The following is a 122,724-nucleotide window of genomic DNA, read 5'->3' as shown; positions in this document are numbered from 1 at the left end:
GGAGGAAAAGTAAGTGAGACAAAAACATTTATTAGCATGTTATGTCCGCCCTGGTGTTTCTTTTCATCGAGTAGGCATCCCTCACAAATCATCAGATTCTTCCTCATAAAATGGAATGTTTGGTCTTAGCTAAATCACGTGTTGTCATAACTGAGGTTTTCACCACGTTTATGTTTCCTTGACAAAAAAGGAAAATGAGAAAAATCTTGTGGGTGGTTTTGTTCTCCGTTTGGAGAACTAAAATGTGGAGAAACTTTCCCATGCCGACAACTGGAATTGTCAAACTGCTGAGAGCAAACCTAGGTTTGGGAAGGGAGGCACTGACAGAACCCTGGGTCACTTTCCTTGTAGACAGACCTGCTCTCCGCTCTCTTGGCGGCACGTGTGAGGCAGAGGGGGGCATTTCTTCCACTCCAATCTGAGCCCTGGCTCATCCTGTGGAAGATGTTTTTCACCCTTTCACCTCACAGCCATTTTCTGCACAACACGGATTCACCAACCCAATGTTCTCTATGCTCTTCTTGGTGGTTCTTTAAGGAATTTGCAAAACCCCCTATTTAAAAAGATTTATTTATTTTAGAGAGAAATAGCGAACAGGTGAAGGGGCAAACGGGGAGGGAGAGGGAGAATCCCAAGCAAAGGCTCCAGGCAGAGCGGAAAACTGGACTTGGGGCTGTATCTCAAGACCCTGAGATCAGGACCAGAACGGAAACCAAGAGTCCCATGCTTAACCAACTGCACCACCCAGGCACTCCCAAAATCCAGGGCTAGTCTCCCCCCCACTCCCCAGCCACTCTGCCATTTTGTGTTATTTGAAAGCAAATCCCAACCCATTTTAACTACAATATGTAATGCAAAGTACCATTTTCTAACGTAACCAAAATTCCATTATCAAAATTTTAGAAAAAATAACAACTCTTGCACTATTGAATATTCAGTATTCCAACTTAAAAGTATCTCCACTGTTTTAAATGGTTTGAGGGACATCTGAGCGGCTCAGACCATTAAGTGTTAGGACTCCTGATTTCAGCTCAGATCCTGATCTCAGGGTGGTGAGATCCTGGTGAATCTGCCTGGGGCTCCAGGCTCAGCAGAGAGTCTGCTTGAGATCCTCTTTCCCTCTCCCTCTGCCCCTCCCCCCACTCATAAATGCGAGCGTGCTGCTCTCTCCCCGCCTCTCCCTCTAAAATAATTAAATAAATCTTTTTTCAAAAATTAAAATTAAAAAATAGTTTAATTTTTTTAAAAGCAGGATATAACAAAAGGCCACACTTTGGAATATAGTAATTTCCTTTTTTTTTTTTGCTAACAGCTTTATCAAAGTATTCACATACCATAAAAATCACCTTTTTTGTACTGTAGAATTCAGTGGTTTTCATATTCACCTATTTGTGCACCCATTGCCAAAATCAATGTTAGAATATTTCTTCCCTCCAAGAAGAAGAACTGTACTTCTTAGCCTTCACCCACCAATCCGTCCTCCCGCAGCCTTAAGCAACCATGAATTCACTGTCTATGCATTTGCTGGTTTTGGACATTTCATATAAATGAAAGCATACAATACAAGGTCCTTTGTGACAGGCTTCTTGCACTCAGCATAATTTTTCAAGGTTCATCCACATCATAGTTTCAGTAGCTCATTCCTGTATTGCCAAATCACATTCAATTGCATGGATATGGTATATTCTGCTTCCCCAGTCATCAATTGAAGGACACTGAGTTGTTTCCACTTTTTGGCTGCTCTTAACATTTGTGCACAAGTTTTTCTGTGGACTTATATTTTCAATGCTCTTGAATATCTAAAAGTGGATTTACCAGGTTATATGGTCACTCTACGTCTAACCTTCTGGAGAACTTCCGGAGTTTTTTCCACAAGCAGTTGTACTATCTTACATTTCCACCAACAGTGGACAAGGGTTTAAACTTCTTCAACAATACTTGTTATCTTTAATATTGTTATTATGGTTGTTATTATTATTATTACATCTGAGCCTTTTCCAAACTTTCTTATTTTTATTTTTTTAAGTTTATTTATTTAAGTTTATTTAACTAATCTCTATGCCCAGTGTGGGGCTTGAACTCACATCCCTGAGATCAAGATTCTCTTGATTCCATTCTCTTCCAACTGAGCCAGCCAGGCACCCCTCAAACCTTTTTATTTGTGAAGATTTTCAACAATGCCTACAAAGAGAATAGTAAGTGACCGACCATCCATTGTTCAACATCTTGATCTAGCAGTTGTTAATATTTTGCTCTATGTACTTCATCTCTCAATTGTTTAAGTTTCTTTCAAGCCAGAGAAAAATAATGAGCCCAAATCCGGTGGTACCAACGTCTTCAGTGAGGACTTACTCATGAGGCTCTGTTCAAGATGCTTTCTCTGGGGTTCCTCACTGTGCCTTTCCCACTAAGTCCAGTATCCATGCCTTAACCAGGCTAGAATATTCTGCTCAGGCTTCAGCAGGATGATGCAGCACTTGGGACTGAAGATGCTATCCAGAAGCCCTGCAGTGGGGGCCAGGATGAAGATCCCCACAGCCACAGTAGCCTTCTCCAGGAGCTGTGGAAGGAACAAGGGGCAAAAAAGCCTTCGAGATGCTGCAGGATACAGCATCAAGGAACTTGATCTTGTTGAAGGCATCAGGCAAACCTCTGGCCAGGAAGGCCAAAGAGAAACCAGTTACATGGAGGGAGAATCCCATGGGCTCTCTATGTATTCCATTTATTGATTCATTCATTTATTCTTCTTTTTTTTTAGCTTTACTGAAGTATAACTGACAAATTATAAGATATCTGAAATATACATCATGATGATTTAATACATGTATACATTGTGAAATACATTGTGAAAGGGCTCCTCCCATCGAGTTAATTAACACATCCATCCCCTCACATATTTAATTTTCTTTTCTTTTTTTTTTTATGATAGTCACACAGAGAGAGAGAGAGAGAGAGGCAGAGACATAGGCAGAGGGAGAAGCAGGCTCCATGCACCGGGAGCCCGACGTGGGATTCAATCCCAGGTCTCCAGGATCGCGCCCTGGGCCAAAGGCAGGCGCCAAACCGCTGCGCCACCCAGGGATTCCCATATTTTTTTTTGTAAGAACATTTAAATTCTATTCTCTTAGGAAATTTCAGTTATACAATGTTATCAACTATATTCACCATGTTATACATATTGGATCCTCTACTGACTGACTTGTGAACTGTTTGTAGTCACCAATGCCCAGGTGGGCCACATTAGCCTCTGAGGCACATCCTCACTATATTTGGTTGAGTTTTTTTTTTTTTTTTTTTTAGATTTTTATTTATTTCAGAGAGAGAGCACAAGGAGAGGAGCAGAGGGAGAGGGAGAAGCAGACCCTCACTGAGCAGAGAGCCTGAAGTGAGACTCCATCCCAGGACCCCAGGATCATGACCTAAGCCAAAGGCAGACACTTAACTGACTGAGCCAGGTGCCCCTTTAAGGGTTTTTTAAATGGTTCATTTTTTATAGTTAATTTTTGGAAGTAGTAGTAATTGTTCTTATTAGCAGTAGTTTTGGGCTGAATTAGGTTCCCCCCAAATTTGTATGTTGAATTCCTACCCCAGTATCTCAGAATGTGTCTACATTTGGAGACAGGGCCTTTAAAGAGGTAATTAAAGTAAAATGAGGCCATCAGAGTGGGCCCTAAATCCAATGTGACCAGTGTCTTTACATGAAGAGGAGATCAGGACACACATACACATGGAAGGATGACCATGTGAGGACACAGGGAGAAGATGGCCACCTACAAGCAAAGGAGAGAGGCCTTGGGAAAAACCAACCCTGCTGATACCTGAATCTTGAACTTCTAGCCTCCAGAAATATGAAAAAAAATAAATCTCTGTTGTGTGAGCCCCCTAGTCTGTGGTATTTTGTTGTGGTGGCCCCAGATGCCTAAGATGGCAAGTTTTACCAATCCTGCCACACTTCCTTGGAAGATTTTTTTTTTTTTTAAGATTTTATTTATTGGGCAGCCCGGGTGGCTCAGCGGTTTAGCGCCGCCTTCCCCCCAGGGGCTGATCCTGGAGACCCAGGATCGGGTCCCACATCAGGCTCCCTGCATGGAGCCTGCTTCTCCCTCTGCTTGTTCTCTGCCTCTCTCTCTAAATCTCTCTGTGTCTGTCATGGATAAATATTTTTAAAAAAAGATTTTATTTATTTATTCATGAGAGACACAGAGAGAGAGAGGCAGAAACACGGGCAGAGGGAGAAGCAGGCCCCATGCAGGGAGCCCGATGGACTCCATCCCGGGTCTCCAGGATCACGCCCTGGACTGAAGGCGGCAATAAACCGCTGAGCCATCTGGGCTACCTGAACGATTATTTTAAATCACTGCTCTGAACCACAATGACAGAGCTGGTGAGGATGAGCATGGTGGGAGGCAGAATAATGCTTTTACCCTAAAATCTCCAGACTCAATCCCTGGAACTTGTGAATATATTACCTCACATGGCAAGAGAAACTTTTCAGATAGGATTCAATTAAGGATCTTGAAATGGGAAGATTATCTTGGACTGTCCAGATGAATCCAAAGCCATCACATGAGCCCTTAAAAGTGGGAAAAGAAGGAAGAAGGATTGGACAGAGAAACATGACTGGAAAAGGTGGGAGAGATTTGAAGCATGACAGGGACTGAACTCACCACTGTTGACTTTGAAAATGGAGGGAGACCTTGTGGTAGGGAATGGGACCTTCTGGCTGACAACCCAGAGAAAATGGTGTCCTCAATCCTACAACTGCAAGGAGCTGATTCCTGCCAACAACCCAAAGGAACTGGGAAGCAGATTCTTCCCCTAGAGCAAAGACATGGCCCTCCAGACACCTTAGTTATAATGAAGTCAGACTGGAGAGGCACCACAGATTCAGCAAATGAAATAAGCTCTCAGGTAGGTCTGATGGTGGCAAGCCTGGTAACAACTGTGGGCAGTGGTGCCCTCTAGTTTCTCTGAGGCACCTGTGTAAAGAACACAGGTGCTCACCTCCCCACTCCACAACCTCCCCTTGGAGGGCTAGTGGGTCTACTCAGGACTCGCAATAGAATGGTCTGACTCCCTGACCCTACCTCCCACCTCCGGCAAGAGTCATGGAGAGGGAAGCTAGGGGCGAGAATGCCTTTGAGAAAAATGTTGGAGTGCTGGGTCTGCCTCCCCAGAGGGAGAGCAGTGTCCTGCCCTCTCAGGCCAACCTTAAGGGACTTCATGAGAATCCTCTGAAAGTTCAGCTTGCCCCTGGGTTTGAGAGGGCCAGAACTAGGAGCCTGATGTCACTTGGAAAACCTGAAGGCCGACAATGACTGGAGGCGAAGGACAATGAGGTTGCAGTGGAGGGAGTCACGTGTCTGGCTTCAGGGGTGTCTGGGAGCCAGAGCAGACACCTGGACACACCTGCCCTAAGATGGCAAGTGACTATGTCAAGAAACAAAATTTTCTCCAATATTTTCATTTTTGATGGTAAGTAAAATGCCTTTCCTCCCCTCAGAGAAGGATCTGGTTATGGACAAACAACATAGCTGATGTATCAGGCCCAATTTAGAGCTCTGGCCACCTTCTGCATCAAGTAGTTTTTGGACAACAGGCCTCTGAGTTCCCTTCTGGTTTTAATTCACCGGGACAGGGGTGATCCGTGCATCCGGGCCACTCATCTGGAGCTCCTCCTTCATCAAGTAGGACATGATTCCATCCCCTGAGGAGGCTTGTGGGTCAAAAACATCTATGTGGACAGAGGAACAGGTCTTTGACAGTTTTCTGCACTTGAAAAATGTCAAATTCTAACTGTGTTCATTAACATCAAAGGCAATCTCTATCCATTGAGGGTCTTGAAATGCATCTTCCTGAGAGGATGGAGAAGCCAAGGGAAGGGAGGGTGATGTCATAGATAGGACAGGGACCATCCATAGCTCTATCCAAACTGTCACAGGCCAATGACTCTGTGACCCAGGTGACTTTCCCAGCAAGGCCAAGTTATCCCCAAGACCCATGAAAAAATATTTTAATTTTACCACTTGTAAAATCAGAAGAAAAAAATGGATAAAGTTATAATAAATATGTAATAATGAATGCAACCTGGATTGTGTTTGCCTTGATAGCAAGGCAGTAGTAAAATATGATTTTTAATATTTTTTTAAAGGAGGAAAGGACCAGGACACCTGGGTGGCTCAGTCAGTTAAGCATCTGCCTTCAGGGCAGCCTGGGTGGCTCAGCGGTTTAGTGCCGCCTCCAGCTCAGGTCGTGATCCTGGAGTCCGAGGATCGTGTCCCACATCGGGCTTCCTGCATGGAGCCTGCTTCTCCCTCTGCCTGTGTCTCTGCCTCTCTCTCTCTGTCTCTCATGAATAAATAAATAAAATAAAATCTTTAAAAAAAAAAAAAAAAGGTATCTGCCTTCAGATCAGGTCATGATCCCGGGGTCCTGGGATGGAGTCCTGAGTCCCTCACCAGGCTCCCTGCTCAGTGGAGAGTCTGCTTCTTCCTCTTCTGCTGCTCCCCCTGCTCCTCTGCGGGCTCTCTCAAATGAATACATAAAATCTTTAAAAATGCATAAATAAATATTTTTGAAAAGAGAAAGGACCCACAAAAGTCATAGTGAAGCTCTGGTACCAGGGACTGTGGCCACAGACTACCTTCCTCAGCCTCATTACCCCCCAGCAGAGTCCAAACCCCATCAGGCCTACACAGACCCGCCTCCGCTGGATTGCAATCCTGTGTCTCCCATGCCCCCTCTGCCCTAGCCATGTGGTTACTCTTGCCCATTCTCTCTGAAGAGCCCCAACTCTGTCCTGCCTTCCAGGCTTGGGCAGAGTGCAAATCCTGCTCTCAGCCCTTCTCCAACTCATCCACACTTTGCTCTGTCACCTACCAGAGGGCAGTAATAAAATCAGTGATAAATATGGTATACTGTGTTAATGTAAAGGTGCTCTGGTCTCAGTGGCTCAGCTGATGGGCCACCTTCTCCACCAACTGAAGGCAAAGGTTGAGAAAACCCAGTAGGAATTCTGTCTCCCACTGGATTCTGGGCCCTCTGTACACCTCTTACTTGCCCTTAACCTCTTCTCCTCCACAAGAGACTTCCTTCTGTAGAGGAAAGTCAATAAAACAAGTCAACACAAATGTAATCTAAAAAGTAAAAGGTGTCAGGAAGAACATAAGCAGAGAGGACTTGAGAGAGCTATCTGAGGCTGTTTTAGTTGAGGTGGGCGGGGAAGCCTCTTTGAGGAGCTGATGTTAGAGCTGAGGCCCCATCTGTCATCTGGGGGAAGGATATTCCAGATAAGGCAAAGACTCAACCATGTAATTCAGGGGTCAATGAACCACAGCCTGGAGGCTAAATCTGGCTTTCTGCCTCTTGATAAAGTTTCTTGGAGGGGTGCCTGGCTGACCGCTCAGTTGTTAGAGCATGCAACTCTCAACCTCAGGGTCATGAGTTTGAGCCCACATTAAAAAAAAAAAAAAAAAGTTTTACCGGAGTACAGCCAACCATGTCTTTCTATATATTCTTTCTGAATGCTTTCATGCTACAACTGCAGAGCTGAGCAGCTGCAACAGAGACCATATGGCCAACGATACCAAAAACATTCACTACTCGGCCCTTTGCAGAAAAAATGTTCTGGCCTCTGTTGTAGAGATTTTTTCACTGGTGCAAAATAATCCACTATGTGAATAGAGCACAATGCATCCCTTCTTCTCCAGTAGGTGTCTGGCCTGAGCATCCCTAAGTGGGAAGATGTTAGGCCTGGGGTGTGCAGATGTTCAACTGAACTAGAAGAGGCCAAAATGTTTTCCAAAACTCAAATATCCACAAATATTTCCTACAAAAAGTTTTAATATTTTGTGTTTGGCTTCAAGTCACAGATACACCTGGAGTTGATTTTTGAGTGTCATACAGCCACATTAGATCTTCCTACAGCCCCAATAGCTCTGCTTCTTTTTATTTTTAAATATTTTATTTCTTTATTCATGAGAGACACAGAGAGAGAGGCAAAGACATAGGCAGAGGGAGAAGCAGGCTTCCTGCAGCCTGATGTAGGTCTAGATCCCAGGACCCCTGGATCATGACCTGAGCCAAAGGCAGATGCTCAACCACTGAGCCACCCAGGCATCCCTGCTTCTTTTTAATAACATTTTTTATTGATGTATAATTCACACAGCATAAAACTCAACCATTTAAAGTACATAGTTCAGGGCAGTCCCAGTGGCGCAGCAGTTTGGCGCCGCCTGCAGCCCGGGGTGTGATCCTGGAGACCTGGGATCGAGTCCCACATCAGGCTTCCTGCATGGAGCCTGCTTCTTTCTCTGCCTGTGTCTCTGCCTCTCTCTTGCTCTCTCTGAATGAATACATAAATAAATCTTTAAAAAAAAAAGTACATATTTCAGTACTTTTTAGTTTATTCACAGGGTTGTGAAACCATCACCACTAATTCCAGAACATTTTCATTACCCTCAAAAGAAACCTCATGTGTATTAGCTGCACTTTCCATTCCTCCTCCTTCCAGCCCCTGGTAATCACAACAGTTTGGCTTCTAGCTAACTTACTTTTTAAATTGAGATTTACCTCAGTGCCATTTGGAACAAAAGTTTCTGCTGCTTACAAAATGTTTGGAGAGGGGATCCCTGAGTGGCTCAGTGGTTTAGCACCTGCCTTCCACCCAGGGCATGATACTGGAGTCCCAAGATCAAGTCCCAGGATCAAGTCCCAGGATCAAGTCCTCCACTGGGCTCCCTGAATGGAGCCTGCTTCTCCCTCTGCCAGTATCTCTGCCTTTCTCTCTGTGTGTGTCTCTCATGAATAAATAAATAAAATCTTAAAAAAAAAAAAAAAAAAGTTTGAAGACCTTTGTCTGGTACCAGACTGCCTCCCAGTGGATCTAGCATTCAAGTTGCCTAAAGATGATGCCTTTGGGATCCCTGGGTGGCGCAGCGGTTTGGCGCCTGCCTTTGGCCCGGGGCGCGATCCTGGAGACCCGGGATCGAATCCCACATCGGGCTCCCGGTGCATGGAGCCTGCTTCTCCCTCTGCCTGTGTCTCTGCCTCTCTCTCTCTCACTGTGTGCCTATCATAAATAAATTAAAAAAAAAAAAAAAAAGATGATGCCTTTCACTCTGGCTCTAGAAACAAACTAAGTAAATGTCCTCTCAATAGCAATTTCCTAGGGTTCCTAGCAGTTATAAATGAATAAATAAGGCCAAAACATCAGGCCAATTTCAGCTACTAAGAAAATGAGCCAGGGAACTCAGTCACTATAAGTGCATAAATTACAAGATGAAGAATAAGCCCTCAGCACTTGGATTTTATTTTCCCATCTGTGGCTTCTGCACACAGCAAGCACTTGCTTGAATACCATACTCAGGGACCAGCAGCTAAGGGGAGAGGAGATGGAGGCAGAACCCTGACCACCCAGCTAGGTAGCCCCCTGAAAGTTTCTAATTCTATGCGTAGTTTTATTTTCTCTAAGGCACACTGCCAGCAAGCATCTGCTTTACTTGTTTACTGGTGTGTAAACTGCGAGCCCTCCAAGTCCAAAGTCCCAAGTCCCATCAGTCCTGCTCACTGATATGCTCCCTCATTCCCCATTGCTGTCCAGTGGATAAAGAGCATTCAATCCTAGGCTCCTGGAGCCTTGGTGTCCATCGAAAGATGAATGGATAAAGAAGATGTGGTTTATGTATACAATGGAATATTACTCAGCCATTAGAAACGACAAATACCCACCATTTGCTTCAATGTGGATGGAACTGGAGGGTATTATGCTGAGTGAAGTAAGTCAATCGGAGAAGGACAAACAGTGTATGTTTTCATTCATTTGGGGAATATAAATAACAGTGAAAGGGAATATAAGGGAAGGGAGAAGAAAAAGACTCCTAACTCGGGGAAATGAACTAGGGGTGGTGGAAGGGGAGGAGGGCGGGGGGTGGGGGTGAATGGGTGACGGGCACTGAGGGGGGCACTTGACGGGATGAGCACTGGGTGTTATTCTGTATGTTGGTAAATTGAACACCAATAAAAAATTAATTTATTTTAAAAAAAATCCTAGGCTCCTGGAAGTGCAGTTCGCATCTCCTTTGTTAGGTCCCCAGTCCAACTCACATCCTCTTGCTATCCCATCTCAGCATTGGGTAGCTGCAGCCACCCTGTGCCCAGCCCTGGAGCTGTGAAACCTCCTTGAATTGTTATCTTACCCTCAATCTGAATTTCAAAAAAATAATAACTTCAATCCAAACATGCTATTGTAATGTGCTTATACTAAAATACAGCATTAGTATTTAGAAGAGTATTTAGAATTATAATTTAAATATGTCCCAAATACACTATTGAGACAAATAATAATAAAATAGTTTGTAATTAATTAATTAAATTTTAATTAAAATAGTATTTAGTATTATTATTTAGTATAAGTATATCCCAAATGTGCTAGTGGGATATAGTTATACTAAAAAAACTATTCATCTGAAATTCAAATTTAACTAGGAGCTGTCCCGTATTTTTGCTAAATTTGGCAACCCTACTCTGACACATACATGTATCAAAAATTAGTTACGCTAAATATATAGTAAAAGGCTTTTTTTTTTTAAGATTTTATTTATTCATGAGAGATACACACAGAGAGGCAGAGATACAGGCGGAGGGAGAAACAAGCTCCATGTAGGAAGCCGGAGGTGGGACTCCATCCCAGGACTCCAGGATCAGGCCCCCAGCCGAAGGCGTCGCCAAACCACCGAGCCACCAGGACTGCCCAGTAAAAGGCTTTTAAAAATGTAATACATAGAGATACACTTATTCCAAAAAACTATTTTTTGCTTACCTGGAATTTAAATTTAAGTGGGCATCTTGCATTTTTATTTACTAGATCTGGCAACCGTACTGTGGACATAGCTACTCTGAGAATTACGAGTACTACTATGAATATATTTCCTAAGTTTTAAAAAATACACTAAATATGAGACACACTAATACTAAAAAACCTTGTTATGAAATTCAAGTCTAGCTGTGGCTCTTGTATTATTTATTGGCTAAACCTGGCCATTCCTATTCTAGGACATACTCCATTAAAATAGACCTATCTTAAACTTTTTTTTTAAAGATTTTATTTATTTATTCATGAGAGACACACAGAGAGAGAAAGAGAGGCAGAGACACAGGCAGAGGGAGAAGCAGGCTCCACGCAGGGAGCCCGACGTGGGACTCGATCCCAGCACCCCGGGATCACGCCCTGGGCCGAAGGCAGACGCTGAACCACTGAGCCACTCAGGCGTCCCTAAAATAGACATATCTTAAAATACGTTAACATAGTCAATGTGAGACTGTTCTGTAGTAAAGCAGACACACACACACGCACTGTAAACGACGAATTTCCGGCCTGAGGCCGGCCAGCTCCCACAAAGCCAGGGCCTTACAGCAGCGCTCAGGCAGCCGCACCCACTCTCCTTCCTTACCCGGCTCCGACGCGGCGTGCCCCTTTGCCATGGCGACCGAAGCAGTCCGGGGTAATTCGGAGGCACTGCGGGGGCGAAGGACCATCCCAGGCCGCTTCCGATTGGCCAGCGAAGCCCGGTCTTTACTACTCCGCCCCCGCGCCGGGGAGTCCCGCGACGCGTGACGCTCGGAGCGACACTGCGCGGCTCTCTGGGCCAATGGCGGACTCCCGCGGCGCGCGGGGTTCTGGGAGTTGTAGTCCGCGCGGCAGCGGCTGGACTCGCTCGCCTGCTGAGGCGCCGCCATGATGGAGCGGCCCTGGCCGGAGCGGAGCCCGCGCGCGGTGAGTCCGCCGCGGCCCGTCCGGCCGTCCCGCCGTCCCGCCGCTTGTCCCTCGCCCGTCAGTGCCTTCGTCGGGCTTGGCCAGCCGGGGGAAGAGACCGTGGGGGCGGGCCAAGGGCGCCAGAGTCGACGGGCGCTGGCCGGGATCGCGTTAGAGGAAGCGCGGGTGGAGACGAATCCGGGCTCGGGCAGGAGGCGCATCCCGAGGCCAGCGGCGGGGCCGAGCCGGGTCAGGGAAGCCGTCGCGGGGCCCCAAGGTCCCTGGGGATGAGGGAGACGGGCGAGCCTCGCAGGCCACGCGGGGGGACTGAGGTGGAGGTGGGCAGGGGCCCGGGGCGCGCTGTCCAGCTTGGCGGCATCTCCCCTCGCTGTCAGCCGTGGCAGGAAACCTCTCCACCCACGCTTTTCGACTCCAGACCCCACCCCAGGCCTTTCCCAGCCTCCCCACCCCACCCCGCCCCAATCCGGCCGCCAGAACCTGACCCAGTGTCAGTGGCACATCTCGGTGTCATCCGCAGGTAAGCCTGTCCTGTCCACGTGGCTTTGAGTCCTGCCAGTGACACTCAGAGACCCCCTAGCATCAATCCAGGTTACCCCCAGAATGGATCTCCAGAACCCCGAAACCACGGCATGTAGGCTTCAAGCCCTACCGTCCCCCCAACACACACACACAACTTCCCGGCGTCCTCATCAGCCAGGGGTCCACATTTGGTCCAGACCCCACAGGAGGGCATCGTTCCCCCAACTTGGGCCTCAGACACCGCCGTAGCCTTAGGTGCCTTCAACTAGGAGTCCCCCTTGGCCCCTTCTAAATCCCCCCCATCATCTCAGCTTCTCCTCACATAGACTTCATCCCAGGACCCTGGAGGGTGCTGAGGGGCTGCAGTTCTTCACCCTGGAGTCTGCCTGGGGCGCACTTCCCTGCTCACCGGAGAGAAGGGTAAGGTCTGAGATCCCAGAGCACGAGGACTGCTTGAATCCGTGGAGCTGCCAAACGAGCCCTTTTACTTTTTCAGAAATACACATGTGAAAGTGTTACTACAGCATAAGAGTATTTTTGCCTGTGATCTCAGCAGGAGTGAAGGAGCTTGTAAATGCCCAGTCAGGCCAGCGGAATCAAGAAGCAGGCGGGAAGACTGCTGGCAGGGCACAGCCCTCGTGAGTCACCCTCCCTGCTTTTGTACACCTTTCCTTTCTTCCTGATTGTAAAACCCACACACGTGCACATGAAAAGTTCTCCAGAGGATCAAGAAGCAAAAAGTCACATGGAATACTCCTCCACTTTTCACTTGTCATAAGCATTTCCCATGTCATTAAAAATCCTTCCTAAATGTTTTTGTTCTTTTTTTTTTTTTTTCATGTTGAAGGTCACACATGATCAAAATACCATTTAGGGGAGATTAAGAGAAGTATAAAGAACATAGCATATGGCTGGCTACCTTGGGCCTCTCCCAGTGGCCCTTTTTGGGACCCTCATATATCATTTCACATCCCACTTTCCCCTGTACCTCATATCATCCATATGTCATGTGTGCTTCCCTTGCGCATGTTATGTTACTGTGTATTTTGCAGTCAAATTCTCACCATGTGATGGGAGGGTAATTGATCTTACCAAACTTAACTGTTGGGCACCTTTGTTGTGATTCTTGGTGCCTAAATCTTTGTCCCAATTGCAGATAAATTCCACAGCATGCGAACTTCCAGAATGATCTTGATATACAAGCTGCCACTTTGCTTTCCAGAAAGGTCGTGCCAGTTTGTACCTTCACTACTGGATCAGCACAGAGTACAAGTATAGAAAAAAATCTCATTTTAATTTTTACAACTTTAACATTTTCAAAATTTTCTTCAGTTATATGTTCAGCGTAGGAAGCTTGGAAAACGCACAAAATGCTATTTTTTTCCACTGCCCTTCCCACTTTCCCTCTGCTTTTAAAGTCTCTACCCCCTTGTCCTCAACTACCTCCTCCTTCAGTCTTAACTTGGTAGAAAAGGCAAGAAAGACAGCATAGCCAGGCAGAGGGCCTCTATTGCACTATTACATAGCATATCTGGCTGGGTCTAGTTCCTTATTTCAAGTGCTCAGGAGCCACATAATACAGCTGGTGGCTACCAAACTGGATGATATAGATGGAGAGCATTTCCGACCCCATAGGAAGTTCTGCTGGACAGTGCTGGTTACTCCACCAAGGCAGGAATCCTATTCCCTTGGATGCTCAGGAAACTGTTAATGACTAAATAAATGAAGGAGGGAGATGTACACTAAGCTAAGTAAGGAAATGAGATCTGTTCCCGATCAGGTAAGAGTCATGAAGACAGCACAGTGAAGATGAGATAAGTGTGACAGCCTGAGCCAGAGCATGGTGGCATCCTGCTGTGGTAACAGCTGAGGTGGGATCAACATCAGAGAGGAGTATGGGTGGGAACAGTGGGTAAGACTCTGTGGTGACCAGTTCCTCGTCTTCAACACAATGTAGCCCATGAGGGTCATATGGAAGATTAGGTCAGAATGAGATGGGGAGGGCTCAGGTCAGCAACTTGTAACTGGGGGTCAGGGCAAGGAGGTGGGGAGCTGAGGGGAGTCCTGAGCAAGGTGGTGGCCACCATCTGATGTGGCCACTTTGCGCCTGCCCCTCTCTGCAGGCCCCTGACTGCTGACTGCATCTGCCTGCTGCTACCTGTGTTTGGAGCTGCTGGGACTGTCCTGGGATCCAGCCTGCTTGCCCTCTGAGGCCGGAGAGATGCTCCCATTGGCCAAAGCCCTTGCCTCCCCCAGGAGTCCCCAGACCTCAGCCCTGGGGGAGCAGGACAGGGCTTCTCAGCTGGCCAGCCCCGGGGATGCTGAGGCCTGGCGCCTGCGTTTCCGACAGTTCCAGTACCGCGTGGCAGGTGGGCCACACCGTGCACTGGGCCAGCTCTGGATGCTGTGCCGCCAGTGGCTGCGGCCTGAGGCGCACTCCAAGGAGCAAATGCTGGAGTTGCTGGTGCTGGAGCAGTTCCTGGGTGCGCTGCCCAGCAAGATGAGGACCTGGGTGCAGTCGCAGGGTCCTCGCACCTGCAGAGAGGCCGCTAGCCTGGTGGAGGACCTCACACAGATGTCGCAGCAGGAAGGTGAGGGGACGGGCCTCACCCCTAAGAGCGAGTGGCTGCCGGTTGGGGGGAGCAGATGCCGGGTTTGGGTTCTGGCCAGTGACTCCGTGGCCCGGTGCCCAGGATGGCGCTTCTTTTTCCTTTTGGACTCAGAGTGTCGCATCCACCCAGCCCTGCTCCCACCCCCCCCACACACACCCGCTCCTGTCCCGTTCCCTCTCCCGATCAGCAGCGCCCAGGCCATCCGAGCAAACCTCTTCCCTGCACATGTCCTGCCAGTGCACATTGTCTTCTCACACACCTGTGTTTTTGTTGTACATAAATGTCATTGTGCTGCACGTCTCTGTCTGCCTCACTTCTCTCGCTCAGTTGGTAATTGAGGATTTCTCCATTTTACCATGTGTCCATCTGGCCTGTGGCTTTGCATTTGTCTGCTCTCCCTCAGGAGGACCCCAAATGAGGTGCTGTGGACCACGCCCCCCACCCCAGGCCCTGTCCAGAAATCCCAGAGCTTGCCCGTTTCTCTCCTGCATCTAGTCCCAGAGGCCCAGGGGCCAGTTGTGGGGACTCATGCCTGGGTCTGCAGCTGTCACAGAACAGGTGTTGGTGAGAACTCAACAGAGGAGTCTTGTGTAGCTTCAGGGTCTGCAGGCAGAGCTGACACTGCCTCTCTACTTTGGCTCCCCTCTCTCCTTCAGGGGCTCTGTCCTCATGCCTTCTTGCCCCTGTAACCCTGTGTAGAACTGCCATCTCCCCAGGCTCCCTCACTCCTAGTAATGTCAACAGAAGTGCAGACCCCCATCATAACATCTGTAGGAGGTCAACCCTCAGGGCCTGGCTTGGGTGCTGTGATCAGAATGTCTTCAGGCCCTAGCTGCAGAAAAGCCTTGAAGTCTAAAGAAAGTTTTCTCAGGTCTCCATACTGCCCGCAGGGAAGCTGGCCAACATTCCCAGGAAAGTTTTGCATGTCACATTTTGCAAAGGCAAGAGCATTGTCCAAGTTGGAAGGCACTGGATGGCATCATGGAGTCTTGTTCCCAGGTTCCTGTGGAATCATGAAGACGTGCAAGGCAGATAAAGTGGCTCTTGGAACTCACTGTTCCAGGGACTAAGGGGCCCACAAGTTTTTACATCTGGCCCTTGGTGGACCCATGCACACCCTAGAGCCTCAAGTTAGGAGGCCCAGGCTGGCATTAATGCTTCACTGTTGCCATCTTGAGGTTCCCTATCATTTTTTAGCAAAGGGATCTTGTACGTGTTTTACATTGGGCCAACTTGTGGTCCTGTGGACAGTGAGGCAGTTGGAGCAGCAGGTGACTGGACCTGATGAGGCATCTCTACCTCTCACATGAATGCCTGGAAGTCAGGGACACAAGCAGGAGGCATCTGCATGCTGCTCCCTCAAGATTGGGCTTCATTCCTCGGGAAGGAAAGCTCCCAGGGGGTGAGGAGTGGGAAGGGGTAGGATGAGATGTGCACTGAGGGAAGGAAGCCTGGGGCTTGGCTAGAGCAGGGCTGTGGGCCAGGTGCCTGAAGCCCAGATAGAATCCAGCAGGAGCCTGGCTCTCTTCTTTTCTGGGTGGCCCTCTGGAGTCACTATGGTGCAAGCGCAGGGGGAAGATAGACCCAATATTTCCACTTGGAAGTCCCTGATGGCTGGTGTCTGGGAAAAAAACTGAATAGGTCTCTTAGTCCATGATATATCCCTCCCTCCGGCCCAGCATTGAACCTGGGTGCCAAGGAGTGTTGTGATCACTACAGCCTATTTATTGATAGTGATGCTCTTGGGCACAAGAGGGAGAGTACTGGGAGAGAGAGTGTACACCTGGGGCTCTACCTTTATTGGTCCTGACTATGGTCTCCGAGGTATACTCTTTATTGGCTAACTTAAAGCAGAAGAGTGGAAATTAGGATGTGAGAAGGGAGAATTCGGTCACCCAAACTGTCAGTTATCAAGACCACCCAAGGCTTCCTGAATGAGGGACCTCCATGAGTGGGGGCAGCCCAATTCCTTATCTTTTTTTTTTAAGATTTTATTTATTTATTCATAAAAGACACAGAAAGAGAGAGAGAGAGGCAGAGACACAGGCAGAGGGAGAAGCAGGCTTCATGCAGGGAGCCTGATGTGGGACTCGATCCCAGGACTCCAGGATCATGCCCCTGGGCCGAAGGCAGGTGCTAAACCGCTGGGCCACCCAGGGATCCCCTTATCTGTTGTTGTTTTTTTTTTTTTTTCGTGTGTGTGTGTGTGTGTGTGTGAGTAGCTGTGTCATACAGCAGAAATTGTTTATTCCAGATGGAGGTCTTTGAAATGGATGCTTCAGCAATCAAAAGGTTGTTAGGCTCAGCTCTCTTCTCTTCCCACACTCATCATCCTATCCTCTAACCACACAGCAGCAGAGGGTCAGCTCCTCCCATGCCAGCCCTGCAGTGGATCCCTGTCCTGGCTGTGTACCTTTATCATCTGCCTCCAGGGCCTCACCTCCCTATAGCCCTGCAGCCTTGGCCCTCACTGGGTGCAGGGGTAGCCAGCTTATCATCTAGACCTGGCTCAGACATCCATATCCTCTGAGAGGCTACCACACAGGACCCTACTTGTGTTCTCCAGGGTCCTCACCCCTCTGTGATATTTATAGCGTTTATCCTTTCCTTGCATGTCTGTTCTCTGTCCTAGTTTATATGAACTTCACATAAACTTCTTGCAGAGCAAGAGTTCTGCATCCACCTTCCATGGTTTCTGGACAGTGGGTAGTACCAGATACCTAGTGGGTGCACAGCCAACACAGAAGGGAAGGGGTGGGTGAACAGAATTAGCAGGAAGAACCAAGGTTGGGTGTTTGGCAACTAGCAGGCACTAGTTGGGTATACTGTACAAACTAAGGGTGCAACTTTATTCTTTTGCATGTGGCTTACCAATTGTCCCATCACCACTGTTGAAAACACCCTTCTTTCCCCTACTGAATGGTTCTGGTATTTGGCCATGCATATATATGGGCTTAGTTCAGGACTCTCAATTCTTTCCCATTCTATATGTCTATTTTTATGCCAGCACTGTAGCTCTGTAGTAAGTTTTGAAATCAGGGCATATGTGTCTTCCAACTCTGTCCTATTTTAGGATTGTTTGGGCTCTTCTGGGTCCCTTGAAATTCCATATAAATTTTAGGACAAGCTTTTCCATTTCTGCAAAAAGAAGAGAAAATGGCTTTTCATAGGGATTGCATTGGACCTGTAGATCACTAAGAGTGTTGCCGTCTTAATGATATTAAGTCTTCCACTCCATGAACAAAATGTATTTATTAATAACAATAGTTAATAATAATGTTATTTTTAAAATTTTTCTTTAACACCTTTCAGTAATAGTTTTCCAGTTTTCAGTGTACAAGTCTTGTATCTCTCAGGCTAAATTTATTCCTAAGTATCTTATTCTTTTTGATTCTGTAAGTAAAATTGATTCTTTCATTGTAAATGAAATCTTTTGTGCTTCCTTTTCGGGTTGTTCATTGATGTTTTGTAGAAACACAACTAATTTTTATGTGTTGATATTGTACCCTGTAACTTTGCTAAATTCACTTATTAGCTCATGACATCTGTGAATAGGGATAATTTTTCTTTTTCCTTTCCAATTTATTTATTTTTTAACAGATTTTATTTTCAGGTAATCTCTACCCCCAAGGTGGGGCTCGAACTCACAATCTCATCTTCCTTTCCAATTTAGATGACTTTTTTTCTCTTGCCTACTTGCTCTTGCTAGAACTTCCAGTACAACGTTGAATAGAAGTGGTAAAAGCAAACATCCTTGCCTTATTCTTTATTGGAAGTAAGTTTTCAGTCCCTCATAATTATGATATTTTTACCATTAGATGGCATTAGATTACAACAAATGGTTTTTCTGTCAATTGAGATGATCATGTGGTCTATTAATATGGTGCATCACGTAGCTTGATTTTGATGTGTTGAACCACATGACAGTTTGATTATAGTGTGTCTCAGTGTGGATCTCTTTGAGTTCATCTTATTGAGAGTTTGTTCAGCTTCTTTGAATGTGTAGATTCAAATATTTCATGTATTTTAGGAAGTTTCCAACCATTGTTTTTTTTTTTTCAAATATTTTGTCTCTGTCTTCTCCTTTTGGAATTCCCATTATATGTCTGTTGGTGGATTTTATGTATCCCACAAATACCTTAGGCCCTGTTCATTTTTCTTCTACTCTGCAGACTATAATTTTAATTGACCTATCTTCAAACTTACTGATCCTTTTCTCTGCCAGTTTAAATCTGAGGTTAAACCCCTCTAGCAAATTTTTCATTTTAGTTATTGAACTTCTCTGCTCCATAATTTCTATTTGGTTCCTTTATATAATTTCTCTTTGATATCCTTTATTTGTTTTTTTTTAATTTTTTAAAATTCATTCATTAGAGACACAGAGAGAGGCAGAGACATAGGCAGAGGGAGAAGCAGGCTCCATGCAGGAAGCCCGATGAGGGACTTGATCAGGATCATGCCCTGGGCTGAAAGTGGCACTAAACTCCTGAGCCACTTGGGCTGCCCTTCTTTATTTGTTGAGAACATCATTGTCCTGATTTTTTATAGCTCTTTGTTCATGGATTCCTTTAGCTCTTTGAAGTTATTTAAGACAGTTGATTTAAAATCTTTGTCTAGTAAGTCCAGTGTCTGGGCTTCTTCATGGACAATTTCCATTCATTTCTTCTTATTCCTGTAAATGAGATATACTTTCTTGGGTCTTTGCATGCCTCTTAATTTGTTGTTGGGAACTGGGTATTTTTAATATTTGATAATATAACGTGATAACTCTGGAGATCAGATCTCTTCCCTCCCCAGAGCTGGTTTATGCTGCTTACTGTGGGTTGTAATTGTTTATTTTGGAAACTTTTCTTTCTTCCTTCCTTTCTTTTTCTTTCTTTCTTTCTTTCTTTCTTTCTTTCTTTCTTTCTTTCTTTCTTTCTTTCTTTCTTCCTTCCTTCCTTCCTTCCTTCCTTCCTTCCTTCCTTCCTTCCTTTCTTTCTTTCTTTTTAAATTTTTATTTATTTATGATAGTCACAGAGAGAGAGAGAGAGAGGCAGAGACATAGGCAGAGGGAGAAGCAGGCTCCATGCACCCAGAGCCCGACGTGGGATTCAATCCTGGGTCTCCAGGATCGCACCCTGGGCCAAAGGCAGGCGCCAAACCGCTGCGCCACCCAGGGATCCCTCTTTCTTTTCTTTCTTTCCTTTCTTTTCTTTTCTTTCTTTTCTTTTCTTTCTTTCTTTCTTTCTTTCTTTCTTTCTTTCTTTCTTTCTTTCTTTCTTTCTTTCATTTTATTTATTGGGATGCCTGGGTGGCTTAGTTGGTTAAGTGTCTGCCTTTGGCTTAGGTCATGATCTCAGGGTCCTCGGATTGAGCCCCACATCAAGCTCTCTGCTCAGTGGTGAGTCTGCTTCTCCCACTCCCTCTCCCTCTTATCTTATCTCTTTAAGAGAGATAGAGAGAGTAAGAGAGCACACAAATGCGGTGGGGAGGGGGAGAGGGAGAGGGAGCAGCAGACTCCCTGCTGAAAAGGAAGCCTGATGCAGGGCTCAATCCCAGGACCCCAGGATCATGACCTGAGTAGAAGGCAGATGCTTAACCAACAGAGCCACCCAGGTGCCCTATTTTGGAAACTTATCTAAACTATTCTTGTAAATACTACATTCTTTGTTGTGTGTTCTCACTAAAGTTTCTGTTTCATTAATTTAGTGGCTACCTAGTGATATGCCAGAACTTTCCTTAAATGCATGGAGCCAACAAAACTCTCCTCGTCTTTGTAGGTTAGATCTGAATTGAGGTACTCCTTCAATGCTTAGCCTCTCCATATACAACTCTCCTGAGCCTTCACTTCCGGGTTACAGGGGGGCCTAAAGATCAATCAGAGATGAAAGCTTGGGAACTTTTCATGTTTTCTACTATGTGTTTAGCCCTGATTATATGCATGGCCTGCTAGACTCCCCAGTAAAAGCCCTTATTCCCACATGTACCTCTTTCTCCAGCCTCTTCTTTCCTAGGCTTCTTGGTCTCTCTGCTGCTTGCTCCATCTGTTATCCCTGCTTCAGGTGGTTGTGGCTAGTATATGCCTTTATTTATTTATTTATTTATTTATTTATTTATTTATTTATTTATAGTATATGCCTTTAAATGCTTTTGACAAATGCTGCTCTGGAGGCCACTCCAGTCCTGAAGGTTCTGAGAGGGCATAACAAAGGTAAACCCCTGAACCAATCCTTCAGGGAGTCACCAGACAGGTCACCAGACAAACACGCAAATGTAATGCTTTGGGAACAAGATCTGCCCCCTGTGGCTTCAGCAAGCCATACCAGTTCCATGGACTGTCATCCACACAGCCCCTCCTACCTGTGGAATGGGGCTGGTAGGCAGGTAAGTAAAAATGCCACAACACCTTCTGGTTGAAATTTAATAGCTTCTTTTTTCATTAAGCATTCCCTCCTCCTTGTAAGTTCTTGTTTTTTTTGTTTTTTTTTTTTTTTTTATTAGATTCAAGTTCCCAAAAGTTATCTCTAAAAATTTTTTCAGAGATAAAGGCTGGCTAATTGTTGTTTCAGTAGAGATATTGATTTTGAGAGCTCCCTACTCTGCCATTTTTGGTGATGTTAACTTCCTGTTTGCTTTAAAAAATAATGTTATTGAAACATAGTTCCCATACCATATAATTCACCCATTTAAAAATATACAATTCAGTGATTTTTAGTATATTCACAGAGTTGTGCAACCATCATCACCACCTAATTCCTGAACATTTTGTTCACCACAAAAGGAAACCTCAGACCATTAGCAGTCACTCCCCATTCTCCTCTCTCCCCCAGCCCCTGTAGCTTTCCCCCAGATCACTAATCTACTTTTTGTCTTTATGGATTTGCCTGTTCTGTACATTTCATATAAATGAAGTCATATGTGGCCTTTTGTGTCTGGCTTCTCTCACTTAGCATAAGGTTCTCAAGGTTCATCTATGTTATAAAATCTATCAGTACTTCATTCTTTTTATGGCTGAAATATATTCCATTGTATGGATATACCAGGTTGTTCCTTCATTCTTCATTTGATGGACCTTTGGGTTTCCACTTTTTGGCTATGATGAACAATGCTATGAACGTTCACATACATATATTTGTGTGGATGTGTTTTCATTACTCTTGGGAACACCTAAGGAGGCGAAGTGCTGAGTCATATGGTAACTCAACATATAACTTTTTGAGGAACTGTCAAAGTGCCTTCCAAAGCAACTGTTTGCTTTTTATATGACACTTTTTCAGCCTATAAAAGTGTATGGAAAATATTATTATGAACATGCATATAACTTCCATGAAGCCATCTCAGAGCCTAACCTCCTGAAAGGCAGCTTTAGGTTATTTAGAGAAATGACACACTGTGGAGTTCACTGGGTCAACAGTGCAGGTCTCCTCCACATTCCTCTTGCTCTCCCTGCTGCCCCAGAGAGGGGAAAGGCCTTGAATTTCTCATTGCATGTGCATGTTTGTCCTTTTCCCTCTTATTTTGTAACAGTGTATGGCTCTGTTTCCCATGTCCTAAATCTATAAATGGTGTGCCTTTGTAACTGCTATCCTGCCCTGGCTTTTGTCCCCCTACAATATGTTCTGTGGTAGATCCATGGGGCCTTGCTTCAACCATCTTTGCTACCTGACTGCATTCCACTTCAGGAAGATTCCAGTTGTGGGATGAGACCCCTGTCCAGGCTTTCCGAGTTAATCAGTGCTGCAGGAAATGTCCTCATGGGCCTCTCAGGGGCACAAATGGGCGTAGAGTGTTAGGTGAGAAGATCTGTCCTCAGCTGCCTCTTATGTTACCATGGCCTCATGCCTGGCAGCCATGGAAAGGTCTGGATCAGGAGGATGGGGCTGCAGTTAGAAGCTTGTTGGAAGATAAAGGCAGTGGCATACTATTGCTCTTGCCTTGGCCTTACTGGGGTTCTTCAGAGATGCTCCTGGGATGTGTTATCCTCCTTGTGCAGGAAATCTGGGGATTTGGGGGCTCTGAGTCACACAGGCCTCTCACCATCCCTTTCTCCCGCCCAGTTCTGGTATCTCTCACCGACCACCAGGACAGGAGCATCAGCGAGGAGGAAGACGGGAAGAGCCTGAGGTCCCAGAAAGACCCATCCCAGGTGAGCCCAGGGCCCCTGGCTCCATGCTCCTACATCCCTGGGGCACCATGAACATCAGTGCTGTGACGGGTTGAAGGACATCCCATCCAAGCTCTGTGCAAGGCTCTCCCCCAAATTCCCAGGAAGCCTGAACTCCACAACTCCAACCTATCCCACAAATCCCAAAATTTGCTGCAGCTCAGTGCTGGGCAAAATACAGTTAGTAGGGCTGTGATCTGCTGCAGACCCCCTAGACATCATCTTCATCTCCCTCCACCCAGGTCATCTGCCAGTCCTTTATCAGTCAGCAGCCAGATGCTGAGGTCCCCATCCTCGTATATAATCCACAACTGCATGCTGAGTATATCAAAAGATTTCCAGTGCTGCCACTCCAGGTGCTACCACACAGAAGCTTGGGTGTCCTGGCTCAGATCCCATCCGTAGTATTAGTATCTGTAGTAGTGTTGTACCTGAGAACACTGTGGATTCTTGGAGAGGCTGGGAAAGACTCCAAGAGGGCATCCCCAACAGCAAGATCTGTTTTTGCAAAGGGCCCAAGTGAGAGGGGATCATGGTTTATGTCAAGGACCAAGGGAAACTTGGTATGGCTAGAGCTCACAGAGTGATGGGGAAAGGCCCGCAGCAGGGACTGGAGTGATTAAAACAGATTTGTTAACAGGCAAAACACAAAATAAACAAAAACCAAACCACATTCCCTTCCCTCTGGCATCAAGTAGATTCACAGCACCTTGTTCTCACCTCCCATCACCTCTGTGACCTCCCCCTTCTTCAGACCACAGGCCCCTCTGTCTCCCACTAATTTTCCACTCTCTCGAATGTTTAACCCCCAACTCTAAACCCCTGTCAGGATCTTCATCCCCTGCACATCACTGTCAGTCTGGGTGTCCTTGAGACATCCTACCTCTCAGTTGGGGTCGTGTGGCCTTCCTCATGACCTATACTGCCATCTTCCCCTCCCATGCGAGTAACCTCAAAACATCTGTGGCTTCCTTTTATTTTCTATGTCCATGCTCAGAGAGCATAAGGACAGGAGGCATGTGCTTCCCTTTTAAAAATGGGAATTTTACAATGAACACATGGAAAGATGCTGAAGATCACTAGCCATCAGGGAAATGCAAATTAAAACCATGATGAGATATCACTGCACACCTACTGCAATGGCTAAAAGTAGAAAGAGGGACAGCACCACGTGCTGGCAAGGGTGTGGAAAAACTGGAACTGTTTCATTGCTGATATGAATGCAAAGTGGTAAAATCTATTTAGAAAATGGTTTGGTTGTTTCTTACAAAGTTAAGTATAAACATGATGTATGACCTAGCAATCCCACTTCTGGGATTGGATGTTTACCCAGATGAAACAAACATTTATGTTCCTACAAAAACCTGTACACAAATATTCATAGCAGCTTTGTTTGTAGTAGCCCAAAACTGGAAACAAGCCACATACCTGTGTGATTGGATAAACAATCATTTATCCTGCACACCATGGAATACTACCCAGCAATATCATGGAAGAAACTCTTGATTCACACACAACTTGGATGGATCTGAAGGGCACTGTGCTGTCAAAACAGTTAATCTCAAAAGGTACATGCTATGAAATCCCATTTATATGACATTCTTAAAAAGACAAAATGATGGCCACAGAGAATAGATCAGTGGTTTCCAGGCAAGAGTTCTGGGCAGAGGGAGAATGTGAGTAGACAGAGGTAGCATGAAAGAGTTTTCCCTGGGTGGTGGAACCATTCTGGTCCTAATTGTGATAGTAGTTTCACGAATCTATATATGTGCTAAAATTCACAGACCTGGACATGAACGCACTCACACACACACACACTCTTATATAATTAAAATTAAGAAAAATGAAGGAACTACTAAAAAGTGATAATATTTTCCATCAAGCCAAAGTCTAGTCCGTTCTTTGTCCCCAGAGACCACCCCTCCTTATGATGCTGGGGTCTGGTATCATTTTGAGGTTTTCTGATTTGCATGGCCAGTTTTTGAAAGACCCACTAGTTTGTATTCTGTTTCTTCTCTGGCTACTATGTTCTGCCTGGAGGCCATTTTCATTCTTTACTTAATTAATAACAACAGAAAAAAAGACAAAAACATGAGACAAAAGATAATACACCCACTGCTCTGCAGAAGAGCTCATCCCACCAAAGAAACACCCGTATACCTTTGTTGCTATCAACAGCAGATCACCTCCATCCTTGAATTCACCTGCATGAATTTCTCTATCTCTGTCCTGCTATGGCTGGGAGAAAAAAAAAGTTATTCTTAATTATCTTGTTTTAGGCTTGCAAGAGGAAATATCTTCTTATAAAAATTTTTATTGTGGAAAACCAAACACACACCATGTGGTAGGCTGAATAATGCTCCCACCACCCCCCTTTGCCCCACCAAACGTTCCTGTCCTCATCCCTAGAACCTGGGAATGTTACCTTAGGTGGAAAAAGGAGCTTTTTGCAGGTGTACTTAAGGTAGGAACATGAGAAAAAATTACCCTGGTTTATCTGATTGGATTCCAGATGTAATCACGAGAGTCCTTATAAGAGGGAGGTAGAGGGAGGTTTAATACACAAGGCAGGACAGTGACCTGGGCACAGAGGCAGTAAAGATGGAGGAAGGGCCAAAAGGCAAAGAATATGGGTGTGTCGAACACCAATAAAAAAATAAATTTATTATTAAAAAAAAAAAAGAATATGGGTGTGTCTAGAAGCTGAGAAAAGCCCAGGAAACAAATTCTCCCATGGAGCCTTCAGAAGGAATGAGCCTTGGTGGACACTAACTTTAGCTCAGAGAAATTTATTTCAGACTTCTAGGCTTCAGAGCTATAAGAGAAATTTGGATTTTCAGCCACTAAGTTTCTCATGATTTGCTATAGCAGCCACGGGAAACTAGTACACTACATACACCAAAGTAGAGAGAATAGACTAATGGACCCAGGGTTGTAGTAGGACTTCTGTGGGCCCTAAGAATTTTTGTCCCATAAGAATTATATCAAAGTTATACTCATGAGCTTCCACAAAATAGTAAGTTATATTTTATGACCATTTGGTATAAAGATGAACATATTCCAGGCTGGAGTAATCACTATATTCATTTTTTTTTCTGGCTGATTTTAAAAGACATTAAAACATTATTGCAAGAAACTCCTTTCTCCAAAAAGTTTCATGGGCCCTGGGCACTGTTTCTGGCACATGATAAAGTCAGCCCCAGATGGGCCATAAGTGCTTGACACATAGCCAGGTTTGTTGATGGAAAGCTCTCTTCCATCCTGGACTCTCCCCTTAGAAATCACAGATATGCTCACTCGCCATTTCCATGCATTGCAAGTAAAGCTTGGCCTTCAAGGACTTTTCCCCCCCAATTATATCTGTGTTTTTATTTTTATTTTTTTATTGAGATATAATTGATGTGGAACATTATGTTAGGTATATAACATAATGATTCAATATATGTATATATTGTGAAATGATCAACTACAGTAAGTCTACTTAACATCTAGAGTTACAAATATTTTTTCTTGTGATGAGAATTGTAACATTTGCTCCCTCAGCAACTTTTAAATACACAATACAGTATTATTAACTATAGTTTCTAAGCAGTACATTATAGGCCTAGGACTTACTTGTTTGACAACGGGAGGTTTGTACCTTTTGACCCCTTCATCTATTATAGCCACACCCACACACCCAAACACCCCTGGCAAACCACCAACACTCTTTTTTTAGACATCAACCCAGCTCTACTGCCTCAACTAAAATCATTAACAGTAATCCCTCATCAGCAGTAAATGGCTGGTTGGCATTCACATTTCCCATTGTTCTTTTCTTTTTCTTGGCTGGTTAGATGACAGATGTGGGTCCCCACATCCCACTCACTGCCCTGCACTGTGCCTGGAATGATCAGAGCCCTGGTCAAAAGGACTTTGGGGGATATTTTTTGTATTTGGAGCTATAGAGAAGGCTCAGAAATGTCCTGGTTTCTGTGCCTGGCCCGAGTGTGTTTGTAATTTTCAGACGTCTCTGGATGGTGGCCCATGCTTCCAAGTCAGGGGAATTAACATGCCCCTCACCACCCACACACACAAACATACACGCACAGGTCCAGAGCCTCCCCTCTCAACCCCTCCACCCTCCATTGTCATGGTCACACTTTGATGACCAGTGAGACCTGGAGCCCCCCCCCCCCCCACTGCTCATCACCTTCTGGGGGGCTTGTTCTTAGGGACAATGCAGCTGTGAGGGGCAGTTCAGAACCTCACAAGTGATATTGACCTCAGTCCTTACATAGGGCCCAGTGCTCTCTTGTTGCTGTAAAATCATCAGTGGTATTCAAGTAAGGATGTACTATTCAGGGCTTTCCACGGAAACAAAATCAGTAGGATTTATATAGACATATAGAGAGAGACGTATTAAAAGAAACTAGCTCACATGATTATGGAGGTCAAGGAGCCCCTGATTTGCTGTCTGCAAGCTAGAGAACACCAAAAAGCTGTCTCCAGGTCAGGGAGCTCCATCTCAAGACCAAAGGTCTAAAGACCACAGGAATCTCAGTCTCAGTCCAAGTCCAAAGCCCAAGAATCAAGAGGGGTCCAATGTCTGAGGGCTGAAGGTGCCTGTTCCAGTTCAAGCAGAGCACAAATGCACCTTTCTGACTTTGTGTTCAACTTGGGCCCTCCACAGATTGGGTGATGCCCACCCACATTGGTAAGGATGATCTTTACTCAGACTGCCGGTATAAATGCTAGTCTTCCCTGGAGACACCCCCACAGATACCAGAAATGAAACTTTACCAGCTACTGGGCCATCCCTTAGCTCAGTCACATTGACTTCTAGAATTAACCATCACAAAGAGGACTTGCATTTTCATTTTGCACAGGGGGGCCCTTGAATTATTTCTCCAGTCCTAGTTACAGCCTACTGGGAATGTGTATTTGGGTGTTAAAATTAAATACAAAATAGAGACCAGACTTGAACATTCCCTGAGCTGACAAAACCACGTACCACATAAGTGAGACTTCATTTAGTGTGTTCTGCAAAACAAGTGGAACATAACCTGGGGCACCTCATGCAAAAGCCTCAAGGAAATGATCAGTAAAGAAACTTAAATCACCTTCCTAAACACAGTGTAAGATAATCACTGAGCCAGCCCCTGCTGTCTGGAAACTCCCTCTGTAGTAACGGTCATCCAGGCTTCATAGCAGTCTTGGATTTGAAAGCTCCCAGTTCGTAGACTATTTTTATATGCACAATAAACTCTTACTAAATACTGTTCATTGGTTTGGTGGCTTTTGTTTTTTTTGGCACCTTTTTGTGGGGGAGCAGTGGCTTTAGTTTTGCTATTCCTGGATTTTCTAAAGGAAGCAATGCTGTCCCTCTGCTCTGGTGGCACCGGGTGGATGGCCCTCTGGTGGTTGCTCCAAGCCCTGGGCGGTGTGGGGCAGTTGCTGAGCGGGACTGTGTTTGCCATTCCAGGCATCGGAGCTGGGGCTCCCCCAGGAGGGCGAGTGGCCGCAGCCTGCCCAGCCCCAGCGAAGTCCCCACACCAGGGCGGGGGCGGAGGCATCCTGCACCCTGGGCTCACTCGGTGAGTGTTTGGGTCCTACAGCAATCCTAAGGGCTGGGAAGGTTTAGACTTTGCTGATGGCAGTGTTGGGGGGGCTTTGGTGATGAACTCTGTACCTTCCCCCAGAAACTGGGCCCACCAAAGTGGGGACTGATATCACCCCCACCCCCACCCTGTTCTGCAGCAGCCACTCAAACGTTTCCACCCCTTGACCAGGGCTTCGGCCTCCTAGCATGAAGGCAGACACACAGAAGATGCTGCAGCATGGGGTCCCCTCAGCTGCCTGCCCAGGTGAGGACAAGGGGGTCTGGGGTGTGGGATCTGCCCCCCAACCCCACTTACCCTTTATCTTAGTAGAGGAAAGCATTGAGGGCACTAAGGCTCTACTAAGTACAGGCAGCTGGCTGTCTGTTCTTCTGTGTGTCCCTGGGGGGAGAAGGGGCAGGGAGGTGCCCAGGGTGTGGCCTGGTCCCTGCCCTCTCCCTAACAATTAACGCTTCTCCCTCACCCTCCCCAGGCCTGGGCTGCTCGCCTCTGAAGCCTAGCGTCTGGGATGAACCTCCCTGTGGGCAGACTGGGGACAGAGCCCTGAGGAACAGACACTCCCTCCCCAGGCTGGCCCAGGACACACCTCAGGCTTCAGAAGAGGGTGTAAGGCAGGCAGGGGCTACCCCCAAGGACGCTGTGCTTAAGGGCACCAGAGGCCAAGGGCCTGCACCAGAGGGGCCCCTGCACCTGAGCCCTCAGCCCAGCCTGGTTGCAGACCCCACCCTCCCAGGTGCTCAGAGCACGAGTCCCCCAAAGAGACTTGGGGACCGCGATGTCGGCAGCACTCGCCTACCCTTACTCAAAGACACCAAAGCCTCCCCTGGAGAAGCGGGACAACCGGCTGCTGCCCCCTCCTCGGGGAACCCAGCAGCGACCCAAGTCCCCTCAGGGACGCGGCCCTTCGCGTGTGCCGAGTGCGGGGAGGTCTTCACCTGGGTCACTCACTTCATCGAGCACCAGAAGCGCCACCTGGAAGAGGGGCCCTTCCCGTGCCCCGAGTGCGGCAAGGCCTTTCTGCACGCTTCCGTCCTGGGGGAGCACCGGAAGATCCACCTGCTGCAGCCGCCGCGCAAGAAGCCCCGGCGCGGCGGGGGCGAGGGGCCAGGGGAGGCCGGCCCCTTGGAAGCGGCGGGGCAGGCTCAGGACGCGGACGGAGACCGGCGCGGGGCGGCCGCTGGAGGAGAGCGGCCCTTCGAGTGCGGCGTCTGCGGGAAGGCCTTCCCCTGGATGGTCCACCTCCTCGACCACCAGAAACTGCACACTGCGCAGTGAGCGGACGCGAGCCCCGCGCGACAGCGACCCCCGGCGGACTCGTCCTGCTGGCCACCCGCCCCCCCCCGTGTCCCCCGCGCGACAGACCCCCCGAAAAGCTCTTCCTGCAGACCACCAGGGCCCCGCCACCCCTGCCGCGCCCCCCGCTGCCAGTGACCCCCGAAGGGCTCGTACTGCAGGAGACCCGGGACCCACCACCTCCGCCGCGTTCTCTGGGTGTCGCCCCGCCCGCCGCTTACCCCTGGAGACAGTGACCCCCTGAAGGGTTCGTCCTGCAGGAGACCCAAGACCCGCCTCGCTTCCCTGGTGTCGCTGCACATGCCCCGTTCCCCGAGTGACAGCGACCCTCGGCTGACTCTTCCTGCAGAACGACCCGGGACCCGCCACCCCCGCCGCCGAGTTCCCCGGGCGACAGCGACCCCTGGCGGACTTGTCCTGCAGGCGACCCGGACCCGCCGCGTCTTGGGGGTTGTCGCCGCGCCTGGTGCTTACCCCGGGTGATCGCGACCTCCGAAGGGCTCGTCCTGGGAGCGACCCAGGGACCCACTACCCCCGCTGCGTCCCGCGGGTGTCGCCGCACCTATCGCTTACCCCAAGTGATAGTGGCCTCCGAAGGGCTCGTGCTGCGGGGCGGCCCAGGACCCGCTGCGTCTCCGGGTGTCGCTGCATCTGCCACGTTCCTCAAGTGACAGCGACCCCCGAAGGGCTCATCCTGGGGAGCGACCCGGGACCCACTGCCCCCGCTGCCGCGTTCCCCGGGTGAAAGCAACCCCCCGAAGGGCTCGTCCTGCTGGCGACTCAAGACCTGCCGCGTTTGCCTGGTGTCGCCACACCTGCCGCGTTCCCCAAGTGACAGCGACCCCCCGAAGGGTTCGTCCTGCGGAGCGACCGGGCCCCGCCACCCCTGCCTCCGAGTTCCCCGGGCGACAGCGACCCCTGGCGTACCCGTCCTGCAGGCGACCTGGACCCGCCGCGTCTCGGGGTATCGCCGCGCCTGGCGCTTACCCCGGGTGACCGCGACCCCCAAAGGGCTCGTCCTGCAGGGCGACCGTCGACCCGCCGCGTCTCGGGGTGTCGCCGCGCCTGGTACTTACCCTAGGTGACAGTGACCCCCGAAGGGCTTGTCCTGCGGAGCGACCTGGGACCCACCGCCCCCGCCGCCGCCTTCCCTGGGCGACAGCGACCCCTGGCGGACGCGTCCTGCAGGCGACCCGGACCCGCCGCGTGTCGGGGTTTCGCCGTGTTCCCTGGGTGACAGCGACGCCCAGCGTCGCTCTCAGCTCGGCGGCCGGCCGTCTGTGCTCCGCAAGCGACAAAAGAAAGAGCTTCGCCAGCGCCATCGGTTCTGGGAGTCTTTTCCGGGTACGCCAGGGCTGCGCCCGCGCCCTTGACCCAGCGGCGGTCCTGTACTCCAGGAACGGAGGCCTCCTGCCCGCCCAGCCCCTGCGAGCGCGGCACACGCGTGGGGCTCTTCTATGTGGAACTTAACTATTTTCTTCCTTTTTTTTTTGTCCCCGCCCTCCTTTTCCTTTTACATTCCCTTTTTTATGATAAAGTAAACACAACATAAAACGTGCCATTTTAACTACTTAAAATGCACAATTCGGTGGCATTAAGTACATGCATAGTGTTGTGCAACCATCACCACGATGCATTCTGGAACATTTTCATCACTCCCAAAATGGGTTCCCCACACCCATTAGCAGTCACTCCCCATGTCCTCTCCCTCAGTCCCTGATATCTACTAATTTGCTTTCTTTCTGGATAGATTTTGGGCAGGGTTTTTAGGTCTAACCAAAACTGACCAGCACATGATTTTGTTTGATTCACAGAATGACTTTTTTTTATTTTGAGATAAATGCCAACATTTTTCAAACCATAGATATCACATAAAAATCTGGCATTATGCTCACCCTGGATCTCCCAAGACCAGATGTGGGGTCTCCCAGGCATCTCAGTTCCCCACCACTTCTGGGGACAGCCTGCATGCACTTGGATTCAGCTTTCCATCCATCCCCAGCCCTTCCTTGCTGGGCACCACTTGCCCCATGCAAACGAAAGCCTTAAAGTTTTTGTCTTTCTTTCGTTTTTTTTTTTTTTTTTTGAACTTTACTTGGAAATAGTGTTGGATTGACTCTAACCGCATGTAAGCAGAGACCTTCTTCTTTAAATCATCCATAAGTCACCTTTCAACTGGAAAAGCCTTTGGATCTGCCCTACCCAGCCCACTGCTGCTTCTCCACCAAGCTGCCTCCTGCATAAGTAGCCTGTCCCCTAGCACCCTCCAGGGCCATGCAGGTCCCTCTGCTGCCTTTGCGCCATTCGCCGCGCTTGCCTTCTTGGAACTCTCACTAGCTGGGCCTTGCTCGTGGCTTGCTCCAGCACCCTGGCTTATCCTCACAGTCCCCACCGGGGGCTTCTGGCTCTACTCCACGCCTTAATTTATTGTGGGTTCCAGCTCTCCTCCCAAGCACCTTCTTTCTCATCCTGCTGAGGCAGAGTCTCTTCCTTGGAGATCAGGTGACAAAGTGGGGGTCCTGGCCCCACAGTCAGCCCCTGAGCCTTCCACTATAGCACACACGATGGACAGGTTTGTTTGAGATGACAGGATATGTGGACAAAGAATTCCCAGTGTCTCCACTTGTTGGGGGCCAGGGGTTTATATCAATGCAGTTTTCTTCCCAATCCCCCTAAGCCAGAGGCACATTCATAGCTCTCTGGGTTGGAGCAGGATTGCATGAGAGAGTAGGGGCTGCTGCCCACAAGGCAATCATCAGTCAGGTCCCTCACTGCCATGGACCCCAACCATCCTCATATGAACAGCTCTGAAGATGGGGTTCTCCGAAGATGTCTGCCTGGGCATCCCACAGACCAAATGCCCTTCAGAGACATCTGCCTGGTGTCCCTCAGTCCTCCAACTGAGATTGTCCAAAGAACCCATGAGCAAAAGAAAACCAACTGCCTCCCATAGGCCATCATACCTCTACCCTCCAAGGCCCCAGGATCAGCCTGTTCTCTTTTCTCCTCTGCACTTAACCACCCCAGCCTCCCTCTCTTCTATCTTCTTTCCTACATATCTGGATGTCTGCAGCTGCCACTAAGAGAACCCTGCCTCCAATCCATTCCCCTCCATCCCATCCAATATCCACAGCCAGCAGGATCCCTCTGAAGCAGAAATACTGAGATGACATAAAGTCCAGCAGACCAGTTCCTTTGGATCTCTTCTCCTGCTTCAGTTAGTCCCCAGTGCTGGGGTGGTAGATGCTGGCCCCTCTCCACAATGACTCCTATGCTGGGTTTCCTTATCTCCACAAAGGCTGCCTCCTCTGTTCATAACAGTCTTCACTGTGGCATTATCAGCACCTGGCACAGAACAGCCCTTCGTGAGTGAGAATGGGTGAATGGTAACCAAATGAGTGAGTTGCAGCTACTGCCAAGGCCCCACCTCAGGACTGCAGTGGTAAGCCAGGGAAGCCTCACTTGGACCTTTGAGGAGGTGGGGTGGCAGCAACATGGAAGGCCACCCTCAACACACTCTGGCTCGGCTGACACAGGCAAGGATGTGGCCCAGGGACCTGGACCTGCAGAGTCATTTGTAAGAATCCCGATTCACCAAAGCTGCCAAATTAAGTTAATTGCCCAGCTTGCTTAATCCCAAGATGCTGCTTAAGCTGTAGTGAGATAGAGCACCAGCCTCTCTCTTCTCTTTCTGCTCACTCCATGCACGCCTGGCTCACCCTGTGCCTTCATCTGCCAATGTCTGCTGCAAGACTCTAGCACCTGCCCATTGGGACCCTTCCCAGTCTCTTTGTCTGTCCTCCAGGTCTTGTCACAGAGTATTTTCTGGGCCAGGTACTGGGTACTGTGATACAGTTCAAGTCCTCATCATCCCATGCTCCAGAACCAGAGGCAAACAGACCACCTTCCTCCTCACTGCAGCCAGGGTCTCTGGGAACAGAGTCCTCGGCACTGTTAGGTTTTGAGGCTCCCAAAATGACTTTTTTTAAAGATGAAATACATACACAAGGTTAAACACTTTTTTTTGAACTTTAAACACTGTAAGATATTTAAATGTATATATTGAACAATGTATCAAAAATAGAGTGTCACAAAGTTGTGCTATCTATGACATGATTATAGAATTACTAGAAAGCTACACCGATTTCTAATGCAACTGCTCCTGGTGTGGTCCTGTCACAGCCAGGTGGAGGCGACCCCTGTGGTTAGAGGAAGTTGATGTTGGCAGGAGCAGGGGCCCAGCCACTGGTCTGAATGGGGAAAGGCCAACAGAGAGCGAGCCTTCATAATATCTTGTGTTTTTAAACCCTTTGAATTCCCTGTGAACCAAAAGATTTCACACACAAATCCAAATCTATGGCTTCTTTTGAGAAGCCCAGACCCTGTACACTGAGCTTACCTGCTCATGTGGGGCCACTTGGTTGAGATCATTAGCATCCATCCCTTTAAATAAATCCTGGCCCCTGCAAGCATTGGAGTTTGTGAAAGTTGGGGAAAAAAAGGATCAGGAGGCTAGAGGAAGGTAACAGAGGGACAAGTCCTAAGGGAGCTGGGCAGGGCAACCTGGAACAGGCAAGTCTGTGTGGCACCTTCAGCCGTTCATCACCAGGACTCTGCCCAGACCTTTTGGGAAAAAGATTTCATCATGAGAAGTGTGTACATGACTTTTGATCGAGTAAAAGGAAAGTAGAAGGAAAAGAGAACACATTTTGTGGAAGAAAAAACTAAGAAAAAAATTAAGTATCTTTTTGCATTTTGGTTTGTGGGTGAGGGAACTGATAATTGACATTTTATGTATATTTTATTTTATTTTATTTTTTATTTTTTTATGTATATTTTAAAGTCTTCATACTATAGTATAGAGAAGAGCAGGTGGACTTTCGGTATGACAATCACAGATGTGAGCCTTTATAGTCTTTGAATATACAAGACACTTTAAATCCGATAAGCTTGTCTTTGCCTCGTTTACGTCAGTGCACTCTGATTTTGAGCCATCCATTGTATTCTTTCATACCACTGTCATAGTGCTTATGATGTGTAAAGTCTTTTACTCATCTAAGAACCAGCCTAACCTTTTTTAATGTCTGTATGTGTAAAGAAAACGTACCCAGGTAGGTTTTTCCCTAACATGAGAATTCTTACTGTCTTCTCTGCTGTGTTCAGTCAGAGCTGATTCCAACTGTTCCAAAGAAAAAAAGGCCCCTGTCTTGACACCTTTTCTCAGCTTCCAGTGTGCAAGCCCTGACTTGAATCAATCGATCTTTCTTAAAAGGGCAAGTGCACATGGCTCAACCTTGGTTAGATTCTTTATACTCACTTCTCCAGGGATGGTCCATGCACATCAGTGAAAGGAAGTCTGGCTTGAGTGGGCGATGGCTAACGTGCACACCTTGTTGGTTGGTGCCTGGTCCACTGCTGACTGCTGTACCCTGGGCCTAGAGCCTGACAGGCCTTGGTCAATGTTCAGCCAAAAATAAATTCAGTCAAGGAGGGCACTTCGGCTTTAAATATTATGCTGTTGTTCAAATGCACACATCTGACAGTGATGTAAAGCAGTTTAAAAACGTGTCTACCACGGGATGTTTCCTACGACCACGTCTTCAGTAATGCAATATAGGGTCGGCGTGGCAAATCGTAAACGGCTCTAGTATTTGGCATCTTAGTCAATGTCACTGTTTTAATTTTTTTGCGGGTTATTTTTGTGTCTTGCATTTTCTTGCTGTTTTTTGGAAGCACCGCGTGTGTTTTACAGTAAAGTTTACGGCACAGTTTCCAATATGAAAGAACTCCGTCGTCACTCCAGGAGGACTTACTTCACTCTGGCCCTACTCACACCGCCTCGGCGCGGGGGCGTCGTCCTCGGGATCTCCCACCGCCTCTGCTGTGGGTGCTCCTGACCCCCCACCATTGTAGCTACACTAGTCCCCAGCCAGTCCCCGCTGTAAGAGCATGAGGACGACGTTCACGGGGCCCACCACACAGCTAGCGGGGACTGGACATTTTTGACGGCGCCATGAAGACCCGCACCGAAACTCGAACTCGGTTCCCGCGGGGACGCAGCGGGGTCAGATGGCAGTTGCGCACAGAGCCCGCGCGTGGGCCTCTGGGAGTTGTGGTTTGGCGCCACCTGCGCAGGCGCAGTCCCGGCCAACAGCGGGCGTGGCCTTCGTCCTGCCATCAGGCAAGGGCATGGAAGGGTTTTGGGGAGGGCAGTCTAGGTTAAGGTCCGCGAGGCCGAGCTCCTTACTTCGAGTCCCGTAGCCACGGCCCCGGGCGAGGGTGAGGCGAGCAGGGAAACGACCAAAAGTGCGCGCGTCGCCCTCTGGGAGATGTAGTTGGGCGCCCCAGCGCAGGCGCAGATCCGCCTGGTGACGGCCGCGGCCTTTGTCTTGCCGTCCGGCTGGTAAGTGAGAATGGGGTGGCCGGATCGGGGGAGGCCGAGACGGGCGGGCATCTGGAGTCTTCCCTCGTGCGTCTGTGGCGAGCCCCCTTTCCTGCTTTAGGCTAGGGCGGGTCGCTTCGGGGGCGGTTGGGGCGGGGCCAAGTGGGCGGGGCCCAGACCGGGTCCGAGAGGAGGAGTTGCGGCCGGGGTGGCGCCCTGGCTTTGGCAAAAGGGGTGGGGGCCCCCGGCTTCGGTATCACCGTCAGGATGGCAGCTGGTCCGACCCTTCAGAGTCTAGAGCCAGCCTGACCTGCATTCCTACCTGCTTTGGTGGGACGTCCAGGGTTTGGAGGGTGTGGAGGGCCGAGCCCCGCTGTGGAGTCTCTCTGGAACTCACCGAGCGGCTTCTCAGGACGATGGTGAGGGAGACCGAAAGCACAAGATTTTACTCCCAGCCATTTTACTCTCTGGGACCCAGAACACAGACTCATTATGTTAAGAGTCTTACTGAGTACCATCCAGGCCTCTGTATTAATTCAGCAAGCACCTATTTTGATGTCCTGGGTGCCAGGCCCTGTGCTATACCCAAGAGCCCCCAGTATTGTTCCGGTCCCCAGATCCCCCAGGGGAGTCAGGAGGATGATAAGAAACCTGTCAACACATCACTGAACAAGATAACTCCCATCTTGGAAACCGCTGTGAAGACAATAGGGCACAAGTGGTATGGGGCAGAATCAAGGGTGCCCGGGAAGGGTCATCAAGGGGAAGTACAGAGGGACAAGGGAAATGCATTCTACCAGAATGAGTTTCATTCTGGGCACTCAGCCAGAGATGAGCTTGTAAACCACCACCAGTGGAGCCTTGCATGTAGCAGATGCTAAATAGATGCTCACTGAAGCAAGAGGCTTTCCTTCCAGCACAGATTGCCTTCATGTGTGTACTGCTGCATGCCAGGCTCCATTTTCGCCCCTTGCCACACCTTAATTCCTATAATTTCTGTGCTAGGTCACCACTCTCATTTTATGAGAGGGGGAAACTGAGGCAAACAGTGCCCGAAGACTTCATAACTGTCTAGCTTTCTGTCAGTAGCAGAAATAGTTATCACGCTGGAAGTCATCTGAGCAACTGGAGGTCTACCCTTGCCTGCTGTGGCCTTCAGTTTTTCTATTTGTGAAATGGGGTAGGAGAATTCAAGGTAATCCATCAACTGCCTGGAATAGCACTGGGCAGAGTAGAGGCCTGGAGAACACCAAGCTGAGGTTTCATTGCTGGTGGGGTTGGCCTCGGTGCAGGGCTCCAGGCTCTAGCAGCCACAGCCCTTCCTACTTGCACACAGATAACAGGGTGGGAGGTTTCTGGTCACCACAGCACTTGCCTAGTCTCTCATATCCCCTTTTGCCCCAGAACTGCCTGCAGAGGAGCTTGCTGTTCCTGCAAGAGGCCAGCGGAGGAGGGAATGACTGCTGGGCTCTTTGCTGCTGGGGCCCCGGTGAGTACACTGCCAACTTCACACACAGGCCTCCCAGGCCTGGCCTCCAGTCTGCACAGACTCATTCTCCTCTCAGGGCCTTTGCCCTTACTCTGTTCCCTGCCATGAATGTGCTTTAGTCAGCTCCATCTTCCTTCCAATTTCACACCTCACCACCTCTGAGAGGATTTCCCTGATTCCTTCAAGATTATGATTTTCTTCAAGACAGGTGAGGGGCAGATAGCACTTATCCATTCCACTGATGTGTCTGGCACTTTCTCAATCCAGGGTTCCAGTTTGTACTGCCAGCTCACTCTCTCCATCCAGTCCCTTAGGCAACAGGCACTTAGCACTTGCTATTGACCGAGTGGTGCACCAAGCTCTGTTATAGGAATTACAGGTTTGGGAACAGAGAAGATGAACAAAAAAATCACCATTCCTGTGAGGCTTACAGTCCCTATGAGGAATGTAAATGCGCCAAGTGCTGTGCAGGGAAATGAAGCCCAGAAGAAGATGGGCTTAGGCACCAGGCATTAGCCAGTATAGCCCAGAAGGCCTCTATGAGGAAGTGGCCCCCAAACAGAGGCCTGCAGGGGGTTGGGGAATGAGATCAAGGCCAACAGTAATAATATTCCAGGCTGGGGGAGTACCACAAGCAAATGCCTGGTGGTGGAAACAGGCACTTTCCATAAAGGGCATGTACATAACATAATAGGAAGACTGAGAACAAGGTCTTCTAGGCGAGTTGCTTGAGGCTAGGGCTTTGGGAAGCACTTCTGACCATTTTTGCCCCGTGCAAAGGCCCAGAACACAGTAGGCACTCAGTGAATGGGTGGAAATGTACCAAAGTCTGTGGTCAGTACTGGACACACTCCACCCTATCCTCCAAACACGTCAGCCCTGTGAGGTTGGAATGAAGAAACTAAAACACAGCTGGGAGTGGCTGAGCCAGGGCTAAACTCAGGATGCCTGGGCCCAGCTCAGACCATGTGCCCCCACCAAAGCCCCCAGTGCTCAGCACACATTCCACTGCCTTCATGACTCTTCTTCCAGACCTCTGTATGGCTACGCCATCAGCGTCCCATTTTCTCTAGACCACTTACCCCTCTTGGGATTCATTTTTTGTCAGCTCCCAGACCCTGTAACTAGCGCATGAACACCATGTGGCCAGGTGTGTGTCTCTTGTTTCCATGGCATCTGTGGAGCCCTGAAAGGTGACCTGCACTCAGTGGTCTCTGCAGATAACACTAAGACCTATTGAGTCTGGAAAATGTAGCAGAAATAGGGATAGGGAAGTTAGTAAAATAAAACCTCCCCAAGCTCCCCAGCACACTTGCCTGAATGGTGGCTCACACAGATAAAGCACCCAATATGTGCCAGGCCTGGGGCACACACACCATGTGAATTCCCTTATTCCTCCCAACAGCCTTCTCAGGGAGTTCTCAGTAACCTACAGATGAGGGCAGGGAGGCTCAGAGCACTTTAAAACATGGACCTGAGGCTGGAGTTTAAAGCCCAGTCATCTGGGTTGAGGGCCAGGTCTTGACAGTGCTCCCCCAACCCCTGAAGCCTAGTTTAATACCCTCTGCTGCCCCACATCTCCCCTCCTCTGGTGGGGGAAATGTTAGCAAAGGCATATGCTGCCAGTTGGGCCAGGATCCAGTATTTGGCTACCTTGTGTCTCTCACTCCCATCACTCAAGGCAGTGACAGCCAAAGTCAAGGTGAGGCCCTGGACTCACTTGCCTCTGCCCACCTCCCCACCTCGCCCAGCCATCCACAACACTTGATTTGGTGAGATGAAACTGCCTTTGCAGAGGATGTCTGTTTCTGCCCCTCACATGCCTTGAAGAAAATCATAAATTCCCCACCCAGTCACAGAAGAAACTGGCCTTGTGTGGGAATTTCAGAAAACACACAAGTGTGGTAGTGATGATTCCGGAATCCCCCTGGGAGCCTCCCTGTACCCTGGAACCCATTTAGACTTTCTCCTTGGGATTGTGTTTTTACCCCAATTTATAAATGTCCAAAATAAAAGACTAGGAAATGGTCCCCAGGAGTCCTTTAACTGGGGACCCCCATCTAGTTCATTTGCTCGTTCCCCCCACTCCATTGACTCTTCTCTCTCCTCACTTTGTATTCAGGTATCATTAATGCACAATATAGGTTTACGTGAATGTGCAGCTTGTTGACTGCAGGTATGGATACTAGTGGACATTCTAGCTGATGTATGGGAGGTTTTCAGCCTCCCCAGGCTCCTTCATGCCCCTCCCTCGGTCACTGCCATGATGGCATTTCAGGGGTCCTGTGTTTGCAGGACCCGGTGGGTCCTCTTATATCCTAAGACCCCCTTTCTTCTAGCAGAGCCCTTACACCCCACAGGAAAGCTGACCTAAATCCTTAGACCTGAGAAACCCCCCCACTCCCCCCCACCAGCTTTGCTCTCCCTGTCCACCAGCTGCTCCTATTAGCAGCCATCGCCAGGTGTGGCCTGGGTGAGGACATTTGTGTGTGATGTTTCAGGAGCAAGTGACCTTTGAGGACGTGGTTGTGGACTTCACCCAGGAGGAGTGGGGGCAGCTGGAGCCTGCCCAGAGGACCCTGTATCGCGATGTGATGCTGGAGACCTTCAGGCTCCTGGTGTCTGTGGGTAAGGCTACAACTGAACCCCTGATGGTCTGCCCCCAGCACAGATTCTTTTTTTTTTTTTTTTAATTTTTTTTTATTTATTTATGATAGTCAGAGAGAGAGAGAGAGAGGCAGAGACACAGGCAGAGGGAGAAGCAGGCTCCATGTACCGGGAGCCTGACGTGGGATTCGATCCCGGGTCTCCAGGATCGCGCCCTGGGCCAAAGGCAGGCGCTAAACCGCTGCGCCACCCAGGGATCCCCCCAGCACAGATTCTAATTCTCCTGGGTTAAAAGTAGGGGTAGGTTTAGTCCTTAAAAGCAGATACCTAGCATGAGTTTTGGGCTTTAGAGACCTGATATTTGGTTGGAAGTTATAGATCCCACCCGAAAATGCCAGAGGCAGAAAATCCTGGGGTAAGAGGGCCATAGTGGCTCCCATGACTGCAGAATCCCAGGGTCTTTCTGTAGTGCTATCAGGAACCCCCTCCCCCCACACTTCCTCCCTCTGTATCTCTTTCTGCCTCCATTCACAGATGGGCCCCCGGAAGTGAGAAGATAGCTACCAGAGTACCTCTTTTGCATCTGAGACCAGCAGAAAAGACAGAGTCTGTATCCTGGGCACCCATAGAAGCTAGGTCCTTCTATGATCCTAGAAGGTCCTAAGTCCACTTTCATATGAAGTTCATATTTCATATGAAATAATAATTTCATTATTGCCAGCAGGCAGGGGAAGCAGCAGAACTCTAATTGGCGGGGGCTGGGTCACACATCCACCCAGAGCCAGTGTTGGTGTCCGTATGAGGCCTAGCATTAGGGCCTCTACCACAACCTGTCACCTCTAGGGCCTACAGCCAATTGGTCCCAGAAGACTGAACATGGAGTGGACAGGGGGATGGGGAGGGTTCTGGAATACAAAGGCATACTTGTGGGTCTCCCTTGAGCAGGATGTTGGCTTCCCAAGCTAGATGTCATCTTCCTGCTGGAGCAGGAGGAGGAGCTATGGGCAGTGGATGAGAGGGTGCCCTGAAGTGTGTGCTCAGGTGAGGGGAGAGCCCTGCAGGGCTGGGAGGAGCCCATTCAGCCCTGTGGCACTCTCTCTTCATATCTGCTTTCACATTCTTCAGGGCAAATTGACTACTCAGTCTTTCAGTAAATGTGCATCAAGCATCCGTTCTGCGGTGAGTGAGACCAAGTTCTCATCTTCAGTGAACTTACATTCTTGGTGAGGGAGGGGGCATGCAGTAAACAGGTAAAATAATAACTGCATAAGATACGACATATGAAGAATGCTGCAGAAATGAATGCAGGTCATGAGGCAGAGGCCAGGTTGTGGGGATGACTTGAGCCGGATGAGGCTAGCCTCTCCAGGGAGGTGATCTATGAGCTGAAGCCTAAGTCATGGGAAACCAACCCATGAAACAAGCTGGGAGAACAGAATTCCAGGCAGAAGGAATAGCAAGTGCAAAGGCACTGGTTGGGGGGGGGGCGGGCAGTTGGCTGCTCTTGCTGTGTAACAGACATTCCAGCTTCAGTGGTTTAAACCATAGAATCTTTTACAAACTCATGTATCTGTGGGTCAGTGATCCAGTCTGGACTTTTCCATGTACCCTTCAGGGTATGTTCTCCATATATCTTATCCGGTTCCTGAGACCAGTACCAACTCTGTAGGAAGTGGGGCTGTCCCGGCACTGGTGTCAGGCCCTGACCCAGGGGGAGAGGGTCACCACAGAGTCTGTCCAGTTCAGAAGTAACCAGCCCTTACCTAAGTTATTAGCTTTATATGGCTGCTGTAACAAATTACCACAAATTTAGTGGCTTAAAACAACATAAGTTGTTTTACGGTTCTAGAGGTCAGAAGTCCAAAATGAGTGTCACTGTGCTATAGTCAAGGTGTCAGCAGGTCAGCATTCCTTTTGCAGTGCCTGGAGAGAGCACATTTCCTTTCACATTCCAGTTTCCAGAGATGCTCGCATTCCTTGCTTCACAGTCTTGTCCATCTTCTAAGTGAGCATGGCCCTAAGGTCTTCTCACATCAGCCTGGCCCTGGCCCTGGTCCTCCTGCCCTGCCCCCCATTTTCTCGCAGTTCCAGAACCCTGTGATTGCCTTGGGCCCACTAGGATAACCCAGGGTAATCTCGGATGATTAGAAAAACAGGGACATATTTGGGAGCTACTATTTTGCCAGCCACACTTGGCTTGATCTCTCTCTTTTTTTTTCTTAACACTTAACTAGAGTGTAACATAAGTGGGCAGGGTGGCCCCATCACAACTTTAGGCCAATCCAGTGTGGTAGTGGGGATGGCATACACTGAAGCAATGGCTGTAGGGACAAAAAGCAGTTCTGCCTGGAAGAGGGAGAAAGGGATGTGTTTGTTCAGCACGTCTGTTGGATACTGCTGCAGGTGGGGATGCCATGGTGACTGAGGTGGACAGAAGCCCTGCCCTCAGGGAGCTCCCAGTGGGTGAGACAGACCCAACAGACCAGATCCAAGTCCTCTTATTCACCTTAGGTCATTTATCCACCCTTGTGGTGATATACAGCTCTCTCCAGACTGGGGGAGCTGGTGGTTTCTTGACATGTGGCAGAGGTGAAACAGCAGCAGGAGACCTGGACCTGAGCAGTGGGAGGGCTGGTCTGGGTGGTCCTTCACCTGTGAGGCAGCTGTTCCTCCATCACCACCTGGCTGCTTTTGTCAGGGCCTGGCCATTGCTCTGCCTCTTCTGACCTGGGGCATCTGCTCATGGCTTCCCTAGCTGCTCACTGTCAGCCCAGCGTCATCTCCCTGCCCTCACTCTCTGTGTTCCCCTTGCTCCCCTTGCAAGATCCATCCGTGTCCCTCCGCCAGCTCCCCCCTTCCCCCCTTTCTTTCCTGCTCCTGTTACTTCCCTCATTTGCAAAACTGTATTTTTAAATGGTCAAATGTACTTGTGCCTTCACCCTTTCAAAACTATCAGTTTTACTCTTTTTTTATTTATATTTTTTATTTATTTTTAATTTATATTTTATTTTTTTATTTTTATTGTTTTTTAGTTTTACTCTTTATCTACCCATCCACTACCACAAACTATTCCCCCCAAACTGAAATTAAGGAACATCTCCATTTTTGTTCCTTTCAGATTTGGAAACTAGGCCCAAAACCAGACTGTCAGCTCTAACGCAAGACATCGCTGAAGAAACGCCCAGCAGTGTCCTGGTGGAAAGGTTCCTGTGGGATAGTCTGTGGTGCTCTGAGGGTGACGATGCTGAGGGCCAGGGGGGGCAGTGTCATGAGAGCCGAGATAGACACATGGTGCAGGTGGCCTTCATGCCCGTGAAGACACTCATGCAGCAGCGGCAGCAGGGGAATGAGTTTGGGGAAAACTTGATTCTGAGCCCTAGTCTCCCATCTCAGCCAGAGATTCCTGAAAGACAAGGCATCCACATGCTGGGGACACACAGGAAGAGGGGGATGCCAGAGCCAGGGCTAAATGCTCAACAGGAGATATATGCAAAGGAGAAGCCCTACAAGTGTCAGGCATGTGGAAAGGCCTTTAGTCACAGCTCAGCACTTACTGAGCACAACCGCACACACACAGGAGAGAGACCTTATGAGTGTCACGAATGCGGAAAAGGCTTCCGGAACAGCTCAGCACTTACCAAACACCAGAGGATCCACACTGGTGAGAAACCTTATAAGTGTACTCAGTGTGGGAAAACCTTCAACCAGATTGCCCCACTGATCCAGCACCAGAGAACTCACACAGGGGAGAAGCCCTACGAGTGCAGCGAGTGCGGGAAATCTTTCAGTTTTAGGTCCTCCTTCAGTCAACACGAGCGGACTCACACTGGGGAGAAGCCCTACGAGTGCAGCGAGTGTGGGAAGGCCTTCCGGCAGAGCATCCACCTCACCCAGCACCTTCGAATTCACACGGGAGAGAAGCCCTACCAGTGTGGGGAGTGTGGTAAGGCCTTCAGCCACAGCTCTTCCTTGACCAAACATTGGCGAATCCACACTGGGGAGAAGCCATACGAGTGCCACGAGTGTGGGAAGGCCTTCACGCAGATCACACCACTGATTCAGCATCAGAGGACCCACACGGGAGAGAAACCGTATGAGTGCAATGAGTGTGGGAAGGCCTTCAGCCAGAGCACACTCCTGACAGAGCATCGGAGGATCCACACGGGAGAGAAACCCTATGGGTGCAATGAGTGTGGAAAAACCTTCAGCCACAGCTCATCACTCAGCCAGCATGAGCGGACGCACACAGGAGAGAAGCCGTATGAATGCGGTCAGTGTGGGAAGGCCTTCCGGCAGAGCACACACCTCACTCAACATCAAAGAATCCACACTGGGGAAAAGCCCTATGAGTGTAGTGACTGTGGCAAGGCCTTCAGTCACAGCTCATCCCTAACCAAACACCAGCGGATCCACACTGGGGAGAAGCCCTATGAATGTAATGAGTGTGGCAGAGCCTTCAGCCAGCTTGCCCCACTCATTCAGCATCAGAGGATTCACACGGGAGAAAAGCCCTATGAATGTAATGCATGTGGCAGAGCCTTCAGCCAGAGCTCCCTTCTCATAGAACACCAGAGGATTCACACCAAGGAAAAGCCCTACGGGTGCAACGAGTGTGGAAAATCCTTCAGTCACAGCTCATCACTCAGCCAGCATGAACGGACACACACTGGGGAAAAGCCCTATGAATGTCAGGATTGCAGGAAATCATTCAGGCAGAGCACCCACCTCACTCAGCACCGGAGGATCCATACAGGAGAGAAGCCATATGAGTGCAGGGACTGTGGGAAAGCCTTCACACACAGCTCGTCCCTTACCAAGCACCAGAGAACTCATACTGGGTAAACCCACTTCACACTCACTGGAACATGGAAAAGCCTTAAGTCATAGCTCATCCTGTACTAGACTTGACCCAGTCATTCTCAATGGAAACAATACAAGTATATGCATATGCAAGCCTTCAACCAGCACATGTCTCAGACACCCTCAGAGAGATGTGGTGGAAATGATTGTGGAAATATTAAGCTCTAGGTCATCCATCCCCAGATATCAGATCATCCAAACAGTAATAGGGAAATGTGGAATTAATCAGTGTTGAGTACCCTCAGTCATAAGTGCCCACTAATGCTACATTGTACAACCTACAAAAAAGAGAAAGGGGGGGGGGCGGAAATGTAGTGGATCTGGAGATGGCTTCATCCAAGGATTCACAAAATTCCAAATGAGAGATTTTCAAAGTGGTGAGAAACCCAACAAATGCTTTTTGTATACAGGAACCAGATACACTCAGAATTATCATTATTGCACATTACATTCTTGGGAAGGGTGCTTATGAATGGTGCAAGATGACTTCATATAAATTTCTCTACAGGACTCACAGGCATTAGAAACACAGATGTTGCTGTTTCACAAAAAGGAAGATTTCTTTTCCCTTTGTTAAGCCATCATCTTATGAACAATAGCACCTCCGTATTGGAACCTTATGTTTTGCAAGATTTATCTTTTTTGAGAAATGTACAAGTTAATCTTCTCCTGATAGTTTTTCATTGATTCTTTTTCCTGGTGTTTAATAAGCTTTTGTTTTTGTATAATCTGTGTTGAAGGTCCATAGTATCACATTAAATCCTGAATCCACTAACAGTCTCTCTCAGAGCCACAACCTTTGAACAGTGACTTATCCTCATTAGAATCTGTATTTAAATTGCATTGGCTGGATATGGCCACCAACCGTCAGGGTTATATCAGTTGGCTTACTTTACCAATCACAATCCTGGGATGTAAGTTTCTCAATAACTTGAAATTTCTCCCTTGGGGGAAGGATATTACAAATAGTCTTCCAGTAGTCCCCAGTATGCTTGTGCAATGTCTCCTCTCTTTTTTTTGGAATTAATTTCATCGTCATTTAAAAGCCACTCAAGAAAACAACAGTCCCTGGTATAAATAATGCAAGTCACATCAGTAGATTTAGCTATTCTAATAATACCATTTAGGAAGCAAGAAGAAACAGGTGAAATTAATCTGTCCCTATATATCCCAAATGTAACAAACCACTGATGGAGGAGATGTTTTGCTTGCTTTCTTTGAAATCCATTGTGTATTTTGTTTGTTGTATTTGTGTATTCAGTTTTCTGTAGCCTCCTTTTGGGTGCTTATTTGCCACAAGGAGCCAGCCAGTGGCTAGACTGGACTAGGCGGCTTAGCAGCCTCAGCCCTAGTCAGCTGTGTCCATCTCCCTTTATTACGTGTATCCTCCTGCGTCCCTGTGTTTCTGTTCTTGTGTTCCTTCTTGTCCTCAAGGAAACCAGATGTACTGAGAAGATCAGCTTCTTTAAGTAAATGGCATGAGAGGCTCTTACCCCTGAATCTAGTGTAGAAAATATGTCACGCTAGTTGTGCATAGTTCAGACTCTCTAGGGTTAGAATTCTTGTCAGAGAACACTACATTTGGAAAACATGTTAAGGCTCCTCTATTCCAGTTCAGTTCAGTAAAACTGGAACCCGACTACACACTTGCAGTCCTTAGAAAATGCCAGATCACTGAGAACCCAAGCCACACAAGCTCCTGCTGTCCTGTGGCAGCCCTTGCTCACCTGCCCTGCAATAACACAAACAGGAACACAGCTCGGAATTGGGAACCATGGGGAGGTGCCCACAGTATCACTTCTACCCTACATTAGGGAGGGAAACAGAAGTGCCTTCCCCAGCAGTGCTACTCCAGTGCAGGCGCATTGAGGACGTTATACCCAGAGTGTCAGAAAAATCGCAGGGGCACATGCACTTCTGACCAGGGGCCCTGACTTATTTGGATAGTTGCTGATATATCTTAATCCTTGACATAAAAGTTCAAACCTAATAAGGAAAACTGAAGGGTGTGAATACAGATTCAGAAGAGGCCGTGCAGTTTCGCCTTTGCTCACCGGACACTTGTGCTTAGAACCCAGAGATGCTATGGCTTCCAGCTACCACGAGGCCACTGGGCAGCAAGGATGTTCAAGCCAGGTGGGCTCTGTCATGGGCTCCAGTCAGCCAGGCCTACTCTGCGAGTCCTCCCAGCCACATTGGGCATGCACATGAGCAAGGCTTCAGGTAACTCCAACCACACAGCTTTCAAGGTGCCTCAGATGTCAGGTTCCCAGCTGAGGTCTCACACACGGGCAAAAACCAGCCATACCTGCTGTGCTTTTTCCAAATACTGACCCCCTGGATCTGTAAGTAAAACAAAACGCTGATGTTTCATGCTGCTGAACTGTGGGGTGACTTACTGCACAAACAGTAGTACTCCATAAACCCCGGGACCTGGGACCTCCTGCTGCAGAAGCCAGCCCCCAGTTGAGAGTTTCCCCAACTGTCCCCTTCCCGAATGGCCATCCCTCAGGAGCCCTACTCTCAAGAGATACATCTCTTGTCAGCCAGAGGGTGGGGCTGGAGAACCATCATGTCAATGAGACTTGGGTGGGGAGCCACGTGTTTTATAAAATCAGGCTGTCATGGGTTGAGGGCGGGCTGGGCTACATTATATTTTTGTTTTTTGTTTTTGTTTTTTGCTACATTATATTTTGAAGCTCAGTTTCATGGATTTGCCACGAAGTTAATGAAGCTGAAGCTCTAAGGTCCTCCTTCACTGTTTTTGCAACCCTTTGAAGGCCAAGTGCTTAATTTTAGTAACTTTGAATTTTTTTCCTGAAGAGAGACTCCTCAGTTGTGTGGAGCTGAGGCTTAGTGAATCTGGCTGGAGCCCAGGTTCCACTGATGCCACTCCTGGGACTTCTGCACAGATGTAGTGAAACAGCCCAGCATGTCCAAGGACAGCAGGTCTTCAACTCTACTGTGAGTGAAAATTAGTTGGGGGTGGAGTGGGTTAGATCTGAGACTGGTCAGTTTGAGGTGGGTTCTCCAAATGCCAGGATGTAGCAAGTGTGAATTGATCTCAAGCCTCCTGAATGGTCTCACTGCCAGAGCCCACTGTTGCCAAGAGTGGCTATGCCCCAGTAGCCTCAAGGGTGAGGGAATAGTTTGAGCCCTGACTTTGCATTGGATTCAGAAGACTGAACAGAGGACCTGCCTTTCTCCACATCAGAAACCCACCAATCCATCTTGTTATGCCAGTCGGCTGAATGAAGAAAGTCCACAGTGTCTTCCTATAACCCTCCAGACAACTAAGTCACTGATTCATTCAAGACTCAAGGGACACACACACTTATGAGAATGCTCACAGATTTTTTTTTTGAGAATGCTCACAGATTTTATATATGCACCAAACACATACATACCAAAATCTTTTTTTTTTTAATTTTTATTTATTTATGATAGTCACAGAGAGAGAAAGAGAGAGAGGCAGAGACATAGGCAGAGGGAGAAGCAGGCTCCATGCACCAGAAGCCCGATGTGGGATTCGATCCCGGGTCTCCAGGATCACGCCCTGGGCCAAAGGCAGGCGCCAAACCGCTGCGCCACCCAGGGATCCTATACCAAAATCTTATACACAGAACAATTACTGAAACATATATAACCTACTGAGATGTTAAAAGTAATAGTTCCCATAAGATGGGAACATGGGAGATTTTTTCCCCTTTATATTTTTTAAAGTTTTCCATAATTGGAAGAATTCTTTTTAAAATGGTGAAAAGTGAATTTTATTATAAAAGCCCTATAAATAATTTTCAAGGGAATTAAAGCAAAAATAACTAACCATAGTTCCATGACTCTAACACAACTATTTTCATGTTTACACTTTATTTGCTATTTGAGGACATCAACCATCCTTTACAGTTAGAATATCTGTGTTCTATTTCCTGAGCTACACTCAGAAATTATTCTTCCGTGTTGCTGCATCTTCTTATCATCAATGCTTTGTTATTCCTATGAATAGAAATCTACCTATTTGAATCTACTTATTTGAATCTACCTATACGAATAGGCTCTACCAAAATTTAAGTGATGGTTCCTCTATAATTGGGCACTTAACTCCATGCAAACAGTCTTTCTAGTCACTTATGTGCATTTTACCCTTTTTTGTTTCCTCTATAATTTTAAAATCCCAGAAAGGCTTTCAGCATCTCATTGTATATAGCTTTTCTCTTGGTTTTAATTTTTTGAGAGAAATCACTACGCCTAAAACTTAAGACTCAAAATATACAAATGTCATAGTGGGGTTTTAGTGTGACTGGGCTGTTTGTTTTCCAAAGCAGTTGCACCTGTTGATGCTGATTTGCAAAACTCTCAACCCAGATAATGATGGAAGGCCTGTATTCGTTGGCTCAGGCTTACCACAACATAATACCACTGAGTGGGTGGCTTAAACCACAGAAACTAACTTTCTCACAGTTCTGGAGTTCTTGGCTGGAAGTCCCAAGATCAGGGTGCCGTCATGGTTGGTTTCTGGTGAAACCTCTCTTCCTGGTTTATATATAGCCACCTTCTCACTGTGTCTTTGCATGGCCTTTCTCCTGTGCAAACATGATGAAAGAATAATCTCTGCTCTTCCTCTTATTAGGAGATCAACCCTATTGGATTAGGGCCCCACCTTTATAACATCCCTATAAGCCCTATCTCCAAATATAGTCACATTGGGGGTTAGGGCTCAATGGATAAATTTGGGGGGGATTCAGTCTGTAACAAAGGGTATTTTAAGCATCTTCTTCCCACTGAAGGAGGGCTGGTGTTAGATAACCAACAACTTTGCAACCATCATGGCAAGAATGGAGGATAAATAGGGTGGGGTGGGGAGGTGGATTTAGGTGAGAAGCAGGATATTTGCATTACTTTAAAGTGTCTCCCCACAGTTTACTTACTAGCTAAGGGGAAGAAATAACCATAAAGTGGAGAAATTGGACAGCACTTTTTAGGTGAGCAAAGGAATCCTCACCAACAGTACGAATGTGGACCACAGGCACTCCCAGGTGTCTGTGAGGGGGGCCAAGGGACAGGAATCACAAGCAAGCAGGGGAGAATGTTCGGGTGGAGGATTTTTATTATTTTTGTGCCTTTTCTGTACATTTGAAGTTATTTCTAAATATTTAAAAATATAAACAAGAAAAAAATATAAACAAGAACACCATCTAGCTGTGCATTAAGGGAGACATCAGGTGGGAAATGGACGGATGGAGAGCTGGGTTTTTTTTTTTTTAAGATTTTATTCATTTATGGGGATCCCTGGGTGGCTCAGCGGTTTAGCGCCTGCCTTTGGCCCAGGGCATGATCCTGAAGTCCAGGGATTAAGTCCCACATCAGGCTCCTTGCATGGAGCCTGCTTCTCCCTCTGCCTGTGTCTCTGCCTCTCTGTGTGTGTGTGTGTTTCTCATGAATAAATGAATAAAATCTTGTCTTCATTTATTCATGAGAGACAGAAAGGACTCAATCCCAGGTGCCCAAGAGAGCTGGGCTTTCTGATAACAAAGGACCCACCAGTGGCCCTGAAGCTGAAAGTGGGATGCGCCTCAGACGTTACCTCTCTGTGGCAAGAGAGGCAAGCTCATGGGTTAGGCTGGGAACAAGAGTTCAGAGAGCAAATACAGGTTTTTAAAAACAGAATTACCGGGGTGCCTGGGTGGTTCAGTCACTTAAGTGTCTGTCTTTGGCTTAGGTCACGATCTCTGGTCCTGGGGTTGAACCCCACTCCAGGCTTCCTGCTCAGTAGGGGTCTGCTTCTCTCCCCCTTTCTCTCCCTCTGCCCCTCCTCACTGCTTGTTCTCTCACTCTCAAATACATTAAAAAAAATCTTAAAAAAAAATTACCAGGGTAGCCCGGGTGGCTCAGTGGTTTGGTGCTGCCTTCAGCCCAGGGCCTGATCCTGGAGACCCGGGATCGAGTCCCACGTCAGGCTCTCTGCATGGAGCCTGCTTCTCCCTCTGCCTGTGTCTTTGCCCCTCTCTCTCTGCATGTGTGTCATAAATAAATAAAATCTTAAAAAAAATTTTAATTTAAAAAATTACCAGTGGGACACCTGGGTGGCTCAGCAGTTGAGCACCTGCCTTTGGCCCAGGGCGTGATCCTGGGGTTCTGGGATCAAGTCCCACATGCTCCCTGCATGGAGCCTGCTTCTCTCTCTGCCTATGTCTCTGCTTCTGTCTCTGTCTCTCTCATAAATTAATAAAATCTCTTTAAAAAATTACCAGAGCCACACCCAACTCAGGATGGGGGTGTTGAGGAGGTAGACAGTCCCAGACTCCCACATGTGACTGAGGCCATGAGATGACGTCCCTCCAAGGACACGAGTGGAAGTTATGTGTGTCATCTCCCAGCTGAGCGAGTGTGGCTTTAACCATTTGCTCCAGGGGTCCAGCAGAGGGCAGAGCCATAACAGGGACAGAGCCTGGATCCCCAAATCTCTACATGAAGCAGAGCTACCTCCCATCCACACACAAGCAATAGCAACAAACACAGACTGTCATGTGAATGCAAGAAATAAATCCTTTATTATGTTAAACTTCTGTGATTTGGGCATCATTGTAACAGACTGCCTGCTCAAACACCATGACAGAAAGAGGCACCAGTTTAATCTACAAGAAGCAGTTAAAAGTTTATGCTCAGGCAACAGAAACTATGCTGTAATCCGAGATTAGATGCAAAAATCAAGATCACCTTATGTAGCCCAAGGAGTAAAGTTCTGCTTGCCCAGGCAGACACATCTCATCAAACTTTACTGGTGTTTTCAGCCTGGTCTGATCATGACCCTCCAGCCTCTGAGTGAGAAATACATCTTACATTGTAACCAGGTAGATATATGGCTGAAAAGTTTCACAAAACAATATTTGCCTTTACTACGTGATGAATTTTTACCTATTTAATTCTACTTCAGTTTTGTAATGCCGGTGGCCATCAATTTGATTTCACAATTCACTAATGGGCTGAAACACATGGTTTGAAAACACTGTTAGTAGGCTCCAAGCATTTTTGTGATCTTTGTTTAGCCACTCCACATATGTAGACACGTGCATTAACCAGGGAACAGTTTGCTATTGAGGATTCAGAAGTGAACTTGACATTGGGTGTTTATGAAAGGACCAAACAGTTTGGACAGAAGCCCTGGGGAGCTCGAACAGGAGGGAGAGAAACAAGGCTAACTTCAAGAGCTGGCAGATCACACACTTTAAGGCAACTCTACACTTTGCACAACGACAAATGTTCCGAAGTGTGGGTGGTGCTAAAATGGCTATGGAAGAAAGGGGAATCTTCTTTCACACCTGACAACTCATGGTTGCATGTGGGCATCCACATGGGTGTGTTTACAAGGAGAGAAGGGCTTCCCGAGGGCCCTTCCTGGGTTCTAAGTGCTTTAGCCACATTAGCTCATTTAGAAAACAGACAGACTTACATCCACACAGACACTGCAAGAAGCCACACAAGGGTTTCAAAGGAGCCTGACATCCTTGGGAATCCTGGGCAGGCAAAGTTGCCCACTAGGGACACTTAAAAGCAAAGCGGCTCATCTCTGCGCCGCAGACTGCACGGGACCATCACCTGCCACACACCCCGGGAACCCACTGAGCCTCCCACTGGCACGGGGTCCACATGCAGCAGGGGGGGGTCCCAGGGCCCTCCCCAACACGTAGATCTTCTCCTTCTCGTGGGTCTTCTGGTGCTCAGCCAGGGCTAGACTGAAGTGGAAGGTCTTCCAGCAGCCCTGGCACGCATACAGCTTCCTGCCACTGTGGCTTCTAAGATGATCAATGAAATGTGAGATCCACGCAAAGGTTTCCCCACACTCGCTACATGCGTAGGGCTTCCCTCGGGATGCCCCAGGCTCATCAGCAGCAGGGGAGCCTGCAGCAGAGATATCCTGGTCCTGCCTGGCTGGGGACCCTGCACTGCGGCCAGCTGCATTAGGCTCCTTCACGTGGTATTGCCGGTGGTTGATTACACTGGAGACACACTCAGGGCCCTGCCCACCCACATCCTTTGGGTGGGGCCTCTTCCTTCCAAGGCCTTGGTGCGAGGTGGCTGGCATTACAGGCACAGTGAGGCTCTCCCCAGCTGTGGCCCTGTCCTGGACTGGCTCTTGGATTACTGACCGCCTGTGGGCTATGGTGACAGGGCCTGGATCCCCCTCCTGAGGATCCAGAGCCTTCTGCATCTGCTCTTCTTCCTCCGGGGCAGCACCCGTTAGGGGGCAAACAAGAATTTCCCTCGTGAGCCTCTCCATCAGCGTCTCACACATGTTCTCTCTGCCTTCCTGCCACCTCCTGCCACCTGAAACAAGGTCATAATGTGAGTAGTCCCAATTCCCAGGACTCATAAGGAACTCATAAGGAAATGTGAGCAGGAACACTAACAAAAGGCAAAGGCCAGAGACTCAGAAGGGGCAGGATGGAAAGTGGAGAAAGGGGGAAGTGGGTGAAGATACAAGGAGTGCTCTGGATGCACACCATCAGCCAATTCTCTCCACAAACCTAGGGGCAATGGATTTAAACAAGATCACTCAGAAGACTACCATGTGTCCCCCATCTGCTTTGCCTTCTTTGGCAATCCTGAACTCACAACTGCCTGCCTGAAGACAGTCATTCCAACCATGTCTTGCAGCTGAAGTGACTGAGTTCTGGCCAAAGGGACGTGTGCACAAGTGTTAAGGGGTAGGGAGGGGTCTCCTCCTTCCTGCAGCTGTGGATGTGAGCTGTAGTAGCCACCCTGAACCATGAGTGAGTGGACACTAGCAATGGAGCATGAGCTGGGGGAGCCTGTGTTCTCACCAGGAAGGGCCAAATAAGCCTTTGCAGAGTAAACAAACGTGTTACACTGGGGGTACCCAATGAAGCATGCCTCCTGGGATTCAGGCCCTTGGGATTCACTGCCACACACACACACCAGCACACTGGATTGCCCACCTGACCGTCTGTGGTCTGTGGGACATTAAGAATGCAGGACACAAGCCAACGCTTGCAAAGCACCTGCACAATGGCACTTACCCTCCTGGAATGCTCCCTCTATGAACCCAGATGCCATGCTGTGAAGAAGCCCAAGCTGGCCACTTGGAGAGGCAACATGGAGAGCCCAGGCTGAAGGCCTCAGCTGAGTTCCCAGTGAAAAGCCAGCACTAACGGCCACTGGTTGAGTGAGGCCACCCAGGACCCAGGGTGGGTCCTTGGTCCCACGGTCATGGCCTAGTCAAGCCTCCAGATTACTATGGCTGTGTACATGGCCCAGCAGCCACCAAAGGGAAAACAGGTGTCCAGCCAATCCCAATCAATCCACAGGATTGTAACAATCAACACTGTTGTTGTTCAAGTGACTAAGTTTTGGGCTATTATGAAACAGATCATTAAAATAGCTGGATACCTGCCTCCTGCTCTGACACCTGGGGTGGGGGTGGCAAAAATATGGGACACAGGGTGAGAGAACAGTGAGGTCAAACTGGAGATCTTTGCTGAGACCAATGGAGCTGTAAGGAATTTCCAATAGCCTCTAAAAGAAAGAAAGGCACACCCTCCGCCCTGGCCTGACCACAGCTCTCGGATCTCACCTGAGAAGCTGCCTTCTGGGGGTTCTGTTTCAACTAAACGAAGTTCCTCTGTCTCCACTCTGCAGGTATCGTCAGGCTGGGCAAGCTGATACCCTGAGTAGGATCAAACAAAACAAAACAAAAACAAAAACTGAAAGAGATGTTGAAACCAGAAGGGAAAATAGCCAACAATGCAAAGTCAAATCCCACAGGCTGGCCAGGTGAGTACTGCAGCCTCCATCATCTCCTCTGCCCTGGGACACCCGCCAAAGCTGCCCTGCATGGAGCCCTGGAGAGCCAGGGGCTCCCACAACACTGGGGAAGGAGTGAAGAAGAGGGTCTCCTGAGGCAGAGCCAGAAGGGCCAACAGGGAGCGGGGGAAATTTAAGAGAGAACAGTCAGAAAAAACCAGAAAACTGCAACCTTAATTAAGGGCAGTGATGGCACCTGTGCCGTGGGCACAGATGTCCACACAACAGGAAAGACCCAAGAAAGCCAAAAGTCTCCATTTCTGCACCAAGAAGGATGGGAAAGTCGACATAATGGGGTCAGGAGGCCTTTCCATATCCAGAAGTTTCAGGTCCCAGAGCAGGGCCTGAACTCAAAAAGCTAGGGCTCTGGCAGGACTTGAATGTGTAGACTGGGAAGAGCAGGGCCAAGGTGGGGACCTCAGCAAACTCCTTCACTGTCTAATACATATAAAACCTTATGGGGCCAAAAATAAATAAATAAATAAATAAATAAATAAATAAATAAATAAATAAATAAATAAATAAAAAGGGCAGCCTGGGTGGCTCAGCGGTTTAGTGCCACCTTCGGCTCATGGCCTGATCCTGGAGACTTGGGATTGAGTCCCATGTCAGGTTCCCTGCATGGAGCTGGACTCCCTCTGCCTGTGTCTCTGCCCCTCTCTCTCTCTCTGTGTCTCTCATGAACAAATAAATAGAATCTTAAAAAGAAAAAAAAAAAAACACCCTAGGGGGCCTTAACCAAAGCCCCACGTGGGAGTTGGAATCCCCTAGGCCAATGCTTTTGGAAAAGGATGGAGGGGCTGCGTGAGGCCGTGGGGACAGGTCTTACCCCACAGGAGCAATTTCCGGAAAGCCTTCAGGTTTTCCTCTGCCGGGTCCAGGTGGCCCCATTCTCCCAGGTACAGAGGCACCTCCGGGAACGTCAACTTCTGAAATGGCAGCACCACCATGGCTGAACTTTCCCATGCATAGAAGGGTGGGTCCTTGGTCCCACGGTCAAGGTGAGCACAACGGGGGTGGCATCATCCTAGGGGTTACCACCCACCACCCTGCAGGTCCTGGACGCAGTCCCAGGTTAAGAGGGCAGAGTTTCTCAACTTCAGCGCTAAGGACTCTTTCAGCAGGGCCTGTTCCGGGCACTGGAGGATGTTTCTTGATCTCTTCAATCCAGATGTCAGCAGTACCTCCTCCTCCACAGAAGTAGCAACAAGCAAAGCTGTCCTAGACATCACCAAATGTCCCCCAGAGGGGCAAAACCACCCTGGCTGAGAACCACTGCTGTAGAAGACCCCAAAGTCTTCTATCTCCTCTATGCCTGAACATCACACGTGCCCTAGGCCAGCACCCAGGAGACAGGGGTGACCAGGACAGCCATGCTTGCTGCCCTCAGGAGAAGCAGAGGAAAGGGCAAAGCCAGGCCCACAGAAGGGCAAGGGGCATGGGAGTGAGGAGGGGAGCCTGCAGGATGGGGGCAGCTGGCACAGCAGGAAGTAAGGAGGTGGCTGTGGCTAGCAGCAACAGTGCACCTCGGAAGAAATGAACGGTGCACTAGTCACGGCCAGAGGAACAAGGGCCAGGGAGTTGCCACAAACTGGGTTAGTGGGTAGGGAGCTAACAGAAAAGGACCACCTGGGGCAGCCCAGGTGGCTCAGTGGTTTAGCACCACCTTCAGTCTGGGGCCTAATCCTGGAGACCCAGGATCAGGTCCTGCGTTGGGCTCCCTGCATGGAGCCTGCTTCTCCCTCTGCCTGTGTCTCTGACTCTTTTTCTCTCTGTGTCTCTCATGAATAAATAAAATCTTAAAAAATAAAAAGACCACCTGCCCAATAGTCCCATGGGGGCAATGACAGCATGTGGACCCCTCCCAGAGACCTCTCCTTACCTCATCCCCACCATTGGCCGGGTTCATCTCTTGGTTTCCTGGAGAGGCAGCAGCCTCAGTGCCCAGCCCTGGAATCTCAGTCCACCCCCCAAGCTCCTCCCATGCAGCTGGTGGCCTATTCATGATGGGGGCAGGAGACAGCCTAGCAAGTTAGGGTGACAGATCCTCCTCCTTGGGAACTGGTCCATGAGCCCCTGGACAAGACAGACCTCACCCACCTTCGGTTCAACCTTTGCGGGGTTGGCCTCTTCAGTCTTCTCGTTGCCGATGCACCCCTGTTCTAGAAGCACAGGGTCTGGAGTGGGACAAGCTGGGAGAAGGGGAGACAAAGCTGAGAAGACTGCTTTTATACAGCTGGGCAGTCCAAACCAGTGAGGGAGCCCCCACCTTGCACAAGAAAAAGAGTGAAGAGTTCTCAGACTAAGAAGGGAGGTCCGAGTGCTCATGCACAGCAGGTCCCAGGCTCAAGGGACCTGACAACTGTCCTCAACTGACAGAGCAGAACGAACCAAGAAGAAAGCAAAAAGAAGCTCAAGGTCAGTAGGGGCCCCAGAAATGTGAACTAAAGCCACAAAGCAGATAACACTTTCATATCCATCAGCTTGTTGGCAATCTTAGACAGCAATGACATACAGTGCTGGTACAGATGTGGTGAAATGGGTACCCATGTGCCCATGTGCCCGTGTTACAAAACTTCTATAAAGCCATGCAGAAATGTCCTTTGTGCAGTGATCCCGAGGAACCCATCTACACAGACACTAGGTACAGGCCTGAGCCCGTTTTACAGCACATTTACAGGAAGAGGAAGAACCTTAATGGCAGTAAATTGCAACTCCAAGACAAAGAGGGCAGATCCTGTGAAATGCTATCAAAGTAAGGACATGGCACTGGGAATCTGGCCACAGCCTGGAGGGGCCTGGGTGGGGAAGACATTGCTCTATGCAAACAGCATGAGCTCAGGCTCAGGCTGCAGTAGTACATCACCTGCAGGGAAACTGGCCACAAACCCTCTGAGCAGACTTGTGGGTAAGATATGTGTGCATGTAAGAGATGTACAGAAACACATGAAGGAACATAAACCTGGAGGCTCCTTTAGTTTTAGGGAGCATGTGCGGAGGAGAGATTATTACTTTTTTCTTTGTATCTCAATGCTTTTCACTATTTATAGTAAACCATATATGATTTGTATAATCTTTGAAAACAAATTTAATTATAAATACTCGTTACCCTGACCAGAGCCTACAGAAGAAGTCAGCACAGACTCTGAGGCCTTGGTTATCTGGCCTCCCTCTGGCTCCCATGATAATCTGCATGGTGACTCCCTCCCACTCTCCACCAACCAAACCAAGGCCAATATCTGCCCAAGGGCTAATTGGTCACTCACAGGTGTCAGGAGGTGCCTGGGTCTCGTTGGGTTCCAGGTCTTCACTGGCCCTCATGGGCCCACCTGGTAATAACAGACAACAAATGCTCAGCATGCTCCCCACACTCCCCCTTGCTCAAAGCTGTAGACAGCCCCATGGGAGACTCAACAGCATCCCTGCTTATACTCGAGGGGCGGGGAAGCCCAAAATTGAGAGATGTGCTAAGAATGACACAATAAACCTGCAGGGGGTGGACATGGACACAAGCTTCTGACTTTGAGCCCAAGACTCCAGGCCCCCATCACCACCAGTCCCTCAGGTCCCACCCTCAGATGTGAAAGAGACTCTGCCCACCTACCCCCAGTGCTCCTCTTCTTACCATACTGAAGGGGGGCAGAAACAAATGCCCAGAACATTTACTTGGTTTTTAAAGAGCTGGTTCCTCCCTGCTTCCTTATATTTGGAAGGCAGATGTAAGGGCAGGTACCCCAGAAGCCTTCCTGGCTCATGAGGCAAGTCTGGGCAGGGTGGCGGGGCTGTATTCCCTGCTGAGAAGCTACCCCCCAGCTCAGGACTGCTCACTTCCGTGCTTCTTATATAGGGAGGGACTCAACTCTCAGGTAAGCCACTGACTAGAGTTTGGGCTCTATGCTGTCAATTTTACTGCTTCCAGACTGACCACGCTCCTTCACATTTCTTCCATGGTGTACTCTCCTCTGGGGTAGTTGCCTCACCTGGCTCTTCTAGGGCCTTGGTAAGGTCCTTCACCAGGGAGGCGGCCTTCTTGCAGTTCTCAGGATGCTGAGCCACCACCCAGGGCCGTACTTTGTCAGGCAGGACACTTAGGAACTGCTCCAGGACCAGGAGCTCTAGTATCTCCTCCTTGGAATGCACCTCAGGCTGCAGCCACTGGCGGCACAGCTCATACAGCTGGGTCAGGGCCTGGTGGGGCCCAGCTGCTTCCTGGTAGATGAAGTTCCGGAAATTCAGCCGGGAGAACTCAAGGTTGGTAGGAACCTTCCCAAGGGCCGTCTTGGGTTCCTCCTGCTGGTCTCCAGCTATTGATCCTAGCATGGGCAGTTCTGGGGTAGTCAGGGAGCTCCTGGGGGTGGCAAAGGCTTTCTCCAAAGGCAACATCTTTCCAAACCTGCACTGGGAAATAGGGCTACCCAGGGACAGAGCACGTGTGATGGAGGGTGAATTCACGTAACTGCAGCTGCAAGGGAGACAACAGGGACAGCGGGATGCTCTTGGATCTCAGCCAGAATCCAGACCTGCACAGGACAGACAAAGATGCCTACACAGTGAGAAGCCAGTCATGGGTCATCCATTCCAAAGGAGAACAAGCAGGGTCCTCTGAGCTCATCAGCCCCACCCACCAAACCCGAGTCCATGCAGAATTATTTCCAAGCCATCTGCTTGCTAAGTATCAGTAGAGTTTTATACTTTTACAGACAAAAATTAACATAAAAAGTAGGAGATGGAAACTCATTTTGTAAGACTGCTATCAGGTTAAAAAAAAAAAAAAAAAAAACTCAGGGCAGCCTGGGTGGCCCAGCGGTTTAGCGCCACCTTCAGCCTAGGGTGTGGTCCTGGAGACCCAGGATCGAGTTCCATATCGGGCTCCCTGCACAGAGCCTGCTTTCTCCCTCTGCCTGTGTCTGTGCATCTCTCTCTCTCTCTCATGAATAAATAAAATATTAAAAACAAACAAACAAACTCAGTCACAGCTAAAAGAAAAGTTACAGGATGATCTCACTTTTAAAGATCTTAAAACATTACTAAACTCATTCCAACAATGCATACTCGAAACATGTGATTATTATGCCAGATTTGGGTGTATCTCAGACCTCCTTTCATGTTTGGAAGTGGGCGGTATCATGATTGCTCCTCTCAAGACAACTAAAAATACAGTTGACCCTTGAACAATACAGGTTCGAAGGGCATGGGTCCACCTACTGTCAGTTTTTTTTAAATGCATACAGTATAGGGCAGCCCCAGTGGCACAGTGGTTTAGTGCCACCTGCAGCCCCGGGTGTGATCCTGGAGACCCAGGATCGAGTCCCACATCGGGCTCCTTGCATGGAGCCTGCTTCTCCTTCTGCCTGTGTCTCTGCCTCTCTCTGTGCGTGTGTCTCTCATGAATAAATAAATAAAATCTTAAAAAAAATAAATGCATACAGTAGAATACTGTAAATGCATTCTCTTTAAAATTACAAATATTTTACTGTAAAAATACAGTATATAAAACGTGTTATATATAAAATATTTTTTAAAGATTTATTTATTCATGAGACACACACAGACAGAGAGGCAGAGACACAGGCAGAGGGAGAAGCAGGCTCCATGCAGGGAGCCCGATGTGGGACTTGATCCTGGATCCTGGGATCAGGCCCCGAGCCACCCAGGCATCCCCATACAAAATATGTTAACCAACTGTTTATGTTATCAGTAAGGCTTGCAGTCAACAGCACACTACTGGTAGTTAAGTGTTTGGGAAGTCAAGAGTTATACACAGATTTTGGACTATGCCCTAACCTTCACCTTGTTCCGAGGACCAATTGTAGATCACTGGTCAACAATATCTATTTCTGGAAATGGCACAGGACTGCAGAGGTTGCCTGGCCCACCCACAGAACCAGGTGGGAGGTATACATTGGCCTGGAGTAGGGTACAATGGTGGGGGGAGAGGGGAGACTGGAATTTAGGTCCTGGAAGTTCATTACCTGCTCGGCCCTCTCCCCACCCCCAGCTGACCCTGACAGGTAGTGGAATCATTCATGAGAAGTGAGATTTGGGATATTTAGGTGAAATTTCTTGACTGTAACTGTTGGCAAACAGTGAGCAAGCTGGAGGACAGAACCTGGCAGGCCGCTACTGGCCAGGCCTCCAGCTGTTGGCTCTGGGCTCATGATGCTTTCATTGGCTGTGAACACACAGGTACATGAACTCCAGCTCCTCCCAGACCCTGTTGGGTCTGCACTTCTCCCTTAATAACCAGAAGAACCACAAACCCCACTGGGAGGGAGACATCCCAGACAAGAGCTGTACCCAAACCCAGTGAGAATGCTCTCCTTGGCTGAATCAAAGAAACGGTTTTCTTCCAAACACATCTGAGGAATTCGAGAAATCTGTGTGATCAAAGCTGTGGTGAGGATGTTTTCTCAGCAATCCCACTTTTACAGAGAAAACTGCAATATGGGACTGGGCATCAATGACCTCCTCCAATGAAAGTGAAGAAGTGCTCTAACATTTCACCAGGGCAGGGCCCAAGGACGTTGTAGCTGTGGGGGTGTTTGATTCCAGTTATATGGAGTGTCCAGAATAGGCAAATCCACAAAGATGGGAAGTAGCTCAGTGGTTGCAAGGGACAGAGGAGGGGGTCTGGGTCAGAGGGACTGCTAACGGGCACAGCCATTTCTTCCTGGAGTGCTAAAATGTTCTAAAACAGAGTGTGGTGTTGGTTGTACAACTCTGAAAATGCGAACAATTACTGAATTGCACTTTACACAGGCAATGGTATCTCAATAAAGCTGTTTAAAAATAGAGGGGGAAAAAAAGGTTGGCAGAGGGCCAAGGGCCTACTGCTCCCCCTCTCAGAAGCTAGACAGTTGTCAGAAGACATGCCACACAGAGTTCCCGTTTCCCTCCAGGAAAAGAGAGCTGTGCTGTGCCACTACCACCCCCTCACTCTCCCTCCTCCATTCCCCTCCCACACCCCTACCTCACCCCACCCTGTTCCCTAGAGCACTCTTTTCCTGTCCCACACAGGTCTGGGCTCTGAGAGGGCCCCCCAAGGAGACCTTCCTTCCACCTCCACCTCACTCCCTCTTTCTTAGCTGCCTATCTGCAGCCTCCTCCTCTGGAATGTATCCCCAGGAGAGCAGAGGCTATTCACAGGCAAGCCTCTGGGCAGTGCCTGGCTCAGCATTTGTTAACTGCATAAATTTTTTTTTAATTCATTTATAAAAAAAAAAAAAAAAAAAACTCATTTATTTTAGAGAGAGCCCAAGAGGGTAGAGGGACAGAGGAAGAGAGAACCTCAAGTAGACTCCCTATTGAGCATGAAGCTCCACACAGGGCTTCATCCCACAACCTGAGCAGAAATCGAGAGTCAGACACTCAACCAACTGCGCCACTGAGGCGCAAATACATAAATTATTTCTAATTGGCGCCAGTTCTCTATTAAGAGGCATACTAACTATACTTAATTTCTGTTGCCATTATCCTCATATCCGTCTATCTGGGATCAGGTTGGAGATATATTTGGAAGGTAATTGTAGAAGTGGGATACCTGGACCACTGGACATGTGCTGTGACCCGCAGCAACTCATAGGAGGCAACCTAACCCTTGCCACCCACTATAGTAGTGGGTGCCCCCTCCTCACCTCTGCACTGGGGACCCTCAGACCATATCACACACTCATTGCACTCTGTGGGTCACCTGCCTGGTTTCTGATGGCATTTTTTTTACAGCTCCCTTTCTTATAGGTAAGTAAAGTGGTCTCTGTACAGCTTGGTCTTACCAGTGTCCAGCTCTGTGGCTTTTCAGTTTGTGCTGTTTTAGCTTTAAGGTTCTAATATTTATTGCCAAATTTGCTTTTCTTTTTCCCTAAATTTCTGTGTCCCAAAACTTGTTTATAAAAAGCTTCCTTCCCTACCTCAGGATTAGAAATGCCCTCCTGCAGTCACTCTGCTAGAGCCATGAGTGGCAAATGCAGGACAGCCACTCTAGTTATGACTAACTTCGCCATGTGATAAAAGCAGCCAAAGGACCTGTATGCCCTGGGCTGCCGTGCCCCCATGACCAAACAGGCTGCTGCTTGGCCTTCCAGACTCTATTCTTTAACCATGTTTCTGCCACTAGCTAATCAAGAGCCTCACCTAGCAAGAGAACTATTGCCAGCTCCACCCAGCTGGCACAGCCATACTTATTCCAACAGGCACAGGACACATGGAACTCTACATGGCATACAGGCATATGTGTGGTTACGCAAGCGATTTTGGTTTTCTTAGGATGCCACAGGCATGGTCATTCTCTGCAGATATTTGTCTCCATAAAGTTACTTTCAAGTCACTAATATGTGGCTGCACAGGTCTCACCTTCCTTCATCAGAGCTTCACAACCTGGTCATGCTGCTGCAAGGATGTTCTTGCTGGGCAGGGACCCCCAGAACTTCCCGTCCCCAGTGTCCTTGAGTAAGGCAATTCCCCATTGCCCAAATTCCTCCTGGCTCAATCACCAGGCAGTCAGTCGGTCATTCCCTTCTAAGCCCCATCACACACACATTTTGGGGCCATCCAAGATTTGCCTCAAATGGGGATGGAAATTTCCTGGAGCTTAGGCTCCCTCCACAGACAAGTCCTGGGATACAGAGGAAGCCTTGAGGGGGCAGGGAGTGGATGGGCAGGTGAGCTGAGAGGTCCCCAAGTGCTGTGAGCCTCCTGTGCGCAAATCCCTTTCACACCAGGCTAAGGAGAGCTCAAGCTTGAATCCTAACTCCTCAGCTCTATCTCCAGGCCTGCCCTGCCCTACTTCCCCCTCTCCCCACATGCTTATCTAAGGTGACTGAGGATATAGAGGGGCTCTGGGAGTCACTCAGTAATTACATATTCATTATAAAGGGAGGAAATAGTGCCTTTAGAAGGAAAAAACATGGACCAAGGATCATCTTTAACTAATCTGTTGTCTTCTATGATTCCTTCCAAGACTGCAAACTCTGGATCCACTCTCGAGGACAGACCCAAATCAATAAAGGTCCTACATAACTGGCCTGGGCTTCCCAAAGCCTCAAAGAGAACTCAAAAGACAGGAATTCACATACCCAAAGAACATGCAGAGAAACAACAATTTACATGTGGCCCTGCACTAGTCCTAGACCAGAAAAGGTACAGGACGTTGTTGAGTTGGCTGGGGCAATGGGGGACCAGACCCTGGTATGGAGAGGTGGACGGTGGGGCTGTCCAGCTGAGCCTCCTGGGGGTCAGCGGTGACACAAGACTGTGAGAGGGGAGAGGCTGAGGAGGGAGGAGGGAGGAGGGAGGAGGGAGGAGGGAGGGGCAGGCTGAGGGAGAGGAGGAGGAAGAGTGGAATGAGAAGACAAGGTGACGGAAAGAGAAGACACGGTGATGTACACAGAAAACAAAATACTAACAGGAGAATATGACCAAAAAACATGCAGTTCTAAGACCTTTCCTTAGAACTCTTCTGAACTTTTTTGTTTGTTTTTTGTTTTAAATAAAAGGTCTGAACAATATCCTCAGTCGTCCCCAGTCCCCTTGCCGGCTCCTCCAGGAGCAGCATCAGGGAGTCATTCTTGCCCGTCTCTTGGGTTTCTTCGCCCACCAACGGGGTCCTAGAACAGGAACAGACACATCTAATTCAAAGTGAAACCAACCCCAGGCTGCAGGGCGTTCGAAGGCCTCAGGGAGCCGGGGGCAGAGACAACCCCTCCCCCCACGCCCCACTTCGGGCGGCTCCGCACCTCCCCCTCGCTCAGCTGGACGCACACAGGGTACCTCAGCCTCCTCCCCGCTCCCACCCCTAAAGGGCACTCTCAACCTTTAGGTCCCTTCTCGTAACCCCCTCCCTCTCCCAGGCCACAGGAGGATGCCCTCAACCCTTCTCCATTCCCACATCCAGGGGTAGCCATGCCCCTCCACCTGTGGCCTCTCAGCTCCCCTCGCCTCTCCCTCGGGGGAATCGCACCCCCCACCTCACTCCCACTCCAGGGGCTCCCAGTCTCCTTCCTTCCCCCGACGCTGGCCCCCACCCCAGAATCCCTCCCTCCCCTCCCCCACCCGGGGTCTCTCCCTGCCCCCACAGCAGGTCACCTCCGAACAAAGCTGCGCGGCGCGCACTGGCAGGACCGCTACGATCCGCTCGGGAAAAGCACGTCGTAGCACCCTGCTGCCGCCGGCCAGACCCAACCCTTGCGTAGCGGTCTCAGGCCCGTTCCAGCCGCTAGGAGCTCGGCGCGATGGCGTCAGATCAGACTGCGCGTGTGCACTGGGCCAGGGCCGCGGACTACGACTCTCAGAATGCAGCGGACCGTTCCGCAGGGCGAGGGCGGGGCGAAGATCCAACAGCGACCGGGTAGCCAATCAGAGGCGGAACTAGCTCGCTCAGCACCTAGGCCTCCCGTGCGCCTGCGTCATTATCGAGCCTTGATAACGCAGGGAAGAATACTGCTCTGAGAACCAGAGACCAGGAGAGACAGGACGACGCGGAGACAGGGAGTGACAGAAACGCGAGACCCCAGGACCGTGCATACCCAAATATGGAGAGATAGGGATAAGGAGACCAAGAGTTCCAGAGTATCAGAGGAGGGGAAAGACACAAGGGGAGGCCGACAGAGGCACGGAGGAAGGGGAGGTCCAGAGACAAGGAGGCTCAGACGTGGATAGAGACCTAGGGACAGCGACAGGGTCAGGGACATTCTGAAATAGGTAGACCCACAATTGGGAAACAAAGATAGAGGCCCAAAGACGGGAGACCTTGAGATAAGAGGACCCAGAGATGAAGATAGAGAAGATGAGCAGCAGAAACGTGGAGACAGCAGAGATGGGATTCAGAGCCTGAGATCAACAGTAGTGTCTCTGGAAATGGAGGCCCGAGACATAGACACAGAGACGCTGATTCGCTGAGAGAGAGAGAGAGAGAGAGAGAGAGAGAGAGACGGGGTCTGCATATCCAGGGACTGATAGAATTGGAAGACTAGCCAAGCTGGCGGCTTCAGGCGTCGCTAAAATGGAGGAAAATGTAACAGAGAAGCAACTGGGGTGACTGATGAGCTCAGAAGCCCAGAATACATGTCACTTCTTCATTAGATGGACAAGCAGGGCAAGGGCTAGGACGCTGCTTCCCATTCCAGAATTTTCTAGATAACAGTTTATAAGACTGACCATTTGGGGCAGCCCCGGTGGCGCAGCGGTTTAGCGCCGTCTGCAGCCCAGGGCGTGAACCTGGAGACCGGGGATCAAGTCCCACATCAGGCTCCCTGCATGAGGCCTGCTTCTCCCTCTGCCTGTGTCTCTGCCTCTCTCTCTCTCTGTGTCTCTCATGAATAAATAAAAAATAAAATCTTAAAAAAAAAAAAAGACTGACCATTTGTGCAAACTGACTTTTGTTTAATTAGAGAGAGGTAAGAGGGGCAGACCGAGAGGGAAAGAGAATCTTTAGCAGGCTCCCTGTCCAGGATGGAGCCTTTCCCCAGTCTCCATCTCCGGATCCTGAGATCATGCATGACCTGAGCTGAAATCAAGAGTGGAAGCTTACCTGTCTGAGCCACCCAGGTTCCCCTGTGCAAAGTGATTTTTTAAAACCTTTATCTGAACAGGTCATTTTATGTATTTTATTTAAATACAACACTACTCACATTTTGGGGTATTCAGTTCTATGAATTTTAACTTGTACAACCACCAACACAAAACAGAATAGATCCACTGTAGAACAAACTCCTTCCTGATACTCCTCTCTCCCACCCACAGCCCTGGCAACCACTGATGTTTTCCATGGCTATAGGTTTATACTTTCCAGAATGTCACGTAAACACAATCTCAGGGTAGGCAGCCTTTTGAGATTTGCTTTTTTTCACTGAACATAATTCCTTTGAGATCCATTCAAGTCGTTTCAATAAATAAATAAAATCTTAAAAAAGATGCCCAACATTCATAGGAATTCATTCCTTTTTATTACCAAGTAGTATTCAATGGTTTTGATACACCACAGTTTGCTCAAATATTCACCCACTAAAGGACATTTTCATTGTTTCCAGTATTTTGCTATTACAAATAAAGCTGCAATGAGCATTAGTATAAATGTTCGTGTGTGAACCTTCATAAGTCTTCATTTCTCTCAGATAAGTGACCAAGAGTGCAACTGCTTAGTTATATGATAAGCAGATATTTAGTGTAGTAAGATACTATCATGCTCTCTTCCAAAGTAGTAGTAACTATTTTATATTCCCAGCAGCCATGTATCTGTGAACATGTTTCTCCATTCCTACTACCATTTGGTGTTATTGTTTTATTTTTTTAAGTAATCTCTACATCAAACATGGGGGTAGAACTTAAAACCCTAAGATCAAGAGTTGCATACTGCACCTACCAAGTCAGCAAGGTGCCCCCATATTTTTTAAATTTTAGCCATTCTGGTAGATATGTAATTACATCTCATTGTGATTTTAATTTGCATTTCTCTAATGATCAATAATGTTGCACATATTTCCATATTCTCCATCTATATATCCTCTGCAGTAAAACATCTGTTCAAGTCTTTTGCCCATATTTTTGTTTAAAAAAAACTGTTGAGTTTTGAGAGATATTTATATATTCTAGATGCATTCTTTGTCAGATACATGTTTTGCAAGTTTTTCTCCCAGTCTGTAGTTTGTCTTTTAATTCCCGTAACAGAGCTGTTAGCAGAGCAAAGGATTTTAATTGAAATGATGTTCAGTTTGTCACTTTTTCCTTTAATGGATCTTTTTGTAGCAAGTTTAAGAACATTACTTAACCACAAGGATTTCCTCTTATATTTTTTCTGAAAGTTTTTAAAATTTTTTATTTATTTGAGAGAGGGAAAATATCAGTGGGAGGACAGTGGCAGAGGGAGAGGAAGAGACAGAAGCAGGCTCCAGGTTCAGTGGAGAGCCCAACGTGAGGCTTGATTCCAGAATGACCGGATCATGATCTATGCCAAAGGCAGACACTTAACTGACTGAGCCACCCAGGCACCCCTTTTTCTAAAAATTTTAGAGTGTTTTTATATGTAACTTAATCATCAATTTTCACTTAATTTTTGTGAAGAGGTGAAATTAATGTTGAAGTTCATTTTTTTTCCTATGAATGTTGGGCATCTTTTTTTTTTTAAGATTTTATTTATTTATTAGAAAGAGCACAAGCAGGGGGAGTACCAGAGAAAGATAGAACTAGGTTCCCTGCCAAGCAGGGAGCCCCATGTGGGGTTCGATCCCAGTACCCTGGAATCATGACCCAAGCTGAAAGCAGACATGTAACTGACTGAGCCACCCTAGCACCCCAGGCATCTTTCTTCTGACCCTAATTCTAACACCAAATGTGTAGGATTCTTCCAACACCACCCAATTCTCCAACCCTTCTGGATGTCCAATAATTCAATTCTGAGACTACCTAGAATTAGGGCAAACTCCACAGGTCAAGGGCTTAGGCATACAAGACTATTTCCACTCCAGATGCCGGCCATAGCCTACACACACTTCTGCTCACTGACTACAAATTTAGTGGATCCCCAGACCCTACCTCAGGCTTGAGAATTCACTAGAATAACTCACAGAACTTAAGAAAACATTTATGCTTACCAATTTAGCAATAAAGGATGTAACTTAGGAATATCCAAAAGGAAGAAATACATAGGGCAAGGTTTGGGAGGGGGATGGTTTACACAAATCTCCTTTGCATTCTCTAGGAATGCCTCCCTCTCAGCACATCAATGTGTTGACCAGTCAGGAAGCTCTCTGAATCTCCTTGTTTACGACTTTTTATAAACAAATCTTCAGCCCACCTTCCCTCTCTGAGGTCAGGGTGTGGAGCTGAAAGTTCCCACCTTCTTTCTAGTGACCATTACCCATCCTGAAGCTATCCAGGGGACCTAACCTAAATCACCTTATTAGCATAAACTCAGGTATGGTCAAAAGGGGCTCTTTATGAATAACAAGACACTCCTGGGATGCCTGAGTGGCTCAGTGGTTGGGCATCTGCCTTTAGTTCGGGGCATGATCCCTGTCCTGGGGTCAAGTCCCGCATTGGACTCCCTGCAAGGAGCCTGATTTTCCCTCTGCCTGTGTCTCTGCCTCTCTCTGTGTACCTCTCATGAATAAATAAATAAATAAAATCTTAAAAAAAAAAAAGACACTCCTATCACTAAGGAAATTCTAGGGATTTCCTCTAGGAGTGGACAACCAAATATGTTTTGTTATATAAAAGATACCCAACTGCTCCAACACCATTCATTAAGAAGGCTATCCTTGGGGCACCTGGGTAGCTCCATCAGTTAAGTATCTGCTTTGGCTTGGGTCATGATCCTGGGGTCCTGGGATTGGCCTGTGTCAGGCAGGGAGTCTGCTTCTCCTGCCTCTCCCTCTGCCACTCCCTTACTCGTTTTCTCTCTCAAAGAAATTAATAAAATCTTTTAAAAAATAAATAAAAAGGCTATCCTAGCTTTGCACATTTGTCAAAAATCAGTTGAGCATGTCTTTGTGGGTCTTTTTTTGGGTTTCCTATTCTGTTCCATTGACCTATGTGTCAGCTAAAACCACAAACTTGGGACGCCTGGATGGCTCAGCAGTTGAATGTCTGCCTTTGGCTCAGGGCGTGATCCTGGAGTCCCGGGATCAAGTCCTGCATCGGGCTCCCTGCATGGAGCCTGCTTCTCCTTCTGCCTGTGTCTCTCATTAATAAATAAATAAACTCTTTAAAAATAAATAAAATAAATAAAATAAAACCACAAACTTTTGGTTACTGTACTTGAATAATAAGACTTAACATCAGTTATTCCTCTCACTTTTCTTCTTTGTCAAAAGTTATATTTGGAACAATCTTTTTCTATTCTAAGTCTAGTGCTTTCCCATATAAATATTGGAGTAAGCTTGTCTATGTCTACAAGTTTATTGTATGACTTATTTTATTTCTTTCATCTATGTCTTGCTGAGAGTTTGATGAAAATTGCAGTTTGTAGGCTTTTTGTATTTTTTCTTGCCTAATTGGATTGGGTAGGACTTCCAGTATGATTCAAATAGCAGTAGCAGAGAGCTGTCATCCTTATCTGTGGTTCACCATTATGATGTTGGCTATACGTTATTTACATATGCCCTTTTCAGATTAAAGAAGTTCCTCATTATTCCTAGTTTGCTATTGTTATTAGGAAAGGATAATTAATTTTATCAAATGCTCTGTCTGCAGCTATTTGTAAGATCATGTATTTTTTGTTCTTTACTCTGTCAATATGACGGGTTACATTGACTGGTTTTCAAATATTGAAACAGCCTTGCATTTCCAGGATAAACCCCCTGGTCATGTTGCATTGTTGCTCTTTTTTTTTTTTAATTCTTTTTTTTATTATTTATTTATGATAGTCATACAGAGAGAGAGAGAGAGAGAGGCAGAGACACAGGCAGAGGGAGAAGCAGGCTCCAGGCACCGGGAGCCCGACGTGGGACTCGATCCCGGGTCTCCAGGATTGCGCCCTGGGCCAAAGGCAGGCGCCAAACCGCTGTGCCACCCAGGGATCCCATTGTTGCTCTTATATATTACAGAATTCAATTTGCTTATATTTTATTAAGCATATTTGTATTTGCATTGACAAAAGACTATTACTCTGTAGTTCTCTTCCCATTGTCTGGTTTTAGTATCCAGGTAATGCTGACCTTATAAAATCAATCAGGAAGTGTTTCATCCTTTATTTTCTGAAAAGTGTGGAATTGGCATCATTTCTTCCTTAAGTGTTGGATAGAATTCATCAAAAATAATTATCAGGGATCCCTGGGTGGCGCAGCGGTTTGGCGCCTGCCTTTGGCCCAGGGCGCGATCCTGGAGACCCGGGATCGAATCCCACATCAGGCTCCCGGTGCATGGAGCCTGCTTCTCCCTCTGCCTATGTCTCTGCCTCTCTCTCTTTCTCTCTGACTATCATAAATAAATAAAAATTAAAAAAAATAATTATCAGGAAAAAAATTATCAGGGCCTGGACTTTGTTTTGAAAAAAAAAAAATAAGACTACTTCAGGGTGCTTGAGTAGCTTAGTCAGTTAAGCATCTGTATTCGGCTTGGGTCATGATCCTGGGATCCTGGGGTCCCGGGATCAAGCCCCGAGTCAGGCTCTCTGCTTAGCAGGTAGTCTACTTCTCCTTTTCTCTTTGCCCCTCCCCCTTGCTTGTGAGCTGTCTCTCATTCAAAATAAATAAATAAAATCTTTTAAGAAACACAACTACTTTGATAGATATAGGCCTATTCAGTTTGTTTGTAGAGTGAGTTTTGATAGTCTATCTTTTAAGAAATTGGGCCACTTTACCTAACTTGTTGAATTTATGAGCATAGAATTGTCCAAACAAGACTAGCTTCTTTCCCAAACTCTGTGGGATGGAGATGTACCACAATGGAAAGAACACTGGGCAACATCTTCCTTCTCATCTCAATATACGCCATTACTCTGGGGCACACATACCTAATGTTCAACCCACCAAGACCTCATCTTTTCAGTGCCTAGAGCCCTGTGTCCACTCGGGTCAGGCATTCATACACACTCCAGCTGCCATCAGCCACATCTTAGAGAGTCTAGCCCTCTTGTCCTCTAGTGCTCTCCCAGCTAGCTTCTTCAACTCTGCCCAGTTCTGGAGGCTTTTAGCCAATCATGCACACTAGAGTTTGGGAAGCAATGCCATCTATGAGCTACTGATGATATTGGGAAGGCTGCTGGTGTCCCTTCTCTTTCAGTCTCCTGAGTCAGAGGAGAGTAACACCAATGTCATAATCATTAAGAGCAACAACAACAAAAGCAACAATAACAAAATATCATCAACAAGAGCAGCAACAATAATAGCAACTACAAGGGTAGGAGCAAGAGGGCAGAAGCAACCAGTACACACTGAACACTTATATCCCGGGCACTCTCCACACCTCACTTCTCTTAATCCTGAGGGAAGGGTTGTCCACATTTAAATGTGAGGAAGTAAGGCACAGTGAGGTTCAATAATTCACCTAAGATTACACAGCTATTGAGGTGTAAACCCATGAGGAACCCAAGTCTGACTGAAGTAAAAAAATGCTCTCTTAACCAAGACATTAATGCTCACATACACCTGGTCCAGTGTTTTCATGCAATTTCATAGAATTTTTCTTTAACTGAGGCCAGGTTTCTTGTACAGGGCTTCTGAGAAGCCAAGGATTTTCTACTTAAATGAATACCTATTTATTGTCAGGCACAGGGTTTTCTTTTATAAATAAAAGGCCCAAAGTGCACACATGCACACGTACAAAATAGTGCACATATTTCTTCTTTTTTTTTAAAGATTTTATTTATTCATGGGATGCCTGGGTGGCTCAGCAGTTGAGCGCCTGCCTTCAGCTCAGGGCGTGATCCCGGAGTCCTGGGATCGAGTTCCACATCAGGCTCCCTACAGGGAGCCTGCTTCTCCCTCTGCTTGTGTCTCTGTGCCTCTCTCTGTGTCTCTCATGAATAAATAAACTTTAAAAAAAAGAAAGAAAAAAAGGCTGCTAATGAAACTATAGCATGCCATTGATTACCCTGATATTTGAGATGTCAAAATGTGAAAACATGTATGTTATTTTTAAAGATTTTATGTATTTATTTGAGAGAGAGACAGAGCATGAGCCAGGGGAGGAGCAGAGGGAGAGGGAGAAGCAGACCGCTGAGCGGGGAGACTGATGCAGGGCTCCATCCTGGGAATCCGGGAACATGACCTGACCTAAGGCAGGCACTTAACTGACTGAGCCACCCAGGCACCCCAAGAACATGTACACGAAAATAAATTAAATACAGTATACTCTTTCAGATTCTGTGTCATGAACATGAGAGACTCCTAACTCTGGGAAATGAACAAGGGGTAGTGGAAGGGGAGGTGAGTGGGAGAATGGGGTGACTGGGTAATGGGCACTGAGGGGGGAACTTGACGGGATGAGCACTGGGTGTTATACTATATGTTGGCAAATAGAACTCCAATAAAAAAATATACAAAAAAAAAAAAAAGATTCTGTGTAAGGACTAACTTCCAGGCACATGCTTTTTCTACAATTGTGTTAAAAACTTGATTGTGGATTTGTAATGGGACAAATGTACTATAAGGGTGGTTTCTCCAGAACTCATTCTCTGACCCATTAGTTGTGCTGCCCAATGAAGTAGTCACCAGATGGGCAGTTACAGAGAATCTGAAATGTAGCAATGTCATTATGTTTAAATGATAGTATTTGGGATATAGGTGGGTAGAATAAAATGTTATTGACACTAACTTCACCTGTTCATGTTCCTAGTCACTTTTCAGAAATGTGGCCACTAAAAAAATTGAACTTATATACGTGGCTCACATTATATTACTTCCTCCCCACACACACACATTATATTTCTATCAGACAGCAGGACTCTGGAAGATCAGATCAGATCTCCAACTGGAAGCTTTCCTACCGAGAGTATATGTTTGCTCTTTGTCTCAGGTATGAGTTATCATATAAAGACTAGCATCGACTTAAAGTACTTTTCAATATTATTACTCATTCAAAAACTCATTCTTTTTACTCAAGAGTTTTGGCAAGAGATCTTACCAAAACTTCAAACTCAGCATATTAGCCAAATCTTCTGATACAAAGAGAGGCAAGAATTCAAATTTAAAAATAAACATAGCGGGAATCCCTGGGTGGCTCAGTGGTTTGGTGCCTGCCTTTGGCCCAGGGCAAGATCCTGGAGTTCCGAGATTGAGTCCCATGTTGGGCTCCCTGTGTGGAGCCTGCTTCTCCCTCTGCCTGTGTCTCTGCCTCTCTCTCTCTCTCTCTCTCTCTCTCTCTCTGTGTGTGTGTGTGTCTTTCATGAATAAATAAAAATTTTAAATATATATAAATAAAAATAAACATAGCAAAAGAATTATCTGAATTTCTTATATAGACACAATGTCTCGAAAGTTTGTTCCAAGGAGTTAAGGATGAACTCTATTATTTTCAAAGAACTTCTCTTCAATATGAAGTCTCTGACACTGATTAAGTAAAGAGAATCTGACAGAGCCACTGTCACATTCATTGAGTCCCCACAAGTGTCTTTCTAGTGTGCTAACTCTGGTGTCTAACAAGAGCAGAGCTATTCTGGAAAATGTCCCCATGTTTGAAACACTGGTACAGGGTCTCCTGAGAATGTATCTTCTAGTGATTGGCCAGACAGCAGCTGTTCCAAAAAGCTTTGCCACACTGACTGTTCTTCTAGGGCTTCTTACCAGTATGAGTCCTCTGGTATCAAATGAGACCAGTGATATTCCTAAAGTTTCTGACATTGGTTATAGCCATGGGGTTTCTTTCTCACTAGCAGGAATATTCTGGTACTGGATGAGGTTAAGAGCTCTCAAAGTTTTCCCATGCCTTTTACACTCACACGGTTTCTCTCCAGAATGATTTTTTCCCCAAGATTTTATTTTTAAGTAATCTCTACACCCAATATGGGGCCCAAACTTACAGCCCTGAGATCAAGAGCTGTGTGTTCTACCAACTGAGCCAGCCAGGTGCTCCAGTGATTTTTTTTTTTTAATGCACAATGAGGTGACTATTGCAGTTGAAGGATTTTCCACATCCATACATTTATAGGATCTCTCACTGGTGAGACTTCTCGCATGTTTAATAAAGCATGAGATATTAATACAGGTCTTTCCACACTCTTGTACATACATAGAACTTCTCTCCTGTGTGAATTCTTAGATGGACAATAAAGTGGGAAACACTAGGATTTTTTCTCACTCTACATCTATATGGTTTTTCTCCAATATGAATTCTGTGATGCAAAACAAGGTAAGAGTAGTGGTTGAAAGACTTCCCACACTGGTTGCATTCACGGGGCTTCTCTCCTGTGTGGGTCCTCTTGTGCTTGATAAAGGCAAGAGCTGGCAATGAATGTCTTCACAATTATAAAATTTTTCTCTGTATGGATTCTTTGATACACAGCCAGGATATAATTCTTAGAGAAGGACTTTCCACAATCATACAGGTATAAAGTCTCTCTCCAGTATGAGTCCTCTGGTGCCCAAGGAAGTGAGATTTTTGTTTGAGGGACTGTCCACATTAATTGCAGTCATAGCATTCATCTTGAGTTATTTCTCCTCTTCTCATGAGAGCATGCACCCTGATCAAATTCCTTCTCATAGCCTATCCCTTTGCATGGCTGTCTTTCTCTGAAAATTACATCCTATTCACTAAGAGGTGCAGAGTGGTTGTAAAATCACCAGTTTGGGGACATCTGGAGGACTCATCTCCTGTTAGATTTCCACCAAGGTGGCTAAGTTAACCAGCTTGGCTGATGGCTGTTCTATAGTCAGTTTCATCAAGTGTGTGACCTTCACAGCTTTTCAACAATTACATATGTAACAGGAATGCTTAACATCTGAGTCATGTTCAGAAAAGCCTTTGCTACAGGACCTTTTCCAGATGGAGCATAGACTGAGCAGAGACTCATGCTCCATATTCACAACCTGTACCAAGCCTTTCACCTGAGCTTCATGTTCTTTTGGGTGGATGCTGTTTGCCTGAAGTGCTTCTTAGGGTTTTTATTTTTTTTAAGATTTTATTTATTTATTTATTCACAAGACACACACACACACACACACACACAGAGAGAGAGATAGAGAGAGAGAAAGAGGCAGAGACACAGGCAGAGGAAGAAGCAGGCTCCACGCAGGGAGCCTGATGTGGCACTCGATCCCATGTCTCCAGGATCACGCCCTGGGCTGAAGGCAGCGCTAAACCTCCCAGGCTGCCCTTCTTAGGGTTTTATGAAGCATTTCTACCTGTTCCTCACATTCTCAGATTTTTCCTAATATAAACAGGTATCATCCCTCATGAATCTTCCCGTTTTCATGACATTAAAAGGTTCCACCCCAACAACATCCTGACTTGATGTTTCAATTTTGGCCTTTGTTTCCCACGCTGGAGGGGAAAAGGTAGAAAATATTTGAATCCTTAGAGGGAAAAAGAGTTAAAAGTGGTAGCACGTAAATATTAAAATTGGCCAGGCACAAGTCTACTAAAACTGACCCTCTATTCACTCTATGACACAATTTCACTCATAGGTGTATAACCAAAATAATGTGTTCATACATTCTCAGTAACATGCTTCATAACAACCCAAGACTGGACACTAACCAAATGTCTAAAAAACTGGGAACAGATGAATTGTGGCTTATTCACATGATGAAATACTAAACATCAATAAAAGTAAATGAACTACAAGTACACAAAACAATATGGGTAAATACCTCAAGCATAATGTTAAATGAAAGACTCAAAGTGAACATTTTAAGCTGTACACTTATTTTTTCAGCATGTATATTTCCATGGAAAATTTTCAAAAATCATACACACACCGTAAAATAAGCCAGGCATACAAGGACTGTGTTCAGGTACAGACCTGCAGGGTGGTGAGAGCTCATGATAAAGGATGATAAAGGATGGAGCCATTTATATAGAATAAAAGTGGCTTTACAGATTTTCGATCTTAGCAATACCTCCCAAAGCAGCTGACTTACCAGGGGTCAAGATGGGGTGGATTCTTAAGGAAACCTCCCCTCCTCCCTCTCCCAAAGCATGAGTAAGCAGTATCCTGGCCCTCTCTATGATATGTCAAGAATTCTAAGGCCATTTATTATGATCCCACCAGTTGCTATATGCTCCCTTGCCCATTTGTTCCACCCATTGGCATGTAACAACCACATTTACAGCTCAGTTCTCTTTTTTCTTTCTTTCTTTTTTTTTTTTTTTTTTTTTAACAGCTCAGTTCTTAATTGATTGATCATGTAGCTCCCAACCCTCTGGATCCACACACAGACCTCAGTCACTATAGGCTCCACTGAAAGTGTAAGGTATGTGACAATACAGGTCATGATCCTAGTTAGACCCTGGATCCACCACCTTGCAACAGGACTAGAGGGAGCGCTGCAATGTATCTGCAGGTTTTCCAGGACCACAGCTGTTATAGAGCTCTCACATAGGTGAAAGGATTCACAGCTTCTGGGGAACATATCACTCTAGATAACTATTCCCTTTACCTCAACTCTCAGGACTCCAGTAGAGTTCAGACCAGTTCTACACGCAGGACAATGGAGACCTGCCTCTGCTCCAGACCCTCATGACCTCCTCACATTCATGGCCCTTGTCAGAATCACACACTCTCCATGTCTGCCCATAAACTCATGTCCTCTTTTTTTTTTTTTTTAATTTTTATTTATTTATGATAGTCACAGAGAGAGAGAGAGAGAGAGGCAGGGACACAGTCAGAGGGAGAAGCAGGCTCCATGCACCGGGAGCCCGATGTGGGATTCGATCCCGGGTCTCCAGGATCGCGCCCTGGGCCAAAGGCAGGCGCCAAACCGCTGCGCCACCCAGGGATCCCCATGTCCTCTTTTCATATCACATCCTAGTCACACATCTATGAGCTCAAGCTTATTCTGGCCTCTGGGCTTCTTCCTTATGCAGCAGTCTTCCCCTAAGGCCAAAGATATCCAATAGTAGATTATGACATATTTCAGGCTGTGGGGAAGGACCTCCACAAGGGGGTCCTTGTGTGTTTTTTGTTTTTTTTTAATTGAAATTCTTATTGAAAATGACTGTAGGGCAGCCAGGGGGCTCAGCATTTTAGCGCCACCTTCAGCCTTTAGGCAGGGAGTGATCCTGGAGACCTGGGATGGAGTGCCACATCAGGCTCCCTGCATGGAGCCTGCTTCTCCCTCTGCCTGTGTCTCTGCCTCTCTCTCTCTCCTCTCTGTGTTTCTCATGAATAAATAAATAAAATCTTTTTTTTTTTAAAGAAAATGACTATAGATTCTTATGCATTTGTAAGAAAGAATAGGGAATGGTGGCTTGAACACTTTATCTAATTTCCCCCCAATGGTAACATTTCTCAAAACTATAGTAAATGTCACAACTAGAAACTGACTGTCATAGGATCCACTAATCCTACTCACATTTCCCCAGTTTTAGTTGTACTCATTTGCTTCTGTATTAAGTTTTATACAATTTTATCATCGTGGTAGGTTCTGGAGCAGTTCCAACACCAAAAGTATCTTTGCCACATGTTGCCCTTCCATAACCACACCCACCTTCCTCTCATGCCTGGAGTAATGCTTTTAATACCTTCTTCATTTCCTGAGGACACTGATACCTCCCCAGTGAAAATAATTTTTAGTAAAAGGCATTATGGAAGGACAGATGTCTGAAATCTTGCGTCTCTCTGATAATTACTCATATTCCATCCAGGGTTCCTCCTGATGCTTTCAACTTTCATTCACTCTCCACATTTCTTTTTTTTTTTTTTTAACTTTTAGATTTTTATTAGTTTTCTGAAGAATCAAAATAGTTAGCAAATTACTTTAGATTCATCAAGACTGTATATCCTTTGTATTTAGATCTTTAATGATGTACAACAGAATATAAAACAAACGAAAGAGACTGATTTCTATGACTAGGTGTTACTCGTGTCATCCTAGAGCAGGGGGCTGGAGGGAAGAGGCCATTCTCCAAAGAGAACCGAGGTGGAGTTAGTGCTGGGCTACTATACTGCAGCCTGTTTCTCCTCCACTCAGTGTGCTGGGAAGGGGCCAATGATTTCTTAAACTGATGACTGTTTCTTAGGGGGCTCTAAAATCCTGGGTAGCAGAAGACTGTGGTCCAAACCAAGCCAAAAGAAACAGGCTGGGGCAGGGAAGCATGGTACCTGCCTAGCAGAAGAGGCAAACTCAGTGCCCCACGTGGAAAGGGCATTCTTTGCACCTCAGAGACGTTGCAGAACCAGTGTTAACAATAAGAGACTTTGTTAAGAGAAGAAGAAAAAAAAAAAAACACCCTGGAAGAACCTTTCAATTGCACTCAACTTGGATTAAGAGTTCAGTCCACCGGTGCAGGGGAGGGAAGCATCTAGCCCTAAAGCAGCACTGAGTCTGGCCCTCCGACCACTTCTCCCTGCCTCCTTTTGGCAGCTGGGCCAGATTTCAGCTAAGGACGTACAGACTCCAGAAGGACCAGGGAGGTTTCTCTGGAAGGCCGAGGTGGGAAGGACACTTCTCAAAATACAAATACGTTTAACATGGAAGAAGCCAGGGCAGTGCTAGAGGCATTCACATGCCCCAATCTTTCCTACTTTCTCCCCCAGCTCAGAGACTGGCAAGCACAGTCTCCACACCTGACCTTCCACCCCCAAAAGAAAATCGGGACGTGTGCCCCCCTCTCGTTCCCCACATGGGCTCCTCAGCGCCTCCTGCAGGGGTGGTTCCAGGGCAGGGCCTACGCAGAGCCTGGTCTCAGCTGGCTCCTGCCCAAGCCATAAGGTCTTCGAGAGCATTGTCCTGGTCATTGTTGTGTAGTAGCAGAACTTCCTTAATGTCTTTCAGTTCAAAGCCCATTTCCTTTAATTTGCTCATTAACTGAAGAAACTCCTTCATCGTTTCCTCTGAACACTGGTGCATTTCCAGAGCTTCTTCCACTAAAAGAGGGTCGAAGCCCTTCTCACAAAGCTGTCCATGTGCAAAGAGACAGTCGAGAATCTGTCTGAATCTGAGAGAATATTCTCTCCTTTCTTCTTCATGGCTCTCAGGACACACTCATATGAGTAGCCCATGTTGACCACTGTTTCCACACACTGCTGCTCACTGGGGGACAGTGCCTGCAGTTCTGAATAGGCCTGGGGACAGCTGGGAGCATTGGGCACTTGTGACATTGAGAAATTAGGAGGTATGACCGTGGGACCTGTATTTAGAGGTGATGATTCTTCTGTGCACACAGATAAGACAAAGAGGGAAGGCATCTGGGAGATCAGATCTGAGGGATTCAGGGTTGGCACCTCTGTGCCACTGTCCAAGTTCAAAGCTGAAAGCCCAAGAGTATGATGCCCATTGAGCTCACTGGCACTGCTTTGGGTGGAAGGCTTCAGAGAATTCTGGAAGGTGCCATTGCAGAGGCAGGATGTGCTATGGAAAGTGCTTGCGAGCTTGGCTGTCTTCTGATTGCTGTCATCAGAGTCAAGTTTGGGGAAGGACAGGGATTTGATATTGGTTACTGCAGGAACGGGGGGAGGGACACTTTAGAAGACAGAGACATCTTTTTACAGTTGCCCAACTGTGGTAAGGTTATAAAGCCATTAGGTTTGTGAAGAGGCTTGATATCCAAGGTCGCCTGCTCCAGGGATGCCAGGACCTTCTCATCCTGTAACACAGACCTAGAGCCATCTCTGGGCAAATTATTGTCTAATAACTGAGCCATAATGGGTCCAGTGGTTTCTACCAGAATGTTTCTCAGCTCTTCCTTCTCATCAGTAGTTTTTAACTCCAGATTATCAAATGTATCTTCTTCACACTCAAAGTCAGCAGGATTGAAATCTGCCTTTGTGTGGGGTGGGCTGAAAACTTTCTGTTTCGTGGCACTGCTGCTGATCCGAGTCGGGGCGAGGATGTTGTTGTGCTGTAAGCTGGCAAGGATGGGATTAATAGGAGGTGGCATTGTGGCTGTACTGTGAGTCTTGGAGAAGCTCATTTTGCTGTCACCCTCTGGGCCACTCTTAGAATTCACTTTAGCTTCTACTTCTTCAGCCTTGCGTTCTGGGCTTCTTGGATTTTCTTAATATCTTCAGCCCACTCAATAGTTTTCTTTTCCAAGGAGAAGTCATACTGTACTTCTCTGATCACCTGCAAACAATCAGGCAAGGAGAAGCCAATAGGTAGACCAACTTTAGCTGGTGTTTTGAATTTGTCTCCTATCTTAAATGGGACATCATCAAAGTAACTGAAAGTCCCATGAAAATCTCCACCCAACTTCTTAGAAGCCATTTAGAACCTGAACGCCGCTGCCGCTGCTGTCCCAGAACCCGAAAGGTGCTGGCACTGGATGGCTCCGTCCCCGCTGAGCTCCTGACGGCCCCTAGGGAGAGCAATCGCCACCACCTCCAACTCTGCCCGCCCCGGGCCAGGCCGTCACTGTAGCCACCACCAGTGCTACTGCTGCCATGCTGAAGTCCTACCACATTTCTTTTTTAAAAACCATTTTATTTATTTATTCATGAGAGACAAGGAGAGAGAGGCAGAGACACAGGCAGAGGGAGAAGCAGGCTCCATGCAGGGAGCCCAACACAGGACCGGACCTCGAGACTCCAGAACCACGCCCCCGGTGGAAGGTAGGCCGTCAATCGCTGAGCCACACAGGGATCCCCCACATTTCTTTTTCCTTCCTGTGTAATCAGCCCAGGACAGAGGTTCTGTACCTCACCAAATACCTCTTTATGCTTCAGATTGACTTAGTTATTCCCTTAATTATGAAAATCAAAAGGTCCTCTCTTCTGAGGGAACCAGGATTCCTAACAACTGCTGTTTTCTGCCACGCTTTATTTTGTTGCCATGTTGATTCTCAGCAATCATCGTGCCTCGGATAAACCTCATTGGCTGGGATACTGCCACTGCGCAAAGCACTATGTTGATTCTTAAACACTGGATCAAAGTGCTATGTTGATTCTTAAACACTAGATCATTACTTTAAGTAAGAGGCAGCCCAGTGGAGATCCCTGGGTGGCTTGGCGGTTTGGCATCTGCCTTTGGCCCAGGGCGTGATCCTGGAGTCCCGGGATCGAGTCCCACGTCGGGCATCAGGCATGGAGCCTGCTTCTCCCTCTGCCTGTGTCTCTGCCTTTCTCTCTATCATGAATAAATAAATAAATAAATCTTAAAAAAAAAAAAAAAGAGGCAGCCCAGCTATAATAGTATAACTATCCTTGGGCAGCCATTCTTCTCCCACTAAGAGATCCATCACCTCTGATTAAGTCTTTGATTTTGCATTTCCAAGGTAATACATTAAGAGAAACAAAAATTTGAAGATGTTGTTGGCTCCAATCTATCTAATTCTGTATTAATGAAATGTCAATATAAATATGTTTCAGAGATTGCTTACAGGAAAGATGGAAAGATTGTGGAAATTTGCCAAGGGCCTCACTGTGCAGAAGTGTCCTTACCCTCCGGGGAGAGGGACTCCTACCTTCACCAAACAACTCAGCACAACACCCCAACAGAGTGTTTCTTCTCCTCCAGATTATATTGCTGGTTCCTGGAATAAACCATCAGCACTCCAATTTCTTATCACCACTCATGGTTTCAGCTTTCCTGCCTAGACACTCTGCTAAAAGCCACAGAATAGAAGCTGGGTCTTCTACAAAAGCCAATCTCAAAGACTTCATGAAAATGAGTGAACCAGGGATCCCTGGGTGGCTCAGCGGTTCAGCGCCTGCCTTTGACCCAGGGTGTGATCCTGGAGTCCCGGGATTGAGTCCTGTGTCTGGCTCCCGGCATGGAGCCCACTTCTCCCTCTGCCTGTGTCTCTGCCTCTCTATATATATATCATGAAAAAAAAAATTAAAAATCTTAAAAAAAAAATTATATATATAAAAGAAAATGAGTGAACCAGGTACTTCTAATTACAAATATTTTTGTGGATATAGCATTTTGAGCTAATAATCACTAGGTAAGTATTAGATTCAACTAAGATGAAGTCAGGATCTCCAGGGTTTATTTTTAGTCCCAAAGGAAGTGAAGACTTCATCAAAATGGACTGCTGAACTAATAGACAGTGAAATAAGAATTAACTAAGGCTGAACAAATTGGTGGAAGAATTCTTCTGGTGATTATTTGGAATATTTAGTATTATTTTTACTATTTTATATTCTGATGGTTCTGTGATCTATTTCCAATCCTTAGCACAGTAAAATATTGTTTAAATGGTTTCTCATTCTCATTGACCCCTCAGAATCCAGGATTAAACACTTTCCCCAAGCCTCTTTATTTGTAACAGCAATGTGGTTATTTGCAGAAGTTCTAAAATAGTTGTTCTTCATTTTATATAGACAAGTTGTGCAGACAAGCACATACCTGAAGTGTCAAACTTGAGAATAAATCCTATCATACATCAATGCTATTATGTGACACGCTCACCATGAAAGACAAGGATTACACTTCCTTTGGCACCAACTACCACAAAGCTCACCAGGGAACAGCCTGGAACCCATTCCATAGCTTACAGATTTACAGAAGGAAAGGAAGGTCTCTCTTGGCAAGCTAGGAAAACTAGCATATTTGGGGTGTTCAAGGAAAGAGGATTTTTAAAAGATTTTTTTGAGAAAGTGAGAGTGTGCACAAGCAGGGGGGAGGGACAGAGGTAGGAGACTGTGCAAGCAGGGAGTCCAATGTGGAGCTTGATCCCAGAACTCTGGGATCATGACCTGAGGTGAAGGCAGACGCTCAACTAACCGAGCCATCCAGGTGCCCCAAGGAAAGAGGAATTAACTTAAATGTCTAGGTAGTACAGATGTAGTCTAGGTGAGTTTCCTGGGTTTAGTTTTTCACGCTCCATATAAAAAAGCAAACCAGAGTGAACAGCAGAAACCACTGGAGTTACTGAGGCTAGTGAAACATGATCCTAGATGCTTACTAAACCTGCAGACAGTTACTGAAGAGACGCACCATAACCAAGGTGGTACTAATTACCATTGAAAAAGGCCAGTAAAAAAAAAAAGAAAGAAAAGAAAAGAAAAGGCCAGTAACATACTTCTAAGAAACAAGAAATTAAGGAGAACTAGCAACTGTGCAAACAGCAAAGCTGTTGGTTTCTACACATAACTATGCATCATATGTGACTCCATTTCCAGAGGCTTAATGAAAGGATCTAGACATGTATCTGAAATCTGCCCATGAAGGAGATCCTTGATCTCCAACTGTCTCCAAGATGATGCTTTGATGTCTGGTGATACCTTGCTTCTCTTTCTGTCCAAAATCTCCTTTCTTCCCTCCTCTGCACCTTGTATTCCCAAACTAGCACATTACACTAGGCTCTCATTTTTATACTGACTTTCTCTCTCCCATCCACATGACTCCTCTGAATCTGCATATTAGACAGCTGATCTCTCACTCTCTCAGAGTTCTACCAAACATCATACAATGAAGAGCCAAAAAGCTGCATGCTGGAATCCTATTCTGACAGTACCCACCCACCCATGCTGCTCCCTTCCAGTAAATGCCCACTTTGTTTTCCCAGTGGAGAGCACCAGAAACCTGGGCCTTACCTCCCCTTCCCCCATTTTTTGTCTTTTCTCAAAAGTCACATCTAATCTTTCAGCTCTGACTTTCAAATTAATCCAGAATCCCACCATTTTGCATCTCCTCTACCACTGTGGTCATCAATTTAAAAGAAGAGGAAGAGGAGCGCCTGGGTGGCTCAGTGGTTGAGCGTCTCCCTTCAGCTCGGGGTGTGATCCTGGGGTCCAGGATGGGGTCCCGCATAGGGCTCCCTGAGAGGACCCTGCTTCTGCCTCTTCCTGTGTCTGCCTCTCTCTCTGTCTCTCATGAGTAAATAAATAAAATATTTAAAAAATAAATAAATAAAAGAAGATGAAGAAAAAAATATGTATATTTACGGAAAGGAAGAGGGAAGGGGAGAGGCAGAGGGAGAGGGAGAGAGAGAATCTTAAGGAGGCTCTATCCCCAGCATGGAGCCCAATGTGGGGCTTGATCTCACAATGCTGGAATCATGACCAGAGCCAAAATCAAGATTCAGACACCCAATCAACTGAGCCACCTAGGTACCCCTAAAAATATTTTAAATTGAGGTATAATATAACTTAAACATAAAAAATTCAAACTAAGCAATTCACTGGGTTTTTAGATATATCTCTATGAGTTTTCATATAGGTAGACAGTTGGGCAACCAGAGATTATGATATAAAGTATCCTTATCCCTCAGCAGGTAATCACCACTCTGACTTCCTCACACACTGTTTAGTCCTAAACACTACATGGGTGGATCAAATCATCTGCATGTTCTGGTACTGGACTTGGTTAGCAATACCTCTCGGAGTCATCCCTATGGCTGGTGAACTGTGTTAAGCATTAAAAGAACAACATCAATGCTTCTGAAATTCTCCCCCCAAAATTGAGGGAACACCTCCTACCTCATTCTGTGGTCATGGGCACTACAAGAAAATGACAAAACAATATTCCTCATAAATACTGATGCCAACATCCTCAACAAAATACTAGCAAACTAAACTCCACAGCATATTAAAGGGATTATATACCAAAACTAAGTGTGATTTGTTGCAGGAATGCAAGGATGTTTCAACATATGAAAATCAGTCAATATAATAATCACATTAACATAATGAGGGGGGAAAAGTGCATGATCATCTAAACTGATACCGAAAAACACTGGATAAAATTTAACACCCATTATAAAAACAATCAACAAATTAGGAACAGAAGGAACTATTTCAACATAATAAAGGCCACATATGAAAAACCCATAGCAAACATCCTCTATGGTGAAAGACTGGAAGCTTTTCCTCTAAGATCACAAGACAGGCTGGCCACTTTCACCAATGACATTCAACAAAGTATTAGAAGTTCTAGCCAGAGGGCAGCCCCGTGGCTCAGTGGTTTAGCACCGCCTTTGGCCCAGGGCGTGATCCTGAAGACCAGGGATGGAGTCCTGCATTGGGCTCCCAGCATGGAGCCTGCTTCTCCCTCCTCCTGTGTCTCTGCCTCTCTCTCTTTCTCTGTGTCTATCATAAATAATAAATAAATAAATAAATCTTAAAAAAAAAAAAGAGGTATGGGTATCACCCACTTAAAAAAAATATTAAAAAAAATATATTTAAAAAAAAGAAGTTCTAGCCAGAGCTATTAGGCAAGAAAGAGAAATTAAAGGCATCCAAATTGGAAAGGGAGAGGCAAAAGTATCTCTATGTGCAGATGATATGACCTTATACATTAGAAAACACTAAAGATTACACATGCACACACCATTAGAATTAATATACAAATTCAGCAAAGTTGCAAAATTCAAGATCAGCACACAAAAATCAGTTGCATTTCTATACACTAACAATGAATGATCTGAAAATGAAAATTTTTTCTAAGTTGCATTTAAAATACTACCAAAAAAGGGCAGCCCCAGTGGCTTAGCGGTTTGGTGCTGCCTTCGGCCCGAGGTGTGATCCTGGAGACCCGGGATCAAGTCCCACGTTGGGCTCCCTGCATGGAGCCTGCTTCTCCCTCTGCCTCTCTCTCTAATAAATAAATAAATAAAATCTTTTTAAAAATTTTTAAAAACACCACCAAAAAGACGTAAATATTTGTGAAGTACTCGCAGAGAAGGAGGATAGATTAATGGTTGCCAGAAAGTAGGGACAGAGGGTTGGGAGTAGGGTGGCTACCTAGGAGGAGTATGAGGGAATTCTGTAATGAGGTAGAGTCGAGTATCTTGACTATGATGGTTATACCAAGGTATGAACCCTAAAATGGTATAGAGCTCAACACATGTGAGGATGTGTATGTAGGAGTTAACAAGCTCTGTAGATCATACCAATATCAATTTCCTGGCTTTGACACTGTCCTACAATTGTGCAAGATGTTAACAATGGGAGACGCTAGGTAAAAGGTGCACAGGACCTCCCTGTACATTTCTGTTCTTTCCTATGTAACTATAATTATTTCTTTTTTAAAAAAAGATTTTAGTTATTTATTCATGATAGACAGAGAGAGAGAGAGAGAGGCAGAGACACAGGCAGAGGGAGAAGCAGGCTCCATGCTGGGAACCTGATGTGGGACTCTATTCCAGGACTCCAGGACCACGCCCTGGGCCAAAGGCAGGTGCTGAACCACCACCCAGGGATCCCCAGTGGATAAAAGGCATTAGGGATAACTGAGAAAGTCTGAATAGGGATAGGTTACCAAGTGATAACAGGAAACTACTGCTCATTTTCTTAGGTGTGACAACAGTATTAGAGTTGTGTGGAAGAATGTCCTTATTTGTAGAATATATATCCTGAAATTTTTAGGGACACTTAATTTTCAAATGCTTATATATACACACATAAAGAAATATCCATATGTGCACACACAAGTAAATATACATACATACATAAATATATATATACTCATATACATATACAAAAAATATACACATGCAAACATGTGTACACTTATATAATACAAAAATACATATATACACCCATATTCAACACATAGAACTTATAAATATGTATAAATACATATTGCACATACATATGTACATGCATAATATATATTATAAATACATAATATACATGCACATTGAGGTGGTGCAGCAAAGGAAACAGTCAACAAAACCAAAAGACAACTGACAGAATGGGAGAAGATATTTACAAATGTCTAATCAGATAAAGTGCTAGTGGGACACCTAGGTGGCTTAGTGGTTGAGCGTATGCCTTTGGCTCAGGGAGTGATCCTGGTCAGGGATCAAGCCCCCCACCCCCTGCATCAGGCTCCCAGCAGGGAGCCTGCTTCTCCCTCTGCCACTCTCTCTCACTCTGTCTCATAAATAAATAAACAAATAAAATCTTTAATAAAAAAAAAGGGGGGGGGAACTCCTGGGTGGCTCAGCAGTTGACGGTCTGTCTTTGGCTCAGAGCGTGATCCCAGAGTTCCAGGATTGACTCTCACATTAGGCTCCCTATGAGATGCCTGCTTCTCCCTCTCCCTATGTCTCTGCCTTCTTTCTGTGTCTCTCATGAATAAATGAATAAAATCTTAAAAAAAGATAAAGGGCTAGTATCCAAAATCTATAAAGAACTTATCAAATTCAACACCCAAAGAACAAATAATCCAATAAAGAAATGGGTAGAAGATAAGAACAGACATTTCTCCAAAGAAGACAAACAAATGGCCAACAAGCACATGAAAAAAATGCTCCATATCATTCAGTATCAGGGAAATACAAACCAAAACCACAATGAGATACCACCTCACACCAGTTAGGATGGCTAAAATTAACAAGTTAGGAAATGACAGATATTAGTGAGGTTGCAGAGAAAGGGGAGCCCTCTTACACTGTTGGTGGGAATGCAACCTGGTGCAGCCATTCCAGAAAACAGTTTAGAGGTTCCACAAAAAGTTGAAAATAGAGCTACCCTATGAACCAGGAATTGTACTACTAGGGATTTACCCTAAAGATACAAAAGGAGTGATCTGAAGAGGCATTTGCACCCCAATGTTTATAGCAGCAATGTCCACAACAGCAAAACTATGGAAAGAGCCCAGACGTCCATCAACAGATGAATGGACAAACACGTGGTATATGAATATTACACAGCTATCAAAAACAAATGAAATATTGCCATTTGCAATGCATAGATGGAACTAGAGGGTATTATGCTAAGAGAACTATGTCAATCAAAGAAAGACAAATTATTATATGATCTCAGTCATATATGGAATTTAAGAAACAATACAGAGGATTATAGGGGAAGGGAGGGAAAAATAAAACAAGATGAAATCAGAGAGGGAGACAAGCCATAAGAAACTTTTAATCACAGGAAACAAACTGAGGATTGCTGCAGGGGTGGGAGGTAGGTGAATGGGGTAATTGGGTGATGGACATTAAGGAGGGCAAGTGATTAATGAGCACTAAGTATAATAAGTGATGAATCACTGAACTCTACCACTGAAACTAATAATACACTATATGTTAATTGAATTTAAATTTTTAAAATTAATTTAAAAAGTAACCCGAGGTGCTGGGTAATGGGCATTCATTATACTCTTCTGCCAATATTTTAGAAATGTCAAAATATAAAATAGGCAGGGTAAATATTAATGCTTCCAGAGAGAGGTACTACACCAAGGTCAACATTCACTATTAGATGAGAATGAATTTATAAGTTTTCAAAAAGGTGTTCAAGACTCAGTTATAGGTATTCTAAGGGAGAGTGAGGATATACTACATGGGAGCTATAAGAAAACCATGGAGTTAGCAACCTTGGAAAATGCTGACTTGTAAAATCCTTTCTGCACAGTAAGTTTGATGGAGGAGAAAACAGGAAAGCCAGGTGTGTTGGCCTGGAACAACTGCGGTTGAAGCACGGCAGAGCTGTCCAAACCCATTTCCTCTAGCCAGCTCCAGAATCACCTGGCCTTACAGTTGCTCCCCAGAGCTGGCAACTGATTCAAATTGAAAACTATTTAATCTCAGGGCACCTGGGTGGCTCGTCAGTTAAGCATCTGCCTTTGATTCAGGTCATGATCCCAGGGTCCTGGAATGGAATACCGAGTTGGATTCCCTGCTCAGTAGGGAGTCTCCTCCCTACCACTGCAACTCTCTTTCTCACTTGCTCTCTCTCTAAAATAAAGTCTTTAAAAAAATAAAAAGAAAAGAAAACAATTTAGTCTCTTTACTCTATCATCTATATATGTTTCTGAAAAGTTACAATAAAAGTAGGACAAATCAAATTCTATTTTATCTTTTCAGTGTAGTTGACAGTATCATTGACTATATTTCTTATATTGTGCCTTATATTCCCAGAACTTTAGAATTCTATTTTAGATTCTACAGGAAAGCATCCTACTTATATAAAATTTCATCAAATCCACTTAAATATGTTACTATTAAAAATATCATTATGGTTCTGGCTTTGGCAACATATACTAAAAATATCACTATAAAATAGAATACAGGGGATCCCTGGGTAGCTCAGTGGTTTAGCACCTGGCTTCACACCTAGGGTGTGATCCTGAAGTCCCAGGATCGAGTCCCACATCAGGCTCCCTGCGTGGAGCCTGCTTCTCCCTCTGCCTGTGTCTCTGCCTCTCTCTCTGTGTCTCTCATGAATAAATAAATAAAATCTTAAAAAAATATATATATATATAATACAATACATACTCATTATAGAAAACTTGGAAAACAAAGTACAAAGAAAATTAAGTCTTGGATGCCTTTACTTCCTGTTCTCTTCCTAGAGAACACTGATTTGGTGTAGTTGAAGTCAAACTGTATATACAATTTTGGGCCCCTTTTTATTGTTTTTCCCAGTTAATATTATATTATAGGTAGTTTCCACATCATTAACATGTCTTTATTAGCAGAAAAACTGGTGCAGCCCCTTTGAAGAACAATTTGGGGTTGAAATCAAAATTTAAAATGCGGGAACGCCTGGGTAGCTCAGTGGTTGAGCATCTGCCTTTGGCTCAGGGCCTGATCCCAGGGTCTGAAGATCGAGTCCCATATCGGGCTCCCTCAGAGGAGCTTGCTTCTCTGCCTCTCTCTCTGTGACTCTCATGAATAAATAAAATACACACAAAAAATTTAATGCAAACCAATGTGGTGGGTCAACATTAAAAATTCAAAACCAACATAAGAAGACCTTGCCCTTAGTGTTGCTTCATCAAACTTTTGCTCCAGGGATCCCTGGGTGGCGCAGCGGTTTGGCGCCTGCCTTTGGCCCAGGGCGCGATCCTGGAGACCCGGGATCGAATCCCACGTCGGGCTCCCATGCATGGAGCCTGCTTCTCCCTCTGCCTGTGTCTCTGCCTCTCTCTCTCTCTCTCTGTGTGTGACTATCATAAAAAAAAAAATAAAAAATAAAAAAAAATAAAAACTTTTGCTCCAGTTACATATGCATATGGGTTAAGAATGTAAAAGTGTTTCTTACAATGCCTGGATCAAAAAAAAAAAAAAAAAAAAAAGAAAAGAAAAGAAAACCCCAGGCTGGAGAAACCCACACTCTTTTATAAGGACACATGTCCAAAATGCCCACTAAAGCATGTTAGGAACATTGAAAAACTGCAAACTTCCCAGCTGTACATCAATCGGGGGAGGAGGGTGGGGGTGGCGGAGTGGGGCATAAATTATGGCATCTTCACAAGGTAGAATACTGCACAACAATGAAATCAGTATATGTAGAAACCAAAGACTGCTGAGAAAAGCAGACTGCAGAGTTTCATATATCAAGCACGTCAATCACAAACACACACACACATAAACCATACCCCACATTGCTCGAGGCTATAGATATTACAAAGGCGAAAGCTCTAACAACAGCCTGAAGACAAAGGTTGTTTGCTTAGATGTGTCACAATCCCCTTCTGTGATCTTAGGTCTCTGGGATAAGGGCCCTCCTGTGGTCACAAGCTCATGTTTATTGAATTCCTACTGTGTGCCAGGCCCTGTTCTGATGAATCAGCAATGGATTCAGACAGATAAAGACTCCTGTCTGGTGGAGCTGGCTCTCTAGTGGGTAAGACACAAGGAACAAACTGCAGGGACGCCTGGGAGGCTCAACGGTTTAGCTTCTGCCTTTGGTTCAGGGCGTGATCCCAGGTTCGCAGGACAGAGTTCCGCATCCGGCTCCCTGCAGGGAGCTTGCGTCTCTGACTCGGTGTCTCTCATGAATAAATAAATAAAATCTAAAACAAACAAACAAAAAAAAAAAAAACCTGCAGTCTGTCTCCATCAAACACTCACTCTGCAGCACACAGACGTGGGTCAGAATTATCACGGATGTCCCTGACTGTCCCAACTTCTACCCACCGTTCCAAACTCAGAAACCAAGCCGACTTGGAACACATTGCTCAAGGGAGGTGGCAGGACTCTGATACAAGCTCCTAACCACCTGCAACCCAGCAGCAGTTCCTGGGCCAGCAGCCCCTGTTCCAGAACCCCTGGGGATTCTGGCTGTTGCTGAGGGCAGCAGTAGGAGACTTGGAGCCCAGAAGAGACGTGCCCAGACACGCGCGACCTCTCTGTTCCAATGAGGAACAGACCGTGGGGAGGGCAGAGGGAAGGGAGACGGAGGAGGTGCCCTGTCAGAGAAGGAAGTCGCGAAGCGGCTGAATTCTGGAAATACCTTAGAGTTGTAGACATGGGAATTTCGGGCAGAGAAGATGTGGGGGTTGAGGGCTGCGGGCAGAAAAGGGAGTCGTCATTTACGGATTCGGGAAAGACTAGGTTTGAGGGAGACCAGAGAGGCTCAGCTGAGGGCCCCAAGGTCTGAGGGGTAGTCGCCGGATGGGGACAACTTCAGGGCATTAGCGGCCCACGACCGGGTGCAGCGGGTGGGAGTGAAAAGTGGGAGGACAGATTCAGTGGCTGGGGGTAGGTGGGAAACATTCAAGGCACTACAAAGGCGCAGTGAGGGAAGTCGATCTTTGCAAGGGGTAGGGAGTAGGAGGACGCAAAGGGGAGAAGGCAATCCTGGGAACAGGGCCCAGGAAACGGAGAAGGCTGTGCCAGCCAAACCTTGTCGGGAGAGGAGTCGGTGCGCGGGGCGCCCGGCCAGCAAGGTGAGCGAGGAGGAGGCGCGCACCTGCGCGGCGTCAGAATGGCGGGAGGCAATTGGGGGGGCCCCGCGGGAGGAGAGAGGAAGCCAGAAGGGTCCGCGCCGACAAGGCGGGAGAGGAGAACAGGTATCCGCACCTCCCGGGGCCAGCGCCTCAGCTCCGGCCCCGCGCAGGACGCCCGCGCCCGCGCCGCCCGGCCCGGAATCGAGCTTCCGCAGGCGGACCTGCGGTGAAAACCAACCCAAAAAGGAGTACTTACCGCTCTAGCGGCGTCACTTCGGGGCGTGGGTCTGTCGTACGCGTGCGCCTGCGCACGCGTGTGAGCGAACCTAGTTCCCGAGCGAGATTTCACCAGCCTGGCCAGGCAGGACTGCTCGTTCAAGGCATTCGCCGGTTTCTCAACTGCATTCTTTCTTATTGAGATGCAGAGTTCTTTATATATTCTGTATATCAGTACTTTGTTGCGTCTATGAGCGACAGTTACCTTCTCCCAGTCTGCTGCTTGCCTTTCCACTTGCATAATATTGCTTCCTAATGAACAACAGTCCATTTTAACGTAGCCAGGCTTATCAGTTTCCCTTGGTTTGGTTAAGAAACGTTTGCCCATGCCAGGATCACAAAGAGGTTCTGTATTTTCATCTGAACCAGGATCACAAAGATGTTCTGTATTTTCATCTGAACTCTGTCGCTTTGCTTTTCACAGTTAGAGCTACAATCCTGAGGAACTGATTTTTATGGACAGTGGGGGTCATCAAACCACAATAAATCCACCTGTTTTGTATGATGCAAAAGTTAAGGATGGTTTTTACACTTTCGAATGTTGAAAAAAAATAAGAATAGTACTCATGGCACACGAAAATTATGTGGAATTCAAATTTCAGAATCCATAAATAAAGTTGTATTGGAACACAGCCATGCCCCACTGGCTAACAGATTGTAACTGCTTTCACATTACAACAGTTCAGTACTTGTAGCAGAGACCATAGGATGTGCAAAGCCTAAAATACTTATTATCTTACCCTTTACAGGAAAGTTTGCTGACTCCTGATATATACTGAGATATGATCACTGGATTTTAACTATTTAAAATGTTTGCAAAACCAGAAGATACTGCTTCATACTCACCAGGATATGTATACTCCAAAAGACACAGTAATAAGTACTGGAAATGATGTGGAAAAATCAGAATACTTATAACACTGTTGGTGGGAATATAAAATGATATAACCTTTGTGAACAAGTTTGGCAATCTCTCAAAAGCTTAAACAGAGAGTTACCATGTAGCACAGCAGTTCCACTCCACAGTTATCTACTCAAGAGTGTTGAAAGCATATATCCACACAAAAACTTGTACATGAAGGATCATGGCAGCATTATTCATAATGGCCAAAAAGTAGAAGCCAACCATGTCCACAGACAAATGGATAAACAAAAGGTGATATATTCACGTTTTATTATTCAGCCATATAAGGAATGAAGTACTGACAAATGCTAAAACATGAACATTGACAACATAATGCTAAATGAAAGCTAGCCAATCACATATTGTATGATTCCATTTATATGAAACGTCCAGAGTAGCCAAATGTGTGGAGACAGTAGATTAGTGCCTGCAAGGGCTGGGAGAAGGAGGAAATAAAAAGTGACTGCTAATTGGCATTTGCTTCCTTCTGAAGGTAAATGAAATGTACTGAAATTAAAGCATGGTAATGGCTGCACAACCTCATGAAAATATTAAAAACCACTGAATCACACTTTTCTTTTTTTTAATTTTTTAATTTTTTTACACTTTTTTTTCATTTATTTATGGTAGTCACACAGAGAGAGAGAGAGAGAGAGAGGCAGAGACATAGGCAGAGGGAGAAGCAGGCTCCATGCACTGGGAGCCTGACATGGGATTCGATCCCGGGTCTCCAGGATCGCGCCCTGGGCCAAAGGCAGGCGCCAAACCGCTGCGCCACCCAGGGATCCCGACACTTTTCTTTTTTAACTTGAAAATTGTTTAACCTATTTTACCAGAAATGACCACTGATTCAGTTGAACTCCTTTGGTCACTATAAGCTTAGATGTCTACTTATGTCTTTGCTACTTTTTTTCCCGGGAACTTGGTTATACACACTCTCAACCTATTTGTCTTGGAATCTCAAATGTTGCCCTTGTTTTCTTTTTGTTTGTTTGGGGTTTATTTAGCTTTTATTTGAGAGAAAGAGCAATCATGAGAGAGAGTACAAGCAGAGGCGAAGGGCAGAAGGAGAGGCAGACTCCCTGCTGAGCAGGGAAGCCTAATGTGGGACTTGATCCCAGGGCCGCGGGATCATGACCCAAGCCAAAGGCGGGGCTTAACCAACTGAGCCACTGAGGCATCCCCTCAAATGTTGCCCTCCTGAATGTGGATTTTTTATTTGGCAAAGGCTTCCTTGCACCCCACACTCAGTTCTCCAATGAAGCCATTTCCCCAACTGTGTCCCATGAAGGGATTTCACCTATGGCTTTGTTGTCCCTCCCTCATATTTGACAGGTGGAAGGAGTCTGTCTTCCCTAAATCCCGTTCTCTCTTGATCCATAACATCAAACACCCTGGCTTCCCTCCTCCCTCCTAAGCCATTTCTTTTTCACCTGGCTGACTCCTGTTTTTCCCCACGATCAACCAATTTTCGGTCACCATTCTGAGAGTTCACCTAACATAATCAGAGGTCTACAAGGCTTTTACTTACCTCATCTTGCCTGCTCATCTCTCTTCCCTCTGATGCCCTAACCCTCCTGCATCAGTACATAATCTTCTGTGTGAGGCAGTCTTCCCTCCCTACCACTTGGTTAACCTCTCCTAATCCTATAGCTCACATTGATGTTTTCATAATTGTTTGATAAATAAATGCCCATCTTCCTATCTGGACAGCTCCATCTGGAGCTGGACACACTGTTGTATTCCCAACTGAGAATCCACCCACAGGGGATTGATGTGTCAACATCTGAGACACTCACCAAATGTTTGCTGATTTGAATGAACTGGAAGACATATTCCAAAATATTAATGATTGCTCACCAAATGTATTTGGTGAATAAAGATACTTACCAGATATTTGCTGATTTGAATGAATTGGAAGATATATTCCAAGATATTGATAATGAATGCTGGTCATAGGGGAGATTCTGGATGCAACTTCTTTTAATTTCCTATTTCTCTGTACATTGCAAGTATTTTTTTTTCCACTGAGGAAGAATTACTTTAGAAATAAAAAACAAAAAATTAAAAATTAAAAACATTTAAAAAAAGAAACAGAAAACAATAAAGATAGGCACTCAAGATATGGCTGTCCACTGTTAGTGCTGGTTCACCTCCAAATGCTCAACAAACATTTATTGGGCATTGTTGCAGTATTCAAAGGGCCAGGGATACAGCAGAATCCAAGCAAGATGTTTACAATACAGCAAGAGAGATAAACAAGTACAATGCATCATGTATCAATCAGATGGCGGTCAATGCCTTGGAGATACATAAAGCAGGGAAAGAGGATGGGGGAGTGAGTGTGTATTGGGTAGGAGCAGTCTCTTAGAGAAGTCAGTAAAGTGCTCACTGAAAAGGTGATGTTTGAATAATGAATTGCAGGTGAGGAAGTGAGCCCAAAAGTATTGGGGGAAGATGATCCCCACAAAGGGAACACTGACTGCTGAGGCTCAGCATAACATGCCTAGCATTTGAGGACTACCAGGGAGGCCATTGAGACTGGAAGAGTGACCAAGGGGGATATCAGAGAAGGGGCCAGGGAGGTGGCAGAGACTATCAACTAAAACATTGCCCGGCCATGAAGCACCTGGTTGGCCCAATTAGTTAAGTGTCCAAATCTTGATCTCAGCTCAGGCCCCGCCCCCCCTTTTTTTAAAGATTTGAGAGAGAGAGAGAAAGGAAAGAGAGAGAGAGAGGGAGGGAGAGCAGGGGGAAGAGCAGAGAGAGAACAAGCAGGCTCCATCCTGAGCTCAGAGCCTGACAGAGGGCTTGATCTCTGGATCCCGAGATCATGACCCCAGCCAAAATCAAGAGTTGGATGCCCAACTGACTAAGCCACCCAGGTGCCCCTCAGCTCAGGTCAGGTCTTGATTCTCAGGGTCGTAAGTTCAAGCACCAACCTAGAGACAATGAAAACCCCACACATTGCCAGGCCAGACATGATGAAGTAAGAAAACTGAGATAACTTGTATTATGGTTAAAGATACTTGCTGCCTCTCCTCAGGGAGGATTATTCATCCCTGCTTCAGTGACTTCAGGCTTGATTGTGTACTTGCTTTGACAAAGAAAGGTTAGTGGAAGTGCAGGTGCCATTTCTGAGCAGAAGATTTCAGAGCCTACCATAAGGCCAGCAATGGCCCCAGGAAGAGAGAAGATGCTCCCTAGCCAAGTGAAGGTAACATGCAGTAGATCATTGGCATTATGAGCCCCAAATATTTTTCCTGCCATTAGTTACTGTAGAATAACTTACCTTAAGCTGACTGTTATAATAAACCATAAGTACTGCTTTTTTTTTTTTTTTAAGATTTATTTTAGGGATGCCTGGGTGGCTCAGTGGTTGGGCATCTGCTTTTAGCTCAGGGTGTGATCTTGGAATGCCTGGATTGAGTCCCATATCAGGCTCCCTGCATGGAGCCTACTTCTCCCTCTGCCTATGTCTCTGCCTCTCTCTCTTGAATAAATAAAATCTTTTTTTTTTTTTTTAAAGATTTATTTTAGAGAGAGACAGCATGCACTTGAGGACACGGAGGGCAGAGGGAGAGAGAAACTCCAGTCGACTCCCTGCTGAGCTTGGAGCCCAACATGGGGCTCAATCCCACGACCAAAAGATCATACCCTGAGCAGAAACCTAGGGTCAGACACCAAAGAGACTGCACCATCCAGGGACCCCAGAACTGCTGCTTTAAATTTGAAATTCAGAATGACAAAAAAAATTAAATAAATAAAATTGACATTTCAAGTGCTGGTAAGGATAGTCTCATCTATTACTATGGGAAAGAAAAATGGTACCACCACTTTGGAAAGGAACTTTGCAGTTTCATACAAAGTTCAACATAGATTTACCACATGATCCAGCAGTTGCATTCCTAGGTATTTACCCAAAGGAAATGAAAACCTGTCTTTAACAGGTTTAGACTGAATGTTTGTGCATTGCCCAAACTCATGTGGAACTCCTAATCTGTACTGGGCTGGTATTTAGAGGTGGGGCCTTTAGAAGGTGATTAGACCTGAGGGTACAGCCCACACGAATAGGATTAATGACCTTATAAGAGACCCCTGAGAACTCTCTCACCCTTTCCACCATGTGAGGACACAGTGAGAAGATAATCAATCTGTGAACAAGGAGGTAGGCTCTCGCCAGACACCAAATCTGCCAGTGCCTTGATTTTACACTTCCCAGTCTCCAGAACTGTGAGAAATAAGTTTTTTTTTTTAAGCCACTCAGTCTATTGTCGATTGTTATGGCAGCCCGAACAGACTAACATATGTACAAACAATATTGAACTTTGTTTCAGACCTGGGTTCCTAGAGAAATTCCCTCACCCCTCTGTGTTCCAAGAAATGGCTAACCATCCTATTCTCACATATTCCCAAATCAGACCCAGGTAAACAGGGCTCCACGCTTCCTCAGTTATTCCATCCTTCCTCATGTCTCCCGTAAGACTCATGGATGACTCCCTTCTTATCTGACTCTATAAACTCCAGGCCCCCTTTCTTTTCTTTAGAAGTTACACATTGAATGAATACAAAGAGGGGTGTGGATTAATAGAAACTTTCTGAAGCATGGCGGCAACCACTATCAACATCCCTTGTATCTATATTGGATTAGAGAGCACATCTGGACTTCCCACACGTATTTGTAGGCTATGGACTTCTTTTTAGGATGCTAAAAGGTGCCTTTCCCCTCAGCTAACCTAGGGCACAGAAGGTGTAAGTAGAAGTGAAGGGGATCTTTTCCTGAACTTTTCTGAAATTTTCTTTCACTAAAGAATGTCTGTTCCTTAATAGGACTTAGTTTTCCAGACTAGCTCTGACAATCAGGGCTGTGTGAATGACCAAGGGGCACCTGGCTGAGTAAGCCATACCTACTCTCAAAGTAGACAGAGACTACCAGAGGTTTTTTTGTCTTTTTCTTGTTTTTGTCTTTTAAATCCTTATTTATTAACTTGCTGAAAAGAAAACATTGAATAATATCTCACCAAACAGGAGCAAGGAAAGTTAAAGATCCATGAGAACTAGAAAGGAGGGCAGTCTGGGTGGCTCAGTGGTTTAGCACCGCCTTGAGCCCAGGTCCCGATCCTGGAGACCCGGGATCGAGTCCCATGTCGGGTTCCCTGCATGGAGCCTGCTTCTCCCTCTGCCTGTGTCTCTGCCTCTCTCTCTGTGTCTCTCATGAATAAATAAATAAAATCTTAAAAAAATATGTCTATTAAAAAAAAAAAAAGAACTAGAGAGTATCTCAGTTTCCGACGGCAGCTATAACAAGTTACCATAAGCTTTGTACCTTAAAAATACACACATTTATTCCCTTACGGTTCTGGAAATCTGAAGTCCAAAATCGCTTTCACCAGGCTAACAAGATGTCAGCAGGGCTAGGTCCTTCTGGAGGCTGTAGGGTAAGAATCAGTCTCCTTGCCTATACCAGCTTCCACATTCCTTGCCTCATGGCACCTCTCCATCTTCAAATACATCATTCTAACTTCTGGTTCCATCATCTCTTCTCTGACTGTGACCCTGTAAGGACGACTGCGATGACACTACTCCACCAGATAACCCAGGTTCATCTCCACACTTCAGGAACTGGGGACCATTATTTAGCCTTCCAAAAGGAGTTCCTGATTGTTGTTTTAATGAAGAATTTCAACTCAGCCTGTGAAGGGATGAAGGAGGTCTTGGGTCTGCACATATGGTTAAAACTAGTTGTACTGGCCATTGTCAGGCTAGGCTTTTAAGGGGCGATGCACCAGACTCCTCACGGTCCATCAGCCTCACAATTTCAGTTGTTAGACCTACAGTAGGTGAAGCCCAGCACCCAGCAAATAAAGTTTTCCTTCTACACTGCCCCAAGAAGGTCCATTTCCTAAGGTCACTTCCCTATGGAAGTATGAATTGGCAGCAGCTCTGCTAGAGTCAAAGGAAGGAGCAAGCCAAAAGAGCACAAGAGGAGAAAAAGGGCAGGGAAAGTTTTCTTTTTTTCTTTTTTTTTTTTTTTAGAAGGTTTTTTTTAAATTTTTATTTATTTATGATAGTCACAGAGAGAGAGTGAGAGAGAGGCAGAGACATAGGCAGAGGGAGAAGCAGGCTCCACACACCGGGAGCCCGATGTGGGATTCGATCCCGGGTCTCCAGGATCGCGCCCTGGGCCAAAGGCAGGCGCCAAACCGCTACGCCACCTAGGGATCCCTAGTTTTCTATAATGCTTGTGTTAGTTTTTTACTGCTGCCATAACAAATTATCACAAACTCAGCAGCTTAAAACAACACAAATTTATTGTCTCACAGCCTTTATTCACAGACTCTCAAGGGGAGCCACTCCCAGGGCTTTGAGGCTATGCCAGTCAGCTTGAGCAGCTCTCACTTGGCCAGCTCTGTATTTCCATAGGTGAGATGTTTCCAGATCATCCAAGACCTTTCTCTGTAGCCTCCTACTCCTCACTTTCTGAGGCCCGTCCTCTCCTATCAATGATACCTCCAAATCCCAAAGAAGAAAATTATTCTTATGCTCTGGGCCATGGAATCCTCTCAACTTGAGAAACTTCTTCCTGGATGCTCCCCGTCTGTGCTTACAGTTGCCCTATGACCCTGATCCTTCTGGTCAAAAAAACAAAAAACAAAAACAAAAACAACCAGTCCAAAGAAACCCAAGGTTTGTCTCCTTCTGGCTTCCTCTTTCTATTCCTTATCAAATTACTATAGCAACAATGTATGGTTTACAACAGAGAAAAAAATCATATGCAATTGTAGGCCCCTAAGAAAACCATGTTTACTTCCCCAAGACCAATGTCTAGTCTACATCCATATGAGCACATACTTTTACATGGCTGTAATAACAGCAAATCTTCTATTTTATGCCTCTTTAATTGTTGTTATTGTCTGCCGTATTATAAGCATTTTCAAGTGGTAATAACACTTTCATAATTATGGCTCAGCATGACTGCATAGAACAAAAGAAGTATCCTAGATGAAAAACAGGGGAGGGTGAATACAGAAACAGAGAAACTCATTATTTTTTCCACAACTAAAGCAATGCATCACATTTCTCAACAGCAGTCCTTTCCATCTTAGTGCGAACCTGCTTCGGTCTTAACTGGGACAATTACATCGTTCATTCACAACCGTCTTCATCCAGTTGCCCCTTTTGAAACAAGTCCTCAGCATCTGATACGATTGTAACATAGACATACATACAAACAGCAAAATCTAACTACAATTCTGTGGTTGCCATGGGATGGAGCATTGTGTGTGGTCTATCACCAGGAGTCTTCATTGATACAGAGTAGACAGTAAGAGCTGACAAAAGCTTTTCTCAATGATTACACTTGATCCTAATTAAGAGTTTGCTTATATACAAGGCAGACATTCCTTATTAAAGGATTTCACATATCAATTACTTACTAAACACATTCACAGGGTCTTTCCTGGTTAAACACTCTGATGCATCTACAGGGAAGTATCTTCTTGACATTCACAGATTTTATTCCAGTGTGTACGCTATTACATTTGGTACTGGCTGCATCATTCCTGAAGCCTACTCCACATTTATTACCATCCTGTTTTCTCCAGGAGTTCCTTAATGTAGAGATTTAATAGTATGGCTAAGGAATGCCTTATATTCATCAATTCACTGGGCTTAAAGAATTCTTTTCTGTGGACAAGGAAAAGTCATCCCTGAAAGCAATCCTCCTTCACACAGCTTTTTGAGAACAAGCCAGGAGACGAATGTGGCTCACATTCATTATGTTTCCATGGATTGCTCTCCAGAGTGCATTCTTTGATGTCGGATGAGGGACGAGCTCCTTCTGAATGTTTTTCCACACTGAGGACACTGGCTGGGACCCTCCCTGCTGTGGAGTCTCTGATGTACCGCCAGGTGAGAGTTCTGCTTGAAGGACTTTCCACATTCAGGACACTGGTATGGGGTCTCCTTTGTGTGAATTCGCTGGTGCTTTGTCAGACAGGAGCTGTCCCTGAAAGCTTTGCCACACTGATTACACTCATAGGGCTTCTCACCAGTATGAGTCCTCTGGTGCCGGATGAGGCCAGCAATGTTCCTGAAAAGTTTCTGACACTGGTTACAGCCATAGGGCTTCTCACCAGTATGAATCCTCTGGTGCCGGATGAGGTAAGCACTTTCAATGAACGTTTTCCCACACTCTTTACATTCATAGGGTTTCTCCCCAGAGTGGATTTTTTGATGTACAATGAGGTGAGAGTTTCGGTTGAATGACTTTCCACACTCCACACATTCAAAGGGCTTCTCTCCAGTGTGAGTCCTCTCATGCTGGGTAAGGTATGAGCCATCCCGGAAAGCCTTTCCACATTTGCTACACTCATAGGGCTTCTCCCCAGTGTGGATTCTGAGATGCACAGTGAGATGGGAAATGTCGGTGAAAGGTTTCCCACACTCATTACATCGATATGGTTTTTCTCCTGTATGAGTTCTTTGATGCAAAATCAGAGATGAATTTCGGTTGAAGGTTTTCCCACATTCTAGACATTCATAAGGTTTCTCCCCAGTGTGAATTCTCTGGTGTTGTGTGAGAGCTGACCCATCACTGAAGGCTTTCCCACATTTATTGCATTTATAGGGCTTCTCTCCTGTATGGATTCTTTGATGCACAATTAGGTTATAGTTCTTGGAAAACGATTTTCCACATTCATTACAGGTGTAAGGTTTCTCTCCAGTGTGAGTTCGGTGATGCAAAACAAGAGAAGAGTTCCGTTTGAAGCATTTGCCACATTCAGTGCATTTATATAGTTTCTCTCCAAGGTGATTCCTCCTGTTTTCATTAAGAGATGAACTCAAGGTAAAGATGTCCCCAAAGTCCTTACCTTCATACAGTTTCTTCCCTCTTTTCACTATTTTTTGTTCACTAAGAGTAGTAAAATGATTGAAAGATTTAACACTTTCAGGGTATTTAAAGGTTTTCTCTCTCGTTTGATCTCTTCCAAGTTGAAAAACTTCCACAGAATGGTTGAAAGCTTTTCCACATGTGTCACTGTCACTATTTCTCTTAGCTACATAATTTTTCTGACAACTGTGTAAAGCTGCATCACAATCCAAACTTTTAATATCTGAGTCACATAGATGAAAACCATTTGTAGGTATTCGCTTAGATGACAGAAGGTCTGAGCTTGCACTCAAATGTTCTCCAAGTCCAGAATATTCACAAATTGCTTCCTGAGCCCCTGGCTTCTCCTGAATTAAAGGTAATTGCCTCAAATGTCCCTCCCGGTTCTTACAGTCCCAATTTTCACCTAGAATGGATAGATGGGATCCTTCTCTCATAAATCCTTCCATGTCCACGTCACAGGATGGTTCTTCCTCAGGAATATTCTGTCATTTTCAATCTCATCTCTCAAGCTGAAAAGCAAAGAATGAAAAAGATAGACTTAAGTACATAAAGCTGTATCTCGAAGAGGAATAAAAATGATGACAGAGCAGATGTGTGGATCCACATTTTTATTTTTTAATTAATTTTCCCCAGCTTATATTTTTATTGAAGTATATTTGACACACAATGATACATTAGTTTCAGGTGTACAACATAGAGATTTCACAAGTCTATATGTTATGCTATGCTCAGTACAAGCATAGCCACCATCTGTCATCATATAACACTATTACAATATCACTGACTATATTCCCTATAATGTACCTTTAATCCTCATGACTTATTCATTCCATAGCTGGAAGCCTGTATCTCCCTCTCCCTTTCATCCATTTTGCCCATCCCCCAACCTCTCCCTTCTGGCAACCATCAGTTTGATCTCCACATTTATGAGCTGTTTCTACTTTTTGATTGTTTATTAGTTTTTTTAGATTCCCCCATATAAGTGAAGTCATATGGTATCTGTCTTTCTCTGCTTGACTTATTTCACTTAGCATAATACCCTCTAGATCCATCCAGGTTGTAGCAAATGGCAAAAATCTCATTCCTTTTTATGGCTCAGTAATATTCCATTGTATATATACCACACTCATCTGTCAATGGGTGCTTGGGTTGCTTCCATATCTTGGCTATTATAAATAATGCTGCAATGAACAGGGGGACATATATCTTTTTGTATTCAGTGTTTTCTCTCCTTTTGGGGGGTAAATAGTAGTGGAATTACTAGATCATATGGTATTTTTATTTTTAATTTTTTGAGGAACTTCCATACTGTTTATCACAGTGGCTGCACCAATTTACATTTATGGGTATTTTTACTTTTTCAAATTAACCTCTGTTATAAGGTGAAGATAAAGTGAGAGTCAAAGGATGGAGCCAAGAACAGGCGCAAAGAGCCACATAGCATTTTCACCCTTCTAGAGAACAAGGAGGAGAAACAGTGGAGACAAGTATCACCAAAAGAATGAAACTGAGCTATAGGAGACCAGAGGCCAGGTATCAGTGTTCATACTGGAACACCATTTTGGCTATTGTGTGCTTGCCCCTACTACCCACTGCTGATACCAACAATCAATACACATTTTCAAAGCCCCAACTTTACTGTATGCTTATGATAGTGCAGAATGAGCAGTTTTCACCCCAGCATTGTGGTCGGTTATGTCTTTGTGGATGAGACAAAGCAAAAGCTCAATGACCCAGAAGTTCTGAAAGTCCTAGATCTGTCAATGATCACTCTGCAGGGTTATTATGAAAACTAGATCATGTCTGATGCTGGCTCTGACCTGAGAAATGAACACCATTCTCTAAGTGGCTGCCAGTGTCTCCACCATTATTGATCTTCCTCTAACCACCTTCCACCCCTTTGACTTCATGATATCAAGACAACTTGCTCCTCATTTCTTTTCTTTTTAAAGGTTATTTATTTATTCATGAGTGACACACACACAGAGAGGCAGAGACACAGGCAGAGGGAGAAGCAGGTTCCATGCAAGGAGCCCACTGGGGGGAACTGATCCTGGGACTCTGGGATGATGTCCTGAGCCAAAAGCAAATGCTCAACCACTGAGCCACCCAGGCATCCTGCTCATTTCTTTTGAGCAAAATGAAATTAGATCCTTAACTTGGGAAGAAATCTCTTTTAAAGAACTCTAGAGGAAAAATCCCAACATTAAATCAAAGTTTAAATTATGTAGGACACCTTCATGATCAACAAAAATCATACAGATGAGGACTAACAAATTTAATACCAACATTTTAAATTTCCATACAACAGAAAAACTGTAAGAGTCAAAACCTAAGTGGCAAATGAAGATTATAAAATGTAAGAGACAAAGGAATAGTGTCCACGATCATAAAGAATTCTTACAGAATAGCACAAAAAACGGGGCATGGAGACACAAAAAGGCACTTCATAGAAAATATAAATTTCCTGAAAACATGACTATCTGCTCATTCTCACCATCATTTAGACAATCACAAACTGAAACTTTAAGACAAAATGTACACTTTTCATATGAGTGAAAATATAAAGCTTAGGCATCTCATGGGAGAAGAGTGTTGGTGGGCATGTAAAGTGGTCAGTCCACCAGCAGGGTAATATAGTAACAGCCATCAAAACGTAAAATGGACACTTCCTTCCTACCAGCAAGCAATTCCACTTGTAGGCATTTCAGACTCAGAAAACATGAATCCCAAGCATAAACAATATATCAATCTATACCTAAGGAGACAGTCTTAAAGACTAGCAGAGAGAAGACAGAACACTGGTGAAGGAGTAAAAATCACCATGACAGACCACTTGATAGCAAAAATAGAAACCAGAAAGTAATGGGAGGTAACTTTAAAAGCGCCAAGGGGGAAAAATTCTCAGATACACTATTGCTCAAGAGTAATAAGACAAAGACAGCTTTAAAAAAACCAAAGAGGGATCCCTGGGTGGCGCAGTGGTTTGGCGCCTGCCTTTGGCCCGGGGCGCGATCCTGGAGACCCGGGATCGAATCCCACATCAGGCTCCCTGCATGGAGCCTGCTTCTCCCTCTGCCTGTGTCTCTGCCTCTCTGTCTCTCTCTGTGTGACTATCATGAATAAATAAATAAAATATTAAAAAAAAAAAAAAACAAACAAAGAGTTTATCTCCAAGGACACTAGCCAAAAGAATTAGAAAAATGTGTTCTTCATGAAAAAAACACAGAAGGAATGGAAAAAAATGGAAATGAACATGTATTAAAATCAAATTCAGCATATAAAATGATACACCATCATATAAAATGCAGCAATAACAATGACTTGGAGTTAAAAACAGGACGGACTAAAAATTTTTTTTTCGGACTAAAATTTCAAATGGCAGTGGGTTTTTGATGGGAAAGGCATAACAAAATTAAGTGTCCTGATATCCTTCCATTGCTCATAATTCACATTATTTCTACTCAAGTCAGAATAAAAGAATAAATATAATGTAAAACTTCCAAACCCACAGTGCAGTCGTTTTCAATCAGTGTTACCCCCAAAGGACATATGACAATGTCTGAAAATGTTTTTGGTTGTCATGAATGGGGGGCAGATGCTACAGGTATTTAGGAAGTAGAAGCCAGGGATGCTACTAAACACCTTTCTTTTTAAAAAAAATTATTTATTTATTTATTCATGAGAGACACAGAGACACAGAGAGACAGGCAGAGAGAGAAGCAGGCTCTGTGCAGGGAGCTTGATGTGGGACTCCAGGATCACGCCCTGGGCCGAAGGCAGACGCCCAACCTCGGAGCCACCCAGGCATCCCCTAAACACTTAATACATAAGACAGTCTGAAAACACAGAATGGCCTAGTCCCAAGTGTCAATAGTGCTGAGGCAGAACAACCCTGTTGTAGTAAGAGAATAATAAAGAAAAGAATATCAGATTAATTCAGAAGGTGGTAATGGGGAAAGCAGAGAAAAAAAAAACAGATTAAACACAATGTACAAAACAAGATGTCATCAAAAACAATAAATGTAAATAGCATTGATGGGCCAGATAAAGATGCAGTCTCAGAGTGCACTAAGACAATGTGTATGCAACAGACACACCGAAAGCAAAAGGACATAGAAGATGAAAGCAAAAGTTTGGAACAGACAAAAGCTAGCCCAATATTTTATGGTTCTTTGCCAAGAAATGATAAACTTCAAATATGGTAAGAGGGCAAAAGAACAATGGCAAAAATGTCTATATTAACAGCATGCCTCAGAACAGAACAAAGTCAACAAGGAATGTTAATCAAAACTAGCAAATTCAACTATATAAAAGTTTTAAGGAACTTCTTTCAGAAATGAAAATTCAGAGAAACTTGATAGAGATAAGCAGGAGAGAATGTAATTAGCTAGCCTGTTCCGACAGTTGGATGAAGAACCATTCAACAATAATTAGAGCCAGAAAATGCTTTCTGAGTGCTGGTGGAACATTTGCTAACTGACAATAAACCAGGCCAAAGAACAAGTTCAACCAAGACCAGACCATAGCCTCTTAACTAAAAATGTGGTCAAGTTAAGAACCAGTAGCAGAAAGAAAATCAAGTACCAGAAAAACATTAAGTAAAACAAACTTCTATTTATCTGGAAAACAAAACCTTCTTTTTCCCTCAGGAATTCACAGCTCAAAGAGAAATATCAATAGAAATTAGAAAACACCAAGAAGCAAACTGAACAATGGAAATGGTAGATCTCAGAACATGTGCAAATGGGGGTGAGACTAACAGTTCCTCCAAAAATGCTGGCCTTTAATGCTGGTGTTAAAAAAAGACTGAAGGTTATTGAGTTCCATTTAAGACTTAAAGGAAAAAACAAAGGAATAAACAAACAGGAAGTAGAAGGATAGTGATAATAAAGGTAATAGCAGGAATTAAAGAAACAAAATAAAGAACATCCAAGAAGAGAAAGAAAACCAAGTCTGTTATTTAAAAAGATTAATGACTCAGCCATTAGAAACAACAAATACCCACCATTTGCTTCGACGTGGATGGAACTGGAGGGTATAATGCTGAGTGAAATAAGTCAATCGGAGGAGGACAAACATTATATGGTCTCATTCATTTGAGGAATATAAAACATAGTGAAAGGGAATAAAAGGGAAAGGAGAAAAAATAAGTGGCAGATATCAGAAAGGGCGACAGAACATGAAAGACTCCTAAATCTGGGAAAAGAACTAGGGGTGGTGGAAGGGGAGGTGGGCGGGGGGTGGGGGTGACTGGGTGGCAGGCACTGAGGTGGGCACTTGACAGGATGAGCACTGGGTGTTATTCTGTATGTTGGCAAATTGAACACCAATAAAAAATAAATTTATTAAAAAAAAATAAATAAATAAAAAGATTAATGACACTTAGGAGGGCACTTAATGAGATGAGCACTGGGTGTTATAGGTTGGCAAATCTAACTTCAACTAAAAAAAAAAAAGGAAAAGATTAATGAAATAGACATACTTTGGCCAAGAGTATCCAAAAAAGAGAAGGCACACATTAGTGATATCAGTCATGAAAGAGGGATTTAACTAAGAAACAGAAAGTTACCAAAATGGCAACATTGGATTTATCCTAAGAATGCAAGGACTGTGAAACATTAGAATGTCTACTGACTCAACTCCCTATATTTTCAGAAAGAAATAGAAAACAATCCCCTATATCCTATCTCAGTAAAGTAAGAAAGTTAATTTGAGGAAATCTCATCCAGACTCATGATCAAAATGCTCTCAGATTCAGGTAGTAGACCCCTTTAACTCTATCAATAAATTCAAAAAGGAAAGCTCCAACTCTTGATGAACATTCTTAACAATCAGGGACACAAGGAATCAAGGTAAACATCATACCCAATGCAAAAACATCAGATTTGTTCACTTTGAAGCCAAGACCAACATCCCAGAAGCCTGCTACATCACAGCATTCAACAGTGATGTGGAGTTGGGCTAGTTGGTCTGGAGGACCAGGTCCCAAGATGTCCTGAATGTTATGAGTTCCTCACCTACAAAAAAGGCCTCCTGAGGCTGCCCTGCCACCACACTGCATGTTTCCCGTACTGGGCCTTTGGAGTACACTGGGGCCTGGATGGCCTGTGGTTATACTGTGAACATCAGAGATAGAGAGCACCTTCCTTTAGGTCTGTAGGGGAAGGATGTATGTGTGGACTTAAAAGAAAGGAGTCAGACATATACATATACACACATACACATATATATCTGTATATATGTGTATATATGTATACATACATGAGAGACACAGAGACACAGAGAGACAGGCAGGCACATACATGTATATATATATATATATATATATATATATATATATATATATATATATATATATAGTATGTATATATGTATGATACCACTTGGGGAAATTTTTTAGGCACAGAAATATTCTGGAAGTAATGCCCTGCCAAGACACTTACCAAAGCTGTGATCATGACTGTCTCGGGGATATGGAGAATGGGCCTTGAGGAGTAAAGGGAATATCTAGTCAATTTATAATAGACATTTTCTTTATTGCAATAAGAGACACCACTAAGAAAGTGAAATGACAACCCATCAATGGGAGAAAATATTTACAAAGTATACATCTAATAAAGATCATATATGTAGAAGATATAAAAAAACTCTTACAACTCAATTAACAAAACAAACCAAATTTTAAAAACAGGCAACGGATGTGAGTAGACATTTATCCACAAAAAAGATACAGATGGCCAAAAAGCACATGAAAAGATACTCAACTTCACTGTCATTAGGGAAATGCTAATCAAAACCATAGTGAGATACCACTTCATACCCAGGAGTGTGGCCACATTAAAAAAAAAAAAAAAAAAAGACAATAATGGGGCGTCTGGCTGGCTCAGTCAGTTGAGCAAGTGACTCTTGGTTTCAGCTCAGGTCATGATCTCAGGGTCATGGGATCAAGCCCCTCATCTGGCTCCACATGGATCTGCTTAGGATTCTCTCCCTTTCCAGTTCCTTCCTCTTCTCTCCAACCCCTCTCTCTAATATAAGTAATTAAAAAGTAATTTTTTAAAAAAGATTTTATTTATTCATGAGAGACGAGAGAGAGAGAGAGAGAGAGAGGCCAGAGACACAGGTAGAGGGAGAAGCAGGCTCCATGCAGGGAGCCCGATGTGGGACTCGATATCCAGGGACTCCAGGATCACGCCCTGGGCCAAAGGCAGGCGCTCAACCGCTGAGCCACTCAGGGATCCCTTAAAAAGTAATTTTAAAAAGTTAAACATAGGGACGCCTGGGTAGCTTAGGGGTCTCTCATGAATAAATAAAATAAAATAAAATAAAAATTCAAAAAGTTAAGCATAGAGTTACATGACCCAGCAACTCTACTCCTAGATATCTACTCAAGAAAAATGCAAACATAAGTCCACACATAAACTTATATTTGAATTACAAGTTCACAGTAGCACTATTCATGACAAACAAAAAGTGGAAATTCAGATAAATGTCCTTCAACTGAGGAACAGCTAAACAAAATGCAGAAATCCACACAATGAGATATTCTTCAGCCACAAGAAGGAATGAATCACTAATACATCCTACAACAACATAGCTGAACCTTAAAAACATTGTGCTCAGTTGAAGAACTCTGACCCAAAAGACTACGTATTATATGATCTCATTTATATGAAATGTCCAGAACTGGCAATTCCATACAGACAGAAATTAGTGGTTGCCAGCAACTGGGAAAAAAGGTGGAATGATTACTAATGGGTATGGGATTTCTTGTTGGCCTAATGAAAACATTTTGGAATTACACAGTGGTGATGGTTACACAGCTTTGTAAATATACTAAAAACCACTTTGAATGAATCGTATGGTATTTTACCTCAATAAACCTCTAATAAGTAAATTTACATCTTCAAGAATGATGCCAGTGATGCTAAGCATACATGTGTCCCCTAGAAGGGGACAAGTCTCTTCCAGCCTGAACCAGAGCTCTTGACCTTGGTAGTACTTCCTCAGAGCATGTGGAAATCTGTGGAGGTGTTAGGTTGTCACAAAGATGCAGGCAGTGGAGAATGCTGGCATTTGATGGGCCTGGGCTGGGGATATAAATTTGCTTCCATGCTCAGGACCACCACATGATGCTTGACCACCCCATGGACCAAAGTCCCTGCATCATACTACTTGGGGTATCTCAGAACAGAATAATACTTTATGTGTTACAAGACATTAAGGAAAAGGTGCCTTCATTTAGAAGAAAGCTAAAAAGAGGGATGCCTGGGTGGCTCAGAGGTTGAGCATCTGCCTTCGGCACAGGGTGTGATCCCAGGATCCATGATCAAGTCCCACATTGGACTCCCTGAAGGGAGACTGCTTCTTCCTCTGCTTATGTCTCTGCCTCTCTCTCTCTCTCTTTCTGTGTCTCTCATGAATAAATAAATAAATCTTTAAAAAGAGAGAGAGGGAGAGAAAGCTAAAAAGAAATCAGGATACTGCCCTGGATTTATGGACTCATTCCCTATTTTGCATCTCCTTCACAAAAACTGGTCATTCCAACTATATCTTCAGTCAATGAGTGCCTGAGGGCCATAGTGAGACTTTGGGGGAAATAATATTAGGGAATTTAACAAAGGTATCACATTGAATTTTACTAATTAAGGTTATTTTAAAAACATCTCAGATTATGGCAGCCCTGGTGGCTCAGCGGTTTAGTGCTGCCTTTGGCCCAGGGTGTGATCCTGGAGACCTGGGATCAAGTCCCACCCACGTCGGGCTCCCTGCATGGAGCCTGCTTCTCCCTCTTCATGTGTCTCTGCCTCTCTCTCTCTCTGTCTCTCATGAATAAATAAATAAATAAAATCTTAAAAAAAAAAAAAACTCAGATTGCAGCACTTGCTGGCTCAGTCAGAAAAGCCTATGACTCTTGCTTGATTTTGGGTTTGTGACTTTAAGCCCCACACTGGGTATAAAGATTACATAAATATATATGTAAATATGTATTTAAATAAATACATACATAAATAAATAAAACTTAAAAATAATACATACATACATAAATAAAACTTTAAAAAACAAACACAAGGGGCACTTGGTCGGCTCACTTAGTTAAGTGTCTGCCTTTGGCTTGGGTCATGATCTTGGAGTTCTTAGATGGAGTCCCAGGACTGAGCCCTGCATCAGGCTCCCTGCTCAGCAGGAGGTCTGCTTCTCCCTCTGCCCCTCACCATGCTCATGCTCTCTCATATACATAAATAAAACCTTTAAAAAAATAAATAAGTAAAATAAAATATCTCAGATTATTTCCTTCCTTACTTCCTTACTTATGTACTACCACTTTTAGAAGTACAATACAAAATTTATGCTGTAAAAAATTCACCTTGATGCCATTCACATATTTTGGGGGTTCCCTATTTCTCCCCCACTATTCTTCTGACCCTGTCCTCAGATGTTCACCATACTACTTGTCTGAAGCCCCAGTATTACCAATTTTCCCCAGTCTGTCCTTCTCTTCCCCATGGCCATCTAAGAAGGTGGTCTCCAAGTCTATTTTTACATGTTACCCCAGCATGGGCTGAGATGTCAGGTCTGAAGAACTGTTTTCTGTAATAAATTGTCCTGATGTTGTTCCAGGTCATATCACAAGGGGTGACTGATCCTTTCCCTATGACTATGTCCCAGCTCATCTAAACAGCCTGGGTTGCCTTACTGCATAAGCACTTAAAACCTGCTTCCACCAAAATACTTTCTCTCCTTTCTACTTAATACACCTGGTCTGTGTCCACTTCCCCAGCACTCAATGTTCCAAAAGCATCCACCCATACCTCACCTCATTCAGTTTCACTGAAGACAGTAACTTCTTACTATCCTATAATTCAAACCATCAGCACTGGACTGCTTCCTATATCTTCTAAGGCATTGTACCCAAGCATTTAAATCCAGAAATAGGGATCCCTGGGTGGCGCAGTGGTTTGGCGCCTGCCTTTGGCCCAGGGCGCGATCCCGGAGACCCGGGATCGAATCCCACGTCGGGCTCCGGGTGCATGGAGCCTGCTTCTCCCTCTGCCTGTGTCTCTACCTCTCTCTCTCTCTGTGACTATCATAAATAAATAAAAAAATTTTTTAAAAAATCCAGAAATAAATACTTTTATTGATTCTTTATATGCACATAAGACTTTAGTATTTTAAAATTACATGGATATATAACATTATCTTAAAATTCCTTTAATAGCTACTCCAGGATGGCAAAAGACACACTGCAAATGACTATTCACAAAAAGTGAGCATTACACAAAAATTAACTCAAAATAGATCACAGGCCTAAATATGAAAGCTGAAATCATAAAATTCTTTTTATATATATATAGATTTTATGTATTTATTCATGAGAGACAGAGAGAGAGGCAGAGACATAGGCAGAGTGAGAAGCAGACTCCATGTAGGGAGCCCAATGTGGGACTCAATCCCGGAACTCTAGGATCACACCCTGAGCCAAAGGCAGACACTCAACCGCTGAGCCACCCAGGCATCTCTGAAATCATAAAATTCTTAAAAGAAAAACAAGTACAGGGATCCCTGGGTGGCGCAGCGGTTTGGCGCCTGCCTTTGGCCCAGGGTGCGATCCTGGAGACCCGGGATCGAATCCCACATTGGGCTCCGGGTGCATGGAGCCTGCTTCTCCCTCTGCCTGTGTCTCTGCCTCTCTCTCTCTCTCTGTAACTATCATAAAAAAAAAAAAAAAAAAAAAAAAAAAAAAAAATTTAATAAAAAAAAAAAAAAGAAAAACAAGTACAGATTTTCACAAATGGGTACAACACAAAAGTACAAGTGACCAAAAAAAGTAGATAAAATTGACTAATCAAAATTAAAACATTTGTGCTTTAAAGAATTTCAATAGGAAAGTGAAAAAGGAAAAAACAATAACTCAACCCTCAGAGAGGCTCCTGGATGGCTCAGTTGGAAAAGCATGCAACTCTTAATCTCAGGATCAGGAGTTCAAGCCCCATATGGGGTGTAGACATTATTTAAATAAGTAAAACTTAAAAAAAAAACTCCACAGTGGAATGCCTGGGCGGCTCAGAGATTGAGCGTCTGCCTTTGGCTCAGGTCGTGATCCTGGGATCGAGTCCCACATCGGGTTCCCTGCGGGGAGCCTGTTTCTCCCTCTGCCTGTGTCTCTGCCTCTGTGTGTCTTTCATGAATAAATAAATAAATCTTTAAAAAAATAAAAATTAGGGCAGCCCTGATGGCGCAGCGGTTTGGCGCCACCTGCAGCGTGGGGTGTGATCCTGGAGACCTAGGATCGAGTCCCGCATCAGGCTCCATGCATGGAGCCTGCTTCTCTTCCTCTGCCTGTGTCTCTGCCTCTCTCTCTCTGTGTCTATGAATAAATACATAAAATCTTTAAAAATAATAATAATAAAAAAATAAAAATTAAAAAAAATAAAAATTAAAAACTCCACAGAATAGGATCAAATACTTACAAATCATATATCTTATTAAGGTCAAGTACCAAGAATAAATAAATCTTTCAACTCAATAATTAAAAAAGATAGGGGATCCCTGGGTGGCTCAGTGGTTTGGCGCCTGCCTTTGGCCCAGGGCTGGTCCTGGGGTCGAGTCCCGCGTCGGGTTCCCAGCATGGAGCCTGCTTCTCCCTCCTCCTGTGTCTCTGTCTCTCTCTATATATATATATATATGTCTCTCATGAATAAATAAGTTTAAAAAAAAATAATAATAATTTAAAAAGATCAAGGGGTGCCTGAGTGGTTCAGTCGTTTGAATGCCTGCTTTTAGCTCAGGTCCTGATTCCAGGTCCCTGGGATAGAGCCCCATTGGGCTTCCTGCTCAGTCGAGAACCTGCTTCTCTTCTTCCTCTGCCTCTCCCCTCTGCTCCTGCTCTTTCTTCAAATAAATAAAACCCTTTAAAAATACTTAAAAGATCAGTAACTCACTTAATAAAGGGGCAAAGGATCTGAATTGATAGTTCTCCAAAAAAAAGATATACAAATGGACAAATAAGCACAATGAAAAGATGCACACCAAAAAAAAAAAAAAAAAGAAAAGATGCACACCACCATTAATTACTAGGGAAATGCCTATCAATACCGCATTGAGATACCACTTCATGGGACGCCTGGCTGGCTCAGCAGTTAAGCATCTGCCTTCGGCTCAGGGCATGATCCTGGAGTCCTGGGATTGAGTCCCACATCAGGCTCCCTGCATGGAGCCTGGTTCTCTCTCTGCCTCTCTGCCTATGTCTCTGCCTCTCTGCCCCTCTCTCTCTCTCTCTCTCTCTCTCTCTGTCTCTTATGAATAAATAAAATCTTAAGAGATCCCTGAGTGGCGCAGCGGTTTAGCGCCTGCCTTTGGCCCAGGGCACGATCCTGGAGACCCGGGATCGAATCCCACGTCGGGCTCCCGGTGCATGGAGCCTGCTTTTCCCTCTGCCTGTGTCTCTGCCTCTCTCTCTGTGTGTGACTATCATAAATAAATAAAAATTTTAAAAAATTTATCAAAAAAAAAATAAAATCTTAAAAAAAAGAAAGAGATACCACTTCACATCCAGAAGGATGGCTATAGTCGGTTCTACTCCTAGGGAGTTATTTATCCAAGAGAAATGAAAACATAGGTCCATCAAAAAAAAAAAAAACAAAAAACACCCCACACATGAATGTCTACAGAAGCATTATTCGTAATATACAAAAAGTGGAAGCAACTCAAATGTCCATCTACTGATGAACTGATAAACAAAATGAGGTATATCCTTACAATGAAACATTTCTCATCCATAAAAATGAGCTAGATACTGATAGATGCTACTCTACTATACAACAAACCTTGAAAACATTATGCTAAGTCAAAGACAATCCCCCAAAAAGGATTTTATATGGCCATTTATATGAAATATCTAGAAGGCAAATGCGTAGAGACAAAAAGTAGACTAATGATTGCCTAAGGCTTGGAGGGATAAAAGACAGAAGGAGTGACTGCTAATGCGTATAGATTTTGTTTTGGGGGATGATGAAAACATTTTTAAATTGATAGCAGTGATAGATACACAACCTAGGGAGTATACTAAAAAACACTGAATTGTATACCTTAAAGGATAAATTGTATACTATATGAATTGTATCTCAAAAAAGCTGTTTTAAAAACAAAATTAAGGAGGTGAGGCACCTGGGTGTCACAGCGGGTTAATTATCTGATTCTTAGTTTCAACTCAGGTCATGATCTCAGGGTCATGAGACCAGCCCTACTTGGGGCTCCGAGCTCAATGCATGGAATTTGCTTGAGATTCTCTCTCCCTTTGCCCCTCCTGCTCATGCTCTCTCTAAAATGAATAAACAAATCTTAAAAAAAAAAGTGTTGAGTCGGCTGGGATCAGAACCACTAGTTTAGACACCACCTAGAATGTTTCTGATACCTTAGAACTTCACAAGAGAAGTTAACAGTTTTATAGGGATGTGCCAAACTTATATAGAATTCTATTCCCAGGCACTGACCTCTGAAGGGCTTTATCCCCAGTTTGGACCACCTGGCAGAGGGCTCACTTGAGCTGGATGCCTGGATGTTTGACATCAGTGGCACCAGACCTCAGTTGTCCAACCCCAACCACATGGTTCCTGCCATCTCTATGGACCACCTATGATAATGTTTACTTGTTTAAGTGATGCATTCTTTAACAAAAATAGTTTCCCAACTTTAGCTCTGTCCTAATAAAGTCACCCACCTGACTACCAATGTGATAAAGTGTGACTCCATTTGGATGAATGACTGCTACTAGTTTTCAAGCTTCCCCCTTCTCCTACTGCTCCACATGTAGGCAAGCTAACTAGAAAGCCTGGGTGCTTTCTTCTTGCTATGAGCAGGTCCCTGAAATCATGACCTGAGCCCAAATCAAGAATTGGTGGCTTAATGGACTGAGCCACCCAGACACCCCCCCCCCAACTTTTTTTTTTATTGGCAAAGGATAATAAACTTTTCTGGGGTGATGGTAATTTTGATAAAGAATTGGGTTGTACTTGTAAAAACTCTCCCAGTGGTACAGTGAAGATCTATGCATTTCCCCATTTCATTGTGTCAATTTTGCCTCAAAAATTTAAAAAAGCAGGACGCCTGGGTGGCTCAGCGGTTTAGCCTCTGCCTTTGATTCAGGGCGGGGTCCTGCGGTCCTGGGATGGAGTACCGCATCAGGCTCCATGCGCGGCCCTGCTTCTCCCTCTGCCTAGGTCTCTGCCTCTGTCTCTCATGAATAAATAAAATCTTTAAAAAATTTTTTTCAAAGGGCAATAATGAGATGTTTGAGGGGGGAGCTTCGTAATACCTGGAACTTTCTTAAATGTTCCCCTCAAAAGATTAACGTATGGTTGAAAGGATGAAGGAAAATATATAAGAGGCAGCATGTATAGCAAATGTTAGCGGGTAGGCTTAAGGTCGCACAAGTATTGCCTCCCCTATATGTACGAAAATTTTTTCCATAAACTATTAGCAGGAGAGGAGTTGAAAAAAAAGAACCACTATACCAAGGGAGAGGAAAATGAAACGGCCACTAAAAAAACAGGTGGGAAAATAGATGATTTTACAGCTAGCAGGTGGAGGGAAGAGCGAGGGATCTGCCACCTGCGGGGTCTTACCACCTGTGGGAAATGACAGTTTCCCGGCGCCACGCGGCCACTCTAGTCTGAGACCCACCGACAGCGGTCCATTACTATTCGGCAGAATAGGGTGGACCCGGAATTCGCCCCAGCGGCAGGGCCGGGGACCTAGAAGACCGGAGCAAAATGGTCCCAGTGGAACGACCAGCCAGACACGGGCGCGGAACCCCCGAGCGGCGCGAAGGACGGAGCTGAGGCGTCCTCACTCGCGGGGGGGGTCTATGTCCAAGGGGGGTGCTACGTCCTGGGTCGCTGAGGCATCTGTGCCCCGGGCCGACCGGCGCCCCTGAGAGCCGGACGCGCCCACTCCTCTCATGAAATCCGCTCGCGGACGCACCGCCCACGCCGCACCAGCATCCGGCTGACCCCTTCCGCGCTCCACATACCCACCTACACACACACATCACTGTCCTGAGGGAAACTGAGGCTCCAGGGTCCGTAGGACACAGCGGCACTCACCTCTGGCGGGCAGGCGATTGGACCAGAGGCGGCGGCCATTTGCAGCGGGTGCGCGTGCGCGCGCCGGGACCCGGATGTGTGCGTCCCTGTGGGCTCCGCCCCGCCGCGGACGGTGCAGACAGGTCCGATGATCCCCGACTTTTGGGGCTGAGCGGCTGTGTAGCCCCTCTGTCTGGGCGGGGGTTGGAGCGGGTTCCAGCCTCAGACGTCCACGTCCCGCGCCCACACCTCACTCTGCCTTGACGTCACCCGCGCGGGTCGACGGAGGACGTAGCCCGGAAGAGCTGTCTCTATTCCCCCTTTATCCACCCAATTATTTATTGATATCAATACGGACTCACGAGGAATTTTTCTCCTTTGGTTTTAATCCGACGCCATCATTATTGTACAGCCTCATTTTTATTTATACCATATTGAATTACTTTAAATAGCTTTAGAATTATTTTAAATATGGTATTATGGTATAAATGTATTTATGGTATAAATAAATATGGTATTATTCTATACCATAATTTATTATTTCTGTGGAAAATACGTAAAATTTAAGATATTTACACCTCGTTATTCGTTGACAATATAATTACTTAGTTGAAACAAGCTACACAATTTTGAATTAATAGGACAGCTAGGGGATCCCTAGGTGGCTCAGCGGTGTAGCGCCTGACTTGGGTCAGGGACGTGATATTGGAGTCCCAGAATCGAGTCCCGCATAGGGCTCCCTGCGTGGAGCTTCTCTCTCTCCCTCTCTCTCTCTCTCTCTCTCTCTCTCTCTCTCAATCTTAAAAAAAAAAGGACAGCTAAGTAAGGATTTTAGATAGATTATTAGTAAAAATCAGTGAATCCATTATGGAAAACGTAAAAATCAGTAATAAGCAGTTAGGAAACACGCTCTGAAAAGAAATGCTTGTCAATTTTATGTATGTATGTGTATAAAATGATTCCAATAACAATAATACTCATACCTCCATCATCCATCATTAACTTTGGGGAAGATGATGTGACCCCCAAAGTAGACCAGGCAGCGTTTAAGGCCCAGGTTACTAGGCTGGGATCCTCCAGCAGAGCCTGGGAAGGGATGATGAGATGATTCTCAAAGAATGTCTCAAATAGGGACCCCTGGGTGGCGCAGCGGTTTGGCGCCTGCCTTTGGCCCAGGGTGCGATCCTGGAGACCTGGGATCGAATCCCACGTCAGGCTCCCGGTGCATGGAGCCTGCTTCTCCCTCTGCCTGTGTCTCTGCCTCTCTCTCTCTCTCTCTGTGACTATCATAAATAAATACAAATTTAAAAAAATTAAAAAAAAAAAAGAATGTCTCAAATATGTTTTTTAATTATAAAGGGGAAAACAGTAGCTTGATAGTGGAAAAACCTAGCAGGCACCATCCTCACCATCACTTTTCTGGAATTCTTGTCAAAAATGCACCATCTCAATCTAATCATGGGAAACAGACAAACATTATAGAAAATAACAGACCAGTATCCTGCTAAAGTGTCAAAGTCATGAAAGACAAGGAAAGACTAAGGAATTGTCACACATTAGATAAGACTGAGACACCACAAATAAATGCAATGTGGGATCTTGGAACAAAAATGGACATTTGGAAACAATAATTCAAGTAAAGTCTGTACTTCAGTCATTAACAGTGAACCAGCGGTAGTTTCCTAGTTTTTTTGTTTGTTTGTTTGTTTGTTTTTGTTTTTGTTTTTTAAATAATCTCTACACCCAACTTGGGGCTAGAACTCAAAACCCCAAGATCAAGAGTTGCATGATTTTCTGACTAAAGCCATCCCAAGCACCCTGGTAATTTCCTTGTTTTGGTAACTATATCATGGTTACCTAAAATGGTAACATTAGTGGAAACTGGTGAAAGATCTACAGAAGTCTATTATTTTTCCAGCTTTTCTATGTTAAGAAAACCATAGGGGTACCAGGCTGGCTCATTGGATGGAGGATTGATCTCGAGTTTGTGAGTTTGAGCCCCGCTGTGTATAGAGACTATTTAACAATAAAATCTTTTTAAAAAAGAAAAAGAAAACCACAGGCCAAAAATTGTATTACTCAGGCCACATCACCAAACCGGGACTTAATACCTAAATTAACTGTACTCTCTGTCTCCCTCAGACATGTAGTCCTAACCTGTTGTCAGGAATTTTCTGGTCAGTACCAAAAAGGTAATCTGTCACTTGGGCCCTCTTCATCCCTCAGAGGAAGGGGAATCCACCTAGTAAGATATAGTAAGACCCTTTTGATCTCAAAATGAAGGTGACCTCACCTGCAATAATCCTTTTTTCTGAGCTCCTCTCTACTTACTAGATGGGATGCTGCCCATTTTATGGATCCTTTAATAAATAAATCAGAGTTCAAATCTACTTGGTTGAATTTTGTTTATTAACATTTGTAAGATTAAAATTACTTCTAAAATAAAAATATAGGAAAAAAAACTCTAGTCCTGATGAGGGATGGAAGCAGAAAAATGTTCACCTTTAGACCAGAAGGCTGACCTATAGCCTGCATAGTTCCAATAAGGATCAAATAAGTGCTGGTTGTTACATTCCTAAATAGTCTCGTGACTGCCTGTACATCACACCAATAGTTAATATTGAACTGATTGATAAACATTGAGAAACCTTGCAAAAGTAGTTTATGAGCAGAAATTAAAAGAAGACATTTATGATCTAATATTGAATGCACATCCCCTCCCTCTTGATCACTATGCATATAACCAAGCTTCACACAGCAAAAGTACAGATCTTCCCACAAATCCTGTCCCTGTGTTACTTAAACAAACTTACTAAGTTGCACCAGAAAACATCTTAATAGGGCAGCCCTGGTGGCGCAGTGGTTTAGCCGCCTGTAGCCAAGGGCGTGATCCTGGAGACGTTGGATCGAGTCCCATGTCTGGCTCTCTGTGTGGGGCCTGCTTCTCCCTCTGCCTGTGTCTCTGCGCCTCTCTCTCTCTCTGCATCTCTATGAATAAATAAATAAAATCTTAAAAAAAAAGAAAACATCTTAATAATTCTTTCTTGGGATATCTGGGTGGCTCAGAGGTTAAGCATCTGTCTTTAGCCTAGGGCATGATCCTGGAGTCCCAGCATTGAGTCCTACATCGGGCTTGCTTCTCCCTCTGTCTATGTCTCTGCCTCTGTGTGTGTGTGTCTCATGAATAAATAAACAAAACATTTTTAAAAATAATAATAAATCTTGACTATATTGTGTTTTTTAAAGATTTATTTATTCATGAGAGACACAGAGAGAGAGGTGAAGTTTGTGGGCAGTGTTGTTTGAGTCCTCTATACCCTTATCAATCTCCAACTACTTATTCTATTAATTACAGAGAAAAGAGTATTTTTTTTAATGATTTTATTTGTTTATTCATAGAGACATAGAGAGAGAGGCACAGGCACAGGCAGAGGGAGAAGTAGGCTCCACGCAGGGAGCCCAACATGGGACTTGATCCAGGGTCTCCAGGATCAAACCCTGGGCTGCAGGCAGCACTAAACCGCTGTGCCACCAGGGCTGCCAGAGAAGAGAGTATTAACGTCCCCAACTATAATTACGGAACTAGTTTTCTTTAAATTCTACTAGTTTTTGCTTCATTTATTTTGGAGTTTTATTGTCAGGTGCATACATATTTAGGATAGTTATGTCTTCTTTATAAATTTCATATCTTTATGTAATGTCTGATTAAGTTTTGGAATATTGGTGAGGTCTAGAGCGGATGACCAAGAAAGAATTCTTGAGATGTCTTTGGTGCAAAACGGTGGCTGTATTAAAGCCCGGGAACAGGACCCATGGGCAGGAAGAGCCGCTGCCCCGGACCTGTGAGGGGTGGCTGATTATACACCTGGGAGTTAGGAGGGGTTTGAGGATAGTGTACTTTCTAAGGAATTTTGGAAGCAAGGTTTCCAGGACCTTGAGGGGGCTAGCTATTGTTGGGAAAAGGTCACTTATTACCGTCTAATAAAACCTGAGTCATGAGACCCTTCAGATGTATATCAGTGGGCAATTGTGCTTGGAGGATGACTGCCAACACGTATCTTGGAGGTTTAGAGATAAAGGAAATTTCTAAAGGAATTTTTATAAGTTAAAGTAGACTGACAGGATCCTGGGGGTTGTGCTAAGATTGCCTTCTGCCCTCAGCAAAGTATGAACTTTGAGGTAGTTGAGTCTGTAGAGGAATGTCACTCTCCCTGTTTCAAGGACTTGTCAATGTGCTTTGTCCCTCAGCGAGTCCTCTGTTCCCTCATCACTGAGATCAAGAGTCACATGCTCTATAGACTGAGCCAGCCAGGCACCCCTACATCATTCACTTTTAATGTAATTATTGATAAGGTTGAATTTAAGGCCTACAATATTACTATTTGTTTTCTGTTGGTCTCTTCCATGATTTGTTCCTTTGTTTCCCCTTTCCTGCCTTCTCTGGATTATTTGAATATTCTGTAGCATTGCATCTTATTTATCTATTGGCATTTTAGCTATACATCTTTGCGTTTTTTTAGTGGTTCTAATGGGGTGCAGAAGGCTAGCTAGGACAAAACACAAACTGACATTCTGCACCCTCCTTCCCCAACCCTCCACTATGGGGTTTGTGTGATGTTCCTCCAGAAAACTTCCAACTATTCTCATACCCCTCCTAACTCCCGGGTATATAATCAGCCACCCCTTACAGGGCTCTTCCTGCCCACGGGTCCTGTCCCCATGTTTTAATAAAACCACCATTTTGCACCAAAGACACCTCAAGAATTCTTTCTTGGTCATCGATTCCGGACCTCACCCCACCAAACCTCACCTATATTCCAAAACTTCATCACTTGAACTTTCTAATTTTGCAAATATGTGCCTTTTACCAAATTTGGGGAGTTTGCAGTCATTATTTCTTCAAGTATTTTTTTCTTAGCCAATCTTTCTCCTGATGCTTTAATGACACAACTTCAGACATTTTGATATTGTCCCATAGGTCACTGAGGCTGTTTTCATTATTTTTGACCGTTTCATTCTGCCTATTCTTCAACCTGATCTTCAATGTTGCTAATTATTTTCTCTTATTTTATTCTGCTCCTGAGCTCATCCATTTGGTGAACTCTTTATTTTAGGTATTTTTCAGTTCCAAAATTTGCATATGGTCGAATTTCAACTTCCAGTTTTAATTCCCTACTGAAAAGTCTGTCTTTCCATTTCATTTGTTTACCTCTACCTCATGGAGCAGAGTTAGAGAGCTGCTTTAAAGTCTTTGGTAGGGATGCCTGGGTGGCTCAGCAGTTTGTTGCCTGCCTTCATGCCTAGGTCGTGTTCCTGGAGTCCTGGAATTGAGTCCCACATTGGGCTCCCTGCATGGAGCCTG

General features: G+C 45.5%; 5 protein-coding genes, 1 long non-coding RNA gene and 1 pseudogene across 35 annotated transcripts; 2 read left to right on the top strand and 5 right to left on the bottom strand.

Annotated features, from left to right (window-relative positions):
* Positions 1 to 1,287: 1,287 nt before the first annotated feature.
* LOC144292785 (uncharacterized) lies at positions 1,288 to 11,736 on the bottom strand. The gene is made up of 2 exons (XM_077863971.1): positions 11,451 to 11,736; positions 1,288 to 2,560 (listed from the first exon to the last, which is right to left on the bottom strand). Exons 1-2 carry the CDS (start codon positions 11,734 to 11,736, stop codon positions 2,493 to 2,495), a joined length of 354 nt encoding a protein of 117 aa, XP_077720097.1. The 3' UTR covers positions 1,288 to 2,492.
* On the top strand, positions 11,622 to 35,681 carry ZSCAN1 (zinc finger and SCAN domain containing 1). 26 transcript variants are annotated; one of them, XM_077912215.1, is made up of 9 exons: positions 11,622 to 11,773; positions 12,619 to 12,712; positions 12,849 to 12,930; positions 13,515 to 13,564; positions 14,416 to 14,883; positions 22,944 to 23,032; positions 28,515 to 28,626; positions 28,822 to 28,896; positions 29,123 to 35,681. In XM_077912215.1, the coding sequence occupies exons 5-9, from the start codon at positions 14,514 to 14,516 to the stop codon at positions 29,923 to 29,925; spliced, it is 1,449 nt and encodes a 482-aa protein (XP_077768341.1). In that variant the 5' UTR covers positions 11,622 to 11,773; positions 12,619 to 12,712; positions 12,849 to 12,930; positions 13,515 to 13,564; positions 14,416 to 14,513; the 3' UTR covers positions 29,926 to 35,681. The 26 variants fall into 26 exon arrangements, with proteins under 26 accessions (XP_077768341.1, XP_077768318.1, XP_077768360.1 ...); XM_077912192.1 differs by having other exon boundaries at positions 13,449 to 13,564; XM_077912234.1 differs by having other exon boundaries at positions 12,846 to 12,930; positions 13,449 to 13,564.
* On the bottom strand, positions 13,560 to 31,100 carry LOC144322389 (uncharacterized). The gene is made up of 3 exons (XR_013388042.1): positions 31,020 to 31,100; positions 25,211 to 25,288; positions 13,560 to 15,907 (listed from the first exon to the last, which is right to left on the bottom strand). It is a non-coding gene; the product is annotated as an uncharacterized LOC144322389 (long non-coding RNA).
* A 402-nt stretch (positions 35,682 to 36,083) lies between the features above and the next one.
* Positions 36,084 to 46,058, top strand: ZNF135 (zinc finger protein 135). Of its 4 annotated transcripts, none has more exons than XM_077912043.1 (4): positions 36,084 to 36,346; positions 37,730 to 37,814; positions 40,316 to 40,442; positions 43,540 to 46,058. In XM_077912043.1, the coding sequence occupies exons 2-4, from the start codon at positions 37,782 to 37,784 to the stop codon at positions 45,261 to 45,263; spliced, it is 1,884 nt and encodes a 627-aa protein (XP_077768169.1). In that variant the 5' UTR covers positions 36,084 to 36,346; positions 37,730 to 37,781; the 3' UTR covers positions 45,264 to 46,058. The 4 variants fall into 4 exon arrangements, with proteins under 4 accessions (XP_077768169.1, XP_077768179.1, XP_077768190.1 ...); XM_077912053.1 differs by lacking the exon at positions 36,084 to 36,346 and adding an exon at positions 36,507 to 36,744; XM_077912064.1 differs by lacking the exon at positions 36,084 to 36,346 and adding an exon at positions 36,780 to 37,520.
* A 5,751-nt stretch (positions 46,059 to 51,809) lies between these two features.
* On the bottom strand, positions 51,810 to 65,403 carry ZSCAN18 (zinc finger and SCAN domain containing 18). Of its 2 annotated transcripts, none has more exons than XM_077912145.1 (7): positions 65,184 to 65,403; positions 59,084 to 59,623; positions 58,370 to 58,432; positions 57,204 to 57,295; positions 55,933 to 56,032; positions 54,874 to 54,966; positions 51,810 to 53,606 (listed from the first exon to the last, which is right to left on the bottom strand). In XM_077912145.1, the coding sequence occupies exons 2-7, from the start codon at positions 59,484 to 59,486 to the stop codon at positions 52,843 to 52,845; spliced, it is 1,515 nt and encodes a 504-aa protein (XP_077768271.1). In that variant the 5' UTR covers positions 59,487 to 59,623; positions 65,184 to 65,403; the 3' UTR covers positions 51,810 to 52,842. The 2 variants fall into 2 exon arrangements, with proteins under 2 accessions (XP_077768271.1, XP_077768276.1); XM_077912150.1 differs by having other exon boundaries at positions 59,084 to 59,565.
* Positions 65,404 to 78,473: 13,070 nt separating this feature from the next.
* Positions 78,474 to 81,014, bottom strand: LOC144322279 (ubiquitin-associated protein 1 pseudogene; annotated as a pseudogene).
* An 18,659-nt stretch (positions 81,015 to 99,673) lies between these two features.
* Positions 99,674 to 102,777, bottom strand: ZNF329 (zinc finger protein 329). Its single transcript, XM_077912124.1, is given in 2 exon segments — positions 99,674 to 102,759; positions 102,761 to 102,777. Coding segments are annotated over 2 exon segments (1,620 nt in total). The 3' UTR covers positions 99,674 to 101,156.
* Positions 102,778 to 122,724: the final 19,947 nt, after the last annotated feature.

Source organism: Canis aureus, chromosome 1 (genome assembly GCF_053574225.1).
Source record: "Canis aureus isolate CA01 chromosome 1, VMU_Caureus_v.1.0, whole genome shotgun sequence".
Lineage (NCBI taxonomy): Eukaryota > Metazoa > Chordata > Mammalia > Carnivora > Canidae > Canis > Canis aureus.
This window is presented reverse-complemented; position numbering and strand designations above follow the sequence as displayed.

Excerpts from the sequence above, each read along its gene's own strand:
- LOC144292785 (XM_077863971.1), bottom strand. The coding sequence starts at position 11,736 with ATGGCGGCGCCTCAGCAGGCGAGCGAGTCCAGCCGCTGCCGCGCGGAC. Across the intron at positions 2,561-11,450 it reads GCACGCCGCGTCGGAGCCGG|CTCCTGGAGAAGGCTACTGT; the intron begins GTAAGGAAGGAG and ends TTCCTTCCACAG.
- ZSCAN1 (XM_077912250.1), top strand. The coding sequence starts at position 14,514 with ATGCTCCCATTGGCCAAAGCCCTTGCCTCCCCCAGGAGTCCCCAGACC. Across the intron at positions 14,884-22,943 it reads ACAGATGTCGCAGCAGGAAG|TTCTGGTATCTCTCACCGAC; the intron begins GTGAGGGGACGG and ends TCTCCCGCCCAG. Across the intron at positions 28,627-28,821 it reads CTGCACCCTGGGCTCACTCG|GGCTTCGGCCTCCTAGCATG; the intron begins GTGAGTGTTTGG and ends CCCCTTGACCAG.
- ZNF135 (XM_077912043.1), top strand. The coding sequence starts at position 37,782 with ATGACTGCTGGGCTCTTTGCTGCTGGGGCCCCG. Across the intron at positions 37,815-40,315 it reads TCTTTGCTGCTGGGGCCCCG|GAGCAAGTGACCTTTGAGGA; the intron begins GTGAGTACACTG and ends GTGATGTTTCAG. Across the intron at positions 40,443-43,539 it reads CAGGCTCCTGGTGTCTGTGG|ATTTGGAAACTAGGCCCAAA; the intron begins GTAAGGCTACAA and ends TGTTCCTTTCAG.
- ZSCAN18 (XM_077912145.1), bottom strand. The coding sequence starts at position 59,486 with ATGTTGCCTTTGGAGAAAGCCTTTGCCACCCCCAGGAGCTCCCTGACT. Across the intron at positions 57,296-58,369 it reads CCAGGCACCTCCTGACACCT|CTTGTCCCACTCCAGACCCT; the intron begins GTGAGTGACCAA and ends CCCTTCTCCCAG. Across the intron at positions 54,967-55,932 it reads CCGGAAATTGCTCCTGTGGG|GGTATCAGCTTGCCCAGCCT; the intron begins GTAAGACCTGTC and ends GATCCTACTCAG.